This window comes from Emys orbicularis, chromosome 1, assembly GCF_028017835.1.
Source record: "Emys orbicularis isolate rEmyOrb1 chromosome 1, rEmyOrb1.hap1, whole genome shotgun sequence".
In the NCBI taxonomy this organism is placed as follows: Eukaryota; Metazoa; Chordata; order Testudines; family Emydidae; genus Emys; species Emys orbicularis.
In genome coordinates, this window is record NC_088683.1 from 196668867 (window position 1) to 196813045 (window position 144179).

Genomic DNA, 144179 nt, shown 5'->3' on the forward strand with positions numbered 1-144179 from the left:
ATAGAGGACAAGTCCTGTTGTGGAGAAGGAGTCCTGCCTAGGCTGAAGTGTCGCTCAGGTTTGTGGACTAGTCAAAAATATTTTTAAAATTGAAAACAATTATGAGCCAAATCAACCAGATGGAAGAATTTAAAATCAGAAAAATGTGAATGGTAACTGGGAATCATTTAAGAACTCCTTACTAGTTGCCCAAAAAGCCACAATCTCACAATTGAGGAGGAAGTCTGTATTGGGTACTGGTTTAAAAAAACCAACACAAACCTGGTTTACAGGGCAAGTGAAGACACTTGATATATACTTGAAGAACACTTGAAGATATATATATTTGTCTTAATTTGCCCCGTAAACCAGATTTGTTTCATATATATGGGAGAAAAGGAAAGTTTATAATAATGAATATAAATCAGAAGTTAGGAATTGTAGAATATTGATAAGGGAAGCCAATAGACACAAGGAGAAATGTATGGTTAGCAGAGCTATGACAATAAGGATTTTTTTTTACATTGTGGCAGGGCCCACTCATTCCTGCCTCTGCTCAAGTCCAAAAATAGCTTCGAGACCTTTTTTCTGGTAAAACATCCCTGCAGTTTATCTACAACAGGGGTCGGCAACGTTCGGCACGCGACTCGCCAGGGTAAGCACCCTGGTGGGCCGGGCCAGTTTATTTACCTGCTGACGTCGCAGGTTCAGCCGATCGCGGCCCCCACTGGCCGCGGTTCGCCGTCCTGGGCCAATGGGGGCGGCGAGAAGCCGCGGCCAGCACATCGCTCGCCCGCGCCGCTTCTCGCCGCCCCCATTGGCCCAGGATGGTGAACCGCGGCCAGTGGGGGCCGCGATCGGCCGAACCTGCTGCGTCAGCAGGTAAATAAAACAGGCCCGGCCCACCAGGGTGCTTACCCTGGCGAGCCGTGTGCCAAACATTGCTGACCCCTGATCAACAAGATTGGTTTCCACCACCCTTATATGTTATATAGTTTTATATCTACAGTCCTAAGGAGCTCTCCACTCCTGAGGCAAGCAGGGAAGAGCAACCTCTCTTGCCCTCTCTCTCTATCTGCTTCCTCCCATCCTACTTCCTTCCGGCCTAATTAGCCTCTTAGTTCTCCCCAGCCCATCAATTAGGCACAGATCTTCTTAATGTGGTCATTAATTAGAGCTGCAGTTACCAGAGTTTTTGCACCCTCCCATCATCAGGAACTCAATAGGTGCTGTTGCCCCGTACTCTGTTACATAAATATATTAGGAACAAAAGAATCCTGACAGTAGTATTAGTACATTACTAGATGGAAATGGTAAAATTATCAATAATAATGAAGAAAAGATAGAAGTGTTCAGTAAATATTTCTGTTCTGTATTTGGGGGGAAAACAGATATAGTCTCATCATATGGTGATGATAATACTCTTTCTATTTCACTATCTCTGGAGGATGTTAAACAGAAGTTACTAAAGTCAGACGTTTTTAAATCAGTAGATCCAGATAACTTGCATTCAAGATTTTTAAAAGAGCTGGCTGAGGAGGTTGCTGGATCATTAATGTTGATTTTTCAACAAGTCTTGGATCACTGGGAAGTTTCAGAAGGCTGGAAGAAAGCTAATGTTGTGCCAGTTTCTATAAAAGTGATGACTGGGGTTATTAGAGGCCTGTCAGCCTGACATTGATCCTGTGCAAGGTAATGGAGGGGCTGATATAGGACTTAATTAATAAAGAAGTAAACGCAAGTAATGTGATTAATGCAAATCAACATGGGTTTATGGAAAATCAATCCTGTCAAACTAACTTGATTTTTTTTTTTTATGAGATTACAAGTCAGGTTGATAAAGTTAATATTGCTGACATGATAAACTTCAGTAATGCCTTTGACTAGTACTGCACAACATTTTTATTAAAAACTAGAATATAAAAGGAACATGGCACACATTAAATGGATTAAAAATTGGATAACTGATTGGTCTCAAAATGTAACTATAAACAGGAAATCATCTCGAGAGTGTGTGTTTCCAGTGGGGTCCGGCAGGGATCACTTCTGGGCCTTACGCTATTTAACATCTGGAAGAAAATATAAAATCATCACTGATCAAGTTTGCAGATAACACAAAAATTGGAGGAGCCGTAAATAATGAAGAAGACAAAACACTGATTCAGAGTGATCTGGATCGCTTGGTAAACTGAACACAAGCAAACAATATGGATTTTAATAGAGATAAATGTAAATATATACATCTAGATACAAAAAATGTAGGCCAGACATACAGGATGGTGGATTCTAGCCTGGGAAGCAGTGACTCTGAAAAAGATTTGGGGCGGTCATGATGGATAATCAGCTGAACATGAGCTTCCAGTGTGACGCTGTGACCAAAAGAGCTAATGCAATACTAAAATGCATAAAAACAGCGGAATCTTGGGTAGGAAGATAGAGGTTATTTTATGTATTTGGCACCGGTGTGACTGATACTGGAATACTGTGTCCAGTTCTGGTACCCACAATTCAAGAAGTATGTTGATAAGTTGGAGCAGGTTCAGAGAAGAGCTATGAGAATGATAAGAAGATTAGAAAACATGCCTTATAGTGCTAGAATCAAGAACTCAATCAATTTAGATTAACAAAGAAAAGGACAAGGAGTGACTTGATTACAGTCTATAAGTACCTACATGGGAAATAAATACTTAATAAGTGGCTCTTCAATCTAGCAGAGAAAGCTTTAACATGATCCAATGGTTGTAAATTGGAGCTAGATAAATTCAAACTGGAAATAAGGCATACATTTTTTTAACAAGCAACAGAGAGTCCTGTGGCACCTTTAAGACTAAGAGATGTATTGGAGCATAAGCTTTCGTGGGTGAATGCCCACTTCGTCAGACGCATGTAATATAAATTTCCAGAGGCAGGTATAAATATGCAGGCAAGAATCAGTCTGGAGATAACGAGATTAGTTCAATCAGGGAGGGTGAGGCCCTCTGCTAGCAGTTGAGGTGTGAACACCAAGGGAGGAGAAACTGCTTTTGTAGTTGGCTAGCCATTCACAGTCTTTGTTTAATCCTGATCTGATGGTGTCAAATTTGCAAATGAACTGAATCTCAGCAGTTTCTCTTTGGAGTCTGGTCCTGAAGTTTTTTTGCTGTAAGATGGCTACCTTTACATCTGCTATTGTGTGGCCAGGGAGGTTGAAGTGTTCTCCTACAGGTTTTTGTATATTGCCATTCCTGATATCTGACTTGTGTCCATTTATCCTTTTACGTAGTGACTGTCCAGTTTGGCCAATGTACATAGCAGAGGGGCATTGCTGGCACATGATGGCATATATAACATTGGTGGACGTGCAGGTGAATGAACTGGTGATGTTGTAGCTGATCTGGTTAGGTCCTGTGATGGTGGTGCTGGTGTAGATATGTGGGCAGAGTTGGCATCGAGGTTTGTTGCATGGATTGGTTCCTGAGTTAGAGTTGTTATGGTGCAGTGTGTCGTTGCTGGTGAGAATATGCTTAAGGTTGGCAGGTTGTCTGTGGGCGAGGACTGGCCTGCCTCCCAAGGTCTGTGAAAGTGAGGAATCATTGTCCAGGATGGGTTGTAGATCACTGATGACTAACACAGCTACCCCTCTGATTTTTTTAACAGTGAGAGTAATTAACCATTGAAATAATTTACCAAGGGATGTGATGGATTCTCCATTACTGACAATTTTTAAATCACTATTGGATGTTTTACTAAAAGCTACCTTCTAGGAATTATTTTGGGAAAGTTCTATGGCACGTGGAATGCAGGAGGTCAGATTACATGATCACAATAGTCCCTTCTGGCCTTGGAATCTTTGAAATTCCAAGAGGTTCATCGAAAAGTTAATTGAAACTGAATCTCAGTGAACCCTGGGCTTGTAACCAAATGAGATTAGTTTAATCTAGCATCAGGCTTTGCTGTGAAAGTTTCACACAGTTCTAGTTGTAATCCTCTGAAAACTTAGTTTCGAAGTGATATACAACCTCAGACATACATAAAGTTTTGTGAAATATCATTGTCTCTATTAACAACAGGAAAAGCTTCTTGGAAAATATTGCTTTGTCTATGTTGTATGATTATTCTTTTCCTTCCTCACTATAAGCTTTTCATTTAAATTCACCCCTAACCTAAAAGATATTCCTCACTTTGATCCAAGGACAGAGATGTCATATGCTCAGAGGCTTGCTGTAGACTCTAATTGACTTTCCTACAGTATATACTACTCATGGGGTACAGAGTCAAAACTTGGAGATAAAAGATTTAAATATTGTACTTAAAATGGTTATATATAAGACTGCCCAATAAGAGTTAAGTGCACAGTAAATCCAGTCAACTACAAGCATTAATTATTTTTAGTGATCAATGAATTCTTCACCTCACTCTTTTCCTTTAAAGGATCACTTCAAATTTTGTGTCTGTGCCCTTTACTGCTCCTTCCTTATATATAAAGAGTCACACGGGCTAATTTTTTTAAATGCTGCTTTTTTCCCCTTTCTTTCCAGATTAGAAATTTTAGCAGCTCAGACTTTCCAATTTCTACTGAAGAACGTTGGCATTGGTATTTCAGGACCAGACTATTCACATACATAAATGCTTGCAAGACCCAGCTCTAGAATTGTGCAGTATATGGACGGGCCCAAACCAAAACCTTGAATCCAAATGTTCCACATGTGAGCAATCCCATGTGAGGTCAATGGGTCTACTCATATTTGTAAAGTTAAGTATGTATGCAAATGTTTGTATTCTCAGGACCTACTTTTGGGCCCATTTCTACAAATAAAGCAGTGGATATTGCAGCTGCCGCTAGACAGAAACCCTTCTCTCTCTCTCTCTCTCCTCTTATATCCGGGGTGAAAGTAAGTCCAGTGACTTACCGGTACGCTGGGGCCAGCTCTGGCCCCGGGAAGGGGGGGGGCCTAGGGCAGAAGGGGTATGGCTGAGGGAGTCAGAGCCAGCCCCAGCCCACCTTGTAAGGTAAGCCCCCACACACACACACACCGGGGTAGCAGCAGTAGCCCAGGGCTCTGGGGGCTATTTAAAGGGCCCGGGGCTCCCCTGCTTCTACAGCCCTGGCCCTGTAAATAGCCGCGGGAGCCCTGGGGAAGCAGCGGGGCTCCCGCGGCTATTTAAAGGACCGGGGTGGCAGAGACAGCTGGAGCCCCGGGCCCTTTAAATAGCCCCTGGAGCCCCCCACTACCCCAGGGCTCTGGGGGCTATTTAAAGGCCCGCGGCTCCCCTGCTTCTACCACCCCGGCCCTTTAAATAGGGGCCAGAATCCTGGAGTAGTGACGGTGGGGCTCCGGTGGCTATTTAAAGGGCCGGGGCGGTAGGAGCAGTGGGAGCCCTGGACTTTTTAAATAGCCCCCAGAGCCCAGCAGCCCTATCCCAGGGCTCCAGCAGTGGGGCTCTGGTGGCAATTTAAAGGACCTGGGGCTCCAACCCCTGCTGGGAGCCCCAGGCCCTTTAAATTGCCCCCTGGGGAAGCCGGGCCGCCCCGGTACGGCGCACCGGGTTACTTTCACCTCTGCTTATATCCCACTGTGGATGATTGTAACTTCAGAAAACAACAGTCTCCACCTTGAGAAATCAGCAGTCAGACATGGAAAAAAGGTGAAAATGAAGAAGTCCAGTTAACACACAAAATCCTCCAAATCTTACTCTGCAGGGCTGGAAAATTGTGTGATTGAGAGGAGGAGCCAGGTGATCTGACAAGCACTCGTATTGCTTCAGTACCTCTCATGTCACTTTCTAGCTTATCTGCCTGACTTTTTTCTTCCATCTTTGACAGCAACAAGTCTCAAATCAGTGAGAGGAGAAGCACTAAAAAAGTTGCTCTCCTATTTTACAAATATTACCATACCAGTGCAAAGAGAAATGTTGCCAGCCAACCATTCTTATAAGATATGATATTTTTAATAAATGGATAGGGTGAAATTATCAACAATAACAATATGCTTAGACAGTGAGGGACCATAACACTGACTGTCCGTTGTATGGCTACATTGTATGGCTTTATTCCAGCCATCTAAAAGCTCCACAGGGTTATTACTGATCTGGTGCAGCCAGGTTAATTGCTGGGCAATGTCCTCTCCTGACTTCAAGTCCAATCTTCAGACCTTGATGTGCAAGGACTTTATCTCCAAGACAGGCAATAGATTGGCTCTGATTATTGCACAAAACAGTAAAGATACAAAATTATTAATGCTATCAAATTAGACCAATCATGTACTGTCTATTACAAAGTCCAGTGGGCTCCATAACTTAAAATCTTTTCTTAGTGAAGTGGTTTGCAGTTTTAAATCTTTACATAGTAAAATTGATTGGCTATGATTTTATGAGACTGGAAAATCTTTAAAACTAGAAAATTGCAATTATATTACATTAAAACAGTAGATTCCTATCAGGATTTTGCTGTCTGAACGCCTTTTCTACTGTTTTGACAGAAGATGTACAATATAGAGCTGAAGAAAAATAAATCACACTCTAGAACCGCAACTTTGGTTTCCCAGATTTGAGAGTGCAGTTATTTTACCATACCCAGTTCACAATGGAATTAACAACAGCCACCCTTTCAAAAAGCTTGGCTCTCATAGGCTTCATCTTCTTATCTCTAGAAATAAAGTCAAGGCAGAGACCAGACAAATGAAACTAGCTGACCTTTGGTCATTATAATTCATTTTCACCTGTCCTGTAACCATAAAATAACATATTCCCCCTCCCCAAACACTCTGATCCTATATCACTGATGTCAATGAGATTCTTGTCATTCACTTCAAAGGGAGCAGAATGGAGGCCTACTAGCGTAGTATATAAATAATGCCAGGCTGATCTTAATGTCACATACAATCCCTCTCAGAGGATCTTGGCTAGCCTTCCACTGGCTTACTTTATATCCCTTTTCTAATGAGCCCCTTAATAAGCCCCTTGGGTGCCTACCCAGGGCCGGCTCCAGGCACCAGCTTGCCAAGCAGGTGCTTGGGGTGGCCACTCCGGAGTGGGGCGGCACGTCCAGCTATTCAGCGGCAATTCGGCGGACGGTCCCTCACTCCCGCTCGGAGCAAAGGACCTCCCGCCGAATTGCCGCCGCAGATCGTGATCACGGCTTTTTTTTTTTTTTTTTTGCGCTGCTTGGGGCGGCAAAAACCCTGGAGCCGGCCCTGTGCCTACCTTACTGTAGATATCCCTGTCACAAGCTCTTTATATTATATATCTTCGTAAATGCCCCACAACTCTCCTTTCCCAACACAACCACACAAAGAAACCCACTAAAAGCTGTTAGAACAAGACATTTTGAAGATATGATGAGCTTTGGAAAGTTCAAAAATTTTCTGACACTCAAGCATAAGGAAGTATTTGAAAAGCTATAAATTTAAAATACCTTGTCTTGCAACTTCTCAAGACTATTCTACCTAGCGTTAAGATGTGGTATGTGAAGTAGTAATGTCAGAAGGAGGGGGGGGGAAATATTTAAAAACCTAATGTGCCTTTAAAAATTATTTTAAACTAACCTGAGACCACAAACATTAAATTGCTTTAATTATAGTCATCTGGTTATTGCAAGACATCACTACCGGGCAGAGATAAAGTTATTTGAGTGTCTTAACTATGCATTTCTTAACTTAAAACTTCAGATTTCTTTTAAGTGTAGCCTTGACTCTGCATTTTCTGGGTTTATTATGTTTGGGCTTTGGGAAATTAAAACTTCCCTTTAATGTTATTTTATTATCAAGTTAGTGATACATACTCTTAACCTTAGCTCCATCTTAACATAGTTGTGTTTGTTTGTTGTTTGGGGGGCGTTGTTTGTTTTTTGTCTGGGAATTATAGAAAGTTGGATGCTTGGCCTCATACTTGACTAAGATTCAATTAATTTTTTGATTTTACTTTTTAAACTACAGATATTCAAAGCGTAAAAATGCATTTTAAAAATAAGGAACAACTGAGACCATTTCAAATCCATTTTCATCTCTTTGAGAGGGGCTCCCAAATATTCCATTACCTGAGATTGTGGTCTAATGGGAAGGGTATAGGACTGGAAACCAGAACACCCAGATTCCTGACTCTGCAACTCATTTGCAGTGTTTCTTGGACAAAACATATGACCTATCTGTGCCTCAGCTTCATCAACAGTAAAATGAAGATATTTTCCTCTCCCCACACAACTCTGTAAAGCATTTTGAGATCCTAGGCTGAAAAGTGCAACTCAGTGCAAGATATTTTAATAAGTAATCCTTTCACTATCTGATGTTTTGATAATTAATGTTTTGATAATAATATTGAGAAAATTACAGCCTTTCCTAATACCTTGCAATATTATGTATTTTCATCATTTATATTATACCAGTTTATAGAAATGAGGATCACCTTGTTAAATATGCATCTAATAAATAGTGATGACGTAATTTTAAAAAAATATGACTCCGAAATATGACACAGAAGTGGACAGAGTGAAAAGATGAAAATACTTAAATAAAAACCGAGACAAACACATGTGGTAAGAACCTGCCATGAGACTTTATAATCTCATATAAAAAGGTACATTAATGCACTTCGATTCAGCCTGAATGTTTCATTGCTGAGCTGCTTGGCAATCTTTGCTGCCTTTTGATTAATAAAATAGGATATATCTCTTTCATTAAATGCAATGAGCTTAAGATGTAACGGCATAATATAAAATTAAGGAACATGGGATAAAAGGCTCATATCCACAGTAGCTTTATAACACTGCTTTATTATACAATACATTCTAGGTATTGGAGCTATAAAAAGCTCACTTAACCACTGCTCTCCATTCCCATTAATTATTGCATATTATCATGTATCATCATGCAAGACAAAGATAATTGGCTTTAAAGTGATCTTGAATGAACTGCAGGGAGGCACGCTGACCTTCTGGAGAGGATCAAAGAGCGGAGGATGTGTGTTGGGCAGCAATTTTCTCCTCAGCTGGAGATAGAAAGGGCAGCATGTAGGATCACTAGTTCCTGGGAGAGTGAGCCAGGCTGGCAGGCCTGGGAGTGAGGGATAGTATGAGGAGAGAGTAATGCAAACAAAGGTACTGTTCTGCAATAATATTACCTGTGGGAAAACACTTGAGCACTTTCAGGTGGCTCATTTGGGACAGCGGCTGAGATAAACCCCTTCAAAATATCTTTGTTTATTTATAGATGTCTGCATTAATCTCATTTTTAAAGTGTTGGGCCAAGTCAGTGATCTGATTGGCTATTACAGGATTCACACCAATAAACTGCTAACAACATGAGTCTGAATTTGATTATTTGCTATTCTGTGGCCTTCACGTAGGCCATTTTGAGTACTGCAAAACGCTAATTTTACTTTGAAAGCTGTCCCAAATGGGACTCAAGGCACAATTGCTGCCAGAATTGTCTGTTATTCAGGGGGAATGTGTCTGGTGCTACATCCTTTGAGAGGTGCAGCATTGTCCCCTTGTGCACCAGGCCATAGTCCTGCTCACTCACCTCTGGAATGTCTTGTGCTCCAGGGGGCCACACTTAAGGGACCCAGCAGTTGTGCAGGGATACAAAGGAGGGAGGAACAATCTGTCCCTTAGGGCAGTGGTTCCCAAACTTGGTTCGCAGCTTGTTCAGGGTAAGCCCCTGGTGGGCCGCGAGATGCTTTGTTTACCTGAGCATCCGCAGGTTCAGCTGCTCGCAGCTCCCAGAGGCTGCGGTTCGCCTTTCCCAGCCAATGGGAGCTGCAGAAAGTGGCGCTGGCCAGGCCACCGCTTTATCCTTAAGGGATAAACTTTGTTTTCTTTAATTAGTGAAAGACTATCTTTTATTAAAGCAGCTATGCTATCCAGAGAGTGTTTTGTTAAAGACCTTTGGCCTCATGATTCACTATATATCATTGTTACAGTAAAATCTATGGCTGGTTTGTTATTCTCACCTATTTGCCCCCATGACAAGATTGACCAGCTGATTTGTTTCACACTTGAAATTTCACGGATGTCAATTGCTTTAAACACCAGGTAGGCCAACAAGAAGATACCCTAACCTATTAAATAATACTCATACAGCCAGAATTTAAACATGACTTTTTTTTTTTTTTTTTTGGTGGTAGCATCAAGGGGCTTCAGTCATAGACCCTAGCATCACTGTGCACACAATGTATTATTCTTTGAATAGCTCTATTTGTCTTAGCCCTGGTCTACACTACGAGTTTAGGTCGAATTTAGCAGCGTCAGGTCGATTTAACCCTGCATCCGTCCACGACCAAGCCTTTTTGTCGACTTAAAGGGCTCTGAAAATCGATTTCTGTACTCCTCCCCGGCGAGGGGTTTAGCACTAAATCGACCTTGCTGGGTTGAATTTGGGGTAGTGTGGATGCAATTCGATGGTATTGGCCTCCGGGAGCTATCCCAGAGTGCTCCATTGTGACCACTCTGGACAGCACTCTCAACTCAGATGCACTGGCCAGGTAGACAGGAAAAGCCCCGGGAACTTTTGAATTTCATTTCCTGTTTGGCCAGCATGGCGAGCTGATCAGCACAGGTGACCATGCAGAGCTCATCAGCACAGGTGACCATGGAGTCCCAGAATCGCAAAAGAGCATGGACCAAACGGGAGGTACTGGATCTGATCGCTGTATGGGGAGAAGAATCCATTCAGGCAGAACTCCATTCCAAAAGATGAAATGCCAATATATTTGCCAAAATCTCCAAGGGCATGATGGACAGAGTCTACAACAGGGACACACAGCAGTGCCGCATGAAAGTTAAGGAGCTGAGGCAAGCCTACCAAAAAACAAATGATGCAATCGGTCACTCCGGGTCAGAGCCCCATACATGCCGGTTCTATGATGATCTGCATGCAATTCTAGGGGTGGCCCCTACCACTACCCCACCACTGTCCATGGACATCTGCAAAGGGGGAGTCTCACGCAACAGGGATGAGAAGTTTGAAGAGGAGGAGGAGGTTGAGGATAGCGCACAGCAGGCAAGCGGAGAATCCCTTCTCCCCGGCAGCCAGGAACTGTTCATCACCCTGGAGCCAATAGCCTCCCAACCCTCCCAAGGTGGGCTCCCGGACCATGAAGCCGGAGAAGGAACCTCTGGTGAGTGTACCTTTGTAAATATAATACAGGGTTTAAAAGCAAGCGTGTTTAATGATTAATTTACTAGGCCAAGCCAGTAGCAAGTAGCCTGGAATCATTGCAGAACAAAACCTTGCAGCGAATGGGCCCGGGCTTTGGCTGTTTGCTTTTGGCTGAAAATAAATCATCCCCACGGTTAGCTAGGCGGTGGGGGGAGGCCCGTTCATGCTGAGCTGTTCGTGTTAGGCTGACAGGGATCTTCCCTGATACTAGCCACGCGTTGGGGTTTGGGGGATGAAGCGATCATCCCAGAGAATTGGGTGGGGGATTTGGATTGTGCTGCACATTCACCCTAAAACCGCAGCCCCTTCTTTTAAATGGCCAACCCAATGGGCTTTGCTTGGTATGAGAAAGGAGGGCGCTGCTGTTTGAAACCGTTCCCACATATTATGAAGGTTGAAGAAGCCGAAACCCTTTGCCTTGCAAGCCGAATTCTGTTGCCCAGCCGAACGAATGTGATGTCTCACACCAAACCGGCAAGCACTCAATATAAGAGGCAAAATGCGACCTTGTATCAAAAGCACATGTACCATGTAATGTGAATCGCTTGATTCACTGTGAAATAGTCTTCCCTTTGTTCTCTAAAATGTAACTTTTTAAATACTACTCTCCCTTTTTTTCCTACCGCAGCTGCAAATGTTTCTACACTCCCCCTATCATCTCCGTCCTCAAGGCTAGCGGAGATTAGAAGGCAAAAAAACCTCACTCACGACGAGATGTTCTCAGAGCACACGCAGTCCTCCCGTGCTGAAAGAGCTCAGCAGAATGTGTGGAGGCAAACAGTGGCAGAGTCCAGGAAAGCGTTAAATGAACGCGATGACAGGAGGGAGGAGCACGCTGAGAGGAGGCAGGATGCAATGCTGAGACTAATGGGGGAGCAAACTGACATGCTCAGGCGTCTGGTGGAGCTGCATGAAAAGCAGCAGGAGCACAGATCACCGCTGCAGCCCCGGTATAACCGCCTGCCCTCCTCCCTAAGTTCCATATCCTCCTCACCCAGACACCCAAGAACGTGGGGGGGGGCCCTATGGGCACCCAGCCACTCCACCCCAGAGGATTGCCCAAGCAACAGAAGGCTGGCCTTCAATAAGTTTTGAACTGTAGTGTGGTCTTGTCCTTCCCTCCTCCCCTCATCCACCACCCCACCCCACCCGGTGCTTCCCTCCTCACCCACCCCTCCCAAACTACCTTGTGAGTTTTCCCCCTATTTGTGTGATGAATTAATAAAGAATGCATGATTTTGAAACAATAATGACTTTTTTGCCTCTGCAAGCGGTGATCGAAGCGGGGAGGTCGGTTGGCTTACAGGGAAGTAAAGTCAACCAAGGAGGGCGGGTTTTCATCAAGGAGAAACAAAGAGAACTGTCACACCGTAGCCTGGCCAGTCATGAAACTGGTTTTCAAAGCTTCTCTGATGTGCAGGGTGCTCAGCTGTGCTCTTCTAATCGCCTTGGTGTCTGGCTGTGCGTAATCAGCCGCCAGTCAATTTGCCTCAACCTCCCACTATGCCATAAACATCTCCTCCTTACTCTCACAGATATTGTGGAGCACACCGCAAGCAGCAATAACAATGGGAATATTGGTTTTGCTGAGATCTAACCTAGTCAGTAAACTGTGCCAGCAAGCTTTTAAACATCCAAATGCACATTCTACCACCACTCTGCACTTGCTCAGCCTATAGTTGAACTGCTCCTTACTATTGTCCAGGGTGCCTGTGTATGGCTTCATGAGCCATGGCATTAAGGGGTAGGCTGGGTCCCCAAAGATAACTATAGGCATTTCAACATCCCCAACAGTACTTTTCTGGTCTGGGAAGTAAGTTCCTTCCTGCAGCTGTTCAAACAGACCAGAGTTCCTGAAGATGCGAGCATCATGCACCTTTCCCGGCCATCCCATGTTGATGTCGGTGAAACATCCCTTGTGATCCACCAGTGCTTGCAGCACCATTGAAAAGTACCCCTTGTGGTTTACGTACTGGCTGCCAAAGTGGTCCGGTCCCAAGATAGGGATATGTGTTCCGTCTATCACCCCACCACAGTTAGGGAACCCCATTGCAGCAAAGCCATCCTCTATGCCCTGCACATTTCCCAGAGTCACTCCCCTTGATAGCAGCAGCTCAGTGATTGCGTTGGCTACTTGGATCACAGCAGCCCTCACAGTAGATTTACCCACTCCAAATTGATTCCCGACTGACCGGTAGCTGTCTGGCATTGAAAGCTTCCAAAGGGCTATCGCCACTCGCTTCTCAACTGTGAGGGCTGCTTTCATCTTGGTATTCTTGCGCTTCAGGGCAGGGGAAAGCAAGTCACAAAGTTCCATGAAAGTGCCCTTCCGCATGCGAAAGTTTCGCAGCCACTGGGAATCATCCCAGACCTGCAACACTATGCGGTCCCACCAGTCTGTGCTTGCTTCCCAAGCCCAGAATCGGTGTTCCACAGCATGAACCTGCCCCATTACCACCATGATGTCCAAATTGCCAGGGCCTGTGCTTGCCGTAGTATGGCGTCTGCAGGACAGCAGGAGAGCAGAGTTGCAGCAGAGCGGTGGAGGACATCGTTAGCTCCGCACTCATTTCCCCTGGAAGAACACACGTACCCGGGAGCCCATGACAGACAACATGGAGAAATTTGCTATCAAGGCAATAGCAGTAGAGCAGAGTTGCAACGGAAGTGGTGTATGATGATGCTTTGCAGACCTACTGCACCGTGTGCTGCCAGCAGCACCCAGGACACAACAGTGGCGGTGTCGTTGAGCTGAGCTGAGCGGGCTGCACGCTTGCTGTGGTATGGCGTCTGCGTGGAAAAAAGGTGTAAAACGATTGTCTGCCATTGCTTTCACAAAGGGAAGGGAGACTGACGACGTACCCAAAACCACCCGCGACAATGTTTTTGCCCCATCAGGCATTGGGAGCTTAACCCAGAATTCCAATGGGTGGCGGAGACTGTGGGAACTGTGGGATAGCTACCCACAGTGCACTGCTCAGTAAGTCAATGCTAGCCATGTTAGTGAGGATGCACTCCACCGACTTAATGCACTTAGTGTGGACATATGCAATTGACTATATAAAACGATTTCTAAAAATCGACTTCTATAAAATCGACCTAATTTCGTAGTGTGGACATACCCTTACAGATATGCAACTGAAAGGGCTTCACTGCTTATATATAAGTAATGAATATGGGACTAAGGAAAAAATTATTGTCAAGTAAACTGGCTGTGGATCAAAGTCAATTTCAATTTATATTGTTTTAGTATGGAGAAAATTGAAATTGACTTTGATCCACAGCCAGTTTACTTGACAATACTTTTTTCCTTAGTCCCATATTCATTACTTATCTGGCCACCACTGAATTTCAGCTTTACACTCTTCAGTCTCAAGCTGCACTCACCCGGTAGTCAAAGATAGACGTGTAATGGTTCCAACATATGGAGAACAGTACAATTATTTAATACCAAGCTGAGCCCATTTTACTTTGGCATTCATTTTTGTAAGTAAAGCTTTACCAATAAAAGGCTTAGCACTGTACACCTGTATTTTGTTTATGATAAAATGCTGTAATAGGCTTTTAAAAAAACAGAATTTGTGGAAGGCACTGTCTTCCTACCATTTGGAACTGGGTGACGGTCCAGAACTATGATCTCCGAAATGTAATTAATTTGTTATTTTTCATCTGTAGGCAGAGGAGCAGAACATTATCTAGATGTGAACATCTGTAGCATGGTTAATTGCTTCTTTCCCTGTACTTGCTGTTTGGAATAAGTGAAACTCAGTCAAGTTACTTTATGAGAAAGATGACTGGCTTGATGAAAAGGGCTGGTTTTTACAACACTTAGTTTTAAGTTCTGGAGATATTAATTTACTACATATGTATCAATCTACTGGCTCATACCTTAGATACATTGTGCAAAAGGTGAATTTGATTCTATGTTGTCATCCGAAGAAGTGGGTTGTAGCCCACGAAAGCTTATGCTCTAATAAATTTGTTAGTCTCTAAGGTGCCACAAGTACTCCTGTTCTTTTTGCGGATACAGACTAACACGGCTGCTACTCTGAAATATGTTGTCATTATACTTTAAGAGACCCCATTTAAAAAAATAATTATTTTATCATTTACTGTACCAAAACCAAAGTGAATATAAACATCCATCTGCCTTAGTTCTGTCCAAAAGTCAGCACATCAAGCAACAGCAAACAAATCCCTTCCCTTCATGAACTTCAATTAGCATGGATTAGAATCACCTTGAAAGAAGCTTTTTTCATGTCTATACTGATTATTAATAGATATAGCAGTAGACAGTCCTGCAGCATATATAGAGAGAGAAAGGTTCCAGATTTCAATTTAAAGCTGATAAAAGATCAACTTCCAGTGGAAGTCATTCTGTTCACACTATGGACCCAATTCAGCAAAATGTTTAAGCATGTGCTTAATTCCACAGCTATTCAGCAAAGCACTTAAGCATATCCTTAACTTTAAGCATATGCTTAAGTTCCATTGAAATAATGCAATCAATGGGAGCTGTTCCCTTGACTTTAATGGGCCTAGAAGAAACTTTAGAAAAATGTTTTTGACTATTTTTAAATTTTCTGTTTATTTATTATGAATAAAACAACTGATTTCAGCTCAAATCTATGTAGTCACAGTTAAAATCAACTATTAATATTTGTCCTAGGAAGTTAAGCCAAAAATAAAGACTGAAAATCAGTATGAAAGGAAACTGGAGACCAAAATTCCTAACTCGTGGAATATTGGCTGGGTTTCACAATTTTGTTATTACATTTTTAGAATGTAGCATAAAAATCAATTTGATTTGGAAGTTGGTTGCCCCTCCAAAATCATCATGAGTAGAGTTGGATGGAGAACAGTTTTCCCACCCCATAAGAGTTTTCAAGATTTTGAAATTTTTATTGTCCTGAATGTGGACAAAAAGTTGAAATCTCAAAAATTGCTGTGAACCAATTAAAAAAAAATTGGATTGAGTCAATTGAAATGTTTTAGTCTTTCTAAAAATCTTTTTTCTATTTTTTTTAGTTAATTAACTAAAATTTCAAAGCAAAAAAGCATTTCAAAATGGAAAACAAAACTTGACATTTCAAGAATGTCAAGATGGGACACTGCAACAATTTTGAAACTTTTTTCCATTATTTTTTTTAATCAGGTAATTCACCAGAAGCAACCCTTTCTCACAAACTGTCTCTGTTTCTACAAATTGGCATTTTGTCAGAAAATCCTCAAACAGCTCTAATCATCAATAACACTCCAATGCAGTGACAATGTAATGTAAAGGCTGCACTGGCAGTTTTGTACGCGTAACATTTTTACCAAAAGTCCATTTCCAATATATTTAGTGTTGGGAGAAATTACTAGTACTACAGCTTTAGGTATATTGGAATGTGATTCTCATACTTTTTAAAAGACCATAAAAGAGGAAGCATCAACATGGGGATTCCTGCAGGAAAAAATTTGCAAAGCTCCTACTGGCCTAGCCAATAGATGAAACTTGTTTACCATTAAGAAAGCTGCCTGTGAGCCACATGGACCCTAGTTTATAGTTTGACTTTGGATTATATGAGCAGCAGGTGAAGCTGTGACGTGGGAAAATAATTAATTCAATGAGAATTAAGCACATGCTTAACATTAGGTTCATATTTAAGTGCCTTGTTGAATCAGGGCATCTGTCTCAGAGGAATGCTGGCCATTAGCTGAAGTGTGGCCAGAATTTTTATATCAAGAATTCATAATTTCAGGCTTTTAATTTACAGAACCTTTAATATTCCTATAACCTTTGGGGATTGACACAGATCTTACAGTACACTGGTGTAAATCAGGAGTTATTCGATTAACAACAATGGCAGTACACTAATGTAAAGCCACCACAAGTCAGATCAGAATCAAGACCCCTGACTAGCTCATGCACCTGAAATGAAATCTTCCAGAAAGTTACAGTAAACGATAAGAAAATGAGAGAAATCAAATTGGAGCAAACTTTTGCAACTGCCTGAAAAAAAGGTTACTCTGACAGTCTCAGCACTTCACCGGTACTATTTCTTTTTCATTCGAACCTATGTAGGTCAATGTTGCACCTCCCATATCTTTAAAGCAGTTGAAAACCAACTGTGGGTCACTGACCTTTGTAAATGTAGAACAGATGGCTAAAATCAAGTCCACAAGAAAAATTAATATAACAGGAACTTGAAAATTAAAGAAATTTTTGTAAGCATAACAGATTTTTCTGTAGCTTTATCAGTTCATAGCTCAGCGGTTCCGATATGAATATACTGCAGCAACCTAAAAAGAAAGAACAGCAGGTTTGTGTGGGATGCAGGGAAAATTGGACCTGCAATAAAGGACCTTCTCACATAAAAAAGGATATGAGAGGGGTGCACACCCACACAGTGTAATACAGGATCGACTTTTAATTGCTAATATACTTATCAAAAACATATAAAACTTTCCTCTCAAATGAAGAGAACCATAATTTGAGCCCTCGATGATAAATGTGGTTCTTGGCCTAAATTGACATTTGCAAGGGTAACAAATTACTATTCACACAATTGCTCCCTAATGCAGCATCAGAGAAGTAATACAATTAAAAATTAAAGAAAAATGAATAACTTTGAAATTAGTTCCTAAATGGATTCTTCATTAGATATTTATATTTCAAATACTGCTTTGCTAGTGCTTCATCAGAAGAGAATAAGCATGGCTTTGGTATTGCTTGCCCATAATTATTATAAGGCTTGGCAAAATTCAATTTTTAATGTTTTAAAATTTAGACAGATATCAATGATTATTTTTCAGCAATTTGTTAGGTTTTTATCAATTTAAATTTTCATGGTTGAGCAACATTATACGTGATTAAAATAAAAATGCTTGTAATTGTGGGAAATTATGGGAGAGTCAGAAAGTAGGGGAATCAGAAAATAATCTAATGACAGCAGTAGACACTGAGATTTAAATGTTAAACCTTATAACCATTAAAACACAAATTGTCAACATCACATGTCAAAATTTACAAAGTAAATATCCTTAAATCAAACTCTAATAAGTTCTCAAGGAGCATTTTTCCTACTTTGCCTATCTGTGCATTTTTCTTATTATCAATGGAAATCCTTTTTCATCTGTATGTGAGTATACGTGAAATCGATGTTTACTGACATTTATCAATAAAAATCTAATCCTTCCAAGCCTACTTATAATATGTATAGTGTTTGTGACTTTTTTTAATTATGGTGTTCATGGAACAATGTGTCAGAAGAGAAGGAAGCGGGTGAGTGACAAAATGTTTATGTAGCAGATACATGTATTATATATAAACAATGTTTTGTAACTGAAAATTTGATCTGTAGCTCAACATTTCTACTTTTTGTGAAAAGCTGTTTTTCTGTACTTTACTTTTTTTTAAGGAACACTTCAACATAAAAATTAAATATTTTAAAAGTACATTTTCTTGCCTCAATTACCATAGCAACATTGTATATTATTAAAATGGGAAATGTACATCATACTCTACTTTAACTGTCACTATCAGCTTATTTTTTGCATTCCAGTGCTTTTGGAGTATGGAAAAGAGCCAAGTCATTTTCACTTTCTTTTCTTTTCAGTTTCAAATAAATTGGGGTTGTTGTTTTTTTGTTTGTTCTGTTGTTCTCGTGAACTAGGGAACAGCCTAATCCTGCCAACCTTCTGAACACATTGAAGTCAGTGGGTGAAATTCTGGCTATATTGAAGCCATGGCAAAACTCCCCAGGAATAGGATTTCACCCAGAAATACTGATTAGGTTCACAACACTGCAGGAAAAATGTAAGGCTGAATATGCTTAGACATGGTATATCTTGACTTTAATAAAGCTTTTGATACTTTCTCGCATGACCTCTCATAAACAAACTAGGGAAATGCAACCTAGATGGAACTACTATAAGGTGGGTGCAAAACTGGTTGGAAAACCATTCCCAGAGAGTAGTTATCAGTGGTTCACAGTCATGCTGGAAGGACACAACAAGTGGGGTCCTGCAGGGATCAGTTCTGGATCCGGTTCTGTTCAATATCTTCATCAATTATATAGATAATGGCATAGAGAGTACATGTATAATGTTTGCAGACGACACCAAGCTGGGAGGGGTTGCAAGTGCTTTGGAGGATAGGATTATAATTCAAAATGATCTGGACAAACTGGAGAAATGGTCTGAAGTAAATAGGATTAAATTCAATAATGACAAATGCAAAGTACTCCATTTAGGAAGGAACACTCAGTTGCACACGTACAAAATGGGAAATGACTGCCTAGGAAGGAGTACTGCGGAAAGGGATCTGAGTGTCATAGTGGACCACAAGCTAAATATGAGTCAACAGTATAACACTGTTGCCAAAAAAAAGCAAACATCATTCTGGAATGTATTAGCAGGAGTGTTGTAAGCAAGACACAAGAAGTAATTCTTCCATTACATTCTGCACTGATTAGACCTCAACTGGAGTATTGTGTCCAGTTCTGGGCGCCACATTTCAGGAAAGATGTGGACAAATTGGAGAGAGTCCAAAAAAGAGCAACAAAAATGATTAAAGGTCTAAAAAACATGACCTATGAGGGAAGATTGAAAAAATTGGGTTTGTTTAATCTGGGAAAGAGAAGACTGAGAGGGGACATGATAACAGTTTTCAAGTATGTAAAAGGTTGTTACAAGGAGGAGGGAGAAAAATTGTTTTTCTCTGAGGACAGGACAAGAAGCAATGGGCTTAAATTGCAGCAAGGAAGGTTTAGGTTGGACATTAGGAAAAACTTCCTAACTGTCAGGGTGGTTAAGCACTGGAATAAATTGACTAGGGAGGTTGTGGCATCTCCATCATTGGAGATTTTTAAGAACAGGTTAGAAAACACCTGTCAGGGATGGTCTAGATAATACTTAGTGCTGCCATGAGTGCAGGGGACTGGACTAGATGACCTCTCAAGGTCCCTTCCAGTCCTATGATTCTATGATTTATAGGGAATCGTCTGTTTCCTGTTGTTGTTCATTTCTAAAGGAATTGTTGTGTATAGACAATACCCATATGCAGAAATCATGTTACGTTGTTGCTAGGATGGAAGACATAATGAAAATAGTTCATTAGTGTCCTAGGGTCACTTGTTGGAAAACCATTTGGATGCAAAAAAGTATGTAGGAAAATCCATAAAAGCCACCTTACAATGTTATCTCAGAATGATCTGATCAAGTGGGGAAGGAAAAAGGTTGGGAGTGAGATCCAGAAACCTATGCATCTTGGGCTCTATTTTGTGAATTCCTGGGCCTCTTGCATAGATAGCCATTCTTACTGGACATCTCATTTGCACCCAGATGGCATAGCTCCTTAAGGTCCTGTTCTGCCAATGACTGTCTTCCCCTATACTAAGCCTTATTTTCTCAATGTAGACAAAGCCTCTTTGGGGATCTTCTCAGTAGAAGGTGTTTCCTTATACCAGTGGTTCTCAACCAGGGGTACGTGTACCCCTGGGGGTACTCAGAGGTCTTCCAGGGGGGTACATCAACTTATCTAGATACTTGCCTAGTTTTATAACAGGCTATATAAAAAGCTCTAATGAAGTCAGTACAAACTAAAATTTGATACAGACAATCACTTGTTTATACTGTTCTACATACTATACACTGAAATGTAATCACATTATTTATATCCCAATTGATTTATTTTATAATTATATGGTAAACATTAGAAAGTAAGCAATTTTTCAGTAACAGTGTGCTGTGACACTTTTGTATTTTTATGTCTGATTTTGTAAGCAAGTAGTTTTTAAGTGAGGTGAAACTTGGGGGTGCATATGACAAATCAGACTCCTGGAAGGCGTGCAGTATCTGGACAGGTTGAGAGCCACTGCTTTATGGAATGTAGGACAAAAGAAGAAGCTGTTCAAGAGGTCCTGTCAATAGAAACAATAAATCTTTCTATCGAATCTTCTATGAGGAGAATTAGAGAAAGGGCTTTGAATGGGAATTTCTAGTCTGTGGCTCAGTTCTTGCAGATCTAGACTAGCAGTGATTCTCAATATAGTCTGTTCTAAAAAAAAAAATATGTATAATAAACTGGATATCACATTTTGTTGCCTTCTCTCCTAATTTTAAAAAGCTAGAGGCATTGGTAGAATGAACTGAGAAGTATCAATTAACTCTTACTAAGCAACAAGATCACTTTTTAAAAAATTTGGTCTAACACTGTAATACAAGATAATATTTCTTTACATTCTAGATTGGAGGCATCCAACCAGCATTTATTAGTGCTGAAAAAAGAGGTCTGATGAAGGCAATCTTTCCCTTATATTAACTGATTTATTTCAAAAATAAAATTTATTCGACCTTGTTTATTTCAGAAATGAAGTGTGATCCAGCTTCATCTATAGAAAGTGTTTTTGGTTTGCCTATGTCTAAAACATCCTTGAATCAAAGAATGAATTTTTGCATTGTTTGCTTCATCTGCCTGACACGTTACAGCCACATTGTGAAAACAAAGCAACAACCAGAGGAAATATGCCTTCTCAAAAGAGAAGTGTTGTTGGGGCCTCAGGACCAGAGATCCAGATTCTGCAAATCTCAGCACCCTTTCCTTTCTGTTTAGGGGCAGAAAGGAATACAAACAACCTAAATCTATCAAGCTCTTTAATCTTCTGCAGCAGCCGGAGTCTTTACATATTCTTATATTAGAATAAAGTATAATGAAATCAAGAAAAAAACATTTTAATAGCTAACTCAGTCACCCAGACATTAGTCATCCTCAGTGAAATAAAATGGATTTATATGATGAAGAAGAAGGGGGGAGAGAGTTGAATCAGAATGGTCATTTTTAATGGAATGGATCATGAAATTCACAAAGAGCTTGGAAAGTAGTGCCATCCACCACCAAAAGGGAACCCTAGGTTTCAATACTGGATGCTATGGCCAAACGAGGCTTTGCCTACATGAAAGGGTTCCAGCAAGTTGATGATCAACACAGGGACAAAGCCAGATGACATATCTGTGTGTTTTTGAAAACCTACAACTACAGGGTCACAGTCAAAGAGAGGGCCAGAGGGGTCACCCATGGGAGATAATCCATCCTTCCATACCATATCGGCCACAATATCACACAAAGGGAATGTAACACTATTCTCAGTCAAAGGCAGACTCTCAAGCCATGACCTGACAAACTAGTAGTTCAAGAGTCCCCATTCTTTACTTTATACACACACACACTCATAATCTGTGTGTGTGTGTGTGTGTGTGTGTGTGTGTGTGTGTGTGTGTGTGTGTATATATATATATGACTGAGTCGATGATGGCACAGGATGGCTAAAAAAAGCCCACTAGCAGTTAAACCATCCCAATTTCTGAGATTTGACACATTTTTGATTAAGCAGGAGCAACCAGTGCCCAGGGCATTTTCTAGGGATCACTGACAAGCTGGGAAAAGTAATGTTCGAGGCTAGTCTCAGGATTATTAACCCACCTCCATCTATGTCCCCCGGGAGAGGCCCGAGGCCCAGAATGTTCTCACTATTACAACCTGTCAAAAAGAAAAAAAGTTTCAAATTAACTTTATAAATATTTTCAGGATCCATGTTTGAAATATTTTTCATTCTAGTGGACGTTTTCCCCCCCAGTAAGGACCAAATGCTTTAGTTCCAGAGCAAGATAGGAAAATGTGTTCCTAATTTGAATGCTAAGATTGCTGCTGATGGAATACTAAGTGGTTTATTTTGTTTTGTTTCCAGAAGCATTCACAATCATCAGTAAAATAATTTTAAGAAGGGATGACAAAACAGACATAAAATGCATTTTTGGTCAAAAATGACAAGCTTTTAAATTTACTCAGTCTGAAGTTGGATATTCCATTAAAACAGTTCAAAGTCATCAGCCTTAGAATTCTTTCATTTGCTATTCCGACAAATACATCAGTATACACTAGGGCATTTACGACTGTCATTATCTTCTGTAATCTGCTTGCTGTTTATATATTTGTGTTTAAACCAGACATGTGCAAATCTGTGTCTCATGTAAATGTGATCTTGTTTTCTTGTGACTATACCTACAATCTCAAGGAAATTAATGGCCAATACTACAGTCAGTCAATGTTGTGTTTAAGATTTTATATGCACTATCGGGCTTATACTTATGTTTAATGTAGATCTGCTATACCAGTAAGCACTTCCATTATTCCTAAAGCTGCTGAAACAGATTGGTTATGCAAAGCTTGCCTTTTGCTCCTGCACCTTATTGCTTGGTCACCGTTTGCACTAACTATGCCTTTTGCTTCATTTTAATACTGCCTTTTGAAGGCCATTTATTAGGTAATCATTTGTCTAGGGAAAAGCTTAATTACTCTATATTTGTCAGAGGGAGGAAATGGTATTGCATTTGAATATTGAATGGGCTCCAAACTAAACTCCAGATGAGGAATATGGAAATTTTCAAAGATTTTTATTTATTGCCAGATAAAGGAAAACAGTTAAATAAACCTATACATTTGGGGGTCAAACTAGAAGAATAGTCTGCTGTACAGAAGATAAAAAAAACCACCATGCAGTTTACAGTGCTTTCAACTTTAATACTAAAGTAAGTGCACAAAATAATTTATGACTACTGCAACACTCCTTTTTCTGTATGTGGAGTCATAGTGCCCCCTACTGGTTCTTTACAAACATTTCCTTACATATAAGCTTCTTTTAGTCTCCATTTCTTTTTCATTGCAAGGAAAAGAAGAATATTTTCTGCTAATATGTGAAAGATTAATATTACATTGCTTTCCAGTTTTTCTTGGTTCAAACCCATCAGACCTTTAAACAAAAAGCTTTAGCTCGGGTGTTTGTTTTTAGCTACAAATTACTCTCCACAAGTACCATTTGCTCCTCCCATTCAAGCTGCCACAGGAACTATAGATTAATAATAAATCATATGCCAATATAACTTTTTTGAAAGGCCTTGTCAATCTTTACAATGAAAGTCATCCAGATTTTTATGAAAAATTACAGTGAAACATGTAGTGAAGAAGTTATAGACAGAATTTTTTTTTAAAGTAATGCTCTCATCAAGCTTTTTAGGACATCTGGTCTTGAATTGAGTTCATGCAAGAGGTTAAGGCCATTCATTTGTGTGAAAATTGCCTTGATTCATCTGCACATTCTGAAATTGTACATGGTATATAATACATTTCTCCTGCTGGAAGATTGCTAATGTTTTTGCTATGGATTTAGTTTATATAAACTATATATGAATTAAATTCTGGCTGGTGAGATGTACCCAACTGACATCTACAGACTGAGTCTTCTAGTTTTCCACAGAACAGGTGCAGCAGATTAGCAACAGTAACAATTCCTACAGGTGTCTACTCTGATCTGGATCATCTCAGGTTCTGAGAGTAGCTCATTCAAACCTTGGCCTCTTTGCTCAGACTGTCAACAAGGGGGGCCAACGTTTTGTCCCAGCTGTACTTTGTTCCATTTGTAGTTTCTCTGCACTTGCAACAAGGCTAATTAGTATGACCAACAAAACTAAAATGGAGGGATTGATAAACTTTGACCACAGATTTAGGGACTGATTCAAAGCCCATTGAAGTCAATGGAAGTCTTTCCAGGCCTTCACCCTTCTTTTACTGAAAATTCCATTGTATATAATTTTTACACAAGTCTTTAAAAACCCAGCCACTGGGTGAACTATAAGAATTGTATGGTATTTCTTATCAAAGTAGGAGGTTTAATTCAATGTGAAAATTCTCCCTTTCCTTGACTCTTATACACAGCTTGTTCATCTGGCTGATGCCCTCCACTCCCCAGAACTAACTGTACTTCAGTCCATCAGGAAGTGATTCCTATACGTATAGGTATACAGGTCCCAATTCTGCTTCCATTGAAATCAATGGGAAAATTCCCATTTAACCATAATAGAAGCATCAGACCCATAGTTTGTAAAGTGTTCTGAGCTGAATGGTACTATAGAAATTTAAGATATTATTGTTTATCATAACTCATTTCCTCTGATCAGCTGCAGTCCTGCCTATGGACAGAAATGAACTAGGGACCTAGATGTGCAATGAGAAAAGATCATTATTAACAAGGAGCCAATCTTGAGCAACTACGCCACCGGACATTCACATATAACTTACAAAAGAATGCAGTGAAAAACTGAAGAGGTTTCTGAGAGCTGTGTTACTTGCATTGAGTATAGAGATGACTATGCAGATCCTTAAAAGTGATACCCTGTATTAGAAACCAATGCTGCATCAGAATCTCAGCATAAACTTTTCCTAGTTATATGAAAGAGACAAGGCACCCTGTCATGGGGTCTATAGATCCCATGCTAGGTTGGTAACGAAAGGGTTAATACAGAAGCTACCTGCCTCCTCAGTCCAAAATGACTGGAGGCCTGCAGCAACTAGGGCTGCCAACCCTCCTGGTTTCGCCGGGAGTCTCCCGGAATCGGGCTCTATCCCGGAGGCTCCTGAAGCCAAACCGGGATATTTTAGGTGCTAAAGTCCAGCAGCGCAGCAGGGCTAAGGCATGCTCCCTGCCTGCCCTGGCCCCACGCTGCTCCCAGAAGTGGCTGGCACACCCCTGTGGCCCCTGGGGGGAGGTCTCCATGCACTGCTTCTACCCCAAGCGCTGACTCCACTGCTCCCATTGGATGGGAACTGCAGCCAATGGGAGCTGCAGGGGCGGCGCCTGCAGGCAGGGGCAGCATGCAGAACCCCCCGCCCTCCTCCAGGGGCTGCAGGGACATGCCGGCCACTTCCGGGAGCGGCACGTGGAACCCCCTGTCCCCGCTTACCTCGGGCAGCTCCTGGTCAGCGGCACAGCAGTGCTAAGTCAGGCTCTGCCCCCGCAGCTCCCATTCGTCACAGTTCCCGGCCAATGGGAGCTGCGGAGTTGGCACTGGAGCATGGGCAGCACGCAGAGACTCCCTGTCCCCCCAGAGGCGCAGGGACCTGCTGGCCACTTCCAGGGAGTGAGCAGGGCGGGACCTCGGGGAAGAGGTGGGACAGGGGGTGGGGCGAGGGTATTTGGGTTTGTATGAATAGACAGTTGTATGATTAGACTAGCAGCAACTGTAAGGATAAAAGTGCTGTTAGGCAGAAGGGCTGGGCAACTGCTAGAAAAGCAAAGTGATTCCAGAGAGAGGATCCTACCAGCAGACTGGGGAGAAACTGCCAATGAACTCCAAAGAGGAAGAAGCAGGGCAAGAGGCTGGGAAAGCCTGCAGAAGAGGAGAGACAGGAAGCAGCTCAGGGAGCAGCAAGGAATTGAGAAGGATTGGATCTGGCTGTTCTAAACAAAGGCCCTGAGCTGGAACCCAGTGGAGTGGACAGGTTGGGTTCCCCTGCCTAGTCCAGCCAAGCACTTAGGAGAAGAAGGCTCGAGACCCAGGGCTGTCTAGTCCCCACTAGAGCTGTGGAACTTCCAACTTCCCATCATCCTGAAGGGGACAGAAACTATTAAGGACCTGGCCAGAGGACCGGGTCATCTACAGAATTGGGTGTGGCAACATAAGGGAGATGGAGTGGGTTGGTGTAGCTCCCCATGCTTCTGGAAGGAGGACAACCCCTCCCCCCCAACACACACACACACACAAATAAAATGGAGCATAGCAAACTATGGGGATTGGTAAACAGGTATCTATTTATATCCTGCAAGTAACGAGGCAGAATAGACACAGAGCCATAGTGCAGAAAATGCCCTTTTACATGAAGACATTTCTTTAGATAATTCCTTCTCTGTGTAAAAGCCTAATTACTCAGTGGTTATTGGACAGTGCAGATGGAGTAGTTGCATTTAAATTTAGAACTGAAATTCAAGCCAAACTCCAAGGGGGCGGGGGGGGGGGAAACTTTACAGATGGAGATTTGTAATCTAGCTGCACTGCTGGGAGATGGTGACCTGCATGCTCCAGAAGAGGAAGGAGAAGCTGGTTCTATGGTTAAGTCACAGGACTGAAAACACTGCTCTACAGCCAAAATGCTTCTGAAATAAATGTAGTCAAATGTTACTAATTCTGGGTCACTGAGAACGAAAATGATGCTTAAAATTGTTGATTGGCTCTAGTTTTCAAGATATGCTATTGGGTCAGTATATACGACCCTTGACTTGGGAATGGCGGAGGATAAGTGAGTTATAAAGGGAAGGGATCTCAATTTAAACCAGAAATGACTAAAATACATCTTTGACTGGATCTATGAATAAATCTATGACTGGGATTGGACAGTACTTGCTTTTTAGGCAAAACAATGAATGATGCAATCTGAAGCTGGTATTGCGTCATACATGATATGAATTGCATCATGTTATTCCTAGAAGTCATGGATGATGCAATCATAACGAAGCTTACATCACTCTGCTGAACAAATTGCCCTATATCAGCTCTAGAAATCATACAGTGTCGTGCTCTCTTATTTGTCAGTGTTTGATTTTGCAAAGGGACACATTTCCGTTTAGCCAAAGTGAGCAGAGATGCCTGGTTCTTGAGTGAACAGTGCAGATAACTTCTGCTATGTTTGTGGTGAAGTGACTTTTGCATCACAAAAGCGCAGTATAACCACTATGGTTAAGAAAGCCTATCACCTTTATTTTGGCTGCAGAATTGGAGATCAGGACAAGAGGTGGGCCCCACACATATGCTGCAACACTTGTGCAACAAATCTTCGCCAGTGGTTGAACAGGAAAAGGAAATCTATGCCTTTTGCAGTGCCAATGATTTGGAGAGAGCCAACCGATCAGACCAGCAATTGTTACTTCTGCATGGTGCCTCCAGTTGGGAAAGGTGTGTCAAAGAAGAAAAAGTGGACTGTGCATTATCCAAACATTCCATCAGCTATACGCCCAGTACCCCACGGAGAAGGACTGCCGGTTCCTGATGCACCAGAATCATTCTCACTTGAGTCAGACGAGGAAGAGGAAGAGGATGAAACTTCTGGTCCTGAACCATCAATGTCACAGGACCCACATTTTCTCTCATCCTCCTCCTCTGAACCACACCTCATAACACAAGGTGAACTGAATGACCTTGTCAGGGATTTGGAATTACCCAAGAGTAAGGCAGAGCTGTTGGGCTCCAGACTACAGCAGTGGAATCTCCTGGCAGGTGATGTGGACAGTGACAAGAGATGCTCCATTTAATGAATACAAGAGACAAGCCAAGAAGCGCCGAGTAGACACTGAATAGGACTAATCTATGTACATAATAGTTTTTTGCCTTTTGCTTCATAATAAATTGTATTTCTATAACCCTTTGTCTGATTTTTAAAGTGTTACATAAACAGGACAGGTGAAATATTATCATGTAAAGCAACCATAAACACATGAAAAGACCTAGGTTTACAATGTATGATTAAAACTCTACTATCTACACAATATACATAGACATAAAATGTAAAAACTGAAATATCTTAGAAACAGTAGCCAATCAGTTGTTTTAATTGTCATATTTGAATTCAGCACATCAAAAGACATAATAAATAGCACATTTTATCTCTGAAGCAGACGACTTCTCAAAAATTGTAGACCAGTGAAATAAGGAAACCTGGGTTCCATTTCTAACCCTGACACAAACTTGTCCTGTGACCTTGGACAAACCACTTACACCCAAACTGTAGAAGCGTCCCCTAATTTTAGATGCCTCCATTTTTGAGTGACCAACTTGAAACTCCTATGGCCCGACTTTTCCTAGATTGTAAGCACCCAGAACTACCCAGCATTAAAATAAGATTAATGCTGTGCTCTCAGCTCACTGGCATGTATGTGGCTTAATTTGTTAACATTTATAAAAAATATTCTGGAAGCCTTGAATGGAAGGTGCAACAGAAGTGGCAAGTAGTCTTAATCAATAATATGAAAGCATGCAAATATCACCAGATCCATTATGGGAGTCAAAGACCAACAAACTGTAGGTAAAACTCAAAAGCCCTTAAGTCCCATTTTCAGAAGTGATTTAGGGCCAGATTTTTTTTTTTTTTAAGTATTTAGGTGCCTAAAGATGCAGATCAGTGTCTACTGGGATTTTCAAAAGCACCTCAGCAGGTTAGGCACGTAACTCCCATTGATTTCAACTTATCTGCATCTTCAGCCACCTAAATACCTTTGAAAATCCAGCCCTTAGGAGCCTCAGTCTGACTGAAAGTTAATGGCATTTTGGTTTCTAAATCACTTAAAGTGTTTTTGAACATTTTACATTGCCCCTTTAATAGGCTTCCTAATCTCACATTCAGAGATTTCAGCTTTGCTTCCACTGAGGTTGCTTTTTTGTACCAACTCTATATAATTCACATGGTTTGACTTCTCTCCTCTTCTACTTCTCTTCCAGCTACCTGTCACTTCCCACCTTCTTCTTCTGGTCACAGACAAACAGGCTGTGAGAGGCCAGGTTTGTAATCTCTGGCTATTGTAGTACTCTGCTACTATTCTGCCTGCACTAATCACTAATATTTCCTACATATAGGAGCACAGTGAAAGACTCAACAACATCTCCTGAACATGATGTACATAGTTTGAAACAGCATACAGGCAAATGAATATCTAATACTCCTGCATTTGAGTCAGTAAGCCCCAGACGGTTGGGGGACAATGTGTTGTTAGATAAAACACCAAAAGGAAGTTTTGGATGAAGACCAGTCCAAGATCCTGACCACTTGTGCCATTCCATGGCATTCTGTGAAAAAGAAGAGTAATCTGTGTTTGCTTTATAAGTTCCAGCTCAAATAATTATTCTCTCTTCTCAAATTCCCCTTGTAGTTTACACTGGACACAGTGGAGGCTGAATTCTCTGTCTGACATGTCATTGCTAGAATTGTACTTCAGCTCTACTGCCTGGCTTCCTGGTCTACACAGGAAGTACCATAGGATATTAAGCCTCTTAGCAGGTGAGAAGGAAGGAGTTGTCATAAATAGGCAAGCGGAAACTAGGTGCGAGGGGACATGAGACAGGGAGGAGAACCAAGTCATAGATGGGAAGAGATCTCAATGAGACTCCACATACGATACTGCACATGGGAACCCAGAAAACTGAGGACCAGCTCTATTTGTCAAATTCCATCATCATCTTGTAGTGTGAAAGACCTGGCTGCTTTCAGAGAAGTACAGTATCAGAGAGCTACCGCAACACAGTGTAATCACGCTGATACTGTCACTTCTGAGGCCTGAGTTGCTGTCTCCACTCCCTCTGCTGACACCTATGCAAACCGTGGAATTAAGAAGTAAAGATATTCTCACTGAAGAGGCCAAATCACCAAGTGGGCTTTGAAAATCTGAACCAGAATTTTAGATTTAACCAGGGGACAAAGTTCTGTGGTCTTTACTCAGGCAACACTTTCATTGACTTGAAAAGCCTGAGTAAAATACTTCAGGATTTGTCTTCAGGGTCAGATTTCTTCATTAGACTCTTCATCCAGTTATCACAGTCATGTGTATCAAAAAGAAGCAAACATGAATGAAAAGATTTTCCCTGCATTGCCTACAAGAAATATGCAGAGGGAGATGTTGAGCAAGAAAATGAAACACATGCAACACGTTGAAGACATGATGGTTAAGAGCCTGGACGGAGTATCAGGAGACCTGGTTTCTACTCTTGGCTTTGCCAATGGTTGCCCTGTGACCATTGGCAAGTCATTTTAACTATCTGGACCACGGGTTTTCCATCTGTAAAATTAGGTTAATGATTCCCATCTTTGTAAACTATACTGAGATCTATTGGGGAGAAGATACTATAGAAATATATAGTAGTAGTAGTGTTGTAAAAGTTGTGTCTAAAGTTGGGCAGGAACTGAATATTCCATTTTCTGGGAAATTCTGTAATTTTGAATTCCCCCTTCCCCAATCTAAAACAGAAAGAAAACATTTTTTTTAAAAAAAATTCCCATTAAACAAAATTCTGGAAAAAACTTGTTTTGGCTCAATCAAAATGTTTCATTCCTATTTCAACTTCATTTATATTAAAGCGCTCTTTGTCAAAAAGATTGACACCGAATGTTTTAATCTTACTGGAACATTCTGTTCCATTTTTTCCGTAAACAAAATTTTGTCAAAATCAACACATTTCCATTAAATGTTTTCCTTTTGAAGAATGGCACTTTCCAACAGAAAAACATTCCGTCAGAAATTTTCTAACCAGCTCTATTTATCTTTATTGTTGGCAGAAATAAACTGTGCTTATGTCATTAGCCACATACATAGGGTGTACAAAATGCAGCTGATTAAGGATAGTTTTTTATTTTTTCTGAAATGTGCTTAAATCTTTGAAAGCTTTGCATTTAAGAATTGGTCTTCAATTAATGAACATGTAACACTGAACATTAATACTTAAATTATTTGTGAGCAGCGCTAGTCCAATATTAGAAAATGAGGATTGATTCTTAAATAAATTTGATAAAGAAATGGCAAAATGTCCTGATTAATGTAAATGTCACCTAGCTCTTCTATCGGGCTTTTCATCAGTAGATCTCAAAGGACTTACTAAAGAAATAGAATTCTACCAGATGTAGCGTGGAGCAGTAGTATTATTTAAATCCTTTTTTTAAAGGAAATTTTGTATTTAAAAATTATCTCAAGGAATGTATCGTGCTATGTGTAAAGTGGTGTGTAGTATTTGAACATTAGGAAGTGGCGGGAAGTCTCACATCTCATAGAAAACCAATTTGCATAAAGTTTTCACAGAGTACCCTGTCCTTTGGATACAGAGTATGACATTCTGGCCCCATTGAAGTCAATGGAATTTTGCCATTGACTTTAGTGGGGCCAGAATTTCACCTTGAGTGTGAAAAGGATAGCTACTGCATGCAGACTGTGTATTTCTGTGCTCTGCAAGATTTACAGTGCACTGACTGGAGTACTGGCCTAAAATTCCAACATGCAATAACTACTATTCAGAAAGTAGGTGGGTAACATTGCATGAATTACTGGTAAAGGGCTGACAACCACCTTGGAGCAATAACCAGGCTGAGAAATTAAAATGATTCAGAGGTGACTAGCTAGTATTTTTGGTAGGAAAGTTCACATTATAGATTTGCATTCAGTGATTTATTTCCAGACTATTAGTAAAATCAGCTAATTATGGAGTATATACAGAATTTCCAGGCCACCCAAGTTCTGTAAATATAAAAATTCTAAGTGAAGCAAAATTTCTCTGAGCTTCAAATCAAACAGTTCCTTTCACACTGGTTGGTGGTGCCAGTGCAGCTTAATCTTTGTGTAAAGTAACATATAGGCCAGCTTTTCAGACTCAGGAGCCTGACTTAGCAACCTAACTCCATAATTAGACACATCATTAATTGCAGCTTTGCTGAGCACACTCACCTCCCATTGACTCACAGTGTACTCAAGTATGAAGTATTGTGGCCAACATGTTCACACAGGGAGGAGTAATTCATTGTAACAGAATAAAAGGATTACACAGTGCCTCATATTGGATATTTTAGGAGCATGTACAAATGTGAATATCATGGACTTAGTACATGCTGAGCTGAAGCAAACCCTGAAGTTAGGAGAGATTCTGCCTATCTTCCCCCCGTAGAATTGGAGCTAGTGATATGCTGCCAAAGATGTTAACAGTTCCCCTCACAAATGATTTACATCAGTGGGTGATAAATAAAATATTCTTCTATACACACACACACACACACACACACACACACACACACAGAGACAGAGTCAGTTTCACATTCCGCCTCTCCCACTTGGTGCTGCTGCCTTCCCCACTCTGCACTGCTGGAACACTGTAAGGATCAGAAGATGCGGAGACTGTGAGATGTATCCTGCATGTGCTTCTTGGAGCATGTTATGCAGCAATGGCACATATATTTGCAGGGCAGCGGCAGTCTGGTTGAGCAGCCACCAGCTGTGACCCAGCCTCAAAGAGGGCAGAAAACGTTAACAACTTTAACAGCGTTGGCCTTAGCATTTTTGGATTGGCACACAAAGCAATTTTTTGCTTTCTTTCTCGCCCCCAAGTTGTAAATAGCTCCATCTAGAGCTGACTGGAAGATGGACTTTTTTCTGTGGAAAATTTCAATGAAAATGGAAGAAAAATTGTTAAAAATCAAGTTGGAAAAGTTTGACTTTTTGGCAAAAAAATCAAGAACTGAAATATTTCAGTTTGGAAATGATGCCATGGTACCTCATGCTCACAATCTCCTCTGTAAAATGGATTGCCTGTTCAGCCTCTGTCTCCCTTGATGCATCATAGTGCCCTCTCATGATAAAGGGGTGTGGCTGCATCATGGTAATCCTTGGCCATGGTGCACCATGGGAGATGTACTCCAGCTTAAGCACCCAGCCCATGGAAAAGAACAGGGACATGAGGCACCAAAGCAGCATTCCGGAATCAAAATATTTTGAAATTTGGCCAAAACATTTTGGTTTTCAGGTGTTCAGATTTTTGACAAACATTTCCATGAAAAATGTTGTTGGGTCAAAACCTCAATTTTCTATTGTTTCCATAGAGAAACAAAGTTGATGAAAAATGTCCCACCAATCCTGCTACCACCCACTTAGATCATACACATTTTGGTCCCAGTGGTAAGTTTTTATCATTTTCCATTTTAAATAAACAAAAAGAAGAAAGAAAGCTGAGTTTCTCATCTATTTGGGCATAAAGGCTGGCTCTGTTAACACAGATCGCTGTCCAACTCAGTCAAAAAAACAATTGGAGTGTAGGAGCTAGTGCAAGCTAAGGTGAGGATTCTCTGACACTGTGAAATGCCCCAGGTTGGGTAGGTATGCGTAGACACACACATGTCTATGTGGCACCGGCCACATGCTTCAAAAAGGATTTTAATTTCTGTGATGTAACTCAGGAGTCATGTCAGCATTCTGGTTGCAGGAAACTAGCTCTATGCTTCCCACGAAACCGGACTGACCACAGGAATTCCCATGTGGGGAGAGCAATCTGTTTTGTGCCAGAGTAGCAGCATAAAAGGGACTGTAAAGCTGCTGAATCAAGGCCTTAGCATTTATATAGTTCTTTATCTATACAAACTAGTTACTCCTCCCAACACACCCTCTGAGGTAAAATATATATGAGTCCCATTTAAATAACCGGAAAAGAGTGATGGATGTATGAATTCATTGAGTCACTGGCAAATCCAGAATACACCCTGACGGGTATAGATGTTCCACTCGGGCGACAGAATACAAGGATTCTCTTATACTCTACACTTTACTCATTTCTCTAGATCATGCTTCCTCTTTGTAAGGCGAGGGGGTAACCAGCATGAGCTCTATGTACCCTTCCTATCTCTCTTTTGCTTTCTCTGTCCAGTCTGACACTCTCGGCCGACTCACTTCCCAGCTGTTAATGACAGATCATACCCCCTCTAGAGCACTCTGGTTTTTAGCAAATGTTGACCTTTCAACACAAAAAGTACAGCAGGGACTTTTTGCTAACACATTAAAAATATTTGTGAATTAATCATTCATAATCTAGTTTTGTTCTTTTTTTAAACCAATGCCACAAACTATGATAACCTAGTTACAATGCTTAGTAAAACACAGTACATTTTATTCAGATTTTTTTTTACAATTTAAAAACTTTTTTTTTTCAAAATAGCAGTGTCCTATTAAAATGTTTGATATTTACAGAACATCTTTGTAAAGGGCCACAATTAATTTTGAACATGAACCTCTCAGAGTTTTCCCCACTGTCATCTGAAAGTAACATTTTCAAGACGGAAAAATAATCATTTATCTCTTGCTGACAGAGTAGTTCCTGTTTAACTTTCTATCAGCTCTCTGTTTTATCAAACTTCTCATGATACTTGGTGTTTTTCTTTAAATCTCAGTTTCTGGAATCACGTGTTTATGTGAGAATCTTAACTTTCATTTTATATAAAAAAAACTGTTTCTAGCCATCATGGTTCGAGAGGAAAAAAAATGTGAAAACATGAAGCCTAACTGCTCAAAAAAAGGCAAATACAAAAAAACCCCTCAAAGTATATTATTTCTCAAATCTCATTCTTAGTCACTTTTATGATTGGTGGGGGAGGTCTATCACATAGTTTTTTAATGCTCAGTGTTGCCCCAACCGTATGTTTTTCATATACTGGTATGAATCTACCACACAGTGTTTCTAGCAATACAGGGAAATATTTATGGTGCCGATCCTGCACTGAGAACCACACAAATGGAACTCTGAGCTGCATGGAGTCCCTCCCATTGAAATCAAGATGTTGGGGAAAGATTCCAGTTCAGGATCTGATAAGATTTTGAGAATCAGGAGGTTTCAAAGTTAGTGAAATCACTTTTAAAGATTACGCCAAATCGTTAAAGGGAGATAACCAATCTACAAACAGCAAGAGGAAAAACCTTGGAAGCACAGCCATCTACACATTTTTTTAAACACACATTACCTAGTTCTACTAGGTCAAGAAAATTGGCATCATGCAGAGAGGCTCAACTGATATGCACACATTTTTGATGGCATGAGTGAAGTCGTTCAACTAGCTACTGCAGTGATACTGCACCAGTTTTGGGCAGAACTAGATCAATATGCTGACTTTAAGGATGTTTTCTTTGGACTGTCAGGAGATACAAAAAAAATAGCATCCACAGTGATTGTACAGCAACATAAAAGGATCCATGAAGCATAATAGAACAACAGTGATCAACAGCTATCAGTAGTATTTAAATTTAAGTTTTCCTCCCTGACCTCTCTATCACATCGCATTGAAACTAAAATGTTTCTGAGGAACTCAAAGTCTAAAGCAGAAATATTGTTCTTTTGAATTCTCTTTCCCAGGTGATCAAGAACAGGTGATCCCCTAATTATACATCCTGTTCTAGGATTGCACTAGGGCTTTTTGCTTTATAGTTTTTTGACTGATGAAAATTGACACCTCTGAGAACTTACCACTCATCTGGGACACAAGAATCTGAAAAGACTTCTACATAACCTCTCCCCATCTATTCCTTTCCCCATCAAAACAGACACTTCTAAACAAGTTTGAAGGATTTTCTGCATATTCTAACCCCTTAAAAGCAAAAAGTACCAGACTACTTAAAAAAAAAAACATTTCAGCATTTCAGTTTCCTCTGGGCTATAAATAAGTTACCAAAAGTTCAGAATTTTGTTGTTATTTTTTCCTACTCAATCCAAGGACATGATGACAGTTCACAGTACTGACATCTATGGAAGTCAAGTTTAAGAAAAATAATCTGAAGACCCTAAATCTATGTTACTAGAAATTGAGTGGCATTGGTGTTAATGAAATAGCATGGCAAATGTTCAAGCTCCTCAAGTCCAAACTAAACACCTGGGGCCCCGTTATCCCTAGTGCATATAAAAATCAACAATTTGATAAAGTGCACCTAAAAAATGGTAGGAAAAGAGCAAACATAGTCCGCATGTGACCATCCAGCAGAACCATGGCTCTGAAGCTTGAGGCATGGAAGTCAGCAGAGCACACTATTGCCACATATAAGCAAATGAAGAGGGAGCTACTAGTGCAGGCTAAAAGGCCACAGGCCATGGGGCAGTAGAGAGGAAGCAATTAACAATCTGTTATAGTGCAGAAGCTAATGCCAGAAAGGATGTCTGTAGCCAGGCAGACTGTCATTTCTGTTTGAAATCCATGTGTCCTGGGTTTTGGGGGATCATACTACCCTGGACAATATTGCATGACTTCAGAAATAGCTGCTCTACTGGAACTTCCCTCTAGGGAACTTGCCTCTAAATGATTGTCCCCATCAAAAACATGTCACAGTGGAAATATACACGCTTCAGTTCTGAGCCATGCCTCTCAGCAGAGGTATCTCAGGAGAGGCAGCTCAGGGGATGATGGCAAAGGTGACATTAATTCATGTTTGGACCTCCTGAATTCTGGGTCCCATCTCTGGCATAGCACTGCCCAGGCACAATTCTTTTTGGGTTGTCCAGTGTGCTATGGCTACCCTGCTCCCTTCTGATCAGAGAGCACAAGGTGCATGATTCAGGCTCCTCCCCTCATAGATTCCAAACAGACTGTGGAGAGATGATCCCACCACTACCACCTCGTGTGCTTGTACATGAACGGACAGAATATGAACTGAAGTTTGAATTACAACTTAATTGAATGAAGTGATGCCATAGTTCTGGTTTGTTCTCATTCTTTGGAGCCTACTCCCCAATCGATGTGTGTAGTACATTCTACTCAGAACTCCCCTGTCTATCAATGGATGATGTGCTCTTATTGGCTCATTTGTACTATGCAACTTCCAAGAAAAAATATTAGCCTTTCTCTCTGAGAGAAAAGCGTAAGATAAATATGATTGTTCCTTTCTACTCCAGGGCAAGAATTTTAAATAGGTAGTGGTGATCGTTTATTTTTTTAATAAACATGGTAAAGTTTAAAGGGGGGGATTGGAAGCATGGGATGATATGTATTAGTGCCACGGATTATTTTTTCTGTGCTTGTTTAAGAGAGTGGAACTATTCAGCTGGCAATGACAATGACACAGTAAAAGAAAATTCTCATTTCAGTATGCCGGTGTAGCACTTTGCCATATCCTAGATTTCACAGCCTAAAATTTCAAGCAAACCTGCCAAAAAATTGAGAAAGAACAAGAGACTGAGGTAGGAGATAGAATGTTGTCAGAAAAATCCCATGAAAAGCAAGGAATTATACCATGGGACTTAAGCATCACAGAGCTCATGAAATGAAAAAGTTCCATTGATTTTCTCTCAACTCCATGAGTGGGCTCTTTTATCAAATGTTTCTGAAAGTGGGGCCTCCTGCTGGTTTTATCATATTAAACTGGAAGCAAAACAGATTCCACTGTCAGAGTTCTTGCAAGGATGTAATCAGAGCATTGGAATCCCAGCACAGAGAAACCATGCAACTAAAAAAACGTTAAATATAATTACTTTAAAATTCAAAGACATCTGGGGTGGATAACATTAAAACAAATGACCTTTCTTCCAACTATATATTTTTTTCAATCACTGTAATAACTTGATAATTGCCTGGAGATTGCTTATTGTAACTGCAAGCTCTTGTGACTTACAAATTCTCTCCTTAGGTCGCTCTCCTGACAAGCAGAATCATTTACAATATGAACCATGAACTAGTGCCACATTTTTATTCAGCAGCACTGGAAATGAATGTAAAAGCAAGAGACAGAATGAAAAATGTTCATGCTATTACAAGACATATAAAGGTGGAGAAGGGAAGAGGAAATTTCTGCAGGCAGCAAGCATTTTGAGAACTTGTAATATTGTCTGAATGGATGACTGTTGCCTGCCATTTTAGTTGAAGACCCTGGATAATTTCAGGGGGAACCAGTGTAAGACAAAAGAATGATCAAATGGATTAACTGGTTAGGGACCCACACTCGAAAGGAGCCCCTAATTTTGTGCTGATTCCCTGCCCCCAAAATACAGTAAGCATCTTTGGGTTTCTGTGATTTGGGTTGATTTCTGGACATGGTCAGCCTTAATCCATCTGTTGGGATAAGCGTACCAATCTCTGCTATTATGCATTTTGGTTTCCATGAAGGCAGAAAATTGATGGATACATTGACAATAAATAGGCTGAGATAATATATTGACACTATATGGGTTGCTATGCAGCCAAAACAGTTCACTTAGGCCAGGAAAATATTAGCAGTGTTTTCCCATACTACACTTCCCGGGAAATCAAGAAAACAAGAAAGAGTGACCTGTCTCCAACACCGCTCACATTGTGAGCGTGTTTTCCCTTCAATAGGCTGCACATGACGTGAACAAAGAGTGTTTGTTTACAGCTACAGCAACACTGCAAAGAATGTCACCTGCCTCCAGCAGACTCCTAAAAGTGTAGAGCTGCAATAATAAAATCATAACAGCTACATATAGTAGCTGTATTCACCATAAGGGAGAGTAAACTGTTCAGTGTGCATATAGTTCAGTGACTACAGGCTGACAGAACCACTCATTACCAGTTTGTCTACCTAGCAAAACTGAATCCATAGCCCTGCCGCTGCATACAGTTGCCCTTAGGCAGAGGCAGAGAAGCTGCAAAGTAGTTAATTTTAGGTCACCTGGCCCAGGGGCACTCCCAGGCTAATTTAGAGCCACCTCAGGGCTGTCTCAACTATCCCTGTCTTCAACAGTCTACAAGGAACTGTCCACCAGCCAAAGATTGCCAGAGAACAGCGAGCTCCAGCCATGCTGCCTGCCATCTCCAGCATGCTCCTTATGCTGGGGTCTCGGAGGAACATGGCATAGAGTCAGCTATAGTTTTATGCCACCTGGTGATTCTCCCTACAGCACAGGAATACCCAGGTGGCTGTTATGCAAACTCTTTGAGACACCACAGCTGGCATCAAGATTCAGAGTCTTCTGGATGTTGTGCCAATTCCACCTGTGCAAATATAATGAACTTTTATCATAAGGGATGTTTTCCTAATCCCATGCCTGAACATTCACAGCCATTGACATGCAGGAAAGCATCAGAGAGGGGTGTTGTTTTAGAACATCCTAGACAGACCAACTGCTGTGATACTATAATCAACGCTCTATAGGACTTTAAAGATATTTTCACATACATGAAAAGAGCCTCTAATCCTGCTTCAGCTCCACTCTTTTGAATCAACAACTATCCATGGCAGCAATTCACTGTGGAAAACACACACCATTTTTACACCAGCTTGCTCTATAATGTACATTTCAAGGGTAAAGAAACTCAGTTTTCAAGTAATTTCAAGCAAGTTTTATTTGCACAAACCTCAGCCAGTACAGTTGCTTTTAACCACATTATATCAGTACCTTCCTTCAGAGGTTGTCACTACCTTACTTTGGTTAAATAAATTCACAAGGTAATTTGACTACAATCCAGTCTGAAAAAAATTCAGAAAAAAAAGAAAAAGAAAAAAAGGAGAGATGTGAAGATAAAATACCACACGTTTAAAAAAAGCAAAGAAAAAATGGTAACAACATAGAACATTTCAAACAAAAACATTAAAAAAGAGAGAGAGAAAGAGAATAAATTTAGACAGTAACAGAACTGATGGGAAAATTTCATCTGAAACAATACAACAGACCAGATTTATAGTAGGCCTGAGCTGTGCATGGCATATTTGAGGAGGAAGGGGCACAAGTAATTTTCCATCACCTTTCTGTCATTCCCTCCCTCCCAACTCTGGATAAAGCTGTGAGGGAAACGGCCAATGTGGGCTGTGAGAAGCCACGGCCAGCACATCCCTCGGCCCACGCCGCTTCCCACAGCCCCCATTGGCCTGGAGCGACGAACCACGGCCAGCGGGAGCTGCGATCGGCCGAACCTGCGGACGCGCCAGGTAAACAAACTGGCCCAGCCCACCAGGGGGCTTACCCTGGCGGCCTGCGTGCCAAACGTTGCCGACCCCTGAAATAGACAGTTATCACAATGGAGAGAGGTAAATAGAATCATAGAATATCAGGGTTGGAAGGGACATCAGGAGGTCATCTAGTCCAACCCCCTGCTCAAAGCAGGACCTAATCCCCAACTAAATCATCCCAGCCAGGGCTTTGTCAAGCCTGACCTTAAAAACCTCTAAGGAAGGAGTTTCCACCACCTACCTAGGTAACCCATTCCAGTGCTTCACCACCCTCCTAGTGACAAATTTTTTCCTAATATCCAACCTAAACCTCCCCCACTGCAACTTGAGACCACTACTCCTTGTTCTATCATCTGGTACCACTGAGAACAGTCTAGATCCATGCTCTTTGGAACCTCCTTTCAGGTAGTTGAAAGCAGCTATCAAATCCTCCCTCATTCTTCTCTTCTGCAGACTAAATAATCCCAGTTCCCTCAGCCTCTCCTCATAAATCATGTGCTCCAGCCCCCTAATCATTTTTGTTGCCCTCCGCTGGACTCTTCCCAATTTTTCCACATCCTTCTTGTAGCCTGGGGCCCAAAACTGGACACAGTACTCCAGATGAGGCCTCACCAATGCCTAATAGAGGGGAATGATCACGTCCCTCAATCTGCTGGCAATGCTCCTACTTATACAGCCCAAAATGCTGTTAGCCTTCTTGGCAACAAGGGCACACTGTTGACTTCCAGCTTCTCTTCCACTGTAGGTCCTTTTCTGCAGAACTGCTGCTAGCCATTCGGTCCCTAGTCTGTAGCAGTGCGTGGGATTCTTCCATCCTAAGTGCAGAACTCTGCACTTGTCCTTGTTGAACCTCATCAGATTTCTTTTGGCCCAATCCTCTAATTTGTCTAGGTCCCTCTGTATCCTATCCCTACCCTCCAGCGTATCTACCACTCCACCCAGTTTAGTGTAATCTGAAAACTTGCTGAGGGTGCAATCCACGCCATCCTCCAGATCATTAATAAAGATATTATATTAAATTAAATAGCCAGTTCCCCACAAAGACCTGTATTAGGACCAGTGCTGTTCAACATATTCATAAATGTTCAAGAATTGGGGAGTAAACAAGAAGGGGGAGTGGGAATTTTCAGAAATTACAAAATTACTCCAGATATTTAAGTCCAAAGCTGACTGCAAAGAGTTACAAAGGAATCTCACAAAACTGGGTGACAAGGCAACAAAATAAAAGATGGAATTCAACATTGATAAATGCAAAGTAATACATGTACATAAGCCAACCTATACACACAAAATGGTAGGGACTAAATTAGCTAAATTGGCTGTTATCACTCAAGAAAGATCTTGGAGTCATTATGGACAGTTCTCTGGAAACATCTGCTCAATGTGCTGCAGCAGTAAAAAAAAGCTAACAATGGTAGCAACCATTAGAGAAAGGATAGATAAGACAGAAAATATCATAATGCAACTTTATAAATCCATGGTATACCCACACCTAGAATACTCTGTGTAGTTCTTGTTAACCCATCTCAAAAGAGATATTAGAATTGGAAAAGATACAGAAAAGGACAACAAAATGATTAGGGATATAGAAGAGCTTCCACATAAGGAGAGATTAAAAAGACTGTGACCCTTCAGCTTAGAAAAGAGATGAGTAAGGTCGGGATGGTGGGAGGGGGATCAGGGAATCGGATAAAGCTCTATATAATCATGATTGGCCTGGAGAAAATGTTATTTACCCCCTCACATAAAACAAGAACCAGAGCTCACCTGATGAAATTAATAGGCAGGTTTAAAACAAACATAAGGAAGTACTTCTTCACACAACACAGAGTCAGCCTGTGGAATTTGTTGCCAGGAGATGTTGTGAAGGCCAAAAGTATCACTGGGTTGAAAAAAGAACTAGATACGTTCCTGGAGGATAGGTCTATCAATGACTATTAGCCAAGATGGTCAGGGACACAACCCTGTGCTCCAGGTATCCCTGAACTTCCATCTGCCAAAAGACAAGGGATGAGGCACTCGATAATTGCCTTTTTCTGTTCATTCCCTCTGAAGCCTCTAGCACTGGCCACTGTCAGAGACAGGATACTGGGCTAGATGGACCTTTGGTCTGACCCAGTATCACTATTCTTATGTAAATCATTAAAGAAAGTCAAAATCTCAATTTTTTTTGCAAACCAAAATTCAAATAAAAAAAGTTTTGTTTTGACCTGAAACATTTTGATTGACATTTTTGAAACATTTTATTTCAATTTTGCCCTTTTAAAGTATTTTTTTGTTATAATTAACTTTAATTTCTAAAAAAAAGATTTTGAACAAGAAAGGAATGTTGTTTTTAAGATATCAAAAACAGGATATTTCAACACTGACTTTTTTTTCCAACCATGTTTCAAACCAAGAAATTCATCCAAACCGACACTTTCTAGCACACAGTTTCATTTTGACAGGTCATCTTTTTCCAATGAAAAAAAGTGTTTAATCCAAAAATTCCTAATCAGGTCTAATTCTGGACTGCTCTAAGTTACAGCAGCGGGGATGACTCCCTAAAGGCTGTTCCACCATCCCAGAATCATCTGCTGCACTCCATCCCCACCTTTCCAACACCCCTTGTACCAGGGCTGAGAAAAGGTGGCATAAAGCCAGCTGTGCCAGGCTTACATTATGTAGGGACTTCCCTATGCAACAGGAACCCCCAGCTTGCTTGCTTGGTCTCCATCCCACTTTGCGCATCTAGTGGCATAAGGGGATGGAGTGAGGGTCATCTTACTCAACATACGTTGATTTTTTAGGAATAGTTCATTTTCTATTGAGCTGGCCAAATAGTGTAATTTGTGTCCCATAGGAAATTCTGATATTTTGACATTTGTTTTTATCCCAGATTGCATCTTGACTTCTTTTTTCAGAACAGAATTCCAAAATATTTAGATTTGGAAGTCTCAAAATGTTTTGGTTTGGGTGGGTTTGACAGTGAACGGCATCTGTCTGTGCTGCCATTGTGTGTCATGGGAATTGTGTCATTTGGGTGTCATGCTTTTCTGAACTGGGACTTGATCTTAAACTCCCCTCCCACACAAACACACAGGGAAGCAGTTATTCAAAAACAAGCAGTTATTCAAAAACAAGCAGAAGCACTCTTCGGAACCCTCTGAGAAGAAAGGGGTAGTCAAGCATAGGAGAAGCTTCCTATAAATAACTGCAAAGCCACCGCATTGTTGTCCTTCAAAATTCCTCCTTAAAACTCCCATCTGGTGTTATACCTATAAAAAAACTGGACAACAGTTAGCCCTCTTGTGTGCTACAAGCATTGGCTTTTATGATGACCAGCATCATCTCTGATGGTTCTCGGGGTACCCAGGACTGTGAGTCAACTTATTACCCACCCTGCCTCCAGCAGGAGGCAGACTTGCATGAGCTTAAGTGTGTGCCTGCTCCTGACATGACCATCCTGTTAGCCACCCAAACATTCTCCTCTGGGCTCTGCCAGCCCTTACTTTGCTTTGACAGTTAACAATACGTGCACCCCAGTCCTCAAGTCCCTTTGAAGCATTTCCCCATAGTGTCTAGACCTTTACCCACTGAACACTCAGAAATACCAGGTCTGCTGACCCTAAGGGATCTGTGGTTACCCCAGTTTGAACGTTTCAATTCAGGATCAGTTCCTTGTATAATACCACAGCACTGAGACATATTTATAGTGAAAACAAGAATAAGTTTATCAAAGATTCAAGACAAAGTGAGTAAAGATAATGGGGGGAAAGGGCTACCTGTAAAGCAAAATCACAACACAATTTCAAGAAGCTAAGCTTAACTTAACAGGCTAACCTTCTGTCTATAAGAAGTGTATCTCACCCTAAATGACCTTTGCAGCATTTCAACCAAGCCAAGTGAAGAGCTCATTTTCCTGAATGTAAATGTTCTGTTTACTTCCTAGGTGCAGGATAAAGGGATCTTTGCCCTCCACTTACATCCCCAAATTTCATCATCTATCCTCAAGGACAGTAAAAAAAACCTTTGATTGTTTTTCCTGTTGATTTCACTTCCTCTGTTGACTTTGTATGTAAATAGGGCTTCCATTGTGTTGGTTTACAATGCTCACTTTACATGCTGACCAAGAGATAAGTGAACATCTTTTGTCTGCCAGAAATCCTGTTTGTCACCTCTGTCTTGATACAGACTTTAGGAATACATTTTCAGCATATCTAAACAACTCCTTACATAGTATCTGTATCTACATTTTAGCATAATAATGACCATTGTGACACTGGCTTCCATTTAACACTTCACATGATATTCTTCGATGAACCTGAACGTACATACCCGGATATTCTTGTAACTCCCTTTCCAGTTGGCATTGAATCACAATCTCATTGTTCACTTCTGCTCACTCCATCTGTTTCTTTTTTCTATCTGAGGCTACAGTTTTACACTTAAATTGTAAAATCTTCAGGGAAAGGATTGTCTCTTTGTAAGATTTGTACAATGCCTAGGGTAACCCATTGGCTTTGATCCACTGGTGAGTGTGTGTACAGATGCCACACTGTGCCTGATCCACAGAAGTTATGAGTCTATTAGATCCCCATCTAAAGAGCCTTGGCCTCTCAGCTCAAATTATAGCAACTCATGCTTTTAGGTCTGGAGGTCCCCAGTTCATTTCCTGGTGCACCAGTCACAATGGTAGCGATCATTGGCACAATAGGGCATGCCTCCAGATACTACTGTAATACAAATAATAATTAGTGCTATTCAGAACACAATTAATTAATTGTACTTTTTGATGTTTAAGCTATCCTACACTGGAGGGGGAAATACACCACATACAACACTTATTCCCTGGCTCTTCCTACTGGCACCCAACCAACCTGTCTGCCATAAGGATCTCATTCACAGAGACAAATGATGGCTAACCGCTGAGTGACATTATGCCACAAAGCTACCTTATTCCTTGTCACAGCCCTTCCATGTGATTAATGTGCTTTTGCACTGCACAGTGTAGGGAAGAATACAAATCGGACATGCAACTGTATATTGTAAGACAAGTTGTATGAAAAAGTGCACCAAAATCAATTAGCACCTTGTAGACATGAGTGGAGGAACTAATGGGGCAAACCCTAAAAAAACCACAGAGAGATGTTCATGCAATTGTCACAGAAGGCGATAATAAAATGGCATCGACAGGCAACAGCAGCCGTAAAAGTGTTTGTACTGGTAAGCAATCCAGTTGCACATCTGTCCATACCGATAGGCAAGGGAGGGAAACTGCTATCACAGTTACTTGAACTACAAATCCTAAATTCCTTTTCTTGAACAATAAGAAACAATATTCAGGTTTGTAAGAGAGAAAAATAGGAAGACAGCAGAACAAAGTGTTACATTTCTAGTAAGCATGGGAAGTTTTTTCTCCTCTGTAGTTAGCTAAAGTAGAGTTCTACTTCTTTTTTTCCACTGAACAAAATAAGGAAACTGGGTTAGAATGTATTTCATAGCATGCTCTTTGGGGTTTTTGGTGGGGAGAGGGGTTGCTTTTTGTTTGTTTTAAGATAGATTCTAGTATCTGGGAATTAAAACAATTCAGTGGCCCTCCTCCTGAAATTCAGGGGAATTTTCTGATGGCTTGTACCCTCAGAACTTAGCTATATGGATATTCAAGACTCTATTTGGCTCAGTTTTATTGGGAAGAATACCTTACCTCTCACATCATGGGTTGGAATGTGATCTCAGATACAGAGCTATGCTTTGATCCAAAGAAATAAGCAGAGCTTATCCAATAATTAAAACAATTTTGTATGTAATTTGACAACTGTAATGTCATGCAATTAGGAGTAGAAGTAATAAATGAAAGTGATTAACTGTTAGAGCATTCCCTTCCTTGAAGGCAGACACAGGAAGGGAAACTCCACAAAGCCAACCTCAGCTGAGTTTTCTGGAAGTCATTGACTCAAGTTTAGTTGAGTATACCGGAGCTGTGCTCTTTGAATTAACATAAATGCGTCCTTTTATTTAATCTGCAAATACCTGCTTATCTGATCACTTGGAACAACCGGGGGGGGGGTCTCTGAAGTCCTGGATCTATAGGCAGCGAAAAGGAACAGGCAAGGGAATGTCCAATCCTACAAGATGCTAAGTGCGCTAAACTCTGATTGGAGACAATGAAAATTATTATTATAAATGACTGCTATTTGTCTGGATTTTGCTCCTGGGGGTGGGGACTGTCTCTTAATATGTGTTTGTCCACAATGAAGCACTGATCTCAGTTGTGGCCTCTAGGCACTACTGTAACATAATAAATAAAAAGTTATTTAAGAGAAATCTGCATTAAAACTACTTTTGTAACAAAACATTATATTATTCTGCATTGTGACTATATAAGACCTCTCAGTCAGTGGGATAGTTATACTCACAGCTCCCAGCATTAACCCAAGGATATTCAGCATTTCCAGACAGGAAGGACACTACCAGTCCCTGTAAAGAGGGTTTTCTTGTTTTCTTTTTTTTTTTTTTTTTTACTAAAGCAAGTATTAATATTTAATGAAAAGGATAGCTGTGTGGATGTGTGCTATGATTGGACAGACATTCTGTCAAAACCAAGTTACAGGATCTCATCCAAAAGGTGAAATATTTATTATCAGTTGAGGAAGTGAACATGCATGGATTATTAAATGAAAGGAGTGGGAAAGCAGCTCAAATGTCCACCTTTTTGAATACTATTAGCATCAATATCATGGCCCCAGTATATTTTAATCTATTTTTCAAAATATAGTTATAGTTTCATTATGGGCTTCTTACCTTCTGTATGCATAGATTACATAAAACACTGCTGGTGCATAAAATGCATTGTATACACACCAAGTACATTTAATGACATGTTACAATAATACATTTATATTTAAAATACAACATATTGCACTCTATGACACGAATATAGCATGCCATTGGTGGATTTTAAACAATTAAAAACTGGTAGTTTTCATAATATTTATCAATATTTTGCTAATTTTCAGATGTACACCCACTCCATTTTAGATAACAAATACAGAAGGTTAGATTCACTAGTACATCTTAGGTTACTTTAGGGTACTCAGATGATGCTTTATGCCTTACTAGCAAGGTCCTTGTGAGAAGTGACATGGGAATAATTCTTTACATCACCAGAGGTCTCACACATCTCCAGATTACTTGTTCAAACAACTTCACATCCACCTGTTTATTTCTTGAATTCTTTTGAAAAACACTTTTAAGGCACTCTTAATAAACTTCTCTGAAATGGGCAATTTTTAATCATTCATTCCCAAAAATTAAACACACAAACAGAAAACTGCACCACGATAGCAAGGAAGCAAAACCACCCAAAACAGATTTTCAAAGAAATATCAAAAGCACTGTCACCTCTGAAGTAAGTTCCCATTCTGCTGCAGGGTATCCTTAAAACTCAATGATCTCATCTTAGCATGGACTTAACAACTGCACTTTCATCTGCTTATACTCTGGTTTGCATCTCTCACAATTCCTTTTGTTACAGCTAAATAAGCCGACTAAAACAGCTCTGTCTTCAGAATTGTAAATTGAGTAGTTTCCCATTTAAAAAAAACAAGAAGTCCTGGGGGTATAGAGTCTCTTTCCTCTCCTTATATCAATTCCAAGCAGATTTCCATCCATATGCATTTGAACATTTGTCTTAGGATAATGCACATGTTAAGCATGTGCTTGCAGCAAAAACCAGGATTATTTAATCAAGGGATGGAAGCTATCGACATGGATTGCTCTGTTTAAATATTTCAATTTAGGTGTATTTCAAGTGTGTTCCTACGTCAGTGACAGGATATTATACATCCAAAAAAAAAAAACCCAACTCACGTCAAAGATGCAGCATGACTGATTTTTTAAGATCCAAAGCAATTTAGAACACCAAACTTTTAACATGACTAAAAAAAAGTCTAATGTCAAGGCTTCTAGAAATATGTCTCTCAACATCAAGCAGCATCAAACTTCTGCATGGGGAAGTACTTCATGTCAGTGTTTAGAAAACAAGAATATCATTAGCAACTGGATACTGTAAGTAAGAGGTGACGAAACCAAATGAACTTCTGCTTGCAGTTATTTAGAACCTGATTTTCAGAGGTGCTATTCACCCATTTTTCCAGTTGAAGTCAGTGGGATCTCCAAGCACTTCAGGGATATTGTTTCTTGATCCTAGCAATTGAATCTCCTCTCGTACAAGTTTTACACATGTGTAGCACCATTGACTTCTATGGAGTTATTCCTGATATATACAAGTAACAGAAGAATTCCATCTGTACTGGAACCTGTGCTGTTCAACATATGCATAAATGATCTGGAAAAGGGGGTAAGCAGTGAGGTGGGAAAAGTTGCTGATAATACAAAATTACTCAAAACAGTTAAGTCCACAGCTGACTGCAAAGAGTTAGAATCATGGATGCTGGAACTAGGGGTGCTGGGGGTGCTGCTGCACCCCCTAGTGCAAAGTGGTTTCCATTATATACAGGGTTTACAGTTTGGTTCAATGGCTCTCAGCACCCCCACTATACAAATTGTTCCAGCACCCCTGGTTAGAATGGGATCTCAAAACCTGGGTGACTGGGCAACAAAATGTCAAATGAAATTCATTGTTGATAAATGCAGCATAATGGCAAACATAATCTCAACTATGCATACAAAATGATGGGGACTATATTAACTGTTACCACTCAAAGATCTTGGAGTCATTGTGGATAGTTCTCTGTAAACATCTGCTCAGTGTGCAGCTACAGTCAAGAAAGCGAACAATGTTAGGAACCATGAGGAAGGGGCTAGATAATAAGACAGAAAACCCGCAGACAACCCGCCAACCTTAAGCATATTCTCACCAACAACCATGCACCGCACCATAGTAACTCCAGCTCAGGAACCAATCCATGCAACAAACCTCGATGCCAACTCTGCCCACATATTTACACCAGCGACACCATCACAGGACCTAACCAGATCAGCCACATCATCACCGGTTCATTCACCTGCATGTCCACCAATGTAATATACGTCATCATGTGCCAGCAATGCCCCTCTGCTATGTACATTGGCCAAACTGGACAATCCCTACATAAAAGGATTAATGGACACAAGTCAGATATTAGGAATGGTAATATACAAAAACCTGTAGGAGAACACTTCAACCTCCCTGGACACACAATAGCAGATTTAAAGGTAGCCATCCTGCAGCAAAAAAACTTCAGGACCAGACTCCAAAGAGAAACTGCTGAACTTCAGTTCATTTGCAAATTTGACACCATCAGATCAGGATTAAACAAAGACTGTGAATGGCTAGCCAACTACAAAAGCAGTTTCTCCTCCCTTGGTTTTCACACCTCAACTGCTAGAAGAGGGACTCATCCTCCCTGATTGAACTGACCTCGTTATCTCCAGACTGATTCTGACCTGCATATTTATACCTGCCTCTGGAAATTTCCACCACATGAGTCTGACAAAGTGGGTATTCACCCACAAAAGCTTATGTTGCAATACGTCTGTTAGTCTATAAGGTGCCACAGGACTCTTTGTTGCTTAAGACAGAAAATATCATAATGCCACTTTATAAATCTATGGTACGCCCACACCTTGAATACTGCATGCAGTTCTGGTCGACCCATCTCAAAAATGAATTGGAAAAAGTACAGAGAAGGACAACAAAAATGGTTAGGAGTATGGAATAGCCTCCATATGAGGAGAGATTAAGAAGACTGGGACTGTTCATCTTAGAAAAGAAATGGCTGAGGGGGGGAGGGTCTGATAGAGGTCTAGAACATCATGAATGGTGTGGAGAAAAATTGTCATTTACTCCTTCACGAAACACAAGAACTAAGGATCACCTGACGAACTTAATAGGCTACAGGTTTAAAAAAACAAAAGGAAGTACAGTAGAACCTCAGAGTTACAAACACCTCGGGAATGGAGGTTGTTTGTAACTGTGAACAAAACGTTATGGTTGTTCTTTCAAAAGTTTACAACTGAACACTGATAGTACAGTTTTGAAACTTTACTATGGAGTAGAAAATGCTCCTTTTAACCATCTTAATTTAAATGAAACAAGCATAGAAACAGTTCCCTTACCTTGTCAAATTTTTTTAAAACTTTCCCTTTATTTTATTAGTAGTTTATGTTTAACACAGTACTGTACTGTACAGTATTTGCTTCTTCTTTTTTTTTTTTTTGTCTCTGCAGCCTGATTGCATACTTCCAGTTGCCAATGAGGTATGTGGTTGACCAGTTTGTTCATAATTCTGGTGTTCATAACTCTGAGGTTCTACTGTACTTCTTCACACAATGCAGTCAATCTGTGAAGGCCAAAATTATAACCGGGTTCAGAAAATACTTAGTTAGTTCATGAAGGATAGGTCCATCAATGGCTATTAGCCAAGATGGTCAGGGATGCAACCCCATACTCTAGGTGTCCCCACTCCTTTGACTACCAGAAGCTGGGACTGGACAGTCGGATGGATCACTCAATAATTGCCCTGTCCTGTTCACTCCCTCTGAAGAGTCTGGCATGGGTCACTGTTGGAAGACAGGATATGGGGCTAGATGGACCAATGGCCATACTGGGTCAGACCTTTCTTATGAATCAGTGGACGTGATTCTCATTTACACTCAGGCCACTTTACACAGCTCTGGCAGCATAAGAGTTTCTATCCACTATAAGACTCCTTTACATCCCCAGAGCTGTGTAAAATGGCCTTAAGTGTAAACACGCCAGATCCATTGTCCCAAGTTCCCAAGCATAAATAGTTCAAAGGCATGTATACTGAATTCAGCATGGGTGGAGAAAAAAAGACATGCCTTGTGCCACTCAGCAGTAATCACTCTAGCTGCTGAAGGAGTGTTGTTGACAAACTTTAAAGGCAAATTGGAAAAGTTAGGGCAATTTTCATGGCTCCAAAGTATCTGGGGGACCAGGCAGGGCACAGAAGGGCAGGAAATTGTGATCCCACCAGTGAACTGTCCAGAGAGAAATTACTCAAAACCTCAGCTCATTTAAAGTTAACTTTATTCTTAAGGGGTAGAAGAATGGAAATGAGCTGGGGATTTCTAGAGATTGAGGCCAGAACTGATCATTCATCATCTACCTGACCTCCTGTATGTCAGGCCACAAAATTTCATGGGCACCCCTTTCTAAGGTCAATAACTTTTGTTTGGCTAAATCATAACTTCCAGAAAGACTTTCAGTCTTGATTTGAAGACCTCAAGAGATGGAGAATCCACCACTTCCCTTGGTATTTTGTTCCAGTGATTAATCACCCTCCCAGTAAAATTTGTGTCTAATTTCTAATTTGAGTTTGTCTGGCTTCAGCGTCCAGCCATTGGTTCTTGTTATGCCTCTCTCTGCTAGATTAAAAAAAACCCTTCTTCCCCTTATCAGCTTTCTTCTTCAAAGTGCTGTCTCTAGGAATAGAAGAATGTTTTTATTATTCAGTGACAAAATGCCTAAGGAAAGCCATAGTAGGCTTTTTAAAATGACATTCTCTCTCTTTTTTTTTTTTTTTACAAGTTATCTATATCAGCAATAAGGCGCTCACAGATGGATCCTACTGAACTATAAGCCATAGAATTGTTTCATTACTGTGTCACCAAACACATTCTGCATTTGTGCAGCTCCCTGAGCAATGGACAACTATTATTAATTATTAGTTCTATAAACACACCAAATTGTGGTTGGTGCTTTACAAACAAGAGCGCTCACAAACTATAACAGGAATGTAAAACAAGTTTTTGGTTTTTTTCCCTCTCCATTTTGTTCTTCCCTATTTTCCTTTATTTTATGTTTTCATTTTAATGTTTTATTTGACCATTTCCCACCAAAACTTTCCTATTGACTCATTTTAACTCTTTCCTTTATTCCATTTTTATTTAACCCTCTTTTTTCCCATTCCTAGTTTGTTTAGACTTTTCCTATTTTTCCCCTTCTCTCCTTTTCCCAACCCCACTTTTTCATACTGTGACCCTTACTTTTCTTCCATCTTCTTCCCACTAAGGACTTGATCCAGTTGCCATTGAAGTCAGCAGGAAGGTTTCTATTGACTTTAGGGTTCAGAAGAGAAGATCCATTTTATCATGGCTGCTGTGAACGTTTTACTCCTACTACTACACTCTGCAATCTCCAACTCATGGGGAAGCAGAGGCCTTTCATAAGAGACGCATGGTAGGATTCCTGCCTCACATGGTGCTGGAAAGGGGAGGCCTATAGGAACTCTACCTCTTTCCCATGCCACTTCTGTCTTTTCTTATACTATTTAGTTACAGGAGAGGCCTTTTAGATGGGGTAAAGGCTGCTGGTGGTATTACTTCTGTTCTACACACTGCTGTGGGGAATGGCTCAAGGAGCCTAATGTCACAAAACAGCTCCCCAGTTCAGTCATCCCTAGGGAAAGGGCCACAGAGGGAAAAGGACTGGTTTCAGTGCTCCAAAGAGATGTAATATCCACTACAAAAGGATATCCTTTTATACTGTTGCATTCTTTTTAGTGGTGGCTGCTAAGGTCTTCAAAGGTTTATTAAACTTCAAATATTATTGCCTTCCATATCACTAGTTTCCTCAATAGTGGCAGCTTCATTTTGTGCCCGTTAGGAAGGGGGGAAGCTGGACTAATGGCTGTGTAAACTTCTGGCAAATCCAGCACAGAGCTTTTCAGGCACACTAATTGCTCCACCATTACTTATATTTGTTCATGAAACTGCCAACAGATGGGTAATGCTCTTCCAATGCAACAGTTACCTCCAGGTGCACGTATTGTCAAATTACTGTGAAACGTTTTGTTTGTGCCCTTTACTGCTTCTCTATGATGTGTGAAAACTGCCTCAAAGTTTTTTTTGAAGCACTTTTGACTCAACATGGCACTGGGAGAGCAGCTGAGCAGGATTCAGCTTCTTGGGAGGTCAGCATCCATATACTCTGAAGATTTTGCCAAAGTCTTCCAAGTAGACATAGGAAACCAAGACTTACTATTCCTGATACAATATGTCTCATGTATAACCAATCCAAGAACATCTTATTTATTTTCTCTCAAACACCTTTGAGGCCATCTTTATGGTATGTCCACACTAAAATCAGAGGAGCGATTGCAGCACTGGTTGGCACATCGCTCTAGTTTTAATCTAGATAGCACAGCTAAAAATAGTAGCAGAGACACAGCAGCATGGGCTTCCATGCAGGCTGTCCAAGCTGGCTGCGTTGCTAGCCCATGTCCTCACTGCTATTTTTAGCATGCTAGCTAAAGCTAACAGAAGTATGCCTACCAGAGCTGCAGTCCCCCCTCCAACTGTAGTGTATACATACCAAAAATGTTTTTTAAAATTGCTTAATGGTTCATCTTTAAAATTTAGAATACAAACAAAGATATTTTAAATCACTTCTATTTAGTGTCCAGATTAACCAATCTGGTAAAACCAAATATATCTATGGCTAACATATCAGATTTATGTGAGAAGAATTTATGGCTGAACAGGGGCGTACCTGGGGTGGGGAGGGACATAGAGATTAACTAGAAGAGTTGACTCAATCTTAATAATAGTGGTTAAAAATAGCACATTACTGTAATAGTGTTCAAAAGTATTCATTACTTGAATGATCACTGAAGTTCATGTCTCAGCCAGAGAGCATCAGAAAGGTAGTTTAACTCCCAAGTGTTGATTTTGCACATCACGTTTAGCATTTCCTATATAATCAGCAGGCTCAGCAGAGTGGAGCATCACACTTGTATACAGCACTGTTAGTTGTACAGTAAAGTTAGTTCCACTGATTAATCTTTTCCCCAGACTAGTTATTTTATTTTGAAGTCAAATCCTTAATGGCTTTGTTTTGCTGCTGTCTCAACTCTTTCCCTTGCTGTATTTTCTCTTTGTTCATTCGATAGCAAATTAAAGAGTAGCTTTGAATGAACCATTTGTCTTTAATGCTGTTCTGCCTTCCCCACATCAGTTCCTTTTGATCACACCTGGAAATCTTAAGACACAAGCATTCATTTTCCAACACATGCTGAGATACCAGAACATCCAATCAGAAAATTTAGTATAAGTTTTGCTTCTTTGTACAGTAACTCCTCACTTAACGTTGTAGTTATGTTCCTGAAAAATGTGACTTTAAGCAAAATGATGTTAAGCGAATGCAATTTCCCCATAAGAATTAATATAAATAGGAGGGGGTTAGGTTCCAGGGAAATTTTTTTCACCAGACAAAAACTATATATATATATATATATATATATATATATATATATATATATATATATATATATACACACACACACACACACACACACATACATACACTCACACACAGTATACGTTTTAAACAATTTAATACTGTTCACAGCTATGATGATTGTGAAGCTTGGTTGAGGTGAAGTCAGAGGGTGGAAGAGGGTGGGATATTTCCCAGGGAATGCCTTGCTGCTAAATCAGTGGTTCTCAAACTTTTGTACTGGTGTGTGCGACCCCCCCCCCCCCATAAATTAAAAATACTTTTTTATATATTTAACACCATTATAAATGCTGGAGGCAAAGCAGGGCTTGGGGTGGAGGCTGACAGCTCGCAACCCCCCATGTAATAACCTTGTGACCCCCTGAGGGGTCCCGACCCCCAGTTTGAGAACACCTGTGATAAATGATGAACTAGCACTCGTCTGAGCCCTCAAGGGTTAACACATTGTTGTTAATGTAGCCTCTTACTCTACAAGACAGCAGGAATGGAGGGGAGGGGAGACAGCATAACAGACAGAGACAGACACACACCTTGTGTGTGGGAGAGAGAGAGAAATGCACACTGCCCCTTTAAGTAAGCTGACCCACTATTAAGTGCATTGTCTTTTTAAGTGCATCAGGAAGTTGAGACAGCAGCTGCTGCCCCAGGCTCTCTGTCTCTCTCCCTCTGTGTCCCCACCCTGCTCTATATGGAGAAGAAGGGGTAAGCAGGGTGTAGGAGCAGGGGGGAGGGGGACACCCTGACATTAGCCCCCCCTTCCCACACACCAAGGGCTCGGGGAGCAGCTCCAAGGGAGAGGGCAGGAGCAGCACATGGCAGTGGGGGGAGGGATAGCTGCAATTGCTAGCCTGCTGGCAGCTGCTACACAGGGAACTTAGGGGAGCGGGGAGGTGATAGGGGGAGCTGATAGGGGGCTGCCGGTCCACCCTGGTTCCAAGCCCCCACCAGCTAGCTGCAACGGGCTGCTCTTCCTGCAAGCAGTGGACAAAGCAGGCGGCTGCCAAACGACGTTAGAAGGGAGCATTGCACAACTTTAAATGAACATGTTCCCTAATTGATCAGCAACTTAACAACGAAACAACGTTAACTGGGATGACTTTAAGTGAGGAGTTACTGTATTGTATATGGAAGCATCAGATTATTCATTAATAATGGAACTGCTCAGTATTTTTGTAATATTTTCAAGTTTTTGGCATATCCTTGTGGGTTTTTCCCCCGGAAAAGAGTGCCTGGGATCTGAATATTGATTCACTCTGTCCTCATCAAATCCCACCAAGGAAGGCACATGGCAGGTAAGTCCTTATCTATAGGTCTTGTTCCTAAACTTCCCTCTAAGCCTACCTATCCTCTTGAAAGATACCTATGTCATCACCACCCATTCCACAGCTGGGTGTTGGACACCCAGATTACATGCAACAATTCTACATCCATAAATTTAGGACTTGTCTTCACTGCAAAGTCAATTTGAGTTAAAATTAGAGCATGCCTCAAACTGATGTCCACACATAAGATTCCTTAACGGAAGTGCAGTGGTGCTTTTTAACTTAAGTTAGCTGACTCATCAGCTGCTAATATGACCACGCTGTATCATGGACACAGGCTAGCACCACTTCACTGCCACTAGTCCTCCAATGCCTTCCCACAAATTTACTGTGTGTGCCCAGAAAAGACAGACAAGGCTTCCCAGAGTTCACAAGGAAAGAATTCCTAGAGCAGTTCATCAGTGCAGAGAAATGTGGGATATGCCCTCAGCAACCTTAGTGCACCACATGAGTGAGTGCAGCACCCCAATAGACATGGCCAGAGGGTTATTTGGTGGAATGGCTGCACTTACTTGAGAGGAGTAACTTAAGTGTGGAAAACTCAAGTTAGCTTGACACTGACAACATACCCTGAACCTGACAACTCTGCTACATCCTCAGGTCAGCCAACATCACTCCAGATTAAAAAGGAAAAAAAAGAGAGAGAAAAACCTTTCATTCCCCAAAAAGCACATCCGTTTTCACTCTAGCTGCTTTCAGCACCTTTCAGTTAAAATTAGTATCAGATGATGTCATGTATGATTCCACTTTTCTGCTTTTCAAAGTAATTCCTCACTGGGTTTCTAAAGCAGTGTGCTGCATTAAACAAGGTAGCCCTATATTCAGAATTTCTTCTATTTCTTGGTATTCTTCAGGATCCAGTGCGGATCCCCAATATTCAAACCTTTTTAGCTTGTAGCTGATTCTCTACCACGTCCACATATTATTTTTATGCATAATTTTTCCAAATTAGAGAGTTCCAGACAGACATGCCCTTTTTCAATTGCCTGCTCTGATGTCTATCACTCAAGCATCATAAAACACTCTCTAGCCTCTTCCTGAAAGTGCTCGTTTTAGAAGAAAGTGCAGAGTGCTCATATGGTCTCTGAGGAGATTCCAGCAGATCCTCAATCAAATCATCTTCTCAGATGACATATTTAAGTCTTAAGTCATTATATTAGAAGAGGACAACTGACAGACCTGGCTGTACAAAGTTCTCTCCTTTCTCTTTGTGTTCCATTCTTTTAATGTTTTTTATGCTTACACAATAGATGGATGATTATAGTGTGGTCTGTTTTGGGGGCAGTGTGAGGAACCAAGCAACCTGCTAGGCTAGGCTGACCGAGATTACAATGATCTAACAATTTTATGTTCATTTCTCTAGGGATTACAGGAAAATATAACACTAGGGGCCACATTATGATCTGTAAATCTATAGTAATTCCATTGCCTTCTAAAAGGAGTCATTCCACTATAATGCAGATCAAAACCTATCCCTCAGTTTAAATCAAAACTTTATAAGACCTAAAACTTCAAAAATTCCATGAAAGTGATGGATATTCTGATCAAGACCAGCTCTGGCACTCCCTTATCATCCTTTCCTCTTCAAAGCACATATACTGTATAATCTATGTTTTTTCCTCCCAGGTATGTCCCTATTCAGCCACAAACTCATTTTACATAAATCTGGTATGTTAGCCATAGATATATTTAGTTTTACCAGATAGGTGAATCTGGATACTAAATAGAAGTGATTTAAAATATCTTTGTTTGGATTCTAAACTTAGAGATGAGCCATTAAGATTTTTTTAAAACAGTTTTGGGTATATTTTGCAATTGAAGGTGGGATTGCAGCTCTGGACTAGAGACCAGCAACAAATCAAAGAATCAAAAAAATAGGGGGGAAAGGGAGAACAAAAAAAAAAAGGAAAGCAGATAAAGTCTGTGAATGCCAATAATTCACATGGTGGCAATTCAGCAAGATTCTAGTTATGGGCAAAACCAAATGTGGAATTTAAGATATGTACAACCCCAGTCCTGAACTACATAGAGTGTGATCCTATTAAGATTTTGGCAACATGTTAATTAAGTGTAACTTAAAATTTATTAGTAGACTACAGTTTATTACATAAGCGAAGTCACCAGCAAAGTAGTATGTGGCTCACCCCTGGATGCTAAAAGAGCCCTAACTACAGGAATCACATCTCAGCATACGGTAATAACTTAGGAGAATTGTAATAAATGCACTTCCAGGGAGCACTAAATAGTCATGAACGTGGTTAGGGATGTTTCACAATATCATCTTTCTAAAACAAAGCCATGTATCTATGTACTGTATATAATTACTATAGTAGAATGCGTCACTAATTACTGTGCTGTACACTAAAAGATAACTTTCAAAAATACTCTTATCTGCATTCTGCCATTTTTGAGTTCCTGGCAAGAGCATTTACAGTGCATGAGTGTGGAAAATTGACAGATTCTGCACATTTGGTGCTTTTTCATGATGTTTGCTACATTCAGCTGAATATAAGATTTCAGATATTTTTCCCAGCTCATCCCACTGTGTAAATCAATGTATTAAACCAGCCTAGCAGAAAACTAGAGCAGGCAGACAGAAAATGTGCTTATTCTAAATTTTAAAAAATGGTGAGCTGTTTTCTTATAAAATGTAATGGTGAATAAACATTTAAACACTGGGTTACTCACCAGAGCATAAGCCACACACTTCATGTATCCCAAGAGCAGGAAGGAACATACCAGAGAGAAGAAAAGGCTTAGTGACTCAACAGATTTGATGCTTAAAAAAGAAAAGTATCTACATACATTTAAATAAGAAATGCATCTATTAAGCTAATATCAGTTACATATTTCCACAGAGGAGAAAAAGCTAATTTAGAAAAAGCAACAAGTCTGTCATTCAAAGCATATGCCTATATTTTAGCAACTATAATTAGGGGCTTATTTTTTGCTTTGTGGAAATGGAGCAACAGACTGAAAAATTGACCCTGTTCCTTTTCAGTATGCATTTCTTTGGCTACTTCCTTCTTTGCACATATTCATAGTTCCCCAAGTACTCTTTGTTCTTTTGAGACTATTCCTCTTACTTGTGGAATTTATCTATCCCTTCCTGTCCTTCTGGTTTATCTCTCTCTCAAGGAGAATAATCTAAAACACAAGGAAAAGTAATTAGCATAGCAGGTATAAGTGTATGTTATGGATTATGGGTAGGAGGGAAAGGAAATAGTGATTTGCTATCAAATATCATAATGAATGGGAGCACCAGTTCATAAATTCAAGGTAAACCTGTTTCCTTATGCACCATAAAGGTGCCTGACTACTTAAACAATGGATTTATTATCTTTAGTATTTGATCGCCAAATTTGTTGGAGGAAATATAATGTTCTCTGAAGGATACTACAAAAACTTGATGCCAACCAGTGAGCCATAAAAAAGTAAGAAAAAAGGAGAGTTAATAAATCTGAGAAGCCAACGACTATATGAATAGTATCAATAAGAAAAAATCCCTACAAATTCAAAGACAGCAGAACACTTGGAGTAATTAACTGAGATTGTAATGCTAAGGATAAGCAAAGACCAGGCAGCGGTTTGGCTTTCGAGCACAAAAAGTCATATGGGTGAGGCAGGCTTAGTCTCACCTGAGTAATTAAATTGTATCATTTGCAGCCCATTATTCTGAAGAATGTTGATGCTGCATGGCCATTGTCAGGTAAACAGTCAAGGTTGTGGGCTTGATACTCATCTACACTAAGATCCCTTTGCACCACTCTGGCAATGGCCTTAGAGTTAAAGTTAATGCAAATCAGGCCTAGAAAGAATGAACATTGTTCTCTATATCTAAGGGTCAGAGTGATCAGAAGAACAACTTTTGCTACTGAATTTAGAAAAAGTTCAAGAATGTTGTCTAGGGAAATAACTAAAGAACATTGATACATCCAGGCCAAACCATCACTTTCCCCTCAACAGACAGAAGGATGGAAACTAGCAGCTCTTGAAGGATGGAGGGGGGAGGAGAGACAGAGATGCAGAAGGGCCATTGCTATCTCTGTGGCATCCTTTCTCTGAGCCTGGAGAAGTCCTCTTGCAAAAAAAAAAAAAAAAAAAAAAAAGGCCAGGGAGGCCAACAATTTCCACTCTTTGGCAGCAGCCCTAACCCCACAGGAATTCTTTACCTAAGTCGGTGCTGGATAGATCGACCATTCATTTAGCTGGGTTCCCGTCTACAGAGTGCCCAACATATCCAGAATTATTGAGAGTCAAGACTTTAGGAGTTTGTTCTTATACCATCTCATAACCTCCTGATGCCTGGCTGATTTCTCATCAACTTTTGCCTTTTCTCAAAATAGCCACATCTCATTTTTTCCAATAGGACAGAAATCATGCTGCCCACAATGAAGATGGGTTCTGTGTTAAGGCAACTTGGTGGGGGAGAGAGAAATTGGTGAGCAGACAGAAACTAAATGTTATGTGTAGCAGAACATCAGGTATGGCAGGAGGGAGACGGATTCAGGGAGGAAAACTGCTTGGGACAGAGGAGAAAAAGAGTAGCTAACACAAGGGATTTGGGACAGAGAAGAATGGGAGGAGTAGGAAATTGAGGAGGAAAAATATGGAACAAATGAAAGTGGGGGGAATACGAGTAGGACAGGACTTGGTAGAGCAGGGAGAGGAGAGACAGGCAAAGAGATAGGGAAAGCATGGAGGAAAAAGAGGAAAAGAATGACAGCTACCACACCTTAGGGATTCGAAGGTTAGCAAACTCCTCCTCTGAGCAGCCAGTGGGGGAAGGCTGCACATGTGTACACGCATTTAAGGCTTAATTTTGAACCTGAAGTGAATGAACAGAGATTGGGGTCATGCACCTGCCTCCTAAAATCAATAGTCAAAAGACAGACCAAAGAGCATTGGGATTTATTATCTTTTAAATCATGATTTCAAAGCCAGACTCAAGATTTTTGAGCACTTAATGTTGGAAATACCTGCAGTCAGAGGATGGGAAGTATGACTCCAAAAACAAACCTATTTTGCCAGGGTGGGCTGGGAGACAGTTCAAAGGCCTCTGGCAAAAAAAAGAGGTTTGCAGGTTCAGTTGCCCATGATTAACTTTTCCAATTCTGCATGCAGGTGGGGGAAGGTTAACCAGTCCTCAATGGCATATCACCCTCCTCCAGCCAAAAGATGTTAAGGATACATCAGGGTGAGAACCTGTGGAGTTTCCAGTCCCCTGTGCAAGACAATGTGCTCCTAGGGTCAGATTCTAAGCCTACTGCAGTTAATGGAAGTCTTTTCATTGACTTAAACAGGCTTCAGATCTGACCCCTTGTCATAACTATAAAGGGAAGGGTAACAGCTCTCCTGCGTACAGTACTATAAAATCCCTCCTGGCCAGAGACTCCAAAATCCTTTTACCTGTAAAGGGTTAAGAAGCTCAGGTAACCTGGCTGAAACCTAACCCAAAGGACCAATAAGGGGACAAGATACTTTCAAATCTTGGGGGGGGGGGGCTTTTGTTTGTGCTCTTTGTTTTGGGGGTTGTTCGCTCTTGGGACTAAGAGGGACCAGACATCAATCCAGGCTCTCCACATCTTTCTGAACAAGTCTCTCATATTTCAAACTTGTAAGTAAACAGCCAGGCAAGGTGTGTTAGTTTACCTTTGTTTTCTCAATTTGTAAATGTACCTTTTGCTAGAGTGTTTATCTCTGTTTGCTGTAACTTTGAACCTAAGGCTAGAGGGGGGTCCTCTGGGCTCTTTAAGTTTGATTACCCTGTAAAGTTATTTTCCATCCTGATTTTATAGAGATGATTTTTACCTTTTTCTGTAATTAAAAGCCTTCTTTTTAAGAACCTGATTGATTTTCCTTGTTTTTAGATCCAAGGGGGTTGGATCTTGATCCACCAGGAGTTGGTGGAAGGGAGGAGGGGGGATGGTTAATTTCTCCTTGTTTTAAGATCCAAGGGGTTTGGATCTGTATTCACCAGAGAATTGGTGAAGAGTCTCTCAAGGCTACCCAGGGAAGGGAATTAGCATCGAGAGTGGTGGCAGCGGACCAGATCTAAGCTGGTAGTTAAGCTTAGACATTTTCATGCAGGCCCCCACATCTGTACCCTAAAGTTCAAAGTGGGGAAGCAGCCTTGACACCCCTATATATTTTCTTCTAAACATTAGGGCTGGGACAGCTTCCTAAGGGAGTTCAGTGCTCAGATCCACTGACTTTCAAAGGGAGACTACTTTGAAAAATACCAGACACCTGCACTTTTCCAAGGGTGAGTAAGGAGAAGTGTAGGAAGGATACAACAAGAAACAAGAGTCTGTACATACTAAAGTATATACATTATAATTATTATTAATTTATTTGTATACAGTAACAAGGAGCTCCAGTCATGAACCAGGCTCTCATTGTGCTAGGTGCTATACAAACAGAGAACAAATAGGCCCTGCCTCAAACAGCTTGAATATTATACACATGGTATAAGTCAGTGGTGGGCAACCTGCGGCCTGTGGGCCATGCGCGGCCCGTCAGGGTAATCCGCTGGCGGGCCACAAGACATTGACCATCCGCAGGCACGGCCTCCCACAGCTCCCAGTGGCTGCGGTTCGCTATTCCCGCCCATTGGGAGCTGCGGGAAGCAGCGGCCAACATGTTCCTGCAGCCCGTGTTGGAACCAATTAGATGTGGAGAGTCATAAGGCGGTCGTTGATGCCAATGGGGAGTTCAGTCAGGCTGTTGACTAGAAGGTTTTTGATTGCAAAGCCAACACCATGTATTTGCCTGTCATTTGCTGGTTTTCCTTTTCAGAAGAAGGTGTAACCTCTGCCCTCTTCCCTCAAGTGGCCTTCATCTGCACGTCTTGTTGCACTGAGAGCAGCGATGTCGATGTTATACCTCAAGACTTCTCGGGCAACAATTGCTGTTCTGCATTTGAGTCTTTCACTTTTTGATCCGTCTAGTAGAGTATGGACATTCCAAGTTGCAAGAAACATTTTTATTTTTCAACCGTATTGGGAGTGATCCCTCTGGACACAGTTATCCAGTCAGATATGGTGGGATAGCCCATGTTTGGGGCACCTTTTCTAGCCCCTTCCCCAGAGGGGTTCCTAAAAAGGCCTTCTCAGTCATGACCGCTGCTGCTGAAAATGCCCCCCTATCCCAGTCCAGGGGCACATGATGACTATCTTGTGGTCACCGCCTGTGTGTGTTGGTCTGTGACTAGGGACTCCTGGTGATCACTTCACCTATCCCCATTGCCACTTGCCCATCACCGCAGGACTTTTATGGGTAGGGGTGGGGAGAAAAAGCTTCCTGTGAAAGAAGCCTGCGCGTGAGTAGTTTAATGTGGGGGAGCCGATGCGCACCGGCAGTCACACAAATCTTGGCGGAAGAGGCACCTGTGTCCGGTGGCAAGGAGGCCCAAAACAACCAGGGGTTTCTCCTCCATTGTTAGCCTTCATACGCCTTTGCAGCCATTGTAGGGTGACCAGATGAGGGGAAGAAAATAACGGGACACATGAGGGGGGTGGGTGCCCGCCGGCAGAGGGGGAAGAAGAAAAAAAAAAAAAAAAAAAAAAAAAAAAGCCCAGTCCTGCCTTGGCAGAGCAAAAAAAACCAAAACAAAAACAAAAAAAACACAGTGCTGCCGGCGATATCGGGACAGACAGACACTGAAATATCGGGACGTCTGGTCACCCTAAGCCATTGAGAGATGATCCTGCTTCATCCACCTGTTCTGCCATTGAGATCTTATACTGGGTTGGGCTGGGCTGCACTTTGTCTGGTACTTCACCTTCAACCTTACCACCATGGGAGACCCTACCAGGAGTACAGGACTCCAGACAGCATCACTCTTAGGGTCTTAAGTGTATGTAAACTTCTTCACCATGTCAAGGTGGCAGCCCAAGGAGAAGTGAAACCTGAGCAACTGAAAGGTGAAGAGATTTTTAGTCTCCCAAAGCTTGGGAGAGGATGATTTGTGTTTTGTTAACATATATCTAACTCAAACTCCTGGCAAAGACTTGTGAGAAAAGATTTTTTGCAAAATTTTCAACACCATCCCCTCCATTTCACTTCAGTACCAAGGAAGCATCCTTCAGTCCTCCAAAGCATTCCCTTCAGCAAAAAGAAGGAAGACAAGACTTGATGGTTCTGACACAAAACACAAACAAAGAGGAACAAGATTTGCAAGAAGGCTTTCAGGATTTATAGAGCAGCAAAAAAAAAAAAAAAAGGCCACAAACATTTCCCCTCCCCCACACGGGTCACCTTTAAATAATATAATGTGTGTCAATAATAAAAGAAAACTTTGATTTTCGCTATCTGTTGATGCACAATAATGCTGAAAGAATTTTTGCCATTTGAATTGCTAGACTAGCTCATCATGTTTATTAAAGTAGCATGTAAGGCCCAAACAAGAATGGGGCCCCATTGTGCACCAGAAGCTTAAAACACCCCTGGGAATTCAGAGCACAGAGGCTTAGATTCCCCTCACAGCAGTCCCAGTGGGTGGCCAGTAAGGGGTGTCCACCACACACAGTGGTAGGGCGTCTGGGCCTGTTTTTGCTTGCCAGTTGTTAAAAAGAGATTTTGTTTAAATGTGGTAGATTTCATATATTAGGAAATAATTAAGGCTGCAAAGACAACTCTGTTTGCCCAGACATTTAAACCAAAGCAACTATTCACAATAATCAGCCAGACTCCTCAAGACTTCCAAATCTCAGTAAATACCCAACAGAAACATACCACAAAGACAATATTAGTATCAGAGTCAAGACAGATAAAAGTGTTTTGTACATAGAAGTGGTGAGTTTGGTTTGCCAGTATTTTGGGGGGAAGGTGATGGGCAGGGCCAGCTGTGATGTTGCACCCCATAATGCTTTATGGAAATATGCTTATGAATGTATATATGACATAACTGGAATATGTTTTATGCTACATAGGCCATGTAACATATCTATGTAAAGGTTATGATCTACTGAATCTATTCATCCTATTTGTATGCATGTGTCATTTTTGTGTTCCAAGGTATGAATATTGGCTCTGTACTTGCTTGATTTCTAAGTAGCCTTAGTAAAGCACATAGTCAGCTTCTTGAGAAAGGAATGTGCAAGTTAAGCACCCAATCAAGAAGCACTTAATGGTCAATGGATCTTGGAAGGCTCCAATCCACATAAGAAGTCTACTTGAGGACGTTCAAGACAGCATGTGAACCATGGCTGCTACCTGTAAGTTCTGAGTCATGTGTGGACATGTGACTTGCCCATGTGACTCCAAAACTGGATCTTGGAGCTGGACTTTGCATAGGAGAGAGGAGTGGGTATCCACCCACAAGAGAAAGTCTATTTAAACCCCTGGGAGACCCCTCCATTTGGTCTTCAGCTGGCTCAAGAGATAGCCTCTCCACCCCCAAGGATACCTAAAAGAAACTGGAACAAAGAACAGTAACTACAGTGAGTGTGAGTGATTGCTGGACCCAGACTAGGAGACTAGTCTGTAAAAAGAAGCTTACTGGAACACCTCTGAGGGTGAGGTTTTATCTGTATTCAGTTTTCTTACAGTATTAAGCATAGAGTTGTGTGTTTTATTTTATTTTGCTTAGTAATTCACTTTGTTCTGTCTATTGGAACTACTTGGAACCACTTAAATCCTACTTTCTGTATTGAATAAAATCACTTTTTTACTTATTAATTAACTCAGAATATGTATTAATACCTGGGGGGGCAAACAGCTGTGCATATCTCTCTATTAGTGTTAGAGGGTGAACAATTTATGAGTTTACCCTGTATAAGCTTTATACAGGGTAAAATGGATTTATTTGGGGTTTGGCCCCCCATTGGGAGTTGGGCATCTGAGTGTTAAAGACAGGAACACTTCTTAAGTTGCTTTCAATTAAGCCTACAGCTGTTAGGGGACATGGTTCAGACCTGGGTCTGGGTTTGCAGCAGGCTAGCAGGTCTGGCTCAAACCAGGCAGGGCACTGAAGTCCCAAGCTGCCAGGGCAGGAAGGCAGGGGCAGAAGTAGTTTTGGCACATCAGTTAGCAGCCCCAAGCGGGTTTCTGTGATCCAACCCGTCACACCGGCCCTAGACCAAATGGCACCCCAGACAAGGAGCATCTTCGGTGCCCTCCCCCCCTCCATTTGTTAAACTTTTGAATACCTTCTTTTTTATTGCATTGTAGCCCATTTCACAACTCTGATGCACAATTTGCATGCATGACTTATCCCTGTCATCAAAGATACAGATTTACAGATCCTAGTGTATTTATTCAGGCCACGTATAAGCAATTAAAAAAATCGTTTCCTCTAAGCTTATAGAAACTTTTTAATTTTAAGAATAACTAAATTGTACTAACATTGAGAAATTGAACTGTCCTCAAAAATTACATGTTAAGCATGGCAAAAGTAGTACCAGTATTTCCTTTATATTGTTGTGTAGACAGGGGCTTGTTAGACATCTCTGGCATCTCATTAAATATGTCCTTTATTAGTTGCTACTTACACTCTTCAAGTCTTAAAACACAAGTACACTTTCACAATGACACAATGAAACAAGATTCACAATATCGCAGCTGGGCTCTCACTTCACTTCAGTTTGTTCACTGACTGACCTATATACCTGGGAGGGCATGGCTGACAACATTCTAGGAAGTTCTAGGAAAATGTAGTTCTCAGAAAGTCTGGAAGGTTCCACAAGATTCTACAAAGATCCAGGACATTCTAGGAAGTTAGTGAAAAATGAATCCACATACGGAATACATTTTACTTCAAACATTCTATTTTCCCTTTTGTCACTAACAAAAACAGCACCCTGAGCCCGGCACCTCCTAAGCCTGGCACTCCAGGCCCTAAAGATGGGTTTCATGTTATTCAGGCTTACAAATATTGTTTGAGTGTTTGGCAGGCTGGGTGTTATAAAAAATTCTTGAACAACCAAAAAAAACAAAAAACAAAAAAATCAAAAATTTTAACCCAATTGATTAATTGTTTGAAGATCCCTACCAGGTTGCCTTATTCAATAGTCATTCTCCTATTTCAAACATTTCAATCATCCCCATCAGGAAATAGAAACAGGATCAGATGAGTAAGGTGGCTAAACATCATTAATAAGGAATATCAACAAGTCAAAGCACCTGGCATTTGTGTGCACCGGCAGTTCTACAAATAAGCAGATTTGTGGGAAAATCTCAGTTAGTGTATGGCTTTGCAAACAGGGAAGGCTTCTTTGCAACAAATCCTTCAAATAGAAAAGACAGGTGTTCCATCTGTGTTATGACTAAGAACCTGTCTACTTGAAAGAGAGAGACTGATTGTTCCAACAAACACATGGAAGGAAAATCTTACTATAACAGATGGAAGATATATTGGTAATGAAATCACAATGAGTTTTATCAGTTATCACACAAAAAAGAATAGATGAAGGGCCATGAAGTCGCAGAAAGACTATGGCAAGGCTAGACGAGCACCTATTTGAATTTGACCAAAAGAGGTATTATTCATTATTACTACTTTAAATCCACAAAAATTTCAAAGCTACCAAGCAAGCAGCAGAATGGTAATCCCTCACATTGAAATCTATGTTTCCAAGGTGTGGAGTACCAGAAGTTCTTGTTACTGACAATAGACTGAATTCTCAAGCATAGAATTCCAGGAATTTACAGAGACCTGAAAGCCTGAGTATATTATCTCCTGTCCAAAAATACCCACAAAGTAAGAAGACGGCCAAGAAAGCTAATCAAATAGAAAAATGCTTACTGGCACATAAGCTCTCCTTAATAAAGAGACATCTGGCCTTGCTGGAGCCATGAATTATTCAACAGAAGAGTTAGCTTCCCTTGCACAGAAGCTGATGAGCAGATAAAGACTTCCCCAAAGCAGCAAGGGGAACAAGAAGTTTCTAGGGGAAACATAGAAGTCACCTGTTTAATCTGACAATTGGACAGGTACTTCACTTGAGAATAGAAAACACTGGAAGTCAGCAAGTCTCATACTCCCTACCAGAGACCTGATCGTAGGTCAGAAGTAATTGGAAAAAGTCATTGAAATTTACTTGACAAGCCTAACACATCCTATATAGCCAACAAAAAGATGACCACTTAATTCCTCAAGATAAATAAGGAAATGAGAGAATGTCTCAATGTGAGCAGAATCTTTCCAGGCACCAGCATCATCAACCATGTCAAATCTAAGAACTACTCGGCATAATACAACCAACCTAGAATGAGTGGAGTTACAGTGTGCTAAGAAAAATAGCTAAATGCATACCAGACTAAATTATTAAGTGAGTCTGCAATATATTTATCATTCGATTTTGAAGTATGTTATGATATGTCAGTGTTAAGAATTGGATTAGGAGAATTAAGTAACAAAAGAGGAAAGATTTAAGGATATCTGGTTTCTACAGAGTGTATGAGTGCAGATGCAATGGTGTAAAGTTATTATGGGAATGACTATATCTATTAAATTGCAAAATTCAATATCTTCCATTATTGTTTACAGTGTTGTTGCAGTCATGTCAGTCCCAGGATATGAGAGAGACAAGGTAGGTGAAGCAATCTCTTTTGGTGGAACAGATTCTGTTGGAGGAAGGGACAAGCTTTTCAGCATCACAGAGCTCTCTCTCAGGTCTGGAGAAGGTAACCAGAGTGTCTAAACTAAATTCAAGGTCGGGCAGATTATTAAGCACAAAGGGTTCACACATACAATAGGAGACCGCTTAAAATGAAATGGGCAATAAGGGTTAGCAGACAATGTTAAGCATCTGAGTATGCTCTATATGAATAAGAGGTTTCCAGAAGCTTGCTCTGAGTGCCTCTTATTAAATACAGAGTGCTATGGCCTTTTCTCCAGACAAGCATGACTCCTCATTGCTGATGTTTCTATAAAGATATTCCAGAGATACCTTTGATAACTTAACCTTTTAAGAAAAGATTGAAACCAAAATGTGGAAGACAAAGAGACCATATTCTAGAGAATGGAAAAAAAAAAAAAAAGACTGTAAACACATAAAGACGCTTATTTCACAGGAGAAACTGAAACGCTATTTTTCAATACATTGAAAAGGTACATATTTCATGTGATTGTCCAAGTTAAAGCTTAGCTTTTTGTGTTATGATTTCAATAAGACCTGAATGATACTGGTAATGACATCTGTAAATGTTTTCCAATCTAAAACCCATGCAAAAGAAGAAGAGAAGTTATACAGCTGATGGAACATTCTGTTATATAATTTTTTAAGAGAATATACCCATGCCCCTTCTAACTAAATACATTGCAGCCAATAAAATATCAAAGACAACTTTAAAAAAATCATTACCATGTCAGTATGTCTGGTTTTCCTTTGATGGTTTTGTGTACCACTCCAGAGCTCAGTGCAAGATCTTTGTTAAACATAAAGCCTTTGATTAAATATACACTTTCAAACTGCTTCTGTAAAAAACAAATTGAACAAGCAAATTGCAAATGGGTCCAGAGATAATCAAATAAGTGAATTAATACTCCACTTTCAGTTAGCACTCTTCATGTTCAATGCACTTTCCAAACGTTATCTGGTTATTTAGCAAATATAAGCCCTGACCTGACACAAACATCACCCCCTGTGAATTCAAGTATTTGTCCAGAGGAAATACTCCCATCATTGCCAAAAACCCAAAGACAGACTTTTTATTTTAACCCATTTTGCAGAACAGACTCTACTACTAGACACAGATGTTCCTTTAAGGGTACATCCATGCTGCAGACACCTGTGGCTGGACTGTGCCAGCTGACTCAGGCTCACAGGGCTCAGGTAAGGGGCTGTTTAAAAAGCAGTGTAGACGTTCATGCCGGGCTCTAGGACCCCGCAAGGGAGGAGGGTCCCAGAGCTCAGGCTGCAGCTCCAGCCCCGAACATCTACACTGCAATTAAATAGTCCCTTAGCCCTAGCCCTGCAAGCCTGAGTCAGTTGGCACAGGCCAGCCGCAAGCGCCTAATTGCAGCATAGACATACCCTAAGTGCTTATAATATACTTCAGTGTTTAATTCCAACAGTCCTTTCTCTCTGTGCCTAAGCATAAGATTCCTAATTAACCTAGACAACATACTGTTGCAAACACACCTTGCAAGGTGTATTCATAGATTCTAGGACTGGAAGGGACCTCGAGAGGTCATAGAGTCCAGTCCCCTGCCCGCATGGCAGGACCAAATACTGTCTAGACCATCCCTGATAGACATTTATCTAACCTACTCTTAAATATCTCCAGAGATGGAGATTCCACAACCTCCCTAGGCAATTTATTCCAGTGTTTAACCACCCTGACAGTTAGGAACTTTTTCCTAATGTCCAACCTAGACCTCCCTTGCTGCAGTTTAAGCCCATTGCTTCTTGTTCTATCCTCAGAGGCTAAGGTGAACAAGTTTTCTCCCTCCTCCTTATGACACCCTTTTAGATACCTGAAAACTGCTATCATGTCCCCTCTCAGTCTTCTCTTTTCCAAACTAAACAAACCCAATTCTTTCAGCCTTCCTTCATAGGTCATGTTCTCAAGACCTTTAATCATTCTTGTTGCTCTTCTCTGGACCCTCTCCAATTTCTCCACATCTTTCTTGAAATGCAGTGCCCAGAACTGGACACAATACTCCAGCTGAGGCCTAACCAGAACAGAGTAGAGCGGAAGAATGACTTCTCGTGTCTTGCTCACAACACACCTGTTAATACATCCCAGAATCATGTTTGCTTTTTTTGCAACAGCATCACACTGTTGACTCCTATTTAGCTTGTGGTCCACTATAACCCCTAGATCCCTTTCTGCCGTACTCCTTCCTAGACAGTCTCTTCCCATTCTGTATGTGGGAAACTGATTTTTTCTTCCTAAGTGGAGCACTTTGCATTTGTCTTTGTTAAACTTCATCCTGTTTAACTCAGACCATTTCTCCAATTTGTCCAGATCATTTTGAATTATGACCCTGTTCTCCAAAGCAGTTGCAATCCCTCCCAGTTTGCTATCATCCACAAACTTAATAAGCGTACTTTCTATGCCAATATCTAAGTCGTTAATGAAGATATTGAACAGAGCCGGTCCCAAAACAGACCCCTGCGGAACCCCACTCGTTATGCCTTTCCAGCAGGATTGGGAACCATTAATAACAACTCTCTGAGTACGGTTATCCAGCCAGTTATGCACCCACCTTATAGTAGCCCCATCTAAATTGTATTTGCCTAGTTTATCGATAAGAATATCATGCGAGACCGTATCAAATGCCTTACTAAAGTCTAGGTATACCACATCCACAGCTTCTCCCTTATCCACAAGACTCGTTATCCTATCGAAGAAAGCTATCAGATTGGTTTGACATGATTTGTTCTTTACAAATCCATGCTGGCTGTTGTATCCATCACCTTACCACCTTCCAAGTGTTTGCAGATGATTTCCTTAATTACTTGCTCCATTATCTTCCCTGGCACAGAAGTTAAACTAACTGGTCTGTAGTTTCCTGGGTTGTTTTTATTTCCCTTTTTATAGATGGGCACTATATTTGCCCTTTTCCAGTCTTCTGGAATCTCTCCCGTCTCCCATGATTTTCCAAAGATAATAGCTAGAGGCTCAGATACCTCCTCTATTAGCTCCTTGAGTATTCTAGGATGCATTTCATCAGGCCCTGGTGATTTGCAGGCATCTAACTTTTCTAAGTGATTTTTAACTTGTTCTTTTTTTATTTTATCTGCTAAACCTACCCCCTTCCCATTAGCATTCACTATATTAGGCATTCCTTCAGACTTCTCGGTGAAGACCGAAACAAAGAAGTCATTAAGCATCTCTGCCATTTCCAAGTTCCCTGTTACTGTTTCTCCCTCTTCACTAAGCAGTGGGCCTACCCTGTCTTTGGTCTTCCTCTTGCTTCTAATGTATTGATAAAAAGTCTTCTTGTTCCCCTTTATTCCCGTAGCTAGTTTGAGCTCATTTTGTGCCTTTGCCTTTCTAATCTTGCCCCTGCATTCCTGTGTTGTTTGCCTATATTCATCCTTTGTAATCTGTCCTAGTTTCCATTTTTTATATGACTCCTTTTTATTTTTTAGATCATGCAAGATCTCGTGGTTAAGCCAAGGTGGTCTTTTGCCACATTTTCTATCTTTCCTAACCAGCGGAATAGCTTGCTTTTGGGCCCTTAATAGTGTCCCTTTGAAAAACTGCCAACTCTCCTCAGTTGTTTTTCCCCTCAGTCTTGATTCCCATGGGACCTTACATATCAGCTCTCTGAGCTTACCAAAATCCGCCTTCCTGAAATCCATTGTCTCTATTTTGCTGTTCTCCCTTCTACCCTTCCTTAGAATTGCAAACTATGATTTCATGATCACTTTCATCCAAGCTGCCTTCTACTTTCAAATTCTCAACGAGTTCCTCCCTATTTGTTAAAATCAAGTCTAGAACAGCTTCCCCCCAGTAGCTTTTTCAACCTTCTGAAATAAAAAGTTGTCTGCAATGCAGTCCAAGAAGTTGTTGGATAGTCTGTGCCCCGCTGTGTTATTTTCCCCCAACAGATATCCGGATAGTTGAAGTCCCCCATCACCACCAAATCTTGGGCTTTGGATGATTTTGTTAGTTGTTTAAAAAAAGCCTCATCCACCTCTTCCACCTGGTTAGGTGGCCTGTAGTAGACTCCTAGCATGACATCACCCTTGTTTTTTACCCCTTTTAGCCTAACCCAGAGACTCTCAACACTTCCATCTCCTATGTCCATCTCTACCTCAGTCCAAGTGTGTACATTTTTAATATATAAGGCAACACCTCCTCCCTTTTTCCCCTGTCTATCCTTCCTGAGCAAGCTGTATCCATCCACACCAACATTCCAATCATGTGTATTATCCCACCAAGTTTCAGTGATGCCAACAATGTCATAGTTGTATTTATTTATTAGCACTTCCAGTTCTTCCTGCTTATTACCCATACTTCTCCCATTTGTATATAGGCATCTAAGATACTGGTTTGATCTTTCCTCCCAGTTTTGTCCTGACCCTCCTTTCTCTCTGCCAATATAGCCCACACTCCCTCTCGTTTCCGACCCATCTCCCAGGTCTCCATGTTCCCCACTTACCTGCGGGCTTTGCTCACCTGTCCCCGTCGAACCTAGTTTAAAGCCCTCCTCACTAGGTTAGCCAGTCTGTGTCCAAATAGGGTCTTTCCCCTCCTCGAAAGGTGAACGCCATCTCTGCCTAGCAGTCCTTCCTCAAATAGCATCCCGTGGTCTAAGAAGCCAAAGCCCTCCTGGCGACACCATCTTCGCAGCCAGGCATTCACCTCCATGATGCATCTGTCTCTGCTCGGGCCCCTACCTTTGACAGGAAGAATCGAAGAGAATACCACCTGCGCTCCAAACTCCTTCACCCGTACTCCCAGAGCCCTGTAGTCACTCTTGATCCGCTCAGTGTCACACCGCGCAGTATCATTTGTGCCCACATGGATGAGTAGCATGGGGTAGTAGTCAGAGGGCTGGATAATCCTCGACAATGCCTCCGTAACGTCTCGGATACGGGCTCCTGGCAGGCAGCATACCTCCCGAGATGAAATGTCAGGGCAACAGATGGGCGCCTCCGTCCCCCTCAGCAGAGAGTCTCCGACCACCACTACCCTACGTTTCCTATTCGCAGTGGTGGCAGCAGACCTCCCAGCCTTAGGGGTACGAGGCTTCTCCTCCTTTACTGTAGGGGGTGATGCCTTCTTTCCTGTATCAAGAAGAGCATAACGGTTACCTATTACCACAGCGGGAGGGTTCGGAGCAGGGGTGGAGCACTGCCTGCTGCCAGAAGTAACCAGCTGCCAGTGTCCACCCTGAGCCATCTCCTCCTCCACCAGTGGTGTATCAGCAGTCCTGTGTACTGGGACAGCTACCTCAGCTGTCTCCACATGGACACTGTCCAGGAATTGCTCGTGATTTGGATGCTTCTCAACCTAGCCACCTCCTCCTGTAGCTCTCCCACCTGCTGCCTGAGAGATTCCACCAGCAGGCACCTTTCACATTGGATGGTCCCCCCAGCCTGGATATCAGTAAATGGAAATTGCAAGTTACAGTCTCTGCAAAACCACACCAGGATCTGGGTAGAAGCATCCATGCTCAGGCGCTCTGTCTGGCTACAGGTGCAGGTGGAGGAGACAGAAGCAGTGCTGGCACAGGTGTTGCGGGTCTTCCTAACCATCGTAAGCCTCCCTCTGTCAAACTCCCGTCTGCAGCCCCCTGTCCCCTGAAAGGGTTGTTTAAGCAAGAAGTTTTAGGTTTTAAGGGTAATAAAGGGAAAACAGATAGAACCGGCAAGGGACCCTCGCCCCTTCCCACTCCCCTTCCAAACTCCCTTGCGAAACTCCGTTAGTAGCCCCTGTTCGCAAAAGCTCCCTGGTCGCTTGTGCGCTGCTTTATAAAGCCCTGGCCTGTATGAATGCCTCACCCACTGATTAAGGCTCAGCCAATTACCAGAGGCTTCTAGGTTTCAAGCCTTCCTTTGAAGCTCACAGCTTCCAACTGCCAGCCACAGCACACGGTCCTTCAAACAACCAAACAAACAAACCGACCGACAAACACAAGCTCAGCACACAGCAAGTAACCCCCAAACACAAACAAACACACAGTACAGACAGTCACTTACCCCAAAAGGGTGCTGTATTGCTCCTCCTTCACCTGGAGAACTCCCTTGCGAAACTCCCTGTTAGCAGCCCCTGTTCGCAAAGGTGAGCATTTCAGGAAACTGGGTGTATTAACAAAGCAGCACAAAGGAGGATAGGTCCATTTTAAAGGACATGCTGAGAGGAGACAGGAGAACTAAAAAAGAGCTGGGAGAGAATCATTTCTCATGATTCCCCCAGACCACAGGCTTGACTGTATATCTTTAGGGCACAGGCACTCAGAGAGAGGAGATAGGACAAAGGCAGATCACTCCAGCAGGGACTGACCCATAGCAGCTTGCACTGCCTTATATCTTCTAAACTGGTGCAATTTTGTGTGTAGATCAAGCTTTAGGAGTACTCACACAGTTAAAGGTTACACCTATGCAAAGTAGGTGTAAAATATTTCCAAATGAGAATTCTCTACCCATGTAATCTGTGGTAGTATTTTCACCAATTTTGAATGACTCTGGGGACACTCACTGCAAAGCAGTGGAGGATCAGTTCCCCTGGTTTCTGAGGTTCTGTGCAACACACACAAAAGGAGGTACCTACATTTTGGAAAGTGTAGGCCTGCATTAATAACTTGGACCCTAGTTGTGAATCCCTTACTTACCTGAGTTGTTCTATTAAAAGCTAATGGGACTACTAAAGGTTTGTCTGCACATGGAGTTGAGTTAGAATAGCTATTCAGGAGTACCTTAGTCCCAATTACTTTAGTCCACTACCAAAGTGGATTAAATTAAACCAGACATAGGCACTCTTAGGGCTTGCCTACATTACCCGCTGGATCAACGGGCAGCGATCGATCCAGCGGGGGTCGATTTATCACGTCTAGTCTAGACACAATAAATCACCCACCAAACGCTCTCCCGTCGACTCTGGTACTCCACCAGGGAGAGAGGCACAGGTGGAGTCGACGGGAGAGCATCTGCCGCTGACCTACCGAAGACACTGCGGTAAGTAGATCTAAGTACGTCGACTTTAGCTACGTTATTCATGTAGCTGAAGTTGTGTAACTTAGATCGATCCCCTCCCCTAGTGTAGACCAGGCCTTAGACCTGGCCTACACTTAAAGCTTACATCAACATAGCTCTGTCAGACATGGGATTTAAGAAAACAACCAAACATGTACATCACACACCCACATATCCCCAACCTGACATAGCTATGTCAACAAAACCCCCAGTGTAGACACAGCTATGCTAAGAAGAGAGTGTCAGTATCACTAATGTCATGTAGGGATGTGGTGTTCCTACACTGGCAGAACTCCTTCTGTCGGCATACACAGCATCTAAATTAGGGATCTATGCCTGCATAGGTACTGTAGTGTAAACATAGCCTCTTTCTGGAATAAGAGTATCCACACATGAAGTTATTCTGCTTTAAATCCACACCCTACCTTAATCCAGAATAATTTTCATGTATAAACAAACATTAAATGTGTATAAGGGCTTATCTACACTTAAATTTAACTGGTGCAATTTTATGTGTAGACCAAGCCTTAGGAGTACTCACATGATTGAAGGCTGCGAACGTCATCACTTAAGCAATTTTTCAAAGCCTAGCATTTCACCTTTACATCAGATATTTGTATTCCAGCTGTTTTTCAGTTGAAATGAAAGTTTATATATAGTCTTAATTATATGTCTTTTTGTGTTTATTTTTTGGAGACAGCATATGGATTGTGTACTCTGTGTTGCAAGCAATAAGATCCTCTTTTGAACAGCAGTTTAAAGGTTTAACCCATGTAGTTCCCATAAGCATTCATGAGAACTATCCACTTATAGGGTATGTCTACACTACAGGATTAATCCGAATTTATATAATTCGAATTTAGGAAACCGATTTTATAAATTCGAATGTATTCGGCCACACTAGGCACCATTAATTCGGTGGTGTGCGTCCAAGCTACCGCAGTAGGATCGATTTCCAGAGCGTTGCATTGTGGGTAGCCAATAACATCTAATTGCCAATAACGTCGAATTGCGGCCACACTAACCTTAATTCGGATTAACAATACCGATTTTGACGCTACTCCTCTCGTCGAGGAGGAGTACAGAAATCGAATTAAAGGGCTCTTTAATTCGAATTAAATGGCTTCGTTGTGTGGACGGGTCAAGCGTTAATTCGAATTAAATCAGCTAAATCCGAATTAAAGTCGTAGTGTAGACCAGGCCTTAGATAGTCTGCAAATAGATAGGAGAATGGATACTATCAGTCTGAGAATAGTCAGCCAAAGTTCTATACATTGCAGAAGCCTGGGGGAAATTCACAGTCTAAAAGAGTCGGTATATAATTGAAAGTGACACTTCAGGGAAGTGTATTTCCTTCCATAAAGTTATTGTCTCTGTTTAAGTTCTTATATTGTTTATGGTGGTTTATATTTTGTTTGTCAGAGATTTTGTGTTTTCATTGTTAGTGAGTGCACATCTGCTGCTTCAGCACTCAAAGGTACCAGTTTCAATTAGTGTAATTAAGATATCTATAAAGTCTCTCTTCAGCACAAATACACTTTCCCCTCCCACCCCCGTTGCAATAGTGGCTAGGTGAAGTTTCTCAGTTAAATTAATATTGTTGCCTTTATAAGAGAAAGTTTGTTATTAACACAACTATTACACAGTTGTGCATACTCTTATATGCACTGACTGAGCTGTAGCATTTAGTCACAGCTCTGTAGGACAGAGCTACACCACCCCAGCCGGAGCTCCCGCAAGCATTGCGGAGTACAACTGCTCTACCAAGAGCGGTGCCACCCTGCCATCGAGGAGGGGCCAACTCCTCTGTCAGAGCCACAGGGAGCAAGGACAGGACCCCACTCCCCTGTGGAGAAATTAGCATTGTCAACAGCACTAGCCTTGAAAACTCCTTGTGCTCATGTAAACCAAGCTTTGTCATTACACTTGGTCATATGCCCATGCACAGGCCAGGTGCTATGTCCTTTCACCTAAGCAGGACAGAACCCACTGAGAACAGGCTGGCACCTGAAAAGTCAACCTTAGTAGCCTGCAAATTAATATTTCAAACAGTTTGTGGGTTATCTCGTGTGAATATCAAATCTGAATTTGGATATATGAAAAATCAATTATTTACATTCACAAAGCAACACAATTGGATGATGGGAAGGTATATTCTCACTGACTTGAACAGAATCAGGCTTTGACCCTTAATCTCTATAGCAGGGGTCGGCAACCTTTCAGAAGTGGTGTGCTGAGTCTTCATTTATTCACTCTGATTTAAGGTTTCGTGTTCCAGTCATACATTTTAACGTTTTTAGAAGGTCTCTTTCTATAAGTCTATAATATATAACTAAACTATTGTTGTAGGTAAAATAAATAAGGTTTTTAAAATGTTTAAGAAGCTTCATTTAAAATTAAATTAAAATGCAGAGCACCCCAGACCGGTGGCCAGGACCCTGGGCGTGTGAGTGCCACTGAAAATCAGCTCGTGTGCCGCCTTTGGCACGCGTGCCATAGGTTGCCTACCCCTGCTCTATAGCGATCAGTGTAACCTTTCGTGGGTAAAAACCTCACTTCTTCAGATGCAGAAGGTTTTTACCCACGTGAGGTTTTTACCCACGAAAGCTTATGCCCAAATAAATCTGTTAGTCTTTAAGGTGCCACCAGACTCCTTGTTGTTTTTGTAGATACAGACTAACACGGCTACCCCCTGATACTTGACAGTGTAACCTTTGAAACCTGCAATCAGAATCAATGGTTAACAAATAAATTAATATCATCAGCTAAGATACAGAGAAGCAAAGAAAGCAGTCTGATGCATCCACAGCAAATACAGTCCATATATCTTGAAGCAAGGTGGCTGATTCCTAAGATCCTGCATTAGAGCACAGAGCTCTTCAGTTAATGCACTGTTGTCCCATGTTTGGACCAGGCACACAGATGCAGAGGTATTTTTTGCTGACTTACTCTGAATTAGAACAGGCCTGTCTAATTAGCTCCAGCATTAGTTGTTGGAGTGTCTCTTTAGCCTTCCTAACACCTAGAATGGTGCAAAACTTCTCCCTCCCTCCCTGCCCCTGCCCATGATTCAAAAATCTAGTGTGGACAGGGCTCTGGCATTTTTACCACTCTTTATGAAATGGTGATGAAAAACCTGAACCAATATACACTGGTGTTCTAATATTAATATAGCCAACACCATGGCTAGGAAGTGGGTACAAAATCTTACAGTATATATGCACCCTATGAGACGGAGACCTGACAGTCTAATTAAAGAGGCCTACAGGGAAACCATAAGCAAAGACAGATTTGGAGAGAGAGAGTTTAGGCTGAGGTTTGTGCACTGTGGTTGATTAAGCTATACTATGGGAAAACCTCAGAAAAGGGGTAATGTTATAGGCATGCTTGCCCTATAGCACCCCCTGTTGGCCAAGGTATTCCCTGCCCGAGTTTCCCTTTACTCCAGTTTTCTGTCTCTCTCAGGGATTCACATGGCTCAGCCCTCCAGATAGGTCATTCTCATAGTTCAATCCCATTCCAGATTAAGGAAAATCCCGAGAGAATTCCCCCCCACACACAAGAATCTTCTAAATGGCCTGGGCTCCACTCCACCCCAGCCTCCAAGCCCAGTGACTCTGGGATAGAGCCCTAACTCCCAAGCTAGTTCCCTGAAGTTTTTCCAGATCCCACCTCAGGGCCTTCCCCAGGAGAATAACTAGCACCCTGTAGTTCCTTCTGCAAACTGGGTTTTTGCAGCCCTTTATGAGGCCCACATGTTTATCAGGCCATCACCTCATGCCAATTAGTCTAGACCTCTTACACTAGGAGGCACTTAAATATGGCACAGGCAGGACTCATTGAACAAGACTGACTAGCTCCAGGTCACACCAGGCCAGGCCACACCACTCTGACTAATACCTATATTTAGAAGCTTTATTTATTTATTTTTATGATTTCCCATTTTATTTGGAGGGAATTTAATTTTATTTCAATTTCTCATAGGAGGCCCTGGCAGGATGGTGTCCTGCCCCTGGGTGGTGGGAGACTCCTGGGAAGGGGGTTGCAGTGGTCCCGCCTGTCCCATGGGGCTGGACCTAGCTCTCCAATCCAGGCATTGCAACCTGGCACATGGTTTCACAGTGCTGCTCAGATTTGGCCTGGCCGCCTCTCAATCATGCTGGAGGGGCAGATAGGCCAAACCTGAGTAGCACTGTGACCCATGTGCCAGGTTGCAATGCCGGGACTGGGGAGCCTGGGCCAGCCCCACGGGACAAGAACTTCAGGAGCCATAGTTGTAGGGTAAGTTTTTCATTGTATCTTGCTTTATAAACATGGGGCTCTATCTACATCCAGTGTGTTCCCCTCTTCAGAACAGGATGGAACTCCATTTGTTTGCAGCTATTTACAAAAGACTCCATAGTTTTATGCAACCTTATGTAACCCATGCCTGCTTGGTGTGGCGCTCTTCCTCCTCTAGTGGCACCTAGACCAGCTTGAGATGGATGAGCCTGCTACAGCCTTGGCTAAAATATATGCATCTTTTAGCTCATGCAATAGAGGTTCATGCATTAAACTCCAAAGGTCCCAGGTTTGATCCCAGCCAACAATGATTGGGTCTGTCCATGGCATTACATTTAATTTAAACCAAAAATATAAATAACCCTATCACTCAAAGGGCATACTAAGGTCAGCTAAGAAAACTTTTAACTACCAGCATGTAACTTCATTGAATATATCACTGTACACTGCAAGTACCAATGAATTTTTTTATTAATGAGGAATTTAATTTTTTTTAATATATTTTTCAGGAGCAAACTATAATTTCCTAAAATTAATTTCTGGAATAGTGTTCTTGAACCGGTTGGAAACACAGCAAGGATGAATTTGGTCCCTAATCTTCTTTATAGTCACACCAGATCTGGTCCAATTAGTTAAATGCCATTTGAAGTGTTGGAAAAGAGGATGATTTTGAGTAGGGTTAGTAATCATTTTAATTCCAAATTTAAACTGTTTGATCATTTCTGACACATGCTGAATGAAAGATGGACAAATCAAATAAAACTGAGCTAAATTTTTCCTCCAGAGCTGTGAGAAACTCAGCAGTTTTGGTTTGCAGGACTGGGGAACTACACAAACAAGAAGCTAGTTAAACAGAATTTAAAAGCGTGAAATGTCTGTAGGCTTCATGGAAACTTTTTGAAAACACCCAATAGAGGCTCAAATGACACATATGGCCCATTAAAAAAATTGTAAGACCAAAAAAATGACACTATGGCTAAACAACCAGGACCGGCTCTAGGCACCAGCAAACCAAGCACGTGCTTGGGGCGGCACTATTTCAGGGGTGGCATTCCATCCACCATTTTTTTTTTCCTTTTTGCTTCGGCAGTTGCGCTCTCAGAGATTTTTTTTTTTTTTTCGCTTGGGGCAGCAAAAAACCTACTGCCGGCCCTGTAAACAACAAAATAAAAGTGGTGGTTAGAGACAAAAAGACATCCTTTAAAAATTGGAAGACAACCTACTGAGGAAAATAGAAACGAGTATAGACTCTGGCAGGCTAAAAAAGAATTTGAAGAGCACCTAGCAAAAGACTCAAAAACTAACAAAAAATATTCTTTTAAGTATATCAGAAGCAGGAACCCTGCAAAACAATCAGTGGGGCCACTGGGCAACTGAGGTGCTAAAGGAGCACTCAAGAATGGGCTGGAGGAGCAAAAAGAGATATATAAGTTACAGGCCGTGCAGCCCAATGAGGCATTTTTGAAACAAAATGAAAGTTCTGAGGAAATTAGACAGGTACTTTGAATACCTGTGTAACAGAGCATAGCAGAAGTCTGTTGAATGTCACAGAAATGTTAAAAAATAGGACCCATTGGCAGCTGATCCTGAGAGATGTCCTGACCAGGCTGGGCCACAGAGAGAGACCCAGATGACACCACCTCCACCTCGACTCTGGCTAAATCCAAAACACCACCTGAGATGTGAGACACTCCCCTTCTCCCATGTGTCCTTATCCTTTCCATCACTTTCCTTTTGCCTTCTGTTTAATAAAAGACAGGGAAAAACTGCTTTTGCAGCAGGGCGAGGCCTGTGGCAATTTAAAGTGATGGCTTTTGGCTTGTGCAATGTACCAGCCACATTTGAGAGGCTAATGAAGAGGATAATACATGGCATGCCCTTCTCAGCCTGTCTGTTATACCACAATGCTATCCTGGTTCATGTTAAAACATTTGAGCAGGTAGGAAAACATTTACTAATGGTCTGTGATGAGCTGAAGGCTGCCAATTTGAAAGTGAACCCAAAGAAATGTGAATTATTTCAAAAAGAGGTCATTTACATTGGGCTATTTCAGAGCTGGCTAACTACCTAACCACTCACAGCTGTGTAGAGTTGTATAGGGCTCTGCTCCTATTACAGAAGGTTCATATGGTGGATTTGCCAATACTGCAAAACCACCACAGAGAGAAAGGGAAACCATTTCTAGTGGTCAGCAGAGTTTGGTAAATGATCTGGAAAAAGGGGTAAACAGTGAGGTGGCAAAATGTGTAGATGATACAAAACAAGATAGTTAAGTTCCAGGCAGACTGCAAAGAGCTGCAAAAGAATCTCACAAAACTGGGTGACTGGGCAACAAAATGGCAGATCAAATTCAATGTTGATAAATGCAAATTAATGCACATTGGAAAACATAATCCCAACTATACATATAAAATGATGGGGTCTAAATTAGCTGTTACTTACTCAAGAGAGAGATCTTGGAGTCATTGTGGATAGTTCTCGGAAAACGTCTACTCAATGTGCAGCGACAGTCAAAAAAGCAAACAGAATGCTGGGAATCATTAAGAAAGGGATAGATAATAAGACAGAAAATATCATATTGCCTTTATATAAATCCATGTGTAAGAGGATCCCAGACTCACCCCTGCGGCGCCTCCTGCTGGTCATCCAGGGAATTAGCTCACCAGCCTCTAGAGCGCCCTCTGCAGGCCGGTGATCCGCCTTGTCCTCTGCTCTGGCCCCCGTGTCCCTCCCAGGACCCCAGTGCCCCTTGCTCTGGGTGCTGCCCCCTGGCAATACCCACACACACTGGGTCTCCCCTCCCTGGGGAACCCCTCCCACTAACCCCACCTCGCCTCAGGATAAGGCCACTGCCAGTCACCAACTAGCCTCCACTCTCTGGGGCAGACTGCAGTATAGGCCACTCATCATCTGCAAGGTTGGGTTTGGACCTGCTGCCTTGGCCTAGCCCTGGGCTGCCCTCTGCAACCCCCAGTACCCCTTGGCCTATTACCAGGCCGCAGCCTGGGGCTATCCAGGCTGGAGCTCCCCAGCCTTTCCCCAGCCCTGCTCCACTACAGATACCCTGTCTAGCTCCCTGCAGCCAGGCCCTTCTCTCTCTGAAGGCAGAGAGAGACTCTACTGAGCTCCTGGCTCCTAGCCTCTTATATAGGCCAGCTGAAGCCTGATTGGGGCATGGCCCCAGCTGCAGCCACTTCCCCCAATCAGCTCAGCTTTCACTCTGCCTGCTCCCTGGGCTATCCCAGGCCCTTCCAGGCAGGAGCAGGTATCCACCCTGCTACACCATGGTACGCCCATATCTTGAATACTGTGTGCAACTGTGGTTGCCCCATCTCAAAAAAGATATATCGGACTTGGAAAAGGTTCAGAAAAGGGCAACAAAAATTATTAGAGGTATGGAATGGCTGCCGTATGAGGAGAGATTAATAAGACTGGGACTTTTCAATTTGGAAAAGAGACGACTAAGGATAGATATGATAGAGGTCTATAAAATCATTACTGGTGTGGAGAAAGAAAATAAGGAAGTGTTATTTACTCCTTCTCATAACACAAGAACTAGGGGCCACCAAATGAAATTAATAGTCAACAGGTTTAAAACAAACAAAAGGATGCATTTTTTTTCATACAACACACAGTCAACTTGTGAAACTCCTTGCCAGAGGATGTTGTGAAGGCCAAGACTATAACAGGGTCGAATTGTGGAAGTCAACGAATAGCTGACCACCACGCAGGTGGTGTCGGAGAGAAGGCTTTGGATTCTTCGACAATGGAATGGTGTTCCAAGAAGGAGGAGTGCTAGGCAGAGACGGGCTCCACCTAACGAAGAGAGGGAAGAACATCTTTGCAAGCAGGCTGGCTAACCTAGTGAGGAGGGCTTTAAACTAGGTTCACCGGGGGAAGGAGACCAAAGCCCTGAGGTAAGTGGAGAAATGGGATACCGGGAGGAAGCACGAGCAGGAGAGTGCAAGAGGGGAGGACTCCTGTCTCAGACTGAGAAAGTGGGACAATCAGCGAGTTATCTAAAGTGCCTATACACAAATGCAAGAAGCCTGGGAAACAAGCAGGGAGAACTGGAAGTCCTGGCACAGTCAAGGAACTATGATGTCATTGGAATAACAGAGACTTGGTGGGATAACTCACATGACTGGAGTACTGTCATGGATGGATATAAACTGTTCAAGAAGGACAGGCAGGGCAGAAAAGGTGGGGGAGTTGCATTGTATGAAAGAGAGGAGTATGACTGCTCAGAGCTCCGGTATGAAACTGCAGAAAAACCTGAGTGTCTCTGGATTAAGTTTAGAAGTGTGAGCAACAAGGGTGATGTTGTGGTGGGAGTCTGCTATAGACCACCAGACCAGGGGGATGAGGTGGACGAGGCTTTCTTCCGGCAACTAGCAGAAGTTACTAGATCGCAGGCCCTCGTTCTCATGAGAGACTTTAATCACCCTGATATCTGCTGGGAGAGCAATACAGCGGTGCACAGACAATCCAGGAAGTTTTTGGAAAGTGTAGGGGACAATTTCCTGGTGCAAGTGCTGGAGGAACCAACTGGGGCAGAGCTCTTCTAGACCTGCTGTTCACAAACCAGGAAGAATTAGTAGGGGAAGCAAAAGTGGATGGAAACCTGGGAGGCAGTGACCATGAGATGGTCGAGATCAGGATCCTGACACAAGGAAGAAAGGAGAGCAGCAGAATATGGACCCTGGACTTCAGAAAAGCAGACTTTGACTCCCTCAGGGAACTGATGGGCAGGATCCCCTGGGAGAATAACATGAGGGGGAAAGGAGTCCAGGAGAGCTGGCTGTATTTAAAGAATCCTTATTGAGGTTGTAGGAAAAAAACATCCCAAGGTGTAGAAAGAACAGTAAACATGGCAGGCGACCAGCTTGGCTTAACAGTGAAATCCTTGCTGACCTTAAACGCAAAAAAGAAGCTTACAAGAAGTGGAAGATTGGACAAATGACCAGGGAGGAGTATAAAAATATTGCTCAGGCATGCAGGAGTGAAATCAGGAAGGCCAAATCACACTTGGAGTTGCAGCTAGCAAGAGATGTTAAGAGTAACAAGAAGGGTTTCTTCAGGTAAGTTAGCAACAAGAAGAAAGTCAAGGAAAGTGTGGGCCCCTTACTGAATGAGGGAGGCAACCTAGTAACAGAGGATGTGGAAAAAGCTAATGTACTCAATGATTTTTTTGCCTGTCTTCACGAACAAGGTCAGCTCCCAGACTGCTGCACTGGGCAGCACAGTATGGGGAGAAGGTGACCAGCCCTCTGTGGAGAAAGAAGTGGTTCGGGACTATTTAGAAAAGCTGGATGAGCACAAATCCATGGGGCCGGATGCGCTGCATCCGGGGGTGCTAAAGGAGTTGGCGGATGTGATTGCAGAGCCATTGGCCATTATCTTTGAAAACTGATGGCGATCGGGGGAGGTCCCGGATGACTGGAAAAAGGCTAATGTAGTGCCCATCTTTAAAAAAGGGAAGAAGGAGGATCCGGGGAACTACAGGCCAGTCAGCCTCACCTCAGTCCCTGGAAAAATCATGGAGCAGGTCCTCAAGGAATCAATTCTGAAGCACCTAGAGGAGAGGAAAGTGATCAGGAACAGTCAGCATGGATTCACCAAGGGCAAGTCATGCCTGACTAACCTAATTGCCTTCTATGAGCAGATAACTGGGTCTGTGGATGAGGGGAAAGCAGTGGATGTGTTATTCCTTGACTTTAGCAAAGCTTTTGATACAGTCTCCCACAGTATTCTTGCCAGCAAGTTAAAGAAGTATGGGCTGGATGAATGGACTATAAGGTGGATAGAAAGCTGGCTAGATCATCGGGCTCAACGGGTAGTGATCAACGACTCCATGTCTAGTTGGCAGCCGGTTTCAAGTGGAGTGCCCCAGGGGTCGGTCCTGGGGCCGATTTTGTTCAATATCTTCATTAATGATCTGGAGGATGGCGTGGACTGCACTCTCAGCAAGTTTGCAGATGACACTAAACTGGGAGGAGTGGTAGAAACGCTAGAGGGTAGGGACAGGATACAGAGGGACCTAGACAAATTAGAGGATTGGGCCAAAAGAAACCTGATGAGGTTCAACAAGGACAAGTGCAGAGTCCTGCACTTAGGATGGAAGAATCCCATGCACTGTTACAGACTACGGACCAAATGGCTAGGAAGCAGTTCTACAGAAAAGGACCTAGGGGTTACAGTGGACGAGAAGCTGGATATGAGTCAACAGTGTGCCCTTGTTGCCAAGAAGGCTAACGGCATTCTGGGCTGTATAAGTAGGGGCATTGCCAGCAGATCGAGGGACGTGATCATTCCCCTCTATTCGACATTGGTGAGGCCTCATCTGGAGTACTGTATCCAGTTTTGGGCCCCACGCTACAAGAAGGATGTGGAAAAATTGGAAAGAGTCCAGCAGAGGGCAACAAAAATGATTAGGGGGCTGGAGCACATGACTTATGAGGAGAGGCTGAGGGAACTGGGATTGTTTAGTCTGCAGAAGAGAAGAATGAGGGGGGATTTGATAGCTGCTTTCAACTACCTGAAAGGAGGTTCCAAAGAGGATGGATCTACTCTGTTCTCAGTGGTACCAGATGATAGAACAAGGAGTAATGGTCTCAAGTTGCAGTGGGGGAGGTTTAGGTTGGATATTAGGAAAAACTTTGTCACTAGGAGGGTGGTGAACCACTGGAATGGGTTACCTAGGTAGGTGGTGGAAACTCCTTCCTTAGGTGTTTTTAAGGTCAGGCTTGACAAAGCCCTGGCTGGGATGATTTAGTTGGGAATTAGTCCTGCTTTGAGCAGGGGGTTGGACTAGATGACCTCCTGATGTCCCTTCCAACCCTGATATTCTATGATTCTATGATAGGGTTCAAAAAAGAACTAGATAAATTCATGGAGGATAGGCCCATCAATGGCTATTAGCCAGGATGGGCAGGGATGGTGTCCCTAGCCTCTGTTTGCCAGAAGTTGGGAATGGGCAACAGGGGATGGATCACTTGATGATTACCTGTTCTGTTCATTCCCTCTGGGGCACCTGGCATTGGCCACTGTCGGAAAATAGGATACTGGTCTAGATGGACCTTTCGTCTGACCCATTATGGCCATTCTTATGTTCTTATGATGTAGCATTTTCAAAGCTGAAAAAGGTTCTTATGACTACTCCTGTCTTGGTCTATCCATGTTTCAAAACCCCTTTCATATTGGACACAGATGCTACTGTCTACAGTTTGGGAGCAGTCTAGATAAAGGAACACAAGGGACGTGAGAGGGTGGTTGCTTACAATAGCAAAAGTCTAAGTTCTCCTGAGACAAATAATTGCACCACCCAAAAAGAACTCCTAGCAGTGGTTACATCTATAGATCATTTTCATCTCTACTTGTATGGAAGGAAGTTTATGGTCAGGACAAGCCATGCTTCCCTGCAATGGCTCTTTAGATTCAGGAATCGTGAGGGATGACAGCTTTCCACATCGTTGGAGAAACTGCAGTGCTATGATTTCACAGTCCCATCCAGGCCTGTCCATAAGCATGGTAATGCTGGCACCTTGTCCAAATGGCCTTTTGGGGATGCTAATTGCAAACACTGCCCTGAGCAAGAGAGCAGGGAATTAGTTGCTCATGGGGATGAGTGTGCCTCTCTTCCGCTAATAATTATTCACAAAACTACTAATGTTCCTGTGTCATCCACTGGAGCAATGGGGGTGGGGTTGAAAGAGTGGACTCCAGAGCAACTAATGACTTCCCAGAATGGATCATGACATCAGGATAGTATTTGATTGAAAAATCAAATGCAAACTCAACCAGCTTGAATGTAGTGTCCACTCACAATAGCACAGTAAAAGCCTTCAGGTCACATTGGGAAAGCTTGTGAAGTTGAAATATTGTATAGAAGAGGAGAGAAATCAGCAGGTGATGGGTACAGCTACCAGCTAATTATAACAAAATACACTGAAAACGTGGTTCTGAGGTTAAGTCGTGATATTAAAACTACTAGAGATTCTGGGGTTGCAGAAACCTTAGCCAAGCTAAGGAACAATTTCTAGTAAATAAAATAGAGATAGGATGTAGGCAATTGGTGCAGGAAATATTAAGTTTGCATTGTAAAGCAGTGGTTCTCAAAGCCTGTCCGCCACTTGTTCTCAAAGCCGGGCCGGTTTGTTTACATGCCGCGTCCGCAGGTCCGGCCGATCGCGGTTCCCAATGGCTGCAGTTCGCCGCTTCAGGCCAATGGGGGCTGCGGGAAGCGGCACGGGCTGAGGGATGTGCTGGCCGCCGCTTCCCGCAGAGGTCCTAGTGACTTAACTGGGATCATTCACCACATTTGGGGTCCAAAGTGAGTTCACACAAAGATCAAGGAAGAAACTGAATCCTCACGCATTTGAACAAATTTGTGAGATTCCAGGGATCCACAAAACTCACACCACCCTTGCACACTCACAATATGATGGGATGGTGGAGAGGTTTAATAGGACTTTGAGGGTTCAGCTGACTCCCTTTGTAGAACAGCACAAAGGGACTGGGAACCAACATATCTCATTCCTTTTGATGGCTTATAGAACAACAGTCAATGAGAGTACAAAGTGTACCTCAGGTCACCTCATATTTGGGCATGAGCTAAAGACCTCAGCCAACCTCTTGTATGGAGTTCCTGAGGAAAAACAAAAGGATTTGAACCATTTGTAATATGCAGAAGCCCCACAATCCCAAACTGAAGAAGTTCACACCTTTGCTAGGGAAAATTTTAGGATAGCCTCTGATAAAATGTAAAGGCTGTATCAGTGATTTAGATAATGGCATAGAGAGTACACTTATAAAGTTTGCAGACAATACCAAGCTGGGAGTAGTTGCAAGTGCTTTGGAGGATAGGATTAAAATTCAAAATGATCTGGACAAACTGGAGAAATGGTCTGAAGTAAATAGGATGAAATTCAATAAGGACAAATGCAAAGTACTCCACTTAGGAAGGAACAATCAGTTGCACACATACAAAATGGGAAATGACTGCCTAGGAAAAAGTACTGAGGAAAGGGATCTGGGGGTCATAATGGACCACAAGCTAAATATGAATCAACAGTATAACACTGTTGCAAAAAATGCAAACATCATTCTGGGATGTATTAGCAGGAGTGTTGTAAGCAAGACACGAGAAGTAATTCTTCCAGTCTACTCTGCGCTGACTAGGCCCCAACTGGAGTATTGTGTCTAGTTCTGGGTGCTACATTTCAGGAAAGATGTGGACAAATTGGAGAAAGTCCAGAGAAGAGCAACAAAAATGATTAAAGGTTTAGAAAACATGACCTATGAAGTAAGATTGAAAACATTGGTTTGTTTAGTCTAGAAAAGAGAAGACGGGGGAGGGAAGGGGGGGGACACGGGACGGGACATGATAACAGTTTTCAAGTACATAAAAGGTTGTTACAAGGAGGAGGGAGAAAAATTGTTCTTCTTAACCTCTGAGGATAGGACAAGAAGCAATGGGCTTAAATTGCAGCAAGGGAGGTTTAGGTTGGACATTAGGAAAAACTTCCTAACTGTCAGGGTGGTTAAGCACTGGAATAAATTGATTAGGGAGGTTGTGGCATCTCCAGCACTGGAGATTTTTAAGAGCAGGTTAGACAAACACCTGTCAGGGATGGTCTAGATAATACTTAGTCCTATCATGAGTGCAGAGGACTGGACTAGATGACCTCTTGAGGTCCCTTCCAGTCCTATGATTCTATGTAAGGCCATATGGGGAAATTTTTAAAAGAGGGGACCTGTTCCACAACCCTAGAAAAAAGAAGGGTAGGAGCCCTAAACTAGAAAAACCTTGGGATAGTCCCTATACTATTCTGACCCAAATCAATAACATGGTGTACAGGATACAGTTTGGTCCCACAGCTAAACCCAAAGTTATCCATAAAAACCATCTAAGGCAGTGGTTCTCAAACTTTAGCAACCTGAGGACCCCCATTTTGATTTAAAAATTTTTGCAGACCCCCAAACCAGCTTCTAATTTTCCCCTGGGGTGCTCAACACCCACTCAGCCCCTGGCCCCACCCCCACTGTACCCTTCCTCCAAGGCCCCACCCCAGCCCCGCCTCTTTCCACCCCCTCCCTGAGCACACCCCGTTCCCACTCCTCCGCCTCCCTCCCAGCACCTCCTGCATGCCACTGAACAGCTGTTCCGTGATGTGCAGGAAGTGCTGGGAGGGTGGGGGAGGAGTTGATCAGCAGGGCCAGCAGCCCCAGACATGACTCGCAGATAGGGGTGCTAACTTTTGTTGGATGAATTTCTGGAGGTTTCATCACATGACATTATCTTTAATTAAAGATTAATCTTTAATTCCTGGAGACTCAAGGACAATCCGGGAGGGTTGGCAACCCTGCTTGCAGACCCACTGGAGTACCCCCATGAACCCCCAGCGTGTTAGTGATTTGAAACCATCCTAACAGAAACGTGCTGAAAATATGTAAGTACGTAAAATACTCAAGCTTGTATCATTTGTAATTTATTACAATATTCCTTTTCTTTCTGTTTGGGATGGATTATTGGGCGTCACTTTTTGTATATTATTCTCTTTATAACTCACATTCCATGTATTTTGCCCTTATATATTTGCTCATGTCTTCTCTAATCTGCCTTTGAATCTGTCTGCTCAGTTCCTTATATTGTCTCCCCCATTCTTCCAGTATGACTGCTGAAAAGTCTATATTTTTCCAGAGCAATATATGCATGTGAATCATGGGAAGTTAATGCTACTGAGAAGAAAATTGAAGCTTTTGAGGTGTGGTGCTGGCAACAACTCTTGCATATCATCTGGATGGGAAAAAAGACAAATGCTTATGTTAAAAATGTTACTGAAGAGAAGCAGACCTTGATGTCAGAAATCAACAGATGCAAACTTATGTACTTTGGTGACATTAGGCAGAGATAGAAATAACCTTGAGAAAGCTATTATGGGTAGAATGGTGGAGGGTCATCATAGTAGGGGACAACCAACAAGGAGATGAATGGGTGGCTTGTGACAGATCACTGGAAGGTCAGTTGCTGAGTGCTTGAAGGTAGCAGTGGTTTGTGAAGGCTTCCAAACATTCTGCTATCGTGTCACCAATATTCAGACATGAAAAAATGGATTTACTTACTAGGTGTCACCATTTAATCTTGATTGGGACTGTGATCTGAATCTGAGGTGGTGGGGATGGTGTAGTTATGACGTGGGTTAAACCTTGTGATGGACTGAGTTGAAACCTTATTGAAAATAATGTGTGAACTGCCCTTCATTTAAGATAGCTGTAAGTGACAGTTAAAGGGCCATCCCTAAAACAAGGCATAATGGAGTCTGCCCAGAAACTAGCACCATGTGGGCAGAGGGTTCCACTGAGCATTGCATTGTTTGTCTGTCTGTCTGTCTCTCTCTCTCTGGTGTGAACAAAGTCAGCAGGGGAAGGGCAGGCAAGAAACAGAGAATCAGGACCAGTGCAAGAAAGCCAAGCAGCAGCCTGTAAGCAGGGTGTGACCCTGGGAAAGCCTAGAGAGAAGTCTGGGTCAGGGGTGCTGGCTGACCAACACTTGGCTGTAAGCTATAAATGTGCTTCTTTTGGTTTTGGTCCCTCCTGCACTCAGAGAAACAGGACTTTGTACATTGCCCGTAAATAAACAAGACTGCATCAAAAGAAAAAAATCCAAACCCAGACTCCATCCTCAATTTCTACTCCCACTAGGAACATCCCCAGGGCCCTGAACTTTGACTAACCACTTGGGTGAAAAAGGGGAAACAAAGTTACTATTATTGCCTCTCATCACACTGGAAGTTCCCAAATAGACTGTCTCCTTGAAGATCTTTTTACTATGTGTGATGGGGCGGCTGCCCCTCACTGGCAGAAAAGGGGTTAAAAGGAGCCCTAGGGAGGCTGAGCAGGAGGCAGCCAATTAGAAAGGGGCTGAGAGGAATAACCAATCATGGGCTGGCAGGCTCATATAAGAAGGGCTGCAGGGCAGAGCAGAGTTTAGTAACTGACTGGATCTTGAGGGGAGAAGACCAGACTCCTAGCAGAAGGAAGAAGCCCCAGCACCGGGGACAATTCAGTGCTGCAAGCAGAGACCAGGGAACCTAGAGAGAGCTCCTGGTGGGCTGCAAGGGCCTTCAGGCTGAGGTCCTGAGGTAAGGGTAGAAAAGGGTGCTGGAGCTGCATGGGAAGTGGCCCCAGGGCAAAGGACTGTAATTGTCACTGAGGTAGTGGCTGTGGGGTCCTGACAGGGGTCACCAAGTCAAATTTCAGTGAGCAGCATTGTAACCTAGCACATGGGGTCACAGCACTACTCAGATTTTAGCAAGGCTGAATTTAAGGAGTGGCCCCAGTTAAAAGTGCTTGGGACATGTAGCCCTATGCCCTCTCTCTTATGAAATTTCAGTTCACTTGCAGAACAGTACATCTGGAATACTGAGTGCATGTCGGGTCCCACCACTGTCTCCAACATCCCAATTAAGGAAAATTGGGGGGAGGATGGACAGATGAAGGCCCTATAGCCTGACCTCATAACACTAGCACATAACACTTGATAATTACCTGTTCCGTTCATTCCCTCTGGGGCACCTGGCATTGGCCACTGTTGGAAGAAAGGATACTGGGCTAGATGGACCTTTGGTCTGACCCAGTATGGCTATTCTTATGTAGTTGCTCAGAAGAGGAATTGTACCCTCCACGCTAAAGATGACCTGTTGGGGACATTTTTAATCAGGACCTGCTCACTTAACAGGAGCTGCCAGCCAGATGGAAGCCTAAAGTTTCTCCCTACAGACAGGAAGTTTATGTGACAGCCACCATCTTGGCTGACCCACCAAGGACTTAACCAGGGACCTCCTGAGCTAAAAGCATAAGCTGGTAAATCTCACTAGTTGGGGCTCCACCAGAGTCCTACTTCCTGTAAATCAGGCACAGCGGAGGACCTGTAGCATACCCTTAGCAATGAGTTTCTGACACTTTAGGTTCACTGAGGACAGCTTGAGAATTGAAAACTCAACACGTTACAAATTAAGAAGATAAGATCTCAAGTTGGCATGCACTTATATTGTTGATTGGTTTGGTGAGGATGTGCCACCTTCTCAGGAATAAGGGAAAATCACAATGCAACAAGAACTAAATTAGAAGAAAGGAAGGGTCAACCTGCAGCAGACAAATGCAAAATGGCCACCCTCAGGCTGCAGTTGCTTGTCTCTTCGAAACTGATGAAGTGAGCAGACAGAAAAGTATGTTGGAAAAAGGTTGCTAAAAGGGGGTACACTGGCACCCAGTGAGTATTAACTGGTGGTTAATCACAAAAGATATGTTTCTCAGGAAAGGGGTTGAATTCCTCCCTTTCTGAAGGTCAGGGCGTGGCTGAAATCATCCCAAAGCTATTTTTAAAGTTGGCGCTACATGTCTGAAACACTTGTGACTTATTATTTTCATGTGGTGTTATGTTTCTTGGCCTATGTCTACACTGTGCACCTTACAATGGCGCAGCTATGCCGCTGCAGCCATGCCGTTGTGAGGTACGCAGTGTAGCAGCTCTTTGTCACCAGGAGAGAGCTCTCCCGGTGACAAAATAAAATCACCCCCAATGAGGGGCGGTAGCTTCGTCGATGGGAGAGTGGCTCCTGCCGACGAAGCACTGTCCATACTGGCACTTTTCATCATTAAAACTTTTGTCGTTTGGGGAAGGGGGGTGTTTTTCACACTCCTGAGTGACAAAAGTTTTTAATGATGAAAGTGCAGTGTAGCCTTAGAATGTCTCGGGGTTTACTATTTGGACATGAGCCACTTCCCATGCTTGAAGAGTACCACCACTGCAACACACTTTAAAATAAAGCATACAATTTGTGTAATTGTCTCTCTAATCCAGTAGAGTTCTTTGACTGTCAGTGAAAAGGCAGATAAGAGAATAAAATTATCATTTATTTGGATTTTCAAAAACAACCTTTTGACAAAGTTCCTCACAAGAGTCTATTAGGGAAACTAAGTAGTCATGTCATAAGGAGTAGAGTAACTGTCATGGATTACAAACTGGGTAAGAGGCAGAAAAATAAATAGATTATCTTCAACATAGATTTAACAGTATGTGCAACAATTTCTGTAATAGGCCTGCTCTCGTTTAATGTGTTTATAAATAAATCCAAGAAGGGGATAAAGAATGAAGTGTGAAAACCACAGGTGATATAAAATGACTTAGGATACTCAAATTAAGGACCTAACAAAGGTAAGTGAAGAGGCAGCATGATGGCAGAGGAAATTCAGTGTTGACAACTGTAAGGTAAATCTACCCAGATAAAAAGTGGAATTAAAATTGAATGTATGTATATAAACAATTTAAGGTAAAAAGACAAAACAAGCTACAAACTCAGTTAAGGTTAAACTTAAGAGCAATCCACACATATTAAGGTGCGCAAATACACAATTAAGCCATCCAACTAATCTTAACTGACATCATACAATAACTATACAATTATTAGTGCATTATCTTAGTGTTTGTGGTCCCAGATTAGATTTTTTTCCCCCTCAGTGTCTACACTGTGGTAACAATGTGAGGGGGGTGGGGATAAAACCACTAGTGTCTTAAAATCAGTTTAATCTAATCTAGGGCCACAAATACTAAAGATGCCTTAACCACAATCACGGGGGGGGGGGGTGAAATCCTGCCCCTACTGTAGTCAATAAGAGTTTTGCCATTTACTTCAATGAGGCCAGGGTTCCACCTGTGGTTGTTGCACAGCATTGTTACAGGGCAGGGCTAAGGCTGTTTGGGTGCCTTACCTGTGCATTTCCATACTTTAACACAGGGATCGGCAACCTTTGGCCCGCGGCCCGCCAGGGTAAGCACCCTGGTGGGCCAGGACAATTTGTTTACCTGCTGCGTCTGCAGGTTCGGCCAATCGCGGCTCCCACTGGCCGTGGTTTGCTGCTCCAGGCCAAAGGGGGCTGCGGGAAGCGGTGTGGGACGAGGGATGTGCTGGCTGCCACTTCCCGCAGCCCCCAATGGCCTGGAGCAGCGAACCGCGGCCAGTGGGACCTGTGATCGGCTGAACCTGCGGACGCGGCAGGTAAACAAACCAGCCTGGCCCGCCAGGGGCTTACCCTGGCGGGCCGTGTGCCGAAGGTTGCCGATCCCTGCTTTAACATGTTTGGGTCTCTTTAAATTTAACCTTAACTGGGTTTCTAATCCCTGGTTTGGGGATAATTGCAGCATCCTTGCAATAATCTGACCCTTAAATTCCTGATACATATTCTCTTCCTTCCATCTTAACAAGGAAGGGTGGGAAGAGTGATTTGTTTGGTTGGGAGTTTTTTCTTCAAATATTTGTGGTCATAAGTACTATACCAGTTTTATACAGTTATTTCAAGGATCATCCTAATTCATTATTTTTGTTTTAATATTGACATTAATAGTTCAGAAAAAAATTAAATCAAAGGTTACAATATAGTTTAGTCTGGCCTCATTCGCCACTTTAGAGGAATGTATTTTGTTTTAAACAAAAACTCTGCTCTTCTTCCTAAATGCTCTTCTGCAGAATACAATTGTTTACACTCAAACAGTAGCCAGTTCCATCTAAGGACTGGTAAAGTTTTTGTGCAAGCTCAGTTTACTTTTTAATTGTGGACAAATGGATCCAATGGTATACACTCTATACATTGCTTACATCTGAAATTAATATCTATGTATTTTCCTCTATGCCACAGATTCCTCAGCTACTAATGGAGCCAAGAAGGCTTGGAAGTTTTCTTTGCCTTTTCAGAATTGTCCAACCAAAACCCCCAGTACTTGAGAGCCATTAAATGAGGACAGATTGCTAAGCAACAGGTATTCAGAGTAATATATCCCAGTCCTGAAAGAGTCCATTATAAAAATTAGTGACAAATGCACTTTACAACTTTTCACAGAATGAATTAGCATATCTATTGCCTAAAGTCGATACAGTAACAATGACTTACTGATTTTGCTACATCTTCCTCATAACTTTCTATAGATTCATACCATTTACCATAACTTTCCCCTCTTCTGTCTTATTTTATAACCCACATAAAGTCATCCAAAAAAAGTCAGCATAAGGTAGAGACAAAATAGTAATATTCTTTTGTGACCTTGGAGGACTCTAGACACATTTTATAATGTTTGTTCTTTGCCTTTTACAGTTGCTGCCTACATTTAGCTATAATACTGAATATTCTTAATATTTTACTTTAGAATGAGGTGTTTCTCCCCTTCTATTGATATTTCTCATTATGGGAGGCTTAGATTGGTTTTTGGTTTTTTTAAGGTCCCCTGAACAGCAGTCCTGTAGAAAATGTTCTTTAGGAAAAGCATCAGGTTTCATGGCAGATAACTGGTATTTCTAAACAATTAATTCAAACTCCACAGGAGCCTGAAAACGAGCATCTAAAATAAAAGTGGTACATGAGGCTCTTGAGGTAACATTTTCTTTGTCATGGCATTGCCTTGTTCCCCCTGTGAGCAAGAATAAAAAGAAATCAGTGTCACATTTTGAAATGTTTTTTTATATTGCATTAGCAACATTCCTTTTCATTTAGATTTTTAATTTAAATTGTTAATATTGATTTTTATAATACAGTGCAAAAGTCATTTGTGGTTGGCTTTTTTTCATAATTGCAGTGACTTTTATATTACACTGGAGAAGATGAATATTGATGTGATTGTGTCAAGAATTTATAATGTAATAAAACATTGATGCCACATAGTACAGAAATATCATTGCTCACAATTCTGGTTTAGCTTAAGCGATGCCCGTAAGAGTGGTTGGATTATTTTTCTTACCTGTAAATGGTATTTGTCTGGTGCAGGAATCGGCAACCTTTGGCACGTGGCCCGCCAGGGTAAGACATTTTTTCTCAGCTCCGAGGAACATCGCTGGGTCAATCTAATTTTTAAGTGTAAACCAAGCCTAAGAAAGCCTGACTTTGTCTGACAAGCTGCTTATATCTTCTGCTTACAAAGTCCAGGGCTCTGAGGATGTTCCAGTTGGAAGTAGAAACTGATTGAATCTGATATTTTCTTTGCTCCAATATTGATTTACAGGGAATGTACAAAGTCCTGCATCTCTGAACACAAGAAGAAAAAGGGCAATTTCTGAGCTTACAACCCCAAGCCTCTTCAGCCAAAAGCACTCACTCTCTTTTTCCAGGGTCATATTGTGCTTACCCGCTACTGCTTGGTGGGTTTTTTTGTTGTTTTTTTGCTTCTGCCTCTCTGTTCTCAGTTTCCTTGTGTCCTGAAAACTCCTCCCACACACAACACAAGCAATACTCAGTGAAATCCTGCCATCCACTGAGTCCACACTCCTGGGCTGGTTCACAGCCTCCTTTTGTCCTAGGTGGAGCGGATGTTCTATCTAATTAACTCATCCTGATAGTTATATTAATTGGAGGGTGTGTTCACACCTAGTCCCAAAGAAGTTTGTAATTCATACAGTCACCTGTAGCTCTCAGCATAATTTGACTGGGGGGTGGGGTGGGGGAGAGCTTTCCAGACATTTCTGAAAGATTTTTTTTTCTGCCAAATATGTGGCATTGGCATATACAGGTTGTATACTCATGAGTAATGCAGCAAGCCCAAACTCATGCTGGCAAGACATTTATGAAACCCACACTCTTGGAATATTAACCCGATCCTCAATATGTAGCATACAATGTAGTATGTTAACATTTTATTGCCACTCTCCCATAACAAAAAGTCTTTTTAAAAAAAAAAAGGTTATGCAACACCACATCTTGTATTTTTCATATATACATACTCCTATAGACCTTAATGACCATACCTAGAGTCTGGTGCATTTGAAGCAACAAAAAGCAAAACAACAACTTTTTAATAATTAATTATCATCCCTTTTGTCCCTGAACAAAATATCCAATCTGGAAATGTTTTATCAATATATCAATGATTTATGTCAACAAATATCCTTTTTTCTATTAGGTAATTATATTCTATAATAAATCATTATTGGGTCCAATTAATCATGAAACATCATTTCTATTTTTCTGGGAAAGTTAAAGGACAAACAGCAATCATCCTGATATTTACTGGTAACAACAATGTATCTTGGAAGATTATGCAAATACTGAAAGAGCTGCTTTCATGAATACCCACCAAAAGTATTTGTATTGGAAAGTCATAGGTTTGCTTAATGGAAAGCCAAGACACAAAGCCTGCAATCTTACTCTTCTCTTGAAAAATTTGCGTTTTTTTTCATGATAAATATTTTGCAAGTCAGGCAGGGAAGATAAAATAAGTGATTTAGTATTTTATGTTCAGTTGTAACTGAAAAGAACATTCTCTATGCAGATCTCATTAAGGTCACCTAACAAACAGTGGTTGATATTGTTAACTCTTGAAAGCATCTTTTTTATTTTGTACCTGACCTTTTAAAAAATGATAAATGTGTGTTCTGCTTCTCATCAGTGCGGCTGTGTATCATGAATAAATCCTTAACACCTGCTATACATGGCTTTTTTTTTCTCCTTAAAAGTGAAATATATTTTAGGGCTTTTTATTAAGAAAAAACTACTAATGTCAGTAGAGTTTTCATGGAGTTTACCTGAAATAACTTTTTTCTGTATAAATTATGTTTATTCAATGCTAAGAATTATAGGCTTCTAGCTGCTTTATGGTAATGCAAAGTCACTGTAAACCTGGGTCAGCCAGCCAGTTAACCTGTCTTTCTTAGACCCCCTTAATAAAACCCTCTCACCATAGGCCCAGATATTGAAGTGCCTAACTCCCACTGAAACCAACAGGAGTTCAGCACCTAAATACCTTTGAGGACCTGTCCTGTAGTAGCTGAGCTCCTCCCAGGTTAGGTTATCAAAGTGAGGCCCCTCATGAAGTCTTTGACTCTTCTTTCTTCTCTGGCTAGAGGTAGCTCTGCATGGAGTAGAAGATGAGTTATTAACGACATGTTGTATATGGTGGGAAGCTTTCTCTAAGAGGAGGGTCTTGCAGTGTGCTATAATGTGGTCAGCTCTGGATTAGCCTAACCTCTTCTGGAAATTTCTTCCATGGCAAGATCCCCTCATCTGCCATTGCCTTATTTCAAGCTCTCACATGCTTTGTTCTGATTAGAATATGGAATTTCCATCCCACAGGAAATTCCAATATTTTGACAATTTTTTTCCTCCGGATTGAGGTGAAAAATAGAATTAAGCACTTTTCATGTAACATAGGAGCGGTAGAGGGAGAGACCATCATGCATTATGGGGGAGAATGGGAGGAACTCAGAACTACAACTCATGAGGCAATGGGCAGCTCAGTAGGACACAGAAATTAATGTCAACCCAATGTGACATTCCATCAAAATCAGTCTTTTCCTGGAGAAAATTCTAATTTTTACAAAACTCCATTTTCCAACAAGAAAATGTTTTATTTGAAATTTTTCCAGTAGCCCTAGTTCTGGGCTTTGTGCACTGTATTACCCCAGAATGTGACTTTCTTAGCAGTTAATAGAAATGCAGAGGCAGATTCTTAAATAAAATCCAAACCCTTTGCACTATTCAGATGGCATGGATGAGCAACATTCTGGCTGCAAAGAGCCATCAGGGATTTCCCTCAGTCATGACCTGTTGCAAAGGGCATAACCACTTTCTGACAGCCTGCCTTTCCCTCTAGTCCTTCTGTACCAAGCAGCACTTTGCCTCAGCAAAGAAAGTGGCCTGAAGTCCCTAATGTACGTGGGATTTGATCTGTTTAATGGCTTTGGAGATCATGACTAAGGCATTGACCTATTACCAGAAGCAGACTGGGAGCCAATGGAGGGTCTGGAGCACTGGAACAAAATGCTCACAGCAGCCGAATTCAGGGAGGATGTGGGAAACAACTTTCCACTCAAGCTGGAACCTTGCCATTGTTTTCACATTCAGCTTCAGACATAGTTATTACAGTTTGCGGAGATGGCAAACAGTAGGTGGAGGTGACAAATGCATACAGCTCTGTGGCCAGGTTCTCATGGGGAAGGAAGTGATGAAGATCCCCAGCAAGCTTGAGGAGGAAGAAGCTGTTTTTCCACCACTGGCCCTACCTCACCTTGTAGGCTTAGTGGTGAGACCAACAGGATCCTGAGGCTTTACACCACTTTGACAAAGTAGGGAAAGGAGAGAAAAGAATCTGTAAAGCAGCTGGAGGCTATCAGAGAATCTGCTCAATGGTGTTTTCTGAGGTTTTCTACACAACAAAACATATCAATCAGTTTAGATAATATAAGGCCTTCTCTACACTCAAAAGTAGTACTGCTTTAACTATACTGGTATAGTTAAGCAGCACAAAACCCCTAATGTGGGCACAATTATACCACTATAAAAGTTTATATATGTATTATACAATTATACCGCTGATATAGCTTATCCCAGTATAGGAACGGGAATAAGCTATTCTGCTATAACTGCATCCACACCAAGGGGTTGTACTGTTATAACTATATCAGTTTAAAAAAATCACACCCCTCGTCAAGGTCATTATACCAGCACAAACCACGCCTAAGAAATGTCCATGAACCTTCACTCAAATTCAAACCAAACTTTTTTAGAGGTTTGAAAAAGTCATTTTTACTTTTTTTTCCTTTCTTTTTCATTTTTGACTCACAGCTCTGCACTTCCAGGCCACACACAAGACTAGGAAGAAAAAATAAGGATTCATGACCTGCAGGGAGAAGTCAATGGCCTAAAATGCAGTTTTACTTTTCCACTTTCAGTAGATCAGGTGGGGAAAAAAAAACCTGACTCTCCCCCCCCCCCCCCCCCCCCCCGCCGGAAATTGTAAAAAAAATTTCCCAAAGAGTTTAATTGAAATTTTGCCTTTTTTCAAAACATTTTGATCACCTAGTGATCAGAGCATGACACAACATGCAAGTAGTGGGGAGTTCTAGAGAATTAATACCTGAAACGTTAATCAATCAAATGGTGGAGATGATGCCATTCGATATTTAATACCAACTATCTCTTGTACACTGTCACAGGCTTACCTGAACCAGTAGGCATCTTGCAAAGTGAGCTCAGTTAATTTTCAGTAGTCCAACTAATGTCTAAACCATATGCGCCTCACAGTCTACAAAATAAATCAAGAGTGTTTTGTTAAACTAAACAGAAAGTATTCTCAGAATTAGGCCTTTGACCAGGCCTGGCTTCTTGGGAAAAGGAAAAGGGAGGATCCTGCCCCCCTTCTGGTGGCTTCCCCCAGAACTGCCATTTGATAGAAGCAACCAGCCCTGTTCATTTGGACCGCTGGGCCCTGATTGGTCTCTGCCTGCTCCCAGCCCTTCTAGCTGCTCAAGAACCAAGTATAACTGGTTCTACCAGCAGATGACCCGGGGAGGCCATTCTTGGCAGCAGCTGAAGGACCAAATTCATTATCCTTGTCAGAGGGTTTGCTATTTGCTGTGGCGGCACCGCCTTGTGGCTCATCTGGAGATTACCTCTCAACTAATCTGAGACCCCCTGGTTTGGTTGCTTGCCCCATGGGTCTCTCTGTCTCTGGACTTGACAGCTCCCTCTTTGTGGGTTGGCTCTCTGACCAGGTCATTGCAATTCTCCTCTTTTGGGATATCAAAGTCCCTCTGGACAAACTGTATCAGGCAATCTTCCTCTCCACTGCCCAGATTATGCCACTTCCCCAGTGGTTGGTAGGGGAACCTGGGCCTACCCTCTACTCTGAGTTCCATCCCTGGGACCCTATGCCCCAGCAATGAAATTCTACCCAATCTCAGACCCTGTCACTGTTTCCCTCTTTTCTATATTCCTTTCTCTGTCTTTCGGCCAACCCCTGGGTTACCACTGGCGCTGCCTCTGTTCCCTGTGGCTACTTCACCCTCTCTCAGGTTCTTGCCAGAGTCTGTTTTCCCAGGGTTTACTCTCCTCTGGGCCTCCTTGTACTTTACCAACCTCCCACCACTCTCTGGGGAGCAGCTGCACAGTTACTCCCTGCTGTCCCCTCTTGCTCTCTACTTCATAGTTTTATACTTGCTCAACCTGCCCCTGCCCAGCAGGGCTTCATCATCAGTCAAAGGTTATCAGCTATGACTCTTCTCCAGGTGAAGCCTGTCACTGGGTTCATTGGCCCTTTCTGGCTATTCAGGTGTTGTTTGGGGTAAACACCTCATCATAGCCCTTCCCTTCTTAAAAGAACTGCTTTCTAGGGTGGGATGTGCCAAGGCAGCAGGGTCTCTGGCAAGGGGCAGCACATGCCTGGTACACCCCATCACATATGCATTTTGGGATCATGGATCTGGCAGGCAGTAAAAATATAGGGTACCGATTTCTATCTCCAAATTCTTAGTACAGAAACAAATGTTTACCAAAAAAAAATTCTAATTGGAGTCCTTACAAACCACTGACATGAAAACAATTGTTGATGCCTGCAGCAACCACTGTGCACTGTATTGTATAAACACCTCTGGGCAGTTCAATAGAGAGCCAATTGGCACAAAAAGGTTCACAAACAAAAGCCTTCATAAAAGCGAAGAGGCCAAACTCCCAATTTCCAAAATGTTTGTGCTTTTGTTTTTTGGAGTGGGGGCTGGGGGTAGCGAGGGGGCAGGGGAGGTTTGTTTGTCTGTTTGTTGTTTTGTTTTGTTTGTTTTGTTTTTCCTGTTTGGCTGTTTTTGTAATGTCTGTAACAATGTGTTAAATAAACATAGCTATACAAAAATAGATGATTGTATACAATGCATATAATAAAGCACATGTACTTATAATACACAGTAGGTATAAAATGTATTTCAATGAAACACCAAATTTATCTCCTCAATAAGAAAAGACCTGGTATCACACAATGGAAAAGCCTTTGAAATCTAAAATCCTTTGATAGCATGATGTTGTTTGAACAGCTAAAGTGGATTATGATTCCACTGGGTAGGTATGTACTTTAGCATCCCACACTGTATTAAAGAGGATAAAAATTCAGGAAGCAACTGCCATCAGGAAAACATTTAAATAGAATTTCTCTGTTAGTAAAATTACCACTGATATTTTCCATTTTACAGAAGAAAAGTAAAGCTGTGGGTTTGTATTAGAACAGGATTTATTCATACCAGGATAGATATATACACAGCTAGAGAGACAGAGTGAGTGTGTGTGTGTGTGAGAGAGAGGAAGAGATACACACAAACTACATTAGAAGAACAATATTAATATTGCAAAGTCAAGCACTCAAAAGTTAGGAAATGCCATAATTAAACTTGCCTGTGTAACTTTAATTCGGCCCCACTGTGTGTTTGCATTATGATACAGTCTTTAATTACATGATCACATACTATTTTTTCCATAGGAGTCTTGCCTCCTGATTCTGTCCTCACTGGACATGCCCCATCCCCTCACAGCTCCTAGTACTGACCAGACTCTGCATACTCCAGCCCAGAGCTATATGGGCTCAGAAGGACTTTCCCTGTAATGACTGCTCCAGACTGTGGTGGGCCGTGGCAGGGGAACTGAGAGCAGGAAGCCTGTCTCTCCTGCGCTCTCAATGAGCCCACCCTCCTCCCACTGGTGCCCAGGCATCATGGAGGAGAAAGACATTCACATGCAGTGAAGGAGGAGTGAAGTGAAAGGAATAGATTGGGATACATAGTCTAGTGAGACTGTGGCTGGAGTGAGGGTGAGAAAAACTGGGACTGGGACTTGGAGGGGAAGACTGGAACTCATTGGACAAAGAAACTAGAACTGGGACTATTGGGAGATTGTGAATGGGAACCAGAGAGACTGGGACTGGTTAGGAGGGGAGGCAAGCACTGCTTGGGCAAGGAGACTGGGAGCTGTAGGGGGAGACTGGGCCTGGGAGCCAGTGAGAGAAATGAGGAGACTCGGAGCTAGTTGGCAGGAGGGGGAAACAGAGATCAATAGAGGAGTTGGAGGAGTAAGGAGACTGGGACTGGCTAGACAAGGAGACTGAGACTAGGAACCAGTGGGGAGATAGGAGGGCAAGGAGGAGGAGAGATAGATCTAACAAGGAGCTGAGGTGCAGGGGGAGAACAGGGTCTGGGTGGGTAAAGCAACTGGCACAAGGATCCAGGAAGTGTTGCAGGGGAGATGGAGACTGGATGAGTTGATGGTGAGAGAGACTGGGACTGGAAGGTGAAAGACAGATCAGATGAGGAGTAAGGAGACTGGGACCGGCAGGGAAAGAGACAAGGAGACTGGGGACAAGGAGTTGAGGTGAGAGGGTTGGAACTGAGACTGGCTAAGTAAGGAGACTGGGATTTGGAGTGGGGATGGGAAGAGACTGAAAGCTGTGAGGAGATTGGGATTCAGACAGCAATCCCAGAGGAAAACTAGAACCAGCTGGACAAGAAGACCAGGACAGGGATGAGAAGCCTGAGGAGTAGAGACTGGGATTGGATGGGTAAAGAAAATGGGACTGAGACAAGGAGCCAGGGGTGGGGAAGAGAAAGGACTGGAACAGGTACAGGTTGGAGGGAATGAAGTAAAAATGGTCACGCTTGGGGAAACAGGTAGAAGAGGTGATGACCACTAAATAAATTTCTTTCTAACGCTGGGAATGGAACCCTAGATTCCTGAGGCTCTCCATCCCTCTGCTCTTCAGTTAGTATCAGTGAAACCCACTGTTAAAGTGTGTGTCTCACCCCATCCCTCTAGAGCTTCTCCACACAGAGAATAACAACATACTACTGCTATTAGTTACTCCATTAGCTCAAGTGGTAGCAGTCTTAAAGATTCCTGTCCTGCTGCTGACCCTGTGATACATTGCCCTGTGATGAAATTTCTGTTTTTTCAGTTTACTTTTTCAAAAACCTCAGAAATTACACACACACAAACTATGATAAATGAACATATTGAGGTTGCAACACCAAGTCCTCAAAAGTTAGGAAATGTCAGATTTAAAGTTGCCCATTCAGTCTTAATTGGCCCCCTTGTGCATATGCATTATGATACACTCTTCATTACCATACTATTTACATACTATTTTTCCATAGGACCTCAGCCTCCTTCGATGCACAAGATGGACATGAACTGGGGATGAATCAAAAATCTGTAATGAAAGACCCCGGCCTCATTTGCAGCAGATTTTGGAAGGTTTGTAGTGAATGAGGACTGCAGAAAGGCAAAAGTAGGTTTCATGGTTAAGGCAGTTGACTGCTGCCCTGGAGAAATGGATTCTATCTCTGCCAGAGTTCCTGTGTGATGCTAATCAAGTCACTTAAACCCAGCTTTTCGCAGGTGGCCACTAATTGTCAGTTCCTCATTTTCTGGGTGCCTGACTTGAGACCCTAGGGACTGATTTGCAGAAGTGCTGCGCACTGACAGGTGCAAACTGAAGTCAATGGGTGCTGCACTTTGACCATATGAAATGCTATATATTGCTAAGCACTCTGAAAAATCAGGCCCTAAGCATCTCAAACTGGGTACCTAAATGTGGTGGATACTTCTGATCCTAATTTCCCTGTGCTTCAGTTCTGCATCTGTAAAATGTGGATAATAATCATTCCCCCTCTCCCCCCCCCCCCAAGGATAAAGAAGGGTCATGTGGTAGGATGCCCGTCCCTTTGGTAGCAGAAGTTGGAAGGGATATGGTGAAGGAGGCATAGGCATGCAGAAAGAGCAAGCAGGGTCTCATGTTTAAGACAGTTGAATGCTGCTCTGGGGAACTGGGTTCTATCTCTCTTGAAGTGCTATATAATTCTACGTGCTCTCTAAATCACGTTTTAGACATCTTTGGGGCACCCAAAATTAATGGAGCCTATTCACCTTAATCTCTTTGTGCCTCAGTTCCCCATCTGTAAAATGGGGATAATAGCACTTCCCTACCTCACAGGGGAGTTCTGAAAATAAATTCACTAATATTTGTGAAGTAATGTGATACTATAGCCATGAATGCCATAGAAAAGCTCTCGAGGATATTAATAATTCTGTAGTTCTGGCTTCAGAGCAGGGTTTGAATAGCTTGCAGTAAACGTGGCATGAGGCCACATATTCAACAGTGTAGAGAAAACAAAATTTTGAATAGCTGCTCATTTAGTATGCATTGTGCACTTGATGAAGCAGGGCCCTATGGAAAAATAATATGTGATCAAGTAATTAAACATTATCATAATACTTAATACAAGGGGACAGAACTAAGGTTGCAAAGGCATTGCCTAACTTTTGAGTGCTTTGAAACCTTAATGTTCTTTTAACATAGCTTTATTTTTGTCTATACACACACACACACACACACACACACAGTATTTACTGGGGGCACAGGTAGCAAACCCTGTGCCATCCCTCATTGTGCCTCTTCTTCATTGTCATCTCAATCAGTACACAGGATGGAGAGAAGGACAGAGAGCAAGTGCAGGGAAAATACTGCCCAGCCCCTGTACTGCAGAATGGAGCCTGTTCCATTTCTGTGTTGGGGTGGAGTATGTGGAGCCTGGCTGCACCCAGGACCCAGATGGAATATTCAAAGAGTTTTGCTGCCGAATTCTAACAAATATCTACTGAGCATGTGCAAACTAAGAATTTTTTTTCAAGAGCTTGTAAAATGACCAAATTTGAGTGAATTCTCATGGGGATAACAAAAGGCATAACTCTGACATCCAAATAATCCCACACTGTGCCAAAGCTTGGAAGTGCTAGAGCTTCTCCACAAAACAGCTCCAATATTTTTTACTATGCACAAAACAATGTATTTTTCCCTAATCTCATTCTCAGAAACCGATGAACCATTTTAGCTAAAACTTTCCAAACAAATTCAGCTTGGGACACCCACCCAGCATGGTAAAATTCAGCATGAATGGTTTAAGTTTGGCAAAGTCTTAAACAACTGAAAACAATGTTTTATAATGGAAAATGTCAGGCAACCTTAAGTACAGGTGTCACTACCTGCACCACCTATAATAAAGAGAGCGAGAGAGAAAAAGAGAACAAGATAGGTGTTGTAGTATATACATACACACAGACATATGCTAATTATAGTACTGTCTTGTGATTTTGGTTGGTGGGGGAGTCCCGTTTATATTGTAGCCATTGTACAAAATACTGACCAGTGGGTTTTTCTATGAATTGAGTAATATTTTAAAATATTGATGAACTTTAAGAAGAAAAACATATTTTTAAGTTGCTGAAAATCTAATAGAAAATAGGTCCTTTTTTGTTTTCTTTGGGGAGGTTGGTTGGTTGGTTGGTTCGTGGGGTTTTAGAGAGGGTTTGTTTTTTGTTTTGGTTTTGGGGTGTTTTTGCTAAACATGGAAATGATTATGGAACTGAATGCTAAAAGTGGTTCATTTATCGACTAGAAGGTTATTCTGTTTTTTATTGATTTTACTGCATTTACTTTGAATCCTGGTATACATAATAGGGGACCCAAAATCTTTAAAGTATCTGCTGCTGAACTAAATTGTTTTTTTAAATAATAATCAAACTATTAAAATAGCAAAGGAAGCATTATTCCCCACAAGAATAATTGGGAAAACAGAATGGAAATATTGTAAAAGGATTTTGAAACTGGCATGTGGTACTCCTGCCATCTTGTGGCTTTTCTGTATACAGTCATATTAACGACTCATTTATTCATAAATGTAAATGGATTTTAGGGTGTCTTTTCCCAGGGCATGCATGTAACATAGCCCTGCCAATAAAAGTCATATGCATGAATGGTCTGGTCAGACAGACACCTGAAATTTAATAATGAATTCCTAGCACACTTTGAAGTGAGAATTATTTATAAAATAACAAATCATTTGCTATAGGAAAAAGCCCTTTTCATAGTTGGTAGACATCCTTAATACCCTCCCCAGTTACATTCATTCCCCCTACAGAAAAATGTACTTAAATGTCCTTGATTCTAACTTTGGACTAAGTACATTATGAGCCAGGCACAAGAGACAACTTTCATTAGCATTACTTATTTTACTTTACTATCAATATTCTTTTCAAATGATAATTTTCTACTAAAAATGAAAACTTGATGTTTCCTTAAATGTTCATTTTCTATACCTCTGGCAGGATGGCCTCAAAGACATTTGAGGAGGACCATGACTATCGCCTCATGCCAGCTCTTTGGGATTTTCCCCATCCAACGTGTGTCAGTGAAGAAGTCTGCTACCATGCTAGTCCCTTTGACCCCAAATTCTTAAGGAATTTGGGATAAATGCCATCCTGGCCAGCACCTTTTCTGCTTTTTATGGCCATGAGGGCCTGGTTTATATTTTCTATAGCATATGGAGATGATAATGGTGAACTGGTAGAGCTTTATCAGATGGTTAACCATCTGTCTAGTCAGCTTGTCAATTTTGGTCTTCAAGTCATGGAGAAAGTGTGAGACAACTGCATTGGCCATCATTTTTGGCTGAGAGTTTTACCGGGTCATCAACTCTAAGCATACAGAGGAGTGTCCAGGCTTTATGACTGGAATGAGTGAAGTCAAGACCCTCCACTGTCTCGTTCCATCTTTTCAGGCAGTCAGAGTTCAATGACTCTATTAGTGATTTTGCTGTGTCCAGATCACTGCTCTTCTCATATTCTTTGAAGAGTGCTTCTGTCTCCAGCTGTCAAGAAGGAGTACAGACCTTGCAATAGCCATGGGGAATGTGTTTTGCCACAGCTTTCACAAGAAAGTGAACAAAGCGGTTGTAGTTTTCAACTTGATACAGCGTATCCTCTCTGCAGCCCAGTTCACTTTGTAGAAATTCCAGCTCAGTTTCAGCATTAATTCAATCAGTGGAACTCCAAAGCCAGCATGCAGAATAGTGGGGTGATTTGGGTGTGATCTAATAGTGGGGTGATCTAATTGTAACCTTTATAATGGAAGAATGATCAATCTTATGCATGAAGCAGAAAATATTGTAAGCAGAGTCAGGATGGGCTCTACCCTGACATCTGGTGGTGAATTATGGCAAGTGTGGAAAAGAACTCCAGGGGCTGATCTTGTTTGCATAGGCACACCCACCCGCCTGGCATGAGACAACAGCAACTGATAGTTGTTACTTTGGATGGGGTGGGATCCCCAGTTTCTCTGTTATTGGGGCAGGAGGAATAAAGTGTTGTTACCCTGATTATGTGAATCAAGGACAATGAAACTGTTTTATGACAGAGGATCTCACCGCCACCTAAGTAGCACTCGCTGGACATGAGTTCCACAACCCAGAGAATTGAGAGAGGATGGGGACAGGTATTTGTATGTGGTGGTATGGGCCCCTTTTGAGGGCCTGAAACATCAATTGCACCATCTCCTCTCTCCACTGTTGAATGTCAGAGCTAACTTTGATTCCATTAGGAGTCTAGTTACAGGCTGCTGAGCTGAATTCACTTTGGGCCAATGGTGTACCAGCACTGGGGCTCCCCTACTATGAGCTGAAATCACAAAAGAGCTAAAGTTACTAAGAGCTGAGATCACTGAGTGCTGTGTTAACTAGTGGGGGAGCCTGAAGCTATATTGCTAAGCGGCTGGCGGAGCAGTTTGCGGAGACGGCTGGAGGAGCGGCGCGGAGCCTTGCAGGGATGGTTGGAGTGTCCCAAGGAACGGCAAGCGGAGCTGTTTGCGGGGATGGCTGGAGCGGCTCACAGGTCGGTGAGCAGAGCGGAGCAGCTCGTAGAGCAGAGCAGTTTGTGGGACGGCAGGAAGTGGGCTGGCTCGTGGTGAAGGCTGCGGCAGAACCCCATTGAAAATTGCATGTGCAGCATGTTTTTAACATGATAGCACTAAGGATCCAACACTGCTCCCACCAAAACCAACCGCAACTGATTTCATTGGTACATGATCAGGGCTTAAACTCACAGTGCACAGAAGATACTTGTGTGTCTGTTATTATTAGAGAGAGAGAGACAAGGTGGGTGAGGTAAATATCTTTTATTAAACCAACTTCTATTGGTGAAAGGAACAAGCCCTTGAGCTACACAGAGCTCTTCTTCAGCTCTTGGGAAGGAAATCAGAGGATCTGCTATTATTATCATTATTTGTATTGCAGTAGTACATCAGAGCCCCAGTTATAGACCAGAACCCCATTGTGCTAGATACTATACAAAGAACAAAAAGCCCCTGCTTCAAAGATCTTACAATCTAAGACTAAACAAAACACTATAGGTGGAGACAGATAGGCATACTGGATAGTACCAGGAAACAATGAAAGAATAGTGCTAACATTTGTGTGCTGAAAAATTCAGTAAAGGTGTAAAGTACTTGAGGGACGGCTCTGCAGGAACATTAACTTGCCTTTTATTACAGTGGCACTGGTGACACCATATGGCAGGGTCTGCCCACTCTTGCCTCCGTTCAACCCCACAAACAGCTCAGAGACCTTTTGCTGAGCAAACACCCCATGGAATTTATTTACAATATTAGTTCCAATTTCCATCATTCTTACATACCATACAGCCTTATACCTACAGTCCTAGGGAGCCCTCAGCTCCTGAGGCAGGCAGGTAGGGGAGAGACTTATCAATAAATCTCTCTCTCTCTCTCTCTCTCTCTGCCTCCCCCTTCTCACTTCCTTACTGTGCCTTTTGTATCATCTGCCTAATGGCCTAATTAGCCTCTTAGTTCTCCTCAGCCCATCAGTTAGGCACAGCTCTTCTTAATGAGGTCTACTCCTCAGTAATTAATTGGAGTTGCAGTGACCAGAGTGCTGGCTCAGCTGCTGTTGTCCAGCTCCCCCTCAGGTTCCCTACTTATGACCGTGTGACCCTCACTCCCGTCCCTGTTTGTCATTTGTTTTCCCCCATAATTACTTGAGTCCTTGGTTCAGTAGCTCCTCCCCTTAGGCTGGGGGAGGGGCCTTCAGATGTGGGTGAGCGCAGGATTTCAGTAGGTCCTGTTGTCCAGTACTCTGTCACACACCATCTATAATTAAGTTTGCCCAACACTTTGCATTATAAGACTCTGTTTTGAGTTGTTTATAACTTTGCCAAATTTAAACAGTGCAGGCTGAAATATTTCATAACAGGTATTTGCACTGGATTAAATGTTTTGAAGAATTTCAGCAAAAATGGTTCAGCCATTTCTCAGAATAAGTTTAGGGACAAATACATTGTTTTACTCATGGTAACATAATTCTTAGAGCACTCTAGCACCTCTGTGGTTTGAGCAAGGATTGACATTTGTCAGGGGTTCACTGGTGTCAGGGATGTAGGTATCTTTTGCCGTTCCTGTGAAAAAAAACTCCAACATATAGACAGATTATAAGTGTTGTGTTTATGGAGAATTCATTCCGTAATACGTGCAGGAGCAAAATCTCATGTTAAAGTCACAGAAATGTGAGTACAATAAGCCCGCATTAGAATTTTTTGGATACACATTCTCCAAAGATGGTGTCTCAGCAGATCCTCAGAAAGCGAAGGACATTCACAATGCCACTATGCCCACAAACCTCACTCAAGTTGGTAGCCTGCTAAGGCTTGAAAATTACTATGGCAGATTCATTCTGAGGTTAGCCACTCTTACACAGCCTCTGGGTGATCTTACCAGGAAAGATTAAATATGGGTTTGGTCAGATGAACATCAAAATGCATTTGAGGAACTAAAGAAATCCCTTCCCAGTGATGTAGTCATGTCATATAGATTCCAGTAAGAGAACTGAACTTTTAGTAGATGCCAGCACTGTTGAATTAGGAGCAGTCCTCACACAGGTTGACCACAATAGTCAAATTCATACCACTGCTTATGCCAGCAAGGCTCTTTTGCCCACTGAACAACGATACTCTCAGATGGAAAGAGAAGCTCTTGCTGTAGCATGGGGATATTCCCATTTAAATGTATACATTTATGGATGTTGTTTCTTGATTCTGTCTGATCACAGGCCTTTTGAACCTATGTTCAACAATCCCTCTTTTCACCTACCAGCTTGCATTTAGCTGTGGATGCTCAAACTACAAGGTTATGACTACAAATTTATCTATTGGCCTGGTCTGGATAACCCCGCTCACTACTTCTCCAGGCACCTTATTCATAAAACAGCTAACCATCACAATACTGTGGAGAAAACAGAAGCCATGTAATCGTCCTCCGCTCACATACTATTCCTAAAACTCTCTAGTTATGACAAACAAAACAGCTGCAAAGTCTGACATGTCTCAAAATAGTCATCAAAACCATCTGAAGTGGTCAATGCAGAGAACTTCTGCATAGCCTACAACATTTGATTCCTGAAATACAAGCTCTTCTTTTTTGTTTGCCCATGTTAAAGGTGAACTTGCCATCATGAACGATTATCTCCCACTCCGAGATACAAGACTTGTTATTCTGCGTTCATTCTGGGATATCACAATTAATTTGTCTCACACAGTTCACCAGGGGACCAGCAAAAACAAAATCCTTGCTCAGATTAAAAATCTGGTTCCCTGGGATTTATAGATTTACTGAAACTTGTAGTGTCTGTGGGTTCTGTGTAAGGTGACTTATTCACGGGTTTAGGAAGATAAGAGAATATATGGTTTATTATAGATTCAGCTCAGCAACTCAGAGCCTGGCGTTACTGCTTAGGTGACTGTATCAAAACTGCTCACAGCTCCCTTTAATGTAACTATTCAGCATAGCTGAATACAGCCCTTAAAGGGACATATCCTCACATCTCCCCTTTTCCAATTAAATAACTTAATTCAACACTAATCAAAACTATATAAACAAACTATCTATATACAAATAAACATGGCTGATTACAACTTTGACCATTCTTCAATTAGTCTCTGGGGGTTTCTATGCAGTCTGTTGACTACTTACACTACTGTCTCTGCATCAGTTGGTTCAGAAATCTGATGCTGTCGCATTTTCCATTGTTCTTTCTGTTTCAGTTGTTGAAGTTTCCTCCTTTTTTCAGAACCATACTGAAGATGTCTCTTATCTCCAGGGCAAGTCTGTCCTTCAAGAATGACCACTTCATATGACCTGGGAGCCACTACACGGCACGAGTAACTAACTACTGCCTTTGGTTTCCAACAATCTCTATCATAGCTACGAACAGCATCCTGAGGCTGCAAGGGCTCTAGTTCTCATGACTCTCTGCCCTAGTACCTTTGGTTTCCTTTATCAGCCTTCTCCAATCGTTTTACATCATGTTCATTCTTAACATCATTTTCTACAAAATTAGGCCGTCTAGTTGTTCGTTTTCTGTTAAACAGAGTCTCTGAGGGGGACAACACACATCTCGAGGGTGCTGCCCTATAGTTAAGCAATACCAATTAAGGATATGAATTAGATTCTTCCACTGTTTTTAGTTGCCTCTTTATTATTTTAACACCATTCTCCAGTAGACCATTTGGCTGTGGGTATCTAGGACTCACTGGCATATGCTTGAACCCATAGTCTCTCACATTTTTTTAATTCATATCCTGCAAATTGTGGACCATTGTCTGACATTACCATTGCAGGAATACCATGTCTAGCAAATACTGACTTAAGGTGTGTTATTACATGCTTTGCCATGGTATTGCCCACTCTGAAAAGTGTGAGACATAGTCTAAAATCAAAACATAATCTTTGCCAGCATAAAAGAATAAATCAATACCAAGTTTATACCAAACTTCTAAAGCTTCCTGATGTGCCAGCATAGGCTGTTTTGCAGGTTTAGGATGGAATTTTTGACACTGTTTTTCTTAACTGTTTTTCTATATCCTCATTCATTTGAGGCCAACACAACACAACTCTGACCCTTCTTTTGCATTTTTCAATTCCTAAATGTCCTTCATGAATTCTAATAAGCCTGTCAGGCTGTAACACTTTTGGATGATTAATCGGTTATATCTAAACAAAATACCATCAATATCTGAAAGTTATTCTTTGAAGTGAAGCTAAGGTATATGGTGTCCAGGCCAACCTAGAGTATAGCTTTGATCACTCTTTGCAATGTCTCATCTTGTGCTGTGGCTGCTGCAAACGCAGCCCACATTTTGTCAGAGACTGAGTAGTTTTTCTTTATAAGGTTCACATGCACTATATCAGATTCTGAAATATTTTCAGCTACAGTACTTTCAAAAGCTCTAGACAGAATGTCCACTGCCACTAAATCTCTTCCTGGTTTATAGTCTATTTGCAGATCATATAACTGAAATTGAAAACATAGTCTCTGTATTCTGGGAGGAATGTCAGCCAGTCCCTTCTTTGAAAGGATAGTAAAGGCTAATACTCTGCTTCAGCAATAACTGGTTGCCCATAGATGAACACATGACATTCACTGCAATCATGCACCAAAGCTAAAGCCTCCTTCTCAATTTGTACATATTGACACTCGGTTTTAGTGAGTGCCCTGGAAGCATGTTAAGGAGTAAAAAGTTGGGAAACTGAGTCACAAGACCACCCAATTTCGACCTAATCAGTTTTTGCCTTTATGTATACAATTTCAGACAGAACTATTGTCACTTATAGTGTCTGAACATACATTTATTCCAGACAAGTAATAACAGACAAGACAGAATTGGTAAATGGGCTCAAGTTACCACATTCTGGGCACCAGGAAGTCCTTCCACTTTCCATGATAGGTTCCAGGAATCTTCTCTGATTCCTTGGTCTGATCCTCCAGTCCTGTCCTTCAATTTCTAGTCTGGTATTTCTCCAGTTTGGGCCCATGGTCACTTAGGTCTCTTATACATGTCTATATTACAGATTACTTATCTTTAACCAATCATCTTTTACCTAAAATCCAAAGGGTCGATGTGTTATCCCATACATTACACTTGCGCAAGCTTCAGTTAACCAACTTCTGCATTTTTTCTGATAATTTTGCAGTTTCTGGGTCATGTCATTTTATGTCATCCTGCCCTGGGTCTTCCCAGAAAAAGTTTTTTTGTTACAGGTTTGTGTCTTTTTACCTCAAAACTTCCAGCACAATATGTTACCTTTGTACTGTCAGCAATAACATTATTTTAAGCAGATCAGCAATTCTATGTAAAAGAAGAATGGGCAAAACCACACTTCTGCCAGCAATGCCTTGCCCTAAGTGTTACCTCGTCTGTACTCATTCCCTATCCATTATCCCAAATCAAAATGACTCACAAAACTTTTAATGTTACCATTTAGCAATCCTTCATTTTTATATTTCAATTTTATATGTCAGGATATGTTATCCCCTTAATCCATTTGGGGAGGGGAGTTTGGAGAGCATGCATCCTTTAATGTCAACATTTATTATCTTCTTTAAACATGGAGTTTTCATTCAAAGTCTACTTCTGTTTGTGAATCATTACAAAGAAACTTCATTAGAAATTTCCCCATGAATGCATTCTGAGAGATGTCTCAATTTTGGGGCCTTGACACTTAGCTGCTTTCAATGGTACCCCAACAAAGCCTATTCCACTGGTCTACAGTGGTCATCATACTTTTGTAGTAGTTACTCCTATGCCTTCATTTGAGGCATCTGTGAACACCTTAGTCTGTCTCTTGCAATCATAAAATCTAAGAACAGGAGTCCTCTTAATTAACTGTTTCAAGTTTTCAAATTCCTTGTTTAGATTGGCATCCCATGCCCATTGATTATTTTGTGCAAGAGTGCTCTAAGGTTACTGGTTTTAGTAGCCAAATTAGTTACAAACTTTCCCATAAAGTTGACCATCCCTAAGAATCTTTGCACTCCTTCTTTGTCTTCTGGGCCCTAAACTCTTTTAGGATCTATTTGGACTCCCTGTCCTGTGTGTTTTTCTCCCAGGTACGTGATATCTCGGACCCAAATCTACATTTCTGCTTGTTTAATTTTAATCCTACTGCCTTAGCCCTTTCCAGCACTCTCTGTAATGTGTAGGCTTGATAAAAATAACAGGAGTACTTGTGGCACCTTAGAGACTAACAAATTTATTAGAGCATAAGCTTTCGTGGGCTACAACCCACTTCTTCGGATGCATCCGAAGAAGTGGGTTGTAGCCCACGAAAGCTTATGCTCTAATAAATTTGTTAGTCTCTAAGGTGCCACAAGTACTCCTGTTATTTTTGCGGATACAGACTAACACGGCTGCTACTCTGAAACTAGGCTTGATAAGTTTATGGAGGGAATGGTTTGATGGGATAACGGGATTTTAGTCAATTAGGCATTAAAGTGCCATCGCTGGTAAAATGAGGGTCCGGCTGTAGAATCTTGCCTGTATGCTCGGGGTTCTACTGATCGCCATATTTGGGGTCGGGAAGGAATTTTCCTCCAGGGTAGATTGGCAGAGGCCCTGGAGGTTTTTCGCCTTCCTCCGCAGCATAGGGCAGGGGTCGCAGGCTGGAGGATTGGGTTGTGGGTGGGTCAGCTTTTGTGGCCTGCATCATGCGGGAGGTCAGACTAGATGACCATATTGGTCCCTTCTGACCTTAAAGTCTATGAGTCTATGAGTCTATGTTCCCCCATCTAGGGGGATTTGCCAAAATCCTGCTAATGTATCCAATACAGAGAAATATTTAGCACCAGCTATTTCTCCAAAAATGTCCTCCTTAGTGGACATGGAAAAATGTGCTCTTTTGACACATTTGTTAAGTTCTTTAGAGTCTAAGCATAGTCTAAGGGTTCTGTCTTTCTTTTCTACAATTATTAAAGAATGAACCCATTCTGTCGGCCCTTCTACTTTCTTGATTATCTCTAGTGCCACTAAGCTGTCTAGTTCTTTGAGTTTTTTTCTCAGTGCTAGAGGAACAGTCCTACAGGAATGTATGATGCAACAATTAGGCTCTGTCAATTCAATCTGATATTCTGTTGCCAGTTTTCCCATGACCTTAAAGACAACCTGAAAATGGTCCTCAATACCTGAGTCCCCCCACTAATGAGTACAGTCTCTGTTCTACCCTGTTCTACCCCTAGAACCTGGCATGTTTTCAAGCCCAGTATAGGCACATTTTTTCCTGGCACAATTACAAATTTTATTATTTCAATCTTATCTTTTAACTTTACCTCTAGCTCACATGTGCCCACAGTAGGAATGAGCTCTCAACTGTAAGCCCCTAACTTTACCTGTCTATTGTCAATGTACCCCATGTTTTTTTCTTTAGACTCTTTAAAATATATTTAGTTACCACATTTGCTTGAGCATCAGCATCTAGTTTAAAAGTCACAAAAGTGCCATTCACTTCCAGGGTCATTTGCTGCAGCTGCTTCATTCAAAACTCCTAAAGAAAATTCTTCTTCTGCGCTGCTACCACGGTTCTCCTCCTGGTACACAGCATGCATACCATGTTTCTTTTTGTGCACCTGCTGTTCATGCTTTCTCACTCTTGCAAAATAATTGAATGTGTTGCACTTGTTGCAATGTTGTCCAAAGCCTGGACATTGCTGAGGTCTGTGTTTGCTTGTGCAATTCTTTATGTTATCCTCAACAAACTCTTCCTTGAAAACTCACTTTTTGCAGGCTTGTACATTTCTGCTCTGCACTGCCTTTGTGCTTTCACTTTGCACTGAAGGTTTGTGATTCTGTCCATGAAAGCAGTGTCTTGTTTTCCCCCCAGAAGCATCAGTCTGTTCTGGGAAACATCTGCTACTTGGCATACTCCTACTGCCTTATCCAGGTTCAGATCTGGATCTTCTAACATTCTTTTTCTAATCTTTGGATCTCAAGTACCCATCACTCTTGGATGCTCACACTGGTCTACAATTTTTGAGAAATCGTCTGCTTCAGAGATAAAATGTGCTATTTATTTATTATGTATTTTGATGTGCTGAATTCAAATATGACAATTAAAACAACTGATTGGCTACTGTTTCTAAGATATTTAAGTTTTTACATTTTATGTCTATGTATATTGTGTGGATAGTAGAGTTTTAATCATAAATTGTAAACCTAGGTCTTTTCATGTGTTTATGGTTGCTTTACATGATAATATTTCACCTGTCCCGTTTATGTAACACTTTAAAAATCAGCAAAAGGGTTATATAAATAAAATTTATTATGAAACAAAAGGCAAAAAACTATTCTGTACATAGTTTAGTCCTATTCAGTGTCTACTCAGCGCTTCTTGGCTTGTCTCTTGTATTCATTAAATGGAGCATCTCTTGTCACTGTCCAGCAATAGTCTGCAAGCATTGATGGGCTCCATTTGCCCTGATAGCGTTTCTCCATTGTTGCAATGTCCTGGTGAAATTGCTCGCCATGCTCATCGCTCACTGCTCCGCAGTTCGGTGGAAAAAAATCTAGATGAGAGTGCAAAAAATGTATCTTTAGTGACATGTTGCAACCAAGGCTTTAGTATGCCTTGAGGAGGTTTTCCACCAACAACCTGTAGTTGTCTGCCTTGTTGTTTCCGAGAAAATTTATTGCCACTACCTGGAAGGCTTTCCATGCCGTCTTTTCCTTGCCACGCAGTGCATGGTCAAATGCATCATCTCGAAGAAGTTCACGAATCTGAGGACCAACAAAGACACCTTCCTTTATCTTAGCTTCACTTAACCTTGGAAATTTTCCATGGAGGTACTTGAAAGCTGCTTGTGTTTTGTCAATGGCCTTGACAAAGTTCTTCATCAGACCCAGCTTGATGTGTAAGGGTGGTAACAAAATCTTCCTTGATTCAACAAGTGGTGGATGCTGAACACTTTTCCTCCCAGGCTCCAATGACTGTCGGAGTGGCCAATCTTTCTTGATATAGTGGGAATCTCTTGCACGACTATCCCATTCGCAGAGAAAACAGCAGTACTTTGTGTATCCAGTCTGCAGACCAAGCAAGAGAGCAACAACCTTCAAATCGCCACAAAGCTTCCACTGATGTTGGTCATAGTTTATGCACCTCAAAAGTTGTTTCATGTTGTCATAGGTTTCCTTCATATGGACTGCATGACCAACTGGAATTGATGGGAAAACATTGCCATTATGCAGTAAAACAGCTTTAAGACTCGTCTTTGATGAATCAATGAACAGTCTCCACTCATCTGGATCGTGAACGATGTTGAGGGCTGCCATCACACCATCGATGTTGTTGCAGGCTACAAGTTCACCTTCCATGAAGAAGAATGGGACAAGATCCTTTTGACGGTCACGGAACATGGAAAGCCTAACATCACCTGCCAGGAGATTCCACTGCTGTAGTCTGGAGCCCAACAGCTCTGCCTTACTCTTGGGTAGTTCCAAATCCCTGACAAGGTCATTCAGTTCACCTTGTGTTATGAGGTGTGGTTCAGAGGAGGAGGATGGGAGAAAATGTGCGTCCTGTGACATTGATGGTTCAGGACCAGAAGTTTCATCCTCTTCCTCCTCCTCGTCTGACTCAAGTGAGAATGATTCTGGTGCATCAGGAACCGGCAGTCCTTCTCCGTGGGGTACTGGGCGTATAGCTGATGGAATGTTTGGATAATGCACAGTCCACTTTTTCTTCTTTGACACACCTTTCCCAACTGGAGGCACCATGTAGAAGTAACAATTGCTGGTATGATCTGTTGGTTCTCTCCAAATCATTGGCACTGCAAAAGGCATAGATTTCCTTTTCCTGTTCAACCACTGGCGAAGATTTGTTGCACAAGTGTTGCAGCATATGTGTGGGGCCCACCTCTTGTCCTGATCTCCAATTTTGCAGCCAAAAGAAAGGTGATAGGCTTTCTTAACCATAGTGGTTATACTGCGCTTTTGTGATGCAAAAGTCACTTCACCACAAACATAGCAGAAGTTATCTGCACTGTTCACACAAGTACGAGGCATCTCTGCTCACTTTGGCTAAACAGAAATGTGTCCCTTTGCAAAATCAAACACTGACAAATAAGAGAGCACGACACTGTATGATTTCTAGAGCTGATATAGGGCAATTTGTTCAGCAGAGTGATGTAAGCTTTGTTATGATTGCATCATCCATGCCTTCTAGGAATAACATGATGCAATTCATATCATGTATGACGCAATACCAGCTTCAGATTGCATCATTCATTGTTTTGCCTAAAAAGCAAGTACTGTCCAAACCCAGTCATAGATTTATTCATAGATCCAGTCAAAGATATATTTGAGTCATTTCTGGTTTAAATTGAGATCCCTTCCCTTTATAACTCACTTATCCTCCGCCATTCCCAAGTCAAGGGTCGTATATACTGACCCAATAGCATATCTTGAAAACTAGAGCCAATCAACAATTTTAAGCATCATTTTCGTTCTCAGTGACCCAGAATTAGTAAAGTTTGACTACATTTATTTCAGAAGCATTTTAGCTGTAGAGCAGTGTAATCAGAGATCAAACAGTTGGAGATCCAGCATAAATTCTTCCGGTGACTCTCCTTCTCTCTGACTTCTCAAGTGAAATTTATATCTTTCAAAAGTTTTATTTGTCCTGGATGTGCAGTAGTCTTCAAACTTCTGCCTGTCTTATAGCATGCTTGCTCTGCCTGATTTAAATGCATACTAATATAAACACTTAGCACTTCCTGCCCCATGATATTTAAAAAGACAGCTACCTTCTGCTTATCTTCTTTTTTTCAATTAAACCCCTCACTTGCATGTACAGGCTGAATCTCTATTGAAATCTCTTCCAGCTATCTGCTGTGTTACCAGATAATTTGAATTTCAGTGAAGCTCTCAGCTCCTCCATTTTCTTTACTCCTGTTGTCCTATACCAGGGATCAGCAACCTTTGGCATGCAGCCCATCAGGGAAATCCGCTGGCGGGCCAGGACGGTTTGTTTACCTGCAGAGTCTGCAGGTTCGATCGATCGCAGCTCCCATGGGCCAAGGGATGTGCTGGCTGCCACTTCCCGCAACCCCCATTGGCCTGGAACGGCGAACCACGGCCAGTGGGAGCTGCAATCGGCTGAACCTGTGGACGCTGCAGGTAAACAAACCATCTCGGCCCGCCAGCGGATTTCCCTGATGGGCCCCATGCCAAAGGTTGCCGATCCCTATCCTATACTCTCTTCTCCAATCACTCTTATCCATCCACTCCTGGTACCATGTAGTGTTTGTGGGTTTTGTGTAAGGACACTCATTCAGAACTTTAGGAAGATCAGAATACATCATTTAAGACTCAGCTCAGCAACTCAGTTTGGTGTTGCTGCTTAGATGGCTGTATCAGAACTGCTTGCAGCTTCCCCTAATGTATGTCTTCAGATAAACTGGGTACAGCCCTTAAAGGGACATATCCTCACAAAAGTCACGTTAAGTCCCGCAGACTAGGCCAGACAGTAGATCTGGAAAATCACAGTCCTCCACTACACGTATCTCCTTTGCTCACGTCCTAATGAATGGAAGTTAGCATGGATTTTTGTGATCTCCCTAATGGAAAACTTTTACTGGTTGCTATAGATGACTATTCTTGTTACCCAGAAGTTGAAATGGTCAGCACTACTTCTGCCAACACTGTTATACCCAAACTAAGCAAGATTCTGTCAGCCTATGGCACGGCTTGCAATTCACTAAATTTTGTAGAATATCTTGGTTTCAAACATCGTAAATGTACTCCGCACTGGCCACAAGGAAATGGAGAAGCTGAGAGGTTTATGTAAACACTCAGGAAAGTACTACAAATTGCTGCAGCTGATGGGTTGGCCATGAAACAGGAGTTATTTTGTTTCTTCCATAGTTATCAGACCACTTTCCACTGTTCAACTGACATGGCATCAGCAACTGTCCTGTTTGGCAGACAGCTAAGGACAAAACCGCCACAAGAGTAGTTCATGAACCTCTATGTCAACATGACAACGAAGCGAAGCTCATGAAAAAATATGCCAACCAGCACAGACTGGCTAACACATCTCAAAGTAGGAGATGTAGTTCTTTTCAGAAACTTTCAGCTTTGCAACAAATTTTCTATATCCTTTCATCCTGACCCTTACAATGGTCAAAGGCATGATAGTCACTGCTCAGACAGGATCCCACAAAATCACATGAAATGCATCCTACATCAAACAACTTCATGGCACTTATTATGTTCCCACTCCACAAGATGATGACAGAGACTGAACCCCCTTACTCTCTCCAAGGCAAGTGAGTGAGTTGACCCTCTATGGCTCCAGAGGGTGAAAGTCAGCATTACCCAAGAAGAAGCAGCCATCAGTCTCCAGTGCATCTCAAGAACTATATAGCATAATCATAGAATCATAGAATATCAGGGTTGGAAGGGACCTCAGGAGGTCATCTAGTCCAACCCCCTGCTCAAAGCAGGACCATAAGTAACTGTTTCTGTGGACTTGCAGACTGATCATTAAAATTTTGCCATTGTTTAATTTATTCTATGCTTGTTGCATTTTATTTATAAGGTAGAAATATTTCATAGTGGTAAATTTATTAATTGTTGTTAATTTAAAGTTTTTGGAAAAAACAAGGGATGTAGTGTTTATGAAGAATTCATTCCATGGTCCATACTGGGGTTTGGGGGGGGGGGGGGGGTTTGGAGTTTCGAGTATAGCAGCTGGGTCATGTAAATCCATTCCAAGTTTTGGGGTTTCACTAGAGAGTTCAGATAGTTATGGGTGGAGAAGCTGCATGCTGCATTCTGTAAACCGCAGGATTAAGCAAGTGATTTGTGGAATCTTAATTTGAAACTCTGTACAACTTCTGTGTGATTCTTTCCAGAAGATTCTACTGAGTTAGGACGCAACAATAATCCTTTGAAAAATCTCAGTTCGCTCATGCTCGGTAGAGATGGTTAAAGTTGGGCAGCAAATTTCTCCAAAGATTTCATCAGTGTTGGACATGTTCAATTCCCTCACAGCTCCTATGTGCCATACTAAGAGAGCAACTGATCATGCTCTATCCCCTCATCACTCCTGTGTGCAACAAGACTGCACATGTGCCCTCCCCAGAGAATGTTAAAGCATGCTCCAGCCAAGGCTGCCATAGCGAAACCTAGCTTTTCTTGTGATTATTGCTCCCAGCCACTGAGTCCTGCTGTGGTCCCTGGCACAGGAACTGAGAGCAGGGAGACTGTTCCTCCTGTGCTTTCACTCCTCCAACTGTTTGACCTAGGAAGTGTGAATGAGGCAGAAACAGCCTGACTTAAATGCAAAGGGGACAAGAGCTGGACCAAGGATAGAGTGGAGAAGGTATTGTGGAGGGAATAGATTAGGAAAAGGAGCCTGATGGGAGAGGACTAGGACTGAAAGCTGGTAGGGTGGAGGGGAGGATGGCGGGATGGTGGGGGAATATTGGGACTGACCAGACAATGAAACTAGGATTGGGAACATAAGAACATAAGAACGGCCATACTGGGTCAGACCAAAGGTCTATCTAGCCCAGTATCCTGTCTTCCAACAGTGGCCAATGCCAGGTGCCCCAGAGGGAATGAACAGAACAGGTAATCATCAAGTGATCCATCCCCTATCGCCCATTCCCAGCTTCTGGCAAACAGAGGCTAGGGACACCATCCCTACCCATCGTGGCTAATAGCCATTGATGGACCTATCCTCCATGAATGTATCTAGTTATTTTTTGAACCCTGTTATAGTCTTGGCCTTCACAACATCCTCTGTCAAGGAGTTCCACAGGTTGACTGTGCATTGTGTGAAAAAATACTTCCTTTTTGTTTGTTTTAAACCTGCTGCCTATTAATTTCATTTGGTGGCCCCTAGTTCTTTTGTTATGGGAAGGAGTAAATAACACTTCCTTGCATCTTTGCATCTTCCTTGCATCCTTGCACTTCACATGCATCCAACGAAGTGGGCATTCACCCACGAAAGCTTATGCTCCAATACATCTGTTAGTCTTAAAGGTGCCACAGGACTCTCTGTTGCTTAACACTTCCTTATTTACCTTCTCCACACCAGTCATGACTTTATAAACCTCTATCATATCCCCTCTTAGTCATCTCTTTTCCAAGCTGAAAAGTCCCAGGCTTATTAATCTCTCCTCATACAGCAGACGTTCCATATCCCTAATCATTTTTGTTGCCCTTTTCTGAACCTTTTCCAATTCCAATATATCTTTTTTGAGATGGGGTGACCACATCTGCACGCAGTATTCAAGATGTGGGCAAACCATGGATTTATATAGAGGCAATATGATATTTTCTGTCTTATTATCTATCCCTTTCTTAATGATTCCCAACATTCTGTTCGCGTTTTTGACTGCTGCTGCACATTAAGCAGATGAGTGAACCAGAAGGAAAATGGCAGCCAGTGGAAAGGGTTAAGACTGAGATCAGATGAGGTGTCAAGGTGGAGCAGAGAGACTGGGCTGAGGTGACAGGCTGGAGGGGACAGGATCAGAAGGGCTTGTGACCACTAGAGAGCACTCCACTCCAGAATGTGGAGTGAAACACACAATTTCTGAGGCTTATTATTCCTCTGCTGTCAGCAAATATCTGTGAAACCCACTGGCAAAGCATGCGTGCCTTAGCCCACTCCAGTAGCTTGTCAACATACTACTACTGCTTTCTATTATTCTGTTAGTTCGTCAGATGTCAGTTCTGTGGTGCTAAAGGTTTCACCACTGCTGATTACCCATGTGGGTGTCAATATGAAGCCACATGATGAAATTGCTGGGAGGCATGGTTTCAGTTTGCTTTTTTTTAAAAAAACTAGGACATTCCACACAAAAATATGTTTTAAATGTTAAGGTTGCAAAGTCAAGCACTCAAAAGTTAGGAAATGCCAGATTTAAAGTTGTCTCTGCAACTTTAATTTGGCCCCTTTGTGCATATGCATTATGATACAGTCTTTAATTACATGATCACATAATTATTTTTCCACAGAACCCTGGCCTCCTTCAGTGCACAGGATGGACATGAACTGGAGATGAATCAACAATGTGTAGTGAAAGAAGCTGTTGTCCATAAGACCCCTGCCTCATTTGTAGCAGATGTTGGAAGGTTTGTAGTGAAGGAGGCAGGGGACTGCAGAAAGGCAAAGGTAGTTCTTATGGTTAAGTTGAATGCTGCCTGGAGAAATGGATTCTGCCTCTGCCACAGAGTTCCTGTGTGATACTAGTCAAGTCACTTAAACCCAGCTTTTTGCAGGTGGCCACTAATTGTCAGTTCCTCATTTTCTGGGTGACTGACTTGAGACCCTGGGGACTGATTTGCAGAAGTGCTGCACACTGACAGGTGCAAATTGAAGTCAATGGGTGCTGAACTTTGACCATATGAAGTGCTATATATTGCTAAGTACTCAGAAAAATCAGGCCCTAAGCATCTCAAACTGGGTACCTAAAAGTGGTGAATACTTTTGACCTATGCATCATTTCCCCCTCTGTAAAATGGGACTAATAATTCAGAAAGTTGTGAAAATCAATTCATTCATGTTTGTGAAGCACTCAAATACTGTAGAGATGAGCACATGAGGAAATTAATAACTCTGTCTTCAGAGCAGGGTTTGATTTGTGTGCAGTAAATAAAGCATGAGCTACATATTGAACAATAGGAACACAAAATATTGAATGGGTGCTCATCAAGTGAGCACCATCCATCTTGTGCACTGTGGCAAAAATAGTATGTGATTATTTAAACAAACAGCATTATGACACATACACACAAGGGAGGGCAAATCAACATTGGAGAGGCACAGGTAACATTAATTCTGGCATTTCCTAACTCTTGAGTGTTTGACTTTGCCACTTTAATGTTCTTTAATGTAGTTTTTTGGTGTAATTGTATCACACCCCAATTTTTATTCTGAAACTTGAGAGTGGTCAGAGAGATGAAGGAGGGATGCTGCTTAGCTGATAAGAGGGAAAAGGAGGGGGGGCAGGATAGCTCAGTGGTTTGAGCATTGGCCTTCTAAACCCAGGGTTATGAGTTCAATCCTTAAGGGGGCCACTTAGGGATCTGGGGCAAAATCAGTACTTGGTCCTGCTAGTGAAGGCAGGAGGCTGGACTCAATGACATTTCAGGGTCCCTTCCAGTTCTAGGAGATATGTATATCTCCATATATTATTATAAGGAGGAGAAGGCACCATTTTTCTCTCTTAGCTCCCTTCCCTCCATGTGTCTAACCCCTGACGAGATACCTGCACTCCAAAACTGTTCCATCTTTTCTATCCTCTGCAATAGCTGTCCCTGATTTTCATTATGAAAATGTGGTCACCCTGTGCTCTGTATGTTCATAGCCAAGGTTCTAAGACACAAGCAGGCTTTCTGGTTCAACTCTTCACTTTCATCTCTTTGGCCTTTTAACAAATCTTTTCAATCTGTTCTCCATCTATTTTTGTTTATTCACTCTAGGCTAGATTCACAAAAGGACTTAGGAGCATAACTGCCACATCAAGTGCCTAAATCCTAGAATCAGGCCCCACTGGAATTCACAAAACTCCAACTCAGCTACTGTCAAACCCTGTAGGTGTCTAAACTTTCTCAGCACCTAATTTTTTTCAGTAAAGTTTCCCTAAGCGCCTATGTTTCTTCTTCTGCACATTCACACTTCAGCCTCAGTCTAGGTATCCAAACACCAAAGCCCCAGTGGGATGCCCGAACTGGGGAAACATAGGTGTTCCTCCACCCAACTTGCCTGTAGGGCCCAATCCAGTAAGCATGTTCAGAATTTGTATACCGGATTGGGCTCCCATAGGCAAGTCCATACAAAACAGCCAGGGATGGGGTGGAGGGGATTAAAGAAGACCTCCATTATAGCTTTTAGCCCAGTGGCCAGTATACTCACCTGGGATGTGGGAGTCCACTGATTCAAATATCCCCTCTAACCTAAGGGGACAAAAGGGGTTTAAACAGGGATTTGCTATTCCTCAGCAGTTCCTTAACCACCAGGCAGTGGGTATTCTGAGGTGGTACACCTTCAGTCTTTCCTGTCAAAGCTGTTCCAATGTGGATTAAATAATGATTATTATAATAATAATAATTATTGGGGTGAGGGGCAGAAAATGGAGAGAGTGTATGTAACAGAGCATACGCAGGTACCTAAGCATGAGAATGACTGTAGCATGGCAGTTAGAACACTCACATAGCCGGTGGGAGACCCAGGATCTAGTCCCCCTGGTCTACTGACTTTTTTCTATTAGTGATCCACAATGAAACAGCTTCAACCAGAGCAAATGAGGGAGCCCCAGAGCTCAATGGGTAGCACATGACCTGAGAAATAACTGATCTCTGTTCAAATCCCTTCTCCTGCCTCAAGTGCAGGAGGAACTTGAACTGAGGGTCTCCCAGGTAAATACCCTAACCACTAAAAATTACAAAGGAAGTTGTCCTCCCTGCAGCTTCTTGCAAAAAAAGGTATAAGTACCTAAGCCAAGACAGCTTTGCTCCCCTAAGCTGCGGGAGGGGGCTTAGGATGCACATCTTGCCTTGACATCTCACATCAGCTAATTTAGGCAGCTCCCCTGCCTAGCATGCTAGCTTTTGTGAATCCCATTCTAAGGCACCTCTCTCCCCCTATTCATTGTACAGGGAAACTGGGCACCTAACTCAGGCTTTGTGAATCCCAATGATTTCTAGGCACCTGAAAGTGAGGCGTGGCAATCCTGAGCATCCCCACGCCTAATGTTCCTTTGTGAAACTGGTCCTCTCTCTTTTCTCATAGTGATGTGGAAAGAATATGGAGCTTTATTTCTCTCTACACAGAGACACATATACACATACTCATGTGGTGGTCTGGTCATTTTCCAGAGCACATGAAAATGGATGTTTACTTAACTCGCTCTACCAATGACTAGTCATTGTGAACATAGTGCCAATAAAGGCACTCAGACATCAGCAAATGCACCAGTTGTACTCCACAAAATGAGGTACCGCATGAACTGGAGAGATCTCATTGGTTGCAGGTTTTGTGGGTTGCTAAAGTTAGCTCTGGACCAAAGACCTGCTCTGCCAATTATTTTAAATTGGGCCATTCTGAGGGAGGCATCCAAGCATTCAAATTTAGGTTACAACAAGCCAGTAACAAACCTTGAGTCTCCTTCTAGCTTCTATTGCAGTGCAAGCAAAGCTAGTATTCCCACTAGTGCAGAAGGGGCAGAAAATCAAAGGGAACACAGTCAAATAATGAGTGGTATTTCTAGCCTAAGGGTAATGCTAAGAAGCCCATCAGAATGTCAACCCTTCTTAGATCATATGTCAGATATTACAGTTTTTGTAGGGCTTGTGGCTCAGTCCATGACAGGAAAAGCAGAACAGGTGCTGCTTTTTGTATTTAAATTTGAGTCCCCAGATGGGAAATTTTAGCTGCTTAGTGTAGTCACTGAGTGAATCATCCACACAGTAATATATTTGCAACTTTTCTGCAGTGACACGTCCATGCTGCTACACTGCAAGATGGTTATCTAATAATCACCACCAGAGTGGGATCAAAGTTTTCTCATCAGCACTAGAATGGGTCAAATCCTACTGACAAGAAGTTTATCAGCACCATTTGCTAACCAGAAAGATGTTCTCTCCAGTTGCAAAACAGTTCATTTAATTTAATGTTTTACCTTTACTTGTTCTCATCCGTATTTGTCAGATTACATAAAAATGTCAAAACATAAAAATAGCCATACTGGGTCAGGCCAATGGTCCATCTAGCCCAGTATCCTGTCTTCCAACAGTGGCCAAAGCCAGGTGCCCCAGAGAGAATGAACAGAACAGGCAATCATCGAGTAATCCATCCCCTGTTGTCCACTCTCAGCTTCTGGCAACAGATGCTAGGGACACTCAGAGCATGGGGTTGCATTCCTGATCATCCTGGCTAATAGCCTTTGATGGACCTGTCCTCCATTAACTTATTTAGTCCTTTTTTGAACCCTGTTATAGTCTTGGCCTTCACAACATCCTCTGGCAAAGAGTTCCACAGGTTGACTGTGCACTGTGTGAAGAAATACTTTATTTCATTTATTTTAAACCTACTGCCTACTAATTTAATTGGGTGATCCCTAGTTATAGACTTCTCTCAGCCAATACCCAATGTGTATGCTTTTGTTTTTTTAGGACACTTAACTATCTTTTTTCAAAGCAAATTTACAATTGGGGGGGGAAATCATTCTGGGATCCAGAGATGAAAGCCCCCCCAAAATCTATTCTATAACATGTCTCTGCCTATGGTGAGTAACAAGAGACCTCATAGTCAAGTGCCAAGAGACTTCATAGTCAAGTGCAAAATTGTAAAAAAGGAACTTTCATGAATGATTCATCTCAGAAGTTGATTTTTTGAGAGACTGAATTTACAAGTATTTTGTGAAAAAGCGAAAGATGTTAAGCTGAAAGACAGCCCTGTGCTTCTTTCAGGTGCCAAAGATATTTGTAATGTACTTGGCAAAGATTATTGGAGCCAACTTGGATTCTGTCCAATGTAAACCACATTGGCAGGCCTATAACGATACTCTTCTTATGAATAAACGCTTACTCAGTCCTGTTTTACAGACATTTTAAAAACTTGATTAGCTTTTTTAAAGAAGTGTCTGAACCACAGAAACTAATTTTCCTCTAAATTAGTAATTCACCACCACTGGGGAAATCCTTTCCACACTGATAACTTAAACATTCAACATTCAAGAAAATGGTTGAAGATCAATCAGATAATTAATCTAACTCCAGGATTTAATCTAACCAAATAACCCAAACTAAGATTTCCAAACCCAGGTGCCTAAAGTTAGGCTGCTAAATAGATTTGGCCTGGGTAATAACTAGGAACTATAAATTCTTTACACTTTTGAAAATCAGGTCACTTCTATCTAGGGGTTTAAATAGGTATTTAGGAGTCTAGATTTAGGCATATGTTGGCCTATGTCTTTGCATTAGTGGCAGGAATACCTTTATTAATGCTTGCTTAATGAGTTTTTCCATGGACAAAATAATAAATGCTATAATAAACTACAGTTGGTTGAAAAAATGCTTCATGTTTTTGCCAAACATTTATAAAATGTCTTACAAAAAAAATCCACTGAAATTTCAAATTTTTGAAAAATTCCAACCAGTCCTTAAATTGATAGAAAAAAATCAAAATTATTCACAAAATATTTTTATTCAAAATTCATAACTTTTCAATCAACTGTAGAACAAACCATATATTAATTGTGTGATTTTACATCACTTCCATTATGAAGCTAAAATGACTAAGATCTTCATGGACATAGCATGTTGCCAACTCTCACAATTTAATCCCAAGTAAAGCTATCTTGGCTGCTGCTGGATCCATTCTTGTAATAACACGGGAAGCTCCAGCCTTCACACAATTTTTAGCCATTCCAGAGAGAGAGACTCCCTTCTGATTGGATGCCTTCCCCATCTCTTGCAGAGCAGCCGCCAATCAGAGCTGCTGCAGCAGGCAGGCAGAGTTCTTCCCCTTCCACAAATGGGGCCAGAAAGAGAGAGGGAGCAGCCCACACCATTCTCACAGGAGCAGAGTGGGAGTGTGGGGCAGAAAGAGACGAGCAGTTCAGGGCAACTCACCTCTCTCCTTCTGTGAACGATGGGACAGTGTTCTGCCAGCAAAATGGTTATAAGATTTTTTTAACATGAACAAAACCATGTATTTTCTCCTCATCTCAGTCTCAGAAATGGTTACCTTGTTTTTGCTGAACTTTTTCGAAACATTCAGCCTGAGGCAGACACTCAACTTGTAAAATTTCAGACCAAATACTTAAAGTTTAACAAAGTTTAAGCAACTGAAAATAGGGTCTTATAATGGGAAGTGTCGGGCAACCTAAGCAATGTTGACTTGGTTTGGATCCACATCACCTTGCTTTCCTTTCTCTCGTTCTCTTTCATTCCTCCCTACATGCTCTCTGTCTCTTTCATTGCATCCAGAAAAGTAATACAACAGCCTTTTTTTTAAATGGCCTAATTCTGTTCCTGATGAAGTCAAAGAAAGTGGCAATAAAACGGACCTTTAAGCAGTTTTTCCTCTCCCCCTACACCACACCCATTTTAAAAGACTTTTTACTAAAGTAAACATAAGTTTACAATTCAATTTTGATGTATTCATTTAGGCCTTGATTCTGAATTGGAATCCCTGTACCTGTATTTAGTCAGATGGACTTCAATGGAACTTAGCTAATGGATCCTGAGGGAGAATTTGAGGTTTTAAATCCATACTTCCATAAGGTGTCCAGCAAACTGATAGAATAAAATAAAAATATAATAATGATATAATACAATCTTAACAACCTATTAATGTGGAGAAAAGGATTGTGAAGTTGTAAGTATTGTACTATATAGGTGGAATGGCTGGTAACATCACCTATAATGGCATTGGAGGTAGAATTTTTCTGAAAAGTTTGGCACATTGGACACAGCATTCAGGGGTAATGGCAGGGTACAAAAATGAGATGGCTTTCACTACTGGTACACTTCCCCACACACATACACAAAACACACTTTTTTATAAAAAGGGGAAGTCCTCATTATTCTAAATGGCTTGGAATAGAAACTCCACATATACTTTTGGTATAATTATTGGTCTTGGCGAGGACCAGTTCCTAGAACTAGTTTGTAGGGTCATGGGGCAGAATTCTTTAATTATTAAAAGTGGTTTCTAACATGCTTTGCAAAATCTGCATGGCTCTCTACTTTTATAAAGTCTGCAGGAACTTTGATGTGGACAGTTATGATATGGGAGCAAGCAGAAACTTATGTGGGAGAGTGACTGGTTTAGTGGGAGTGGGAAGGAACCTCTTGGGATCGAGGGGAATAACCAGACTATAAGAGAGGAGACCATGCTGTGGGCAGAAAGGACAATGTTGAGGTCTCAAGGGGAAGGGGACACCAGGTTGTGGGAAGACACATCCTAAGAAGGGATGGAAAGTGAGACTTAAGGGGCAAGGGAGGGAGGGAGGGAGACCCTCTCTAGACCCACCATTCTCCCTTAAAGAACTGGTCTGTGACTAGAACAATTATGAATTATAATTATAATTAATTCTTGCCCTTTCAGAATCAGAATATCCGATTCTGACACAGATGGCTGGCAGGGATAAAGACAGACTTTGTGGGGCTTTGTGCATTCTTTCTCAGAACTCTGGTTGCCTTTACCTGATGGCAGCCTTCTCTGGAGCCTCTTTTTGGTAGCTGGAGCATGGCAGCCAAGATCTTGCAGTTCTGGGCATGACATTTTATGCCAAATATTTGCAAATATGAAATCTAGTTAATACAATTTGTGTCTTTGCCAATAATGTGTACATAACCATAACATTCAGTGAAAGATCAGCATGCCTTGATCCAAGCAATGGTGGGTCTAGGACATGGACCTGCACAAAACATGCATGCCTAAGGGTGTCTTGGGAATAGGTGGATGCTGGCTGCAGCTGTCAGGAAGCCAGGGCAGCACAGTTCGGGGGGTGGGGGGGGAGGCTGGGCAGAAAATGCGGTAACGAGGCTGTCAAGGAAGGTGGGGGGAGTTGGAGGTAACTACAGGAAGTTTGCAAAAAGAACAGGAGTACTTGTGGCACCTTAGAGACTAAGAAATTTATTAGAGCATAAGCTTTCGTGGGCTACAGCCCACTTCTTCAGATGCATATATGAAAGCTTATGCTCTAATAAATTTGTTAGTCTTTAAGGTGCCACAAGTACTCCTGTTCTTTTTGCGGATTCAGACTAACACAGCTGCTACTTTGAAACCTACAGGAAGTTTGGTTTGTGGAGGTATATGGGGGAGAGGAAATATAGGAGCAAGCTCAGTGGCTGGGGCAGGGGTCTTTGAGAGGAAGATAGGGACAAGTTTAGGTGTCCAGAGCAGTCGCTGGTTGGGAGTGGCTGGGGAAAGCTAGGTTTGTATGGGAGTGTTGGGGGGGAGAGGGGTAGCTTGTGGAAGAAGCTGGCTTTGTGGGGATGGCAGGGAGGGCTTTGCGGGAGCTAGGATTGGTGTCTGGAGGAAGATAGGTTACCTAGGGGTTCAGTGGAAGCCAGATCTGTCAATGGGGAAGGGTTGGTTGGTTGGTGAGGAAAGTCAGGGGCCATTCCTGGGCCACATTCATGATTTGTCCCTAGTCATGCCTGCACTATGGATGCTAGAGCAGCATGGCTATGTAGCTGTAGCAATAGACACTTCCTACAGCAACTGGGGGTTTTCCATTGCTATAGTTCAGGGGTCGGCAACGTTTGGCACACGGCTCGCCAGGGTAAGCACCCTGGTGGGCCGGGCCAGTTTATTTACCTGCTGACGCGGCAGGTTCAGCCGATCACGGCCCCCACTGGCCGTGGTTCGCCATCCCGGGCCAATGGAGGTGGCGGGAAGCCGTGGCCAGCACATCACTCGCCCACGCCGCTTCTCGCCGCCCCCATTGGCCCAGGACGGCGAACCGCGGCCAGTGGGGGCTGCAATCGGCCGAACCTGCCGCGTCAGCAGGTAAATAAAACTGGCCCGGCCCGCCAGGGTGCTTACCCTGGTGAGCCGCGTGCCGAACGTTGCCGACCCCTGCTATAGTTAATCCACCTCTCCCAGCAGCAATAGCTTGGTTGACAGAAAAAATTCTTACATCAACCTAACCATATCTACACTGGGGGTTAGGTCAGCAGAGCTACAGCTCGCAGGGGTGTGAAATTTTCCACAACCCTGAGCACCATAGCTGTCTCAACCTAGTGTTTAAGTGTAGACCAGGCCCCTGCCATCAACTGTACTTGCTGCTGCTACTGCCGCCACCACCACTATCTGCCTGCTCCTCTGAACTGCTCTTTCCATTCCTTGATCCAAGGAGGAAGCAGCAGATATACATTGCTTGGCTACCTGTTCAGCAGGTGCCACAGCAGCTTCTGGGAGCCATGGGTCCCAACAGCAGACCATTGCTGAATCCCAGCTGAAAGCATGATTTTCAGGTTGGGCTGTGGGGATGCATGAGAAGTGACTGCATGCATATATCATGTCACACAAGATATGTGACACTTGACAGATCTGCTGGAAACTCCTGTGGAAGCTAAGGGGAGTTCTGTTTGCAGATACAAGAGTCTTTACTGCATCTCTTCCACAAGTTTGTATGATAGAAGTTTGGTCTTCTTTCATGCCAGATCATCGCCTCTCATGATCAGTGTAGAGTAGCATGTGGAATCAGTTTAACCAGGATACCCTATGGACTTCACAGATGTAAACATAGACTCATAGACTCATAGACTTTAAGGTCAGAAGGGACCATTATGATCATCTAGTCTGACCTCCCGCATGATGCAGGCCACAAAAGCTGACCCACCCACTCCTGGAATAATTCTCTCCCTTGACTCAGCTGTTGAAGTCTCCAAATCATGATTTAAAGACTTCAAGTCGCAGAGAATCCTCCAGCAAGCGACCCCTGCCCCATGCTGCGGAGGAAAGCGAAAAACCTCCAGGGCCTCTGCCAATCTACCCTGGAGGAAAATTCCTTCCCGACCCCAAATATGGCGATCAGCTGAACCCCGAGCATGCGGGCAAGATTCTCCAGCCAGACCCTCCGGAAAAAAAGTTCTCTGTAGTAACTTTTAATATCCCATCATTGACCGTTGTTACTAATTACCAGCGATGGCACGTTATTGACATATTGACTAAAATCACGTTATCGCATCAAACCATCCCCTCCATAAACTTATCAAGCTTAATCTTAAAGCCAGAGAGGTCTTTCACCCCCACTGTTACCCTCAGAAGGCTGTTCCAGAACTTCACCCCTCTGATGGTTAGAAACCTTCGTCTAATTTCAAGCCTAAACTTCCCGACGGCCAGTTTATATCCATTTGTTCTCGTGTCCACATTAGTACTGAGCTGAAATAATTCCTCTCCCTCCCTGGTATTTATCTCTCTGATATATTTAAAGAGAGCAATCATATCCCCCCTCAGCCTTCTTTTGGTTAAGGTGAACAAACCGAGCTCCTCGAGTCTCCTTTCATACGACAGGTTTTCCATTCCTCGGATCATCCTAGTGGCCCTTCTCTGTACCCGTTCCAGTTTGTATTCATCCTTTTTAAACATGGGAGACCAGAATTGCACACAGTACTCCAAATGAGGTCTCACCAGTGCCTTGTATAACGGAACCAGCACCTCCTTATCTCTACTAGAAATACCTCGCCTAATGCATCCCAGGACCGCATTAGCTTTTTTCACGGCCACGGCACATTGCCGACTCATAGTCATCCTGCGATCAACCAGGACTCCGAGGTCCTTCTCCTCTTCTGTTACTTCCAACCGATGCGTCCCCAGCTTATAACTAAAATTCTTGTTAGTCATCCCTAAATGCATAACCTTACACTTCTCACTATTAAATTTCATCCTATTACTATTACTCCAGTTTACAAGGTCATCCAACTCTCCCTGCAGGATATCCCGATCCTTCTCCGAATTGGCAATACCTCCCAACTTTGTATCATCCGCAAACTTTATCAGCCCACTCCTACATTCGGTTCCAAGGTCAGTAATAAATAGATTAAATAAAATCGGACCCAAAACCGAACCTTGAGGAACTCCACTGGTAACCTCCCTCCAACCTGACAGTTCACCTTTCAGTACGACCCGCTGCAGTCTCCCCTTTAACCAGTTCTTCATCCACCTCTGGATTTTCATATCGATCCCCATCTTTTCCAATTTAACCAATAATTCTTCATGCGGTACCGTATCAAACGCTTTACTGAAATAAGAAGAGCCATACTGGAACAGACTAATGGTCTATCTAGCCCAGTATCCTGTCTTCCAACAATGATCAGTGTCATATGCTTCAGAGGGAATGAACAGAACAGAGCAATTATTGAGTGAGCCATCCCCTGTCATCCAGTCCCAGAATCTGGCAGGAAGAGTTGTAGGGACACCCAGAGCATGGGGTTGCGTCCCTGACCATCTTGGCAAATAGCCATTGATGGACCTATCCTCCATGAACCTATCTAATTCTTTTTGAACCCAATTATACTTTTGGTCTTTACAACATCCCCTTGAAATATGTTTCACATGTTGACTGTGTGTTGTGTGAAGAAGTACTTCCTTTTGTTTTTTGTTTCTTTGTTTTACTGCTGCCTATTAATTTCATTGGGTGACCCCTGCTTCTTGTGTTATGTGAAGGGGTAAATAACACTTCCCTATTCATTTTCTCCATGGCAATCATGATTTTATAGACATCTATCATATTCCCCCCTTATTTGTGTCTTGTTTAAACTGAACAGTCCCAGTCTTTTTAACCTCTCCTCATATGGAAGCTGTCCCATACCCCTAACCATTTTTGTTACCCTTCTCTACTTTCTCCAATTCTAACATATCTTGTTTGAGATGGGGTGACTAGAACTGCAGGCAGTATTCAAGGTGTGGGCATACCATGGATTTATATAGTGGCATTATGATATTTTTTGTCTTATTATCTATCCCTTTCCTAATGGTTCCTAACATTGCTAGCTTTTTTGACTGCCACTGCACATTGAACAGATGATTTTGGAGAACTGTCCAAAATGACTCCAATATCTCTTTCTTGAATGGTAACAGCTAATATAGACCCCATCATTATTTTATGTACAGTTGGGATTATGTTTTCCAAAGTGCATTGCTTTTCATTTATCAATATTGAATTTCATCTGCCATTCTGTTGCTCAGTCACAGTTTTGTGAGATTACTTTGTAACTCTTGTCAGTCAGCTTTGGACTTAACTACCTTGAGTGATTTTGTATCGTCTGCAAATTTTGCCACCTCACTGTTTACCTGTTTTTCCAGATCATTTATGAATATGTTCAACAGCACTGATCCCAGTTCAGATCCTTGGGGGACCCTGCTATTTACCTCTCTCCATTGTGAAAACTGACCATTTATTCCTACCCTTCATCTCCTATCTTTTAACCAGTTACTGATCCATGAGAGGACCTTCCCTCTTATCCCATGACAGCTTACTTTGCTTCAGAACCTTTGGTGAGGGACATTGTCAAATGCTTTCTGAAAATCTAAGTACACTATATCCACTGGATCATCCTTATCCACATGCTTTTTGACCCCCTCGAAGAATTCTAATAAATTGGTGAGATATGATTTCCCTTTAAAAACACCGTGGTGACTCTTCCCCAACATATGTTCATCTAGATCTGATAATCGTGTTCTTTACTGTGGTTTCAACCAATTTGCCTGGTACTGAAAGTTAGGCGTAACAGCCTGTAATTGACAGGATCACCTCTGGAACTTTTTTAAAAATTGGCATTACATTAGCTATCCTCCAGTCATATGGTACAGAGACTGATTTAAGCAATAGGTTACATACCACAGTTAGCAGTTCCATATTTGAGTTCCTTCAGAACTCTTGGATGAATACCAACTGGTTCTGGTGATTTACTACTGTTTAATTTATCGATTATTTTTCCAAAATCTCCTCTAATGATGCCTCAATCTGGGACAGTTCCTCAGATTTGTTACCTAAAAAGAATGGCACAGGTGTGGGAATCTTTCTCTGCAGTGAAGACCCATGCAAAAAATTCATTTGACTTTTCCTCAACAGCCTTGTCTTCCTTGAGGGTTCCCTTAGCATCTCAATTGTCTTGTGACCCCACTGCTTATTTGGCAGGCTTCCTGCTTCTGATGTACATAAAAAAAATTTTTGCTGTTAGTTTTTGTGTCTTTTGCTAGCTGCTCTTCAAATTCTTTATTGGCCTGCCTAATTATATTTTTACACTTGACTTGCCAGTATTTATATTCCTTTCTATTTTCCTCAGTAGGACTTGACTTCCAATTTTTAAAAGATGCCTTTTGGCCTCTAGCTGCCTCTTTTACTCTGTTGTTTAGACATGGTAGCATTTTCTTGGTCCTCTTACTGTTTTTTATTTTATTTATTTATTTGGGGAATACATATAATTTGAGCCTCTATTATGCTATTTTTAAAGTTTCCAGGCAGCTTGCAGGCATTTCACTCTTGTGACTGTTCCTTTTAATTTCCATTTAACTAGCTTATTCATTTTTATGTAGTTCCCCTTTGTGAAGTTAAATGATACTATGATGGGTTTCTTTGGTATTCCCCCCTCCCCCAAAGAATGTTAAATTTAATTACATTATGATGCTATTGCTGATCATTTCAGCTGTATTCACCTCTTGGACCAGATCCAGTGTGCCACTTAAAACTCAATCAAGAATTGCCTCTCCCCTTGTGGGTTCCAGGACTAGCTGCTCCAAGAAGCAGTGATTAATGGTGTCTAGAAATGTTATTGCTGCATCCCATCCTGAGGTGACATGTACACAGTCAATATGGGCATAGCTGAAATCCCCCATTATTATTTAATTTTATATTTTTGTAGTCTCTCTAATCTCCCCGAGCTTTTCACAGTCACCATCTCCATCTTGGTCAGGTGGTTGGTAGTATACTCCTACTTCTTATCAATCAAGATGGAATTTCAGTCCATAGGGATTCAATGGTACAGTTTGGGGCATTAAAGATGTTTAGTATATTTGACCTTATGCTTTCTTTCACTTATAGTACCATCCCCCACCAGCACAACCTACTCTGTCATTCCTATATATTTTATACCCTTGTATTACCATCTCCAATGAATTATCATCATTCCATCAAGTTTCTGTGATGCCTATTACATCAATATCCTCAATACTAGGCAGTCAAGTTCACCCACCTTAGTATTTAGGCTTCTAGCATTTGTACACAAACACTTATAAAATTTGTCAATATGTAGTTGTCTGCTTTCAAGTGATGTAATTGAAAGGGGCTCTTTTTTGTTTGACTGTTCCTCTTCAGTTCCTTCCTATACTTGATCAACTTCCATTCTCTTTACTAGCTGTCATAACTATAAAGGGAAGGGTAACAGCTCTCCTGTGTACAGTACTATAAAATCCCTCCTGGCCAGAGACTCCAAAATCCTTTTACCTGTAAAGGGTTAAGAAGCTCAGGTAACCTAGCTGACACCTGACCCAAAGGACCAATAAGGGGACAAGATGCTTTCAAATCTTGGGGGTGGGGGGAAGGCTTTTGTTTGTGCTCTTTGTTTTGGGGGTTGTTTACTCTTGGGACTGAGAGGGACCAGACATCAATCCAGGTTCTCCAAATCTTTCTGAATAAGTCTCTCATATTTCAAACTTGTAAGTAAACAGCCAGGCAAGGTGTGTTAGTTTATCTTTGTTTTCTCAACTTGTAAATGTACCTTTTACTAGAGTGTTTATCTCTGTTTGCTGTACTTTGAACCTAAGGCTAGAGGGGGGTCCTCTGAGCTCTTTAAGTTTGATTACCCTGTAAAGTTATTTTCCATCCTGATTTTACAGAGATGATTTTTACCTTTTTCTTTAATTAAAAGCCTTCTTTTTAAGAACCTGATTGATTTTTCCTTGTTTTTAGATCCAAGGGGGTTGGATCTTGATCCACCAGGAGTTGGTGGGAGAAAGGAGGGGGGATGGTTAATTTCTCCTTGTTTTAAGATCCAAGGGGTTTGGATCTGTATTCACCAGGGAATTGGTGAAGAGTTTCTCAAGGCTTCCCAGGGAAGGGAATTAGCTTTAGGAATGGTGGCAGCGGACCAGATCTAAGCTGGTAGTTAAGCTTAGAAGTTTTCATGCAGGCCCCCACATTTGTACCCTAAAGTTCAGAGTGGGGAAGCAGCCTTGACATGGTGGCAGAGCGGTGGGATCATTTTAAACCAAAAGCCAGTAAGATATTTTTTTCTCCTTTCTAGCTGCTTGGAAAGCAGAGCTGAAGGTAGATGCATATCTTATCTCTCCTTGCCTGAAGGCAGAGGTGTTAAGTTTTTTTTTAACAAGGGTCTTTGTTAAGAGAAGGGTTCAATCAATGAGCAAACAGCTGGTAAAAGGAATTTACAAGCTGAATTGTTTTTTTTCTTTCTACTCGGGGATAGCCAGTTAGAAAGTCTCTGTTACCTCAGCAGCAGCCTGAGCTGAGTGCATCCCAGTTTCAGTCAACTACAGAGGGGTGTGGCCCAGCACAGGTAGGAAAATGACTACCAAAGAAGTAGCTAACAAACTAGAACTGGCCAGACTAGAAGCAGAAGAAAATGAAAAAAAACATCAGAGACTGCTTCAATTAAAAAAACTCAAGCAAGAAGCTGAAAAGAAAGCCAAAGAGGAGGCCCATGAAAGAGAAGAGAAAGCCAAAGAGGAGGCCCACAAGAGAGCTATGGAGCTGAAAGAAAAAGAGATGGAGGAGAGGGGAAAAGAGAGGAAGCATGAACTGGAATTAGCAAGGGCTAGGCCGGATATACCAGCCAATCCTAGCAACCCCTCTCCAGGTACCCCTTCCCATCCCAGAAAATTCCCCACCTACAAGGCAGGCGATGATACTGAGGCCTTCTTAGAAAATTTTGAAAGGGCCTGCCTTGGATACAGCATCACTCCAACCCAGTACATGGTAGAGCTGAGGCCGCAGCTCAGTGGACCCTTAGCAGAGGTGGCGGCTGAAATGCCTAAGGAACACATGAACAGTTATGAACTTTTTAAAAACAAGGCCAGACTCAGAATGGGGCTAACACCCGAGCATGCCCGTCGGCGGTTCCGAGCCCTAAGGTGGAAACCAGACGTGTCATTTACCTGACATGCCTACCACATTGACAAAAATTGTGATGCCTGGGTATCAGGAGCAAATGTTAAATCTCTGGAAGATCTGCTTTCCCTAGTAAAAATGGAGCAGTTTTTAGAGGGTGTTCCTGAGGAAATAGAAAGGTACATCCTAGATGGGAAGCCCAAAACTGTAACCGAGGCGGGGGAGATTGGAGCCAAATGGGTGGAGGTGGCAGAAAAGAAAAAAACTAGTAGCAGTTGGAGCAAATATCAGAAGGGGCAAGCCGAAACAAAACCTTACCACCGGGGACAACCCAAGGCCCCACCCACATCCCAAGGGAAACCCCAGACGCCTTCTCACCCCACCACACCAGTCTCCACCAACCAACATCGCCCCGGTGATACCTTAGCAGGGCAATGTTTTAAATGTAATGAACTGGGACATATAAAGGCTCACTGCCCCAAGAACCCCAACCGATTACAGTTCATTACACCACAATCATACCAAAGATCCCCAGACCCAGATGGCTCTCTCATACCCTCGGAGCGAAGGGAAACCTTGAGAGTGGGCGGAAAGAAGGTTATCGCTTGGAGGGACACTGGGGCACAAGTGTCAACTATCCACCGATCCCTAGTGGACCCCAAACTCATCAACCCGGAGGTTCCAGTGACAATTCAAACCTTCATTGTCACAGTCTGTAACCTTGCCTACAGCCAAGTTGCATGTTCAGTACAAGGGCTGGTCAGGAATGTGGAATTTTGCAATCTATGACAATTATCCCATCCCCATGCTGCTGGGGGAAGACTTGGCCAACCATGTGAAGCTAGCCAAGAGGGTGGGAATAGTCACCCGCAGCCAGGCTAAGCAAGCTTTCACCCCCATCCCTGTTCCTGAGCCGTCCACCAGGGCCCCATCTGTGTTACCAGAGACCCAACCAAAGGTGGTGGAACCGGATCCCCTGCCAACGACTGCAACAGCCGTAGTGGATCCAATCCCAGAGACCCAGCCAAAGCCAGTCCCAGAACCGGAACTGGCAACGCAACCAGCAACAGAACCATTGCCAGCACTGAGTCCAGCACTTGCAAACCCGTCTACCACTCCAACGCCAGAGGGCACCAGCGAGCCTGAACTGGTGGAAGCAGCAGATAACCCTACCCAAGAGGCTCAGCCAGAGCCTGAAATACCACATAGTGCACCAGTGGACAGCGGTTCACAGTCAATGGAAACAGCCCCAGCACCTGCATCGCTTCCAGAGGGACCAAGCCCCAGTCCACAGTCCAAGGAGGAACTGATGTCTCCAGCATCAAGGGAACAGTTCCAGGCCGAGCTGGAAGCAGATGACAGCCTTCAGAAAGCTTGGGCGGCGGCACGGAGCACCCCACCGCCTCTCAGCTCTTCTAACCGATCCCGGTTTGTTGTAGAACAAGGACTTTTATACAAGGAGATTCTTTCTGGTGGGCACCAGGAAGACTGGCATCCTCAAAGACAGTTGGTAGTTCCCACTAAGTATCGGGTAAAGCTCTTGAGCTTAGCCCATGATCATCCCAGTGGCCATTCTGGGGTGAACAGAACCAAAGACCGGTTGGGGAAGTCCTTCCACTGGGAGGGAATGGGCAAGGACGTTGCTAATTATGTCCGGTCTTGTGAGGTGTGCCAACGAGTGGGAAAGCCCCAAGACCAGGTTAGAGCCCCTCTCCAGCCACTACCCATAATTGAGGTCCCATTTCAGCGAGTAGCTGTGGATATTCTGGGTCCTTTCCCAAAGAAGACACCCAGAGGAAAGCAGTACTTACTGACTTTCATGGATTTTGCTACCCGATGGCCGGAAGCAGTACCCTTAAGCAACACCCAAGCAAAAGTGTGTGCCAGGCATTAGCAGACATTTTTGCCAGGGTAGGTTGGCCCTCCGACATCCTTACAGATTCGGGAACTAATTTCCTGGCAGGGACCATGAAAAACCTGTGGGAAGCTCATGGGGTGAATCACTTGGTTGCCACCCCTTACCACCATCAAACCAATGGCCTGGTGGAGAGGTTTAATGGAACTTTGGGGGCCATGATACGTAAATTCGTAAATGAACACTCCAATGATTGGGACCTAGTGTTGCAGCAGTTGCTTTTTGCCTACAGGGCTGTACCACATCCCAGTTTAGGGTTTTCACCATTTGAACTTGTGTATGGCCGTGAGGTTAAGGGGCCATTACAGTTGGTGAAGCAGCAATGGGAGGGGTTTACGCCTTCTCCAGGAACTAACATTCTAGACTTTGTAAGCAACCTACAAAGCACCCTCCGACACTCTTTAGCCCTTGCTAAAGAAAACCTAAAGGATGCTCAGGAAGAGCAAAAGGCCTGGTATGATAAACATTCCAGAGAACGGTCCTTCAAAGTAGGAGACCAAGTCATGGTCTTAAAGGCGCTCCAGGGCCATAAAATGGAAGCGTCGTGGGAAGGACCATTCACGGTCCAGGAGCGCCTAGGAGCTGTTAACTATCTCATAGCCTCCCCCACCTCCAACATAAAGCCTAAGGTATACCATGTTAATTCTCTTAAGCCCTTTTATTCCAGAGAATTAAACATTTGCCAGTTTACAGCCCAGGAAACAGATGACGCGGAGTGGCCTGAAGGTGTCTACTACGAAGGAAAAAGGGATGGTGGCGTGGAAGAGGTGAACCTCTCCGCGACCCTTGGACGTCTGCAGCGACAGCAGATCAAGGAGCTGTGCACAAGCTTTGCACCAATTTTCTCAGCCACACCAGGATGGACTGAACGGGCATACCACTCCATTGACACAGGTAATGCTCACCCAATTAGAACCCCACCCTACCAGGAGTCACCTCATGCCCAAACTGCTATACAAAGGGAGATCCAGGACATGCTACAGATAGGTATAATCCGCCCCTCTACCAGTGCATGGGCATCTCCAGTGGTTCTAGTTCCCAAACCAGATGGGGAAATACGCTTTTGTGTGGACTACCGTAAGCTAAATGCTGTAACTCGTCCTGACAACTATCCAATGCCACGCACAGATGAGCTATTGGAGAAATTGGGACATGCCCAATTCATCTCTACTTTAGACTTAACCAAAGGGTACTGGCAAGAACCACTAGATGAACCCGCTAAGGAAAGGTCAGCCTTCGTCACCCAGGCAGGGGTGTATGAATTCAATGTACTCCCTTTTGGGTTGCGAAATGCACCCGCCACCTTCCAAAGACTTGTAGATGGTCTCCTAGCGGGATTGGGAGAATCTGCAGTTGCCTACCTCGATGATGTGGCCATTTTTTCTGATTCATGGACAGAACACCTGGAGCACCTGGAAAAAGTCTTCGAGCGCATCCGGCAGGCAGGACTAACTGTTAAGGCTAAAAAGTGTCAAATAGGCCAAAACAGAGTGACTTATCTGGGGCACCAGGTGGGTCAAGGAACTATAAATCCCCTACAGGCCAAAGTGGATGCTATCCAAAAGTGGCCGGTTCCAAAGTCAAAGAAACAGGTCCAATCCTTCTTAGGCTTGGCCGGATATTATAGGCGATTTGTACCACACTACAGCCAAATCACCACCCCGCTGACAGACCTAACCAGAAAGAAACAGCCAAATGCAGTTCAGTGGACTGACAAGTGTCAAAAGGCCTTTAACCAGCTTAAGGCGACACTCATGTCTGACCCTGTGCTAAGGGCCCCAGACTTTGACAAACCGTTCCTAGTAACCACAGATGCGTCCGAGCGGGGCGTGGGAGCAGTTTTAATGCAGGAAGGACCGGATCAAGAATTCCATCCTGTTGTGTTTCTCAGCAAGAAACTGTCTGAGAGGGAAAGCCACTGGTCAATCAGTGAAAAGGAATGCTACGCCATTGTGTACGCGCTGGAAAAGCTACGCCCATAGGTTTGGGGACGGCATTTCCAACTACAAACAGACCATGCTGCGCTACAGTGGCTTCATACCGCCAAGGGGAATAACAAAAAACTTCTTCGGTGGAGTTTAGCTCTCCAAGATTTTGATTTTGAAATACAACACATTTCAGGAGCTTCTAACAAAGTGGCTGATGCACTCTCCCGGGAAAGTTTCCCAGAATCAACTGGTTAAAAATTGTTCTTGGAATGTGGAACATATTGTTAGTTTTTATATAATCAGTAGTATGTCTAAAGGTGCATGTGTCTTATTAACTCTGTTTTCTCCTAGAGCTCCAGGAAGAAATCACAGCCAGTGTGGAACCGGCTGTCCAACACTATCTGTGATTTGGGGGGCGTGTCATAACTATAAAGGGAAGAGTAACAGCTCTCCTGTGTA